Source organism: Dermacentor silvarum, chromosome 1, assembly GCF_013339745.2.
Source record: "Dermacentor silvarum isolate Dsil-2018 chromosome 1, BIME_Dsil_1.4, whole genome shotgun sequence".
Classification (NCBI taxonomy): domain Eukaryota; kingdom Metazoa; phylum Arthropoda; class Arachnida; order Ixodida; family Ixodidae; genus Dermacentor; species Dermacentor silvarum.
The window spans coordinates 424,666,823-424,775,743 of NC_051154.1; the positions used below are offsets into that span (position 1 = coordinate 424,666,823).

At 45.4% G+C, this 108,921-nt stretch overlaps 1 protein-coding gene across 4 annotated transcripts; it reads right to left on the reverse strand.

Moving 5' to 3' along the window:
* Positions 1–1,132: 1,132 nt before the first annotated feature.
* LOC119437654 (golgin subfamily A member 1-like) lies at positions 1,133–103,910 on the reverse strand. 4 transcript variants are annotated; one of them, XM_049660755.1, is made up of 18 exons: positions 102,962–103,910; positions 86,969–87,048; positions 85,441–85,471; positions 85,195–85,289; positions 80,329–80,457; positions 78,775–78,978; positions 73,683–73,778; positions 69,328–69,456; positions 60,447–60,542; positions 54,647–54,805; positions 50,784–50,936; positions 43,181–43,276; positions 38,215–38,304; positions 35,827–35,929; positions 26,460–26,620; positions 24,747–24,884; positions 16,050–16,370; positions 1,133–7,260 (listed from the first exon to the last, which is right to left on the reverse strand). In XM_049660755.1, exons 1-18 carry the CDS (start codon positions 103,074–103,076, stop codon positions 7,024–7,026), a joined length of 2,433 nt encoding a protein of 810 aa, XP_049516712.1. In that variant the 5' UTR covers positions 103,077–103,910; the 3' UTR covers positions 1,133–7,023. The 4 variants fall into 4 exon arrangements, with proteins under 4 accessions (XP_049516712.1, XP_037560577.1, XP_049516713.1 ...); XM_037704649.2 differs by having other exon boundaries at positions 24,774–24,884; positions 102,962–103,908; XM_049660756.1 differs by lacking the exon at positions 43,181–43,276 and having other exon boundaries at positions 102,962–103,902.
* Positions 103,911–108,921: the final 5,011 nt, after the last annotated feature.

A 108,921-nucleotide genomic window follows, 5' to 3' on the forward strand; every position in this document is an offset into this window, starting at 1 on the left:
GCAAGGTATCCTGACTCTGCTAGAAAAATGCCACTCTGAATCCATCACTTCCCATTCATACCAAGGTGCCGGTTTTTCCTCTCGGTAGTGTAGGACACACTGCTATGGCAAAGAGGGTAGATTGGTGGCACTTAACGTGGTCTCTGGGAATGCATTATGAGCACGGCATAGCAGCATGAACACATGGAAACAAAACATACGCTTGTGTTATCACGTTGATGGAAATCTCAAAGCTGGCACTACTGTGATAATAGATGCTCAGTCAAACACAACTCTAACAGGAGGCTGTCAGTGCAAAAGAGTGTATATGCCATAAATCAAGAAAGCTGCTGGGAGGACATCCACTGTGGTTGTCTAGTGGCTGCTAAGCCAGCGGATGCAGGTTTGATCATGGCGGCCACATTTCAGTGGGGGCAAAATGCAAGAATGCTCGTGTGCTTACATTTAGGATCATGTTAATGAGCCCCAGCTGGTCAGAATTAATATGGAGTCTCCCCTCTATGGCGTGCCTCATAATCTGATTTGTTTTGTCGTGTAAAACCCTGGAATTTAAGTGGGAAGAAACCATGGCGACAGTGAGGGGTTTGCAAGACAAAACAGCATGGTCTACTCTTAAAAGGAACACCTAATTTGCCATCAATTGCAGCCGAGATTTGCAATGAAGGCCTTTAGATTATTTGCCCATGCATGGATATTTGCAGCCATTTTTTTCAACAGTTAAATAAATGTTGGTTATAATGCATCTATACTACCAGTTAGGTCTCCCCTTAAGGAGTGAACTGTGCTGCACTTAGTAGTGTGGAGGAGGTGAACAACAAATTCTAAGGGATTGGCAGAAGCATAGTCTACCCATTTAGCCTGACTTCATGCTTTACCTGAAGTGTGGCTTACATCCTAAAGGAAATCTGAAAGCATTGTCACTGCATATGAGCTTGAGTGAAGCTTCCCCGAGGTTAAGGACCTAGACTTCACATGTGTAGTGCACACAAAAAGAGAGACGTGTCTCCGTCTCTTTCTTTGTCCTTTTTTTTTTTTTTTTGTGCAATACATGTATGAAGTCAAGGTGTACCAACTTGCCGAAACCGCCACACTTTATTATGGGAAGCACTTTTTGTCTAAAGGCTATGAGGAGAAAAAAAAAGCACAGTGGTCGTGATGTAACAACAGCTGCAATGGTGAAATTTATTAAAAATAACATCCATAAACTTGAACCAGCAGAGCAGCATAGCCTTTCTCCATACCTCCACCGACACAATGCTCAGAGAATGTGAAACACGAGTGCAGTACTCGGGATTGATCACATGGCAAGGTTTCTCGGTAGAATGTTTGCATTTTTTTTTTTTTACATCAATTGTTCCAAGACACTGCTAGTCTGACATGGTAGCACCTGCACGGCCTGCAAAGCATTTAATAAAGATTCGAGGAGATGTGCATAATGGTCCATAATGCATTCTCACCACAAAATATGCACATTTCAGCCATGAGCTATAAGACCGCCTGCACAGGTCTTCGAATGTAAGAAATGGAGGCATGACCGCAAGAGCATACTCATAAAAAAATCAACAAAAGCGGCAGAAAGGGTGCATGGCATACTTGCTTCACAAATCACTAGACATAGCATTTTCTCAATACTGCACATTCTTCGTTCACCAGACACACAAGACCACATTTCAAGTTTTCCCACTGCACTAGCCAAGTTACATTACTTATCCTGACATATTGACTGGTTAGTGCAAAATGCAGTTTGAAGGCATATATTAACTGTCTTCCGCTATTGCACTTGTCAAATACAGTTTGTATTCTGTGAACGTCATCATCCTATGAGCCTTCTGCAGATCTGGTCACTCAATTTCAGGTGTTTGTGTGCATGTTCCCTTGAGTTTATTGTGACAATGCAATGTGCAGAAACGCCACATTCTCCATACAGCACGCAACGCATGCCTTTCAAAGGAACCCCACGCAACACCTTGTAACAAAGTGTATTGGATACTTCAGCACATTATAAACTCGAAAACCTCTTCCCTCAAAAATTTTAAGAAGGACACTGTACAAGCAGAGTAATCAAAATAAATAAAGTTGCCTAGTGCCACCCCCAAAACTGTCCTCCTAGTACCCACTCAATGCTGAGAGTCTGTGGTGGAGCAGATAATGCTGCACTTACTGAAGCATCACACCATGCCTCTGTTCCTTTTCCTTACGTGCCTGAACCCACTGTACGGCACATTCTGGCGAACTGTGCAACCTGCGCACTCGTTTCTTTCTACACAGCTCTGCCTTTGTTGCCGTTACATTTAGTCATTTGCTTGAGCACAGCATTTTGCGTAACATTCCAGTTGGTGAGAGACTACAATCCAGTCGGTAGACTTTACGAAGTGCATGCAAGGCTGTGCAACCTTATGCGCGCAACTGTGGGTTCTCTTTGCTGTATGCAGAAGCGTGATGTCTGGCTGAAACGTTTGATCACTGCATGACCCAGTGATTGAACCTGTCTATCTGCCGTGTTCAAAAAGCGTAGTGGGAGGCCTCCCTTAACAACACTGAAGCTTTTAGTAGTTGAGAACACTTTGTGCATTTTAGGCACTCCCGCATTGCAGCTGCATGGCAAATTAAGAATGTTAAACATGACAACCAGAAGCTGCAGAAAGAGAGTGCTGTCGCCCTTAAGGAAATCTGAATAACCATTTCATATCAACACTTGTCCCTTCCTGTCCATCTTTTTTAACAGGTGCTGATGGCCTAGTAAGTAATTCAAGAGTTAGTTGAGCTGCGCACTTGAAGTCGCAAAAAAAAAAAAAAATGAAGGCGTATGTCTCAGTTTTTTCGTGCCCATGCTTTTTCAAGTGCACCGCTTAACTAAATCATGTCCATTTTTGTCATGTGAGAATGACATTGAGATGAATGAGAATGAAGAGGGGGAGGCACAGTGCTGACCCCAGCCTGAAGGAATCAGTCCTTACTTTGTCACGGGCACAATTGACTCGTCAAGCAAAAGAGGAAAGAAAACATTGGTCATAAAGGCACCATGGCATCTGAGTAGACATGACCAAGCTATAATGCATTGCAAGTGCCCCTCCTGGAGTTTGACAATTATTAGTTAGTTTGCCCCTCCTGGAGTCAAGACCCACAGAGAAGCAAGTAGTCCAGCAAGACTGAGTAATTGCACATAGCATGAGGGTGGTCTTGAAGGACAAGTGACATCAGGTTCGAATGTAAAGTCCGGATCCATCACCTTTTCTCATCCTTAAACTCTGCGGTCAATCACGTCTTTAATGTTCAGTGCTGCAATACACTGAGCCAGTACCAAGCAATTGAATTTAACGACTATTAACCCCTTAAGCGTTTTGGACGAGCTCAGCTCGTCAACGGCAATAATCCGGTTTTCAAAGTGATTTGGGTGAACTCGGCACATCCACTTTGTTCTTATTTTACTACGTAGACAGTTGCAGAGCGAGCATTTAAAATTCGCAGCTATTTTGCTCTTTCTTGTTTTACTACATCGATGTCAGCACTTGTTCAGCACCTCGACAGCCTCCTCGATGCAGTCTTCGTGTTCTACAACATAGATGGCAGCCATTTTGCCAGCGCTGGAGGGGCGCGTTTATTGCGGTCTTTGTTGTCTACTACATAAAGGCAGCACTAGGTAGGCGCTCAAAGACCACGTTTTCGGAATCAAGCACTCTTTGCGCCTTTTGGCGGATTTGGAATGATGGCAATTATACTGTATGCAGCAATGACAATTACACATGTATGGCATAGTGAAAAGTTAAAATGACAGGTTTTCCCACTGAAAACACGATGCAAATTGGTTTAAAAAACTTTAGAAGGGTTTTCAGTGGAGTGAAGTTTGAAAATGAGCCTTAAAAAAAAATTAAGGTCCTTATTAGTCAAAATAATAAGACACTTAAGGGGTTAAAGAATTATAGACATCAAAATTTGCATTCTGCTTCTTGTGATGAAACATTGCATACACAATCACTGATAATAAATTCCACGGCAGAATGCGTCAGTGCGCTAATCTAACAGTACTGCCTTACAACCAGTTTTGGTTTCTTTAAAGTATTAAGCCTAGTGCAGCTCAGAGCAGCACGACACCACAATATAGATTAGGAGACGTGAAAAACTGGCTGTCGTGATTTGCGTGGTGTGCGAAACTGTCTGCCTGCACTGTGGCTTCGAAGAAAGCAGGAAATATACACCAAGATGTCTTCCATTTCGGAAAGAGAAAAGTCAACATTATCTGCTACAACTTTTAACCGTGCAGAGTACATTCGGTACACCACCTGTGGAAATTGAAAGTACTTAGCCTTCAGAAGGAGCCTAAGTGCCAGAATGGGCACAGGTTCACAAATATGACATAGTGCGTTGCGACATAGTGCGTTGCAATTACAAGAGACATTTACGTGATTCTAAGCAACAAAAGCTGAAATTTTTTGTATGCAGTCTTTCAAAAAAAGTGCAGATGGTTTCAAACTACGAGCCTCCATTCGTGGCTGGAAATGCCTAGCTTGGAAGTGTCGAGAGACAGTTCTGCAATCTAGATATCCCGCAGGCAGTATTAATCCATAACCCTGGCATTATTTAACGCTAGTCCTAATGTAAAAGCACCAATAAAATTCACCCTCACTAGTTATGAACTGCAGAGGGGCTTTTGTAAACATGTATTTACAACTTTCTCATTTTGCAAAGGCTATATCTCGAGCACTGACTACAATGGAAGCACTTTCGAGCATACTACTGCATTTTTGCAAGTACACAGGGCTTCGAATCTTAAAATAGAACGTGAAATTGACCAAGTTCAGCAACAGAAAATGATGCCGCAAGCAAGTTCACTTTCTTTGGTGTGTTGACAGCGCTCACGCACAGACCTCTGAGCGCACAGTTGAAAGCACTCCATAGAATACAGTGCAATGTATACAGTAACATACAACAGTGACTTGCGTGCATTAAGGCAAACTGCGAGAAAATACAGCTCTTTTCGGCCACACCCAAAAGACAATTTTTGCAAGAGCAACCACAGACAGTCGTTTCGCAGTGTGCTACAAATCTATGAAAAAATTAAATTATGGGGTTTTACGTGCCAAAACCATTTATCATTATGAGGCACGCCGTAGTGGGGGACTCCGGAAATTTGGACCGCCTGTGGTTCTTTAACGTGCACCTAAATCTAAGTACATGGGTGTTTTTGCATTTCTATGAAAAGATAGCTCCGTTTAGCTCGCAATTAATCAGGGATACCAGCAGCATTAGCCTTTTGGTAAAAGGAGCACAGATATAACAATGCGCCTTTTCTTTTTTTTATGATGAAGTATGGTACAAGAGCACAGTATCTAACAGAACCACAACTCTCTCTTAATTTTTCTTGAGTTTGATTTGAAATTGGTTCCACTAAAAAAACAAAGAACAATGCATATAAACTCAATTACAGTGTTACAGGACAGTTTCCTGCATAGTTGTGCCAGTAGAGTGTACTTTTGAGTAAGGAGCTCTTCATCATGAGCCTATCTTACGCCCACTGAAAAACAAAGGCCACTTCTCGCAATCTCCAATTGCACCTGTCTTGCATTAGCTGACCTCACCTTGTGCCTGCAAATTTCCCAATTTCATCACACCACAGAGTTCTCTGTCATCCTCGACTGCGCTTCCCTTCTCTTGGCACCCATTCTGTAACTTTAATAGACCACCGGTTATCTGCCCTACACATTACATGGCCTGTCCTGCTCCACTGTTTTTTTCTATGTCAACTAGAATATCGGCTAACCCCGTTTGCTCTATTAATTTACACTGCTGTCATGGTGTAACCTACCATGAAGAATGGTAGGTTACGCCTACCATTCTTCATTCCATCACTCATTGCGCATACCTTAACTTCTTCTCAAGCTTCTTCGTTAACCTTCAAGTTTCTGCTTGATGCATTGGTACTGGTGGAATGAAGGATCCCATGCAATCTTATACAAATTTAACAATACATACTCTGCATTTTCAGTGCTTGCACTCAAACAGTACAGAGAGAAGACTAGCCAATTTAAGTACATTCTTAATGGTCCTCTTTAGTGTACATGGGAGAGAAACATTAATAATTTTTAGAAAAAGAAGGCCTGAGAATGATGAACACATAGCTGCTAAATGCACACTTAAATTCTGCAGGCAGTGACGACTGTGTTTCGCGTCACTCATAGAATGTAATCTGTGCGGCTGCTAACGTGTCCCTACAACACACACACAAAAAAAGCATACTGGCACCTAACGAGTTCACCGGAAAAATTCAAATTGAAAATGTGTAAAAGTTTGCGTAAGCTTTCATTTAAAAAAAGGTTTACGAACAACCCATAAGTTTAAAAAACACTGTTCACAAAATTTCATCCAAGTGCACGTTCACTGACACACAAATCATTTTAAAAAGCTTTTACTGTGCAAAACCAGTTAAAGTTACGCGTAACAAAAATGAAGCCCTGCCTTTTCTGGGAAAAATGAACCTCTCTACTTCTGTCTCGTCCGAGGTCTCGCTTGTGCACAGAAGGTCCAAAGCAAGGTGCTAAGAACCATCACAAGGAAACATGATTCGCTTGACATTTTTCAGCACCACCAGTTGTGCCGTCATCTCTTTTCCACGGCACAGCAGCTTGGTCCAGCACACCTAAGCACGGTCTTGTTTAGTGCAGCTGGCAGTCTCAAGCAATGCTGTCCAGCGCGGGAGAGTTCTTACGATGCAGTATTTGGTTCGTTGCTGTGCTGAACGCAGAACACCTGCAGTCCGAGACGCCATCACTGTGCCCACCAGAGCCATTATCAACCTCTCAAGGTGGAATTGGTGTCTGTAATATCCAAGGCATGGGTGTGAGCCACCACAAATAAGCGTCACGTCAGTAAATGCCACTGCACGAGGTCCATGCTCTTGACACACATGACGACACAGGTGACAACACACGTCCGTGATGCAGCGTGTCTGGACACCTGCAGGTGCAAAGCCACATAATCGCATCTTGAAACGTGACCACACAAACACAACGAGTGTGCCGCCGTGTGCTAGGTGGTCTTGGTGTTGCCCTTGGGGTGATTCGTGAATGCTGCAGAGGAGCGGTGGTGGTGATGGTGCGAGTTGTGTCCGTGGTGGTGCTGAGGCAACGGGTGAAGCGGCGGGTGGTGCGGCTGAGGCCGCGTCCCGAACCACGAGTTCTTCCAGTCGAGGTGTTCACGGATCATCTGCTCCTCATCAGCCGTGAAACGGAGGAGCACAGAGACGGCACGGATCAGGTGCTGCGCCTGCAAGGAATGTGCAATGCCGCCCATATATAACACCGAATGCGTCTGCAGTGCAGAAGTGGTTACAAAAGGCATACACAGAGTTCCTTTAGCAAATATTAATGCAGTGACACTGCGGTGGGAATTCTGGACTTTTACACGAATGTTATCTAGTCATCATCATCAGCCTATCTTTATGTTCACTACAGGACGAAGGCCTCTCCCAGCAATCTCCAATTGCCCCTGTCTTGCGGTAGCTCATTCCAAGTTATGACTGTAAATTTCCTCATGCAACCTATACAGTTCCCTGCCATCCTTGACAGCACTTACCTGCCCTTGACACCCATTCTGTAAATCTAACAGACCACTAACTATCTGCCATATGCATTACATGGCCTACCCAGCTCCATTTTCCCCTCTTAATGTCAAATAGAAAATCAGCTACCTCTGTTGGTCCTCTAATCCACGTCATCGCTGCCTTTCCTTTCTCTCAAAGATATGCCTAACATTTTTCGTTCCATCACTCGTTGTGCAATCCCTTAACTTCTCAAGCTTCTTTGTTAATTTCAGTTTCTGCCCCATTCGTTAGTACCGGTAGAATGCAATGGTTGTACACTTTTCTTTTCAAGGATAGCAATAAGCTACTGTTAGTCACAAACCAGGCTCACTTTAACGAAAGCAATCAGACAGCATAGACATAACATCCACCGTACTGACCATGTCGAAGGTTATACAGGGTGTGTTATTTTATTGTTAACAGAATTTTAAAGAATCACCCATGACATGTAGCACAATTCTGCTCGAGCTAGATTACTCTCAGAGGCAGGCATTATTTGCACAAGAAATGAAAGGGGATATTTGACAAATTTAATAAAATTTTGCTAATTACTCTACACCACACACTGTAATTTACGAATTATAGTCAATGACTACTTGGAATATCTACTTGGAATGTCATATCTACTTGGAATGAATTCTGAGGATGACATCAGTTTCAAGATATGCATTCCCAAAGTTTGCAACGAAATGCATTTCTGTTCCAGTGACTTTTGCACTACAGTGCATAAGAAGGCGCTTTGTTAAAAAAGTAAGTGGAACAACAGTGCATTTTTACGGCAAGTTTGACTGCACTTATCTCAAAACTGGTGCTAGTTTCAAAATTAGTTTTAAGTAAATGTGTCTTGTGAAATCACTGGCTTTAACTTGTGTATTGCAATATGTGTGCTGAAGGAATTAGCAGTTAGAAAGTTAATTAGTCAATTACGGATATTGATTTCTAGTCTAAATAATGTATACCTACCTCTTCGAGTATTCTAGCTCAATAAGTTAATAAGAGCTAAATGCCAGGGGCAATTAAAAAAATTATGTTTATGTTAAAATGAAACACCCGGTATATTATGTCCGGGGTCACTACTATATACAGTAGAACCTCGTTCATATGTTTTACGAAAAAAAAAACAAAAATGTACTAACTGGGAAAACATACGATCCGAAGTCACTAAAAAATTTGCCAAACTCAACTGTAGTCGACATCTACGTAATGCGAAGCTTTTCAGCATCTGGTGGAGCACCACATGACCTGAGACACGTGCTGTCGTTTTTGTGGCTTCAGCAAGCGTACGTATCGCTCCTCGCTACCCAATGGGGTTCCGAGCCACAGCTTTTGAAGAAGAAGAGTAAGAACTCAAGGCCCGGACATTTGGGACCAACAGCAAACGTTTCTTTCTCTCCTCGAATTCGGCTTGCGTCAGCGGCTTCTTTGGACGGATAATATTGGCAGGAAGTTTTGACGTGCCCACTCGGTGAGAATTGCTGCGGTATGAGACGCTGACATGCATTGTGGGGCCCGAGCAACCCGAGACACGCATTGTCAGTTTTAAGAATGCGATAATAAACCAATACGAAATTGAGCTCAGAGGGCAACGCCAGAATACAATGTTGCCAGAGCGAAACGTGACCCTGCTTTAGCACCACCTGCAGCAGAGAAGGGCAGTGTGTTTGGGCTATTGCCTATGAAAAGCGTGCAGTAAGCTTCCTACGCCACTTGCACTGTGAAACAGATAGGTGAAGACACTTATCGGAATGGGTCGAGGGCAATAGCTGTGAATGGCGACATGCAACGACTCACAGGGAGATTTACTGGTACCGGAACAGGCAGTAGCGCACCCAAGATCTCTGCCAGGGGGGGGGGTGACAGTTTGCCAATACCATCCAAACAGCACTAATTTCAATTTCTTCACGGGAAATTGTCAAAAAATGCGCTTTTTGCAAGTGTGCAGATGATTGCGCATCTTACATCTTAGTTGCAGTACTCAAAGACGCAAGGAAAGAAAAGGGGTTATACAAAAGGGTGGGTTAACTATAGGCCTCAGAAGGGGGGGGGGGGGGGGGTTCGGTGGTTGTCGGTGCGCCACTGAAATGGTGGTAACTTTGTTCACGACCGCCACGACTGCAACAATGTGCACAAAATGGTAAAAAAGTTAGAGCAAAACACCGTACAGCATCTGAAACACTGGTCACCGATTTACATTGGTCCTACAGGAGAGAAGTGTGGGGTGTGCCTCGGCACTACCGCAATTGCTTGCTGCCACCTGAAAACCGAGCCTAAGTAACCCGCATGCGGCAGGGTGGAGGGTATTGAAAATAGACACAGCCCACAGAAGAGACAGCTGTATATGATCGAGACTTAATTGGAGAGGCTTGGCTTGGTCCACCATGAAGTAACACAGCCACTAGTCCACGCCATGCCACTTTCGATGGTGTGGAGAAATATCACTTGAGCACTTACTAGTTCCGTTTTCGAAAGCAACCCTTTAGGCGCAGGGCAGGTGCAGATTTCTCATATTTTGCATAAATGTAGTAAGATGTAGAAGGGTTCACCTCTCCGTGCAGTTCGGCCCAACCGTAGCATCATTGATAATCAACTAATAAGCAAAAGTTCGCTAATTAAGTTTCTAACTAATTACTTTATGGCCCCATGTTTCAATTTACTCAATTTCAAATGTAGCGGTGGACAATTAGAGTAACAGAATGGGTGCCAAGAGAAGGGAAGCACAGTCGAGGACAGCAGAAAACTAGGCAGGGTGATGAAATTAGAAGATTTGCAGGTATAAATTGGATTCAGCTAGTGCAAGACAGGGGTAATTGGAGATCGCATGGAGATGCCTTCATCCTGCAGTGGACATAAAATTAGGATGATGGTGATGATGATCCACTTGGAAAAAAACTTGAAGACAACACCAGTTTCAAGATATTCATTCCTAAAATGTGCGACGAAATACATTGGTGTAGCAGTTATTTTTGTGTGTCTATGAATAAAACAGCGTTTTGTTAAAAAAGTAAGTGGAATAGCGCATTTTTACCACAAGTTTGATGGCAATTATCTCAAAACTGGTGCCATCTGCAGAATTAATTCTAAGTGAATAAGCCTTGTAATCTCATAAATTGTAATATGTGCCATAAAGTAATTAGTTAAGAACTTAAGCAGTGAATTTTTAATTAGTCAATTATGCATTTTTATTTCTCATGCAATTAATGTGTGCCTCTTCAAGCGATCCAGTTCAAGGATTAGAATTGTGGTACTGCCACAGGCAATTAAAAAAATCTTGTCATTAAAAAAATGGACCTGGTATATTTTCTATGCAATATATTGGGACCAGTAACAGGATCTATATGCCTTGCAAGAGAGAAAACTTATTGTGACCATATGGCACAAAAGACCTTTTCTCTTAACATTAAAATATGTCACCGCAAACTTTTAGAGCAACAGCAGTGAAACTTTATCAGATGGTGTACAGACTATTCCAGTAAAGTGAACCAACCCTGCTCCAAGTCTACCCGTAATACTAGTGCCCTTTATAATATTTCACACCCCCCTAATATAAACTGCAGTGATCACAAAACTCTACAAGCGAAGAAGTTCCTAGGCTGATTCTTGAATGTAGTCATTTTAAACTGTGTCTTTATTATCGCACCACACATTAACATCAGATGCAGCACTTGGGTCTTTTAAATTTTTATTTTCTCATTGGAATTATTTCAGTTCCGAACAGAATTACTGGCCATACCAGTGTCTTGTACACATGCCCTGTTTTAACTTGGCTGGTAACATAAATGTTGCTTAGAATTCGTTTCCTACTGCTTGCAAGTGTGTGGTAAGTACTTAAGTAGACATTGCACCCTGTACAGGATTCCTAAATGCGCAAAACTGCAATTTTCACTGGACCTTGCTCCCTTCCTGATGAGCACATTTACCAAAATCTGTTTGTCCGTTAGGAAGGCAAAACTGCAGACTGTGTCCATACAAAATTCTGCCAGTCAATCCCGGATATATCAAACCCAGATAAATCAAACTACTGCCTACATCAAACAGCCGTAACATCCCCTTGAAAATCCCATGTAGAAATATAGCACTGCACTACACATCTATCAAACTCCCGTTCAATGCCACATTTGATAAATCGAATGCTGCACCATACTGCACTCTTGCAAGCACATTTCTAACGAGACCACGATTACTTTTCGTAGCATCAGAAATATTCACTGCTGCCCTAACGGTACTTTTTTGGCAGATGCGTTCAAACAAGACATTGAATCTGAAGGACAATACATGCCATGGAAAAGTGAGCAAGGTGCGTGTTGCTGCAAGCAGCAGTTCTTAAATTTATTGTTGAGTGCAGATCGTCACGCTGCTTCAAGAACGCGAAAGACTGCCGGATTTGTCTTCTTGTAGACCAGGGGTTTCCATGAATGCATGACATTTCAGGGTTCTGCGAGCGGCTTAAACAAATCAGGCCCTAACATCAACTGGGACATTACAGCTTGAACTTAACAAACCAAAGCACGCCAAATCCGCACTTTAGTAGTCTTTGCAGAAAGGCCATCAGGACAGTGGCGCGTAAGGGTACATCGCTGTGCAATTTGTGGTCCATACTGTATGCGTTTCATTCATGCTCATAGGGTTACTCATGAGTGGGAATGGACTAGGATGTTCTGCAAGCTGAAAGCCACTTTCGAATCTAAATAGCGTTTGCCTGGATCAACTCTTTGCCGACATATGACACTCTACCGACATATGACAATAGGTTGTAATTAAACAGCACATTGTAATGGACATGCGGGGAACATTCACACACTATTCGCAGCACAAATGCGCTGGTGGCAGCATGGCACACATGCAGGCAGGCGGGTTTGCTTCCGTGCTTCGTCCATTTCCAACTTATCCTGAATAAAACGTGCAACAAGCACTTCGAGGCACGTGAGGCGCACCGTGGTCTTATGGCTGGGTGATACAGTCTTTTGGGGTTAGCGTGACGATCAGCAATATTGAAGACCATTTCGCAGCACGAGTGATTTGTGGCATTTGCGTACAAAAACATTAGTAAACTTTTGTTTACTAATGACATGGCCTTGAATAAGCAAATCAGTCAATCTCAGGAACCTGGCTGAGACGTGCAGAGTTTCCAGATAATATTCTGAATATTTGATAAATATGCCTATCTGATAGGCACATTTCATATGTTGAGTTATTGAAATGTCGAACTATTTCGCAATGCCCTTCGAGTTCAATATATCCAGGATTAACTGTGTAACCTGTGACTGAATGCAACAATTCAAGGCCTAATTCATTTTAAGCACATGAGGAACTAAAGTTATTGTGAATTGAGCAGAATTTACAAGCCTGAGATTATGCTAATAAGCTACCCGAAGCAGGTGTTCTTTGTTTTGAATGCAACAGAAGGCAAAAAGAAGAGTCATTCATGTAAAGGAGCCTGATCCAGCAGCTTTCCTAGCCAAAAAGTTGAGATGTCAGTGATGAAAACAGAGAAGCTTGCTTGCTTTTCATCCACTTTCATTTCCCTTTACCTTATCATTTCTACACTTCACTTAAAAACAACAAATAATTTTTCCTACACTTTCCTTGGCTTCATATGGTGATGGCTAACAAAAATCGGGCCCCATGGTTCCCCTTCTCATTCATTGCTATCAAATAGAAACAAATAGAACTGCACTTTGATATTTTGCACATGTATGGAAAGGAAATGCAGCCAACTTCCATTAATTTGACCCTGATGGAACCAATGAAATTGATCTAATTATCCGGTAGGTTGACCAAAACAAGAGGCAGAAAAAACGCCGAAACACACTGCTGATTCATTTGGCAGTGTATTTGCCCAATTCAAGCACGCCCAAGAATCTAATGCACGTCCACTTTCTATGTGTTCAAAGTAGAAAACTAACGCAGAAATGACATTAAAGCTCGTAAAGAAACTAGAAATCTAATATATACTCGATTCTTTAGAAAGAAAAATATAGCATGCCCTCGATTCTGGCAATAAGAAAAGGATAATACCAGCGAACTTTACTTTTGCAAAATAGAAATATATTTACACCTAATGTCTACTGTTATCAGCCTTACACTGCACTTTATCGCTCTCTATGAACCACGATATGTCCCCCATACGGTCCATTGCATGTTTGACATTCTAGATTTATCAAACGACTCTGCAACCATTGCAAACGAGATGTTGGCCCACATCGAGACTAACCACTTCACTAGTTCGTCCTGCGACACATGCTATTCTTCAGAATGCCAAAAACATGTGACGCAACTTGTTGTTGCTAGCTTAGCATGTAAAATAACTTGTCTTTTGAATGAGCTTTTGTATACGAAGATTGAAAGAGTCGCATTGTCGCCATGCAATGGGAAAACTACAGTCAGACTCGGGTACAGTTAAACCTGCTTATAACGAACCTCCATATAACGAATTCCAGGATATAACGAAGTTTTTCTATTCCCCGCCGTTACTCCATAGAAGTACATGTATTTGAGACCTCTACGTAACGAAGTGGCAGCAGGAGACCCCCTCGAAATAACGAATTTTTCCCGCCAACAACCTAGAGATTTCGCCCCAAATTTTGTGATTTTTGTGCGAGCCGCAAGCACCTTCTCTGCCGCGACGGAATGCGAAGCGGCAGCGGCGCACTTGGCGCGTTCGAATTCACGGCGACTGCGAGGCGAGAGCGAGCGCACGTGTGCGTGCGAGGCGAGCCTGCATCCCTCGACCCGGCGATCTTGCCGCCGCGGGCGTGACCTTTCCCCCTCCCTTCATTCAAACCTGATCCCACTGCTTGCTGCAGCTGGCCTAGCCCACCAAGCCGGCACTCTCCTTTTCCAGTTGATGTTGCCGAAGGAAAAAAAATGTTTTTTTTTAACGTGCTGGCAGCACCACTCTATGGTTACTGCACAAGTCTCTGCGCTTCACTTCACTAACCTGACACTAGGACCCAATAAAACTGGTGCAAAAATTGCCTGTGCGTTAGAATCGAGTACGACCCTAAATTTGCGCTAACATATCGCCATCGGCATTTTAATATGGCCGTCTCCTACGCACTTCGAGCCTAGCTCCCGTAGCTTTGACAATGTGCTGTAGTACGTGTACTTAGGTATTAGTCTACCAATTTAGTTAAACAGCGAATGTCTACAAGTTTAAACGGCCGATAAAGCTACTATCCTTACTTCATATAGCTGTCCGCTAATTTGCTGTCGCAATCGATGGCGAAACTGGGACGTTATTGTTCATCGCAACTGTAGTGTATTGGGAGTAAATCTTGAGCGATAGTTGTATTTCTCTATGAAAGCATGAGGTGCGCGGTACTGCAAAAGATTTTTTTCCTTTCTTTTGGTCACGGAAAATGGGTGCACGTTAAAATCGAGGGTGCGTTAGAATCGAGGAAATACGGTAAACGTTTCTTTTTCGAATTTTCGTGCCGAACCTGCATATAACAAAATCCTCTTTATAACGAAGTTTTTCGGGAATTTGTCAATTTCATTATATCCAGGTTTAACTGTATATCAAACTTGAAAGGAATCGCGAAATAGTTCAATATATAACACTTTGATATATAAAATAAAATTTTTACAAAAATTTTCAAGGGGATTTCACAGCTGTTCGTTATACACGATAATTCATTATATCCGGGTTTGATATATCCGGGTTCGACTCTGTACTACTCTCGCCATCTTGTGATGTCAATGGCGGTTACACTGGCTAGGATGGCTCCGACAGTAGGGTTCAGGAAATGTCACGCATGTGGTTTTGGTTTCATATCGGATTGCACCCCACCAGGCCATTTTCGGACAAATTCTTCTGAGAAAAAAGAAATTTTAGAAAGGCATGCTTACAATTGGGTAAATACTGCCGTCATTGATTCCATTCTGAGCTACCCTTTAGCTTAAAAATTTTTCTAGGGCAGCCATAAAGCAGACATTTTCAGCGGAGGATGACGCATGCTGGACGCATTCACTGTCCCCTAAGCTCAGCTATGACAGACACTGCCACTGAAGGGGTCGCTATTGGGGTCACAATTTGGGTAAGGCACGTGCGTGCTGACCAATCAAGTTTGAATTTATCCTGTGGAGGCCAATTTTAGGATGGAAACAATGAAAGTTTGGGCCCATAGAAGTGCATGAGCGCCGGTCGGGACCTTCGAATGAAATCGAATAAACTGGAGAAGAATTAACGGAAGTGTACTTTATTGAACTCTAAAAGCACTTGTGCCCGTTCATCCAAAACAGGAACATGCAACCAATTTGGCAACACTGGCCAAATGAATGCTGCAATCACAAGTAAGGAAACAGCAACACACAATAAGTGGGGCCAGAAGTGGCAATTTGTGTGTGTACCTTTCGAGGCACTGGATATCGAGCAGCAAAGGCTTTTGCTGGTATTCACATGCCTAACTTCTTTCCACTCTTTGTGTGCTGCCCTTCAAGCCATACACTACTGCGTGTTGGTCTCTGGCCTTACCTCATACTCTTTGCTTGTCATAAACTTGAAGACAACATGCTTGAGATACTTGAAGTTGATGTCATCCTCCAGCTTGTTGTCGGGGCCCCTTGGCTGCGTTGCCAACCCGGCCTCTTGAGTTCCAACTCTTACCACACTGTCGCCAGCAGAGCCGAGGCCACTGCTATGGTCGACAGGCGGTGATGGTACATCGCTGGCTGCACTGGGCGCTCCCTCAACGTTAAGCGCAGCAGCCGCAGCGGAGGCCCCCTGGTGGCTCTTGAGCTCCTTCTGCAGCGTTTTCTTCATGTCGCTAATCCTCTGCTGCTGCAACTTCAGCATCTGCGAATGGGGAAAAAACTCGAGTTGACCCAATCACCAAGACACGGTGGCTAAAGCGCCAGACTTACAGGGTCGCCAGATTTGAATACTTTGCACCAATGTCACATTCAGTGGCACAGAGTAATGCTTCCTGCTGTAACTGTTTAGGCACCGTTTGGATACTTTCTTGGGTACTTTTTGTGACCTGTGGCTTAGACTAGCTATTTATTGGCAATTTCATGGCTACTTCTCGAGCTTCAGACTTGGAAACTCTGATTACGGTGCATATAAATGACAACCCAATGCCTCGATGGCTTTCCTCTCAGGCCCAAAAAGCATTCTGTAACATGGAGCCGTGCACAAATAAATGGGCCAACTGAAAACCTGCCAAGCTATTTCACAGTGATATAAAAAAATATGCAACAACATAGAAAGCACCTCAGCATGTAGCAGCAGGAGTAATCATCTTGTCGTCTTGATTACCTTCTGCATTCACAGCTGGTCGGTTGCATATTATGAAGCCGAACACTTCTGAATTTTATGCTGTCAGTTTGTACCACAAAGGGATCCACTTGAATTTGAATAAAGCACCCATCCAAAAATGCAATGTAATGCAGTCAAAAGTGAATGTATGATGAATATCATGGTACAGTATAGACCACTTATAACGTAAACATTGTAAGGCAGCAGCACAGCTGTTGTCTCGTCACCTTTATTTGGCTGAGCCACGCACTGAACGAAGACGACGCGCACAGTGATGATGATTATGTACAGGTGAAGAAGATGAAGGATTAATATTTTGCTCACACTAATTACCCCCTCGCACGGAAGCAGCCAACCTGGCCGCTGGTTATAGCGGTGCGGTACGTCGTTGGAAGGGCTTTTCGGGCGAAACGTGGACAATTTCTGTGCCACGGTAGCGGCCATCGGAAGGCGTGACAGCGGGAGTGACGCGGTAGTTCACTGGCGAAGTTTGCTCTACAACAGTGTAGGGCCCTATAAAACGCGACTGAAACTTTTCGCACAGGCCAGGAACTCGAGTGGGTGTCCGTAATAACACTTCATCGCCGGGGCTGAACTGAACGATGCGGTGAAATGCATCGTAGCGAGTCTTCCCATCCTGTTGACTTGCCTCGGTGTTGAGCCGGGCACGATGGCGACACGCGGCAAGGCGAGATATTAACTGCTCACTCACTGACGCCGACGATTTCACGGGGGCATCAAAAAAAGAGACGTCGAGGAGAGAGGTCGGTTGACGCCCGTAAACTAGAAAGAATGGTGAGTAGCCAGTAGTGCGCTGTGCAGCGGTGTTGTAGGCAAAAGTCACGAATGGCAGGATGGTATCCCAGTTGGTGTGGTCAGCGTTGATGCACATGGAGATCATGTCGGAGAGAGTTCGATGGAAGCGCTCTGTGAGGCCATTAGTCTGAGGATGGTAGCTGGTAGTCGTCTTATGGATGGTGTTGCATGTGCGGAGGACGTCCTCGAGTAGCTTCGACAGAAACGCCTTGCCACGGTCACTCAAAAGGACGCGTGGCGATCCATGTCGTAGAAAAATGGCTTCCACAAAGAAAGTCGCAATCTCCTCCGCGGATCCTGAAGGTAGCGCCGCTGTTTCGGCGTACCTGGTCAAGTGGTCAACTGCAGTGACGACCCATCTCTTGCCGCTAGCTGATAATGGCAGCGGTTCGTAGAGGTCAATCCCGATGACCGTAGAGGTCAATCCCAATTCCCTGTCCTGCGAATGGAGCGTCAGGACAGGGAAGAGGTTGCAGCAGTCCAGCCGGAGGTGAAGTGGGCCGTTTGCGGTGCTGGCAGAGCGAGCAAGAAGCGACGTATTTCGCTACGCAGGTGGCAAGTCCAGGCCAGGAAAAACGACTGCAGATGCGTTCATAGGTCTTGTGAAAGCCGAGATGCCCAGCCGTGGGATCATCGTGAAATGTCTTCAATATCTGTTCCCTGAGTGATCTAGGAGCGACAGGAACCCAACGCTGTCCTTCGGGGTGGAAGACATACTGGTAGAGGATTGAGTTTTCACACTTGAAGTTCTGTAACTGGCGACGGGCTCGCGCGTTAGGAGGACGAGAAGAGCCGTGAAGGCGTTCCATAATTGAGTGACAGTAAGCGTCGTCACATTGGAGGGACGCGAACGTCTCAGGGTGGAAAGAAGGAAGACCGTTGAGAGCGGCGAGTGAAAGAACTGCAGAGGACGCGTTTACAGGCTCGGTGACGGATGGAGGCAGGCCGGGAATGTTGGACTGCGGTGGTAACGGACAGCGGCTGAGAGCATCTGCATCATCGTGTTTCTTGCCGGATTTGTACGTGACGTCGAAGTCATATTCTTGCAGACGAAGTATCCAGCGACCTAAACGGCCAGATAAATTCTTTAACGTCGACAACCAGCATAAGGCGTGGTGGTCGGTCACGACCGTAAAGTGGCGGCCGTGTAAATACAGTCGGAATTTTTGGATGGCCCAAACAACGGCGAGGCACTCCTGCTCAGTGATTGTATAATTTTTCTCGGCCGATGTTAGCGTCCGACTTGCGTATGCGACCACGCGTTCCTCAAAACGTTGTCGTTGCAAAAGAACAGCGCCGATTCTATGGCCACTGGCATCAGTATGGAGTAGAGTGGGTGCGGACTCATCGAAATGACAAAACACTGGCTCAGACGTGAGGGCACGCTTTAAAGTGTCAAAAGCCGCTTGGCACTCGTCTGACCATACATATGGAGTTCCTGAAGGAAGGAGGCGGTGAAGCGGAGCCGCGACGGTAGCGAAGTCCCGTATGAAGCGCCGGAAGTAAGAAGCCAGGCCAAGAAAGCTGCGAAGTTCTTTGGAGCGTTGGGGCCTCGGAAAGCGGAGGACGGCGGTAATCTTTTCGGGGTCAGGCCGAATGCCGTCTTTGCTTACGAGATGGCCCAGTACTTTAATAGTCTTGCTGGCAAAGTGGCACTTTTTGGCATTCAGCTGAAGACCAGCAGCAGAGAGACACGTCAGAACTTCATCGAGGTGCTGCAAGTGGAGTTGGAAGGTCAACGAAAAGATGACTATGTCGTCAAGGTAGCACAAACAAGACTTCCACTTAAGGCCCCGCAGAACAGTGTCCATCATTCGTTCAAAGGTTGCTGGTGCATTGCAGAGGCCAAAAGGCATGACGTTAAATTCGTACAGTCCATCAGGTGTTGCAAAGGCAGTTTTTTTCCTTGTCGGCCTCATGCATCGGAATTTGCCAATAACCCGAGCGTAAGTCAAGACTGGAAAAGTATTCCGCGCCTTGCAATGAATCTAAGGCGTCGTCAATGCGAGGCAAAGGATATACGTCTTTTCGGGTTATTTTGTTCAAGGCACGGTAATCAACACAAAATCGCACTGAGCCATCTTTCGTACGCACCAAAACGACGGGTGACGACCAAGGGCTGGCGGAGGGGCGGATGATATTTAGCTCGAGCGTGTCGGCAACGTGCTTGTCGATTATCTCGCGTTCGGCGGAAGAAACGCGATATGGTCGACGGCGGACAATAGAACTTCCATCGACGTGTATGCGATGAGTTGCCGCTGAAGTCTGTCCCAAGAGAGGTGAGTGTACGTCGAAGGAAGAATTATGTTTCGACAACAAGGCCAGTAGTTGATGTGCTTGCTGTGGAGTCAGATCCGTACTGATTGCGCTGGCGAGAGCAGTAGCAGGAGCAGCAGCTGCAGGTGGGCGCGGTTCTGCAGTACCAGTACTCGAAGCCATCACCGAGACAGGCTGTGTGTCCACACCAGAAACCACGACAGCACCTTTGGGAAGCAAAATCGGCTCATTTGTGACGTTGAGTACTGTGAGAAGGGCCGTGCCGTTGATGAATCGAACGAGACTCGACGCTAGTGCAATTCCTTTGGAGAGGCAACGGGCTGATGGGGCGACTAGAACATCGCCATTGTCAATTACGTCGGAAGCAATCACAAGAAGTTTCTTGTGGCCAGGTGGGACCACACAATCGGCTACGGTTCGCAGACGGTGGAGGGACTGAGGCCCCTTGTCGGTGTCATCGGTCTCGCGCATGTGGACAAGGCGTTGTCGGCAAGAGATGAAAGCGGCAGCAGCAGAAAGAAAGTCCTAACCAAGAATGAGCATATAAGCGCAGGAAGTCAGCACTGCGAACGAAATATGGTGGCGAATCCCATCAATAAAAACTCGAACGGTACACTGTGCTGATGGCCATATCGTAAGGTTATTTGCGCTACGTAAAGGAGTGCCATGGTAAGGTGTAGTGACCTTGCGTAGACGAGAGCACAAATCGGCATGAATAATAGAAATAGCGGCTCCCGTATCAACTAATGCTCGAACAGGCACACCTTCAGCATACACTAATAACAAATTGGCCGGGCTCTCAGGAGGTGTTGTTTGTCCGAGCGATGCAGCTTCCCCTCCAAAAACTGCACCATCTAGTTTTCCGAGTGGTAGTCGGTATGGGTGACTGGCTGGAGAGGCGATGTTGAGCGTCGGAGAGGGGAAGGAGAGCGGCGGCGTCCTGGACGGTAGTTTCGAGGAGCGTCGGGTGGAGCGGGTTGGGAGAAGGAACGTGTTGAAGGGCAGCGCTGGTATTGGCTCGGAGAGGACACCAGATCCCTCTCGTAAGCATCATAGCCGCGGCGTTCGTCCTGCTGGCGCTTTCGACAAAACCGCGAGATGTGGCCTCGAATGCCACAATAATAACAGATTGGGCGGGAGGAGCGCCAGGGGGCGTAAAGTGCAGGTACAGGTGCACGGGGTGTAAAGGCTGCGACGTCGTTCTGAGGAACCGGAAGGGCATGCTGAGCGACGGAAGGCTGCATGGCAGCAACTTGGACGTACGTGAGTGGCGGATTTGGCAGTGTCGGAGGGTCAGGGCGTACAGCGGAAACCAAGGAAGACAGCCCGTCTTTGATGATGTCTCGTAGCCCAGTGGACGTAGAGTGAGCTGGAGGAACAGCAGAGCACGACAGGCCTTGTGCTTGAAGCCCTTCGCGGATCAGGGCCCGAATCAACGTGCGCAAATCGGCATCCGAAGAAGGTCGCGTGTCACAGACGTCAGGCTGTAACCGGATGGCTTGTAGGGTATCCAGATGCTGGCAGGTCGCGATGACATCGTCTACGGTGGTGGGGTTTTTAACTGCTAGTGCATTAAACGCAACGTGTCCAATGCCTTTTAAAATGTGTCGAATGCGATCGGTCTCGCTCATTGCCGCGTCGACGTGGCGGCAAAGGGAAAGGACGTCTTCAATGTACGAAGTGTACTTCTCCCCTGGTTGTTGCATGCGCGCATCGAGCTGCCGCTTTGAAACTTCAGAACGGATGGATGGCGTTCCGAAAATCTTCCGGACTTGGTGCTGGAAGGTGGTCCAATCGGGCAAGGCCCTCTCATGGTTAAAGAACCACGTCTTCGCGACATGGGACAGGTAGAAGGCGACGTGGCGAAGTTTCTGAGTGTCGTCCCAGTGGTTGTACTCACTCACCCGGTCATAGTTCTCCAGCCAGTCCTCGACGTCGTCGCGCGGGAGACCAGAGAATATAGTGGGGTCACGCTGCAGGGCGGTAACGGTCGATACGGAGGCGGCTGGTTGGGGGGCAGCGGGGGTGATGCCGGAGGCTCCGGGTTGTGGTACTTGGGTCATGGCAGTGGACAGGCGGAGCAAACGGCGACCCGAACGAAGCTCCAGTGGAACTCGACGTCGTAGAGGTCTGGGGGATCGAAAGCAATCTCCACCATCTTTGTAAGGCAGCAGCACAGCTGTTGTCTCGTCGCCTTTATTTGGCTGAGCCACGCGCTGAACGAAGACGATGCGCACAGTGATGATGATTATGTACAGGTGAAGAAGATGAAGGATTAATATTTTGCTCACAACATTTATAGTGCAGAACTGGCTACAACATGGCCTTTTCCGACACCCGTTTACCCTCCCATAGAACTCCATGTATACGCATACCGCTTACAGTGCAGCCACGTGAGACGAAATACCGGTTATAATGTGGCTTCCGCGGGAAAATCTCGCCAACAAGGGCGGCAGCGAGCACGCTTCTCAACAAGATGCGTGCTGCCGGCCGGCGTACGCATTATTCAATGCAATCAAACTCTCGTTAATTCGGACTTATTTGGCCGCACATCGATTAATCTGGACTACTTTCGGAGCTCAGTGAGTGAGGAGCGCCGCAAATGTGCGACGCAAAAGAGCAAGAACGGCACTAGCGTCCAACCAAAATGAAGCAGCGGAGTCCGCATCGCCACAGCCATCAGTTGAAATCGTACGTGAATGACAGCAACGCCGGATCCACGCTTCGAGCCTATTTGTGTCTTTAAAGCCTGTATTCTTGCATTTACCGCTGCGTATAACACCGCATTGGCCGCGGGCTTTCGAAACTGCAGAGTCGTCATCCACGATCGCGTCGATAGCAGCCGCAGTTTTCTCCGCAGAGGTTGCAGCGAACAGTAGTTTCGTTTTTACTCGGTACACGCGTCGGCCGCGTGCCTAAAAAACTGCGTAGTCACCATCGATGATCGCATAGATAGCGACCGCGGTTTTGACTGCAGTTGTTGTAGCGAATGGTAATTTTCGTCCAGACTTGGTGCGTGCGTTGAGCGTGTGCCTTCAGCAGCGCAATGTCGCCGTTCATAATCGTGTCGATAGCGGTCACGGTTTTTTCCGCAATGGTTGCGGCAAACAGTTTTAGTTTTGACTCGGTGCAAAGCTGTCGAGCTTGAAGAGCACTGGCTACATCGCGATTGTGTTTTCACAGGCAAAAACGTAATCGCGATGTGTGCGCGATAGTACAAAGCGTGTCTACATTCTTGGTCTACATGTTTTGCATACGTGCAGTGCTTGAAAATCATTATTTTGTTTATAGTGCGGTACCGCTTATAGTGCAGATATTCGCGACTCCGGCGACTAATGTTATAAGCGGTCTACACTGTAGTGGTAAATGAACTGCATTGCTCCACTGTCCCACAGTGTACTGCCTACTGTTGAGGCTTATTGCCAGCAACTGACAACTTGAATGAATATTGGCATAGGCAATAGCAAACAACACTCTTCTGTATCAAGAAATGAGACAATGCAGAAATGCAGCCCTACCACCTTTACAGTCGTGCCTGGACTGCTACTCTCTACCTTATCCACGGCTGTGTTCAAGTAATGAAATTTCCGAAAAAAATAGTACAGATATGTAAGAAGAAAAAAAAAAAAAAAAACTCATATACTGAATGAAATACAGAACATTTTCTCATTTCTAAGCAAAGTAAAACAAAGGTCAAGTTGAGTTCATTTGGTGAAAGAGAAGGCTATTTACATTACTTTATACACGTACAATGCTGTTCACAACTGGACTTCCAGTCAACTGAGCAGCTTGTAAACATGAAACAACTGAAGGGTGGTGTCACAGCTGGTGCACCATGACGATGATGGTAACGAAACAAATGAACAGCACGTGGCAAGATGCACGTACAGTGTTTTGTTTGTTGAAGAAGCTACTACGGCACCACACATCATTGAAGAATATACTACAGCACTTGACATAATTTCAAAGCCACGTAAATGTGGCAAGACTGGCAAAATAAAAAATTGGTTAAGTTAAAATGGGACAAATTCCTAGGCCAGTGCACCCTCATTGAACAAGTGGATATTATTGTGCAGAAGTTAGCTGCTCCATGCGTTCATCAGTCACAAACTAGTGCCTCTGCACAGCTATCGCCGCTCTCCTAGAACATAATAGCTTAGAGTAGAGTTGGGCAGGTAACGCAATGTGTGTAGCTGATAAGCAGTGGCCTTTTCAAGTTAACATAATGGCTGTCAAGGGATGGGAAATGCAGTTGAAGACGACATAGGACTGGGCGGTGTGACGAGGTTAGGAAATCTGCCCTCCTAGGATGTAGTCAGCTGATGCGAGAACAAGCGTAGACATTATTTACACAAGAAATCAAAATGCTTACTCAAGCAATAAAAAAAAATTCAATATTTACATTTTTAACCACTTTATAGCACTTCTGCAGTTTGCCAGTTGTAGCTGGTAAGACTGTAAGGCATATCCACTTAGAAATGGCTTCACTTAGAACTGGCAGTGGTTTCGAGATAACTGCTGTGGAACTTGCGGTAAAAATACACTGAAACTTGGAAAGCTTATCCAGCTAACAATACTTTTTGATCATTTCCACCAACAAAAATTGATTCTGAATTTAAAAGAGTGATTATTATTTGTGGAGGGAAAAATAAAGTTCAAACTGATGAAAGAATGGCCTCTTTTCTTCATACGGTATTATTTAACAAATAACCCACAGATCACCATATTCTTCTTGCAAATTGATGAAAGAAAACTCCTTCAGAAAGTCTGATACAATTTTACTCGTTTCGATTGGCTACAGATAGAGTTAATTACACTAACGTGGTGATGATGGCAAATGACACGTGCCTTGTTCTTTTCGGAGACCTGGTCCTCGAGGTCAGCCACCTTGCTCTCCAAGTCAGCGAGGCTGGTGCTGTTGCTCGCATTGGCCGCAGCCTCGTTTTCCAGCTGCTCCACCTGCAACCAGACGGGCAGGAAGCATACTCTTTCAACAGGCCGTCATTCATTCACTATTTTCCCACTTTATGCACAGCCAGTGAATGCAGCTAACCCAACGGGTTACTTGGCACTTTCTTGCTCTGTTAGAATCAAAGCTGCAGTACTGTTCTGCACACTGCAAGTGTGCGCCACAACACCTGTCCCTATCACTGGAAGGTGTTTATGTGAGGTTTATCAAAAGTTATTATAACCGTTATCTGTGTAGGCAAACACACCTTAAGTATGACACAAGTGTTCGTCTTATTGGCATAAATACACTGTCTGACAGAAAAAAATTTGACTATTTGCATTTCCTCCACAAAACTGCACATGTAAATGCAGACTTCTTACCAGTACATAATAGATTCTCTGTGGCAGTGTTTTCTGAGGTTTGAATTTCTGCGTGTCACAGCCCACTGATGAGACACACACATCACATCCCTCAGGTGCGTTTTATTAACCTCCTGGTGAGTCGCTAATCTTATACGAGTCTTCTCAAACTGCACATATGATTTGTCCCTTCTCTGGATTGCACCGAGCTAACGGAGCAAAAATCACACACTAGCACTTTCACGGCAGCTTTAACAGTCAGGGCTGTAGCCCTTAATCTGTTGTTCGCGTTGAGTCATGACCGTGGTGGCGGGTTCAGGCCAGTGGGCACAAAAACGAGTCTTTTCAACTGAATATGTTTATTTTCACCTCAGTCACACAGCGGTGTTCGCAAGCAACAAATACGCTACAGCGGCGAAGCATTCTGCACAGCTGGTGCAAAAACTGCAAATGAGGAGACGCGCGCATTGAGAGACGGAGAAAAGTTCAGCTTTAAACACTTTCATACAGCGTAGATGTCAACTACAGTTGAGTCTGCCAATTATTTTAGTGACTTCAGATTGTATGTTTTTCTGGTTAGTATGTTTTTTGTGCGTATGAACGAGGTTCTACTGTATCACCCTCATGTGGCAGATGCTAGATGAGTCAGACTGCAGGCTGCCTAAATGATATGCTGAATGAACTTTCCTCACTGAATGCATGCAAGGAAATTCAGCTTTCCTGTGGATTTTGTGTTCCAACAAACATCTATGGGAACAGCTGTGTAAAAAAAAAAAAGTACTGAATAAACACCTCGTGTTTATTCAGTCTCGTCATCTATTGCTTAGCATTGGCAGCACTTCACAATGTAGTTGTAAAGCTGGCTCGCTGAAATTTCAAAGCGAGGGCAGCCACCACACACAGAAACCAAGATAACACAAACAAAAAGCCAACACAACTCGCTCGCCCACACTGAAAAAGGAATCCCCCTTACTTTGAACAGCGCTCAAGGAACGAGGACTTTTCAAGTAGTCTAGTTTGTCATCTGTTATTCCCTTTCTGGCCTCCTGCTCACAAAAAGCTCAAGCGCCATTTCGATTCATTCTACCACAAGACCCCATTTGATAGCCATTCTATTTCTGAATACAGGTTATGAAAATCAAGTTGGCATACCAGCATTTCAGTGAGACGCCCTGCTAGTGACCGCCTTAGGATGTGAAGTGCAAGCGCAGGACATGCCCGTACCTTTTCTGTCACACTGCGCAGAGATTCCTGCAGCTGTGCCACCTCCTCTTCCAGCTTGGCACGTTGCTCATTCGCCTGCTGCTGCTTTGCCTCAAGCTCCTCTGTCAGTTGTTTGTTCTCCATCTCAGCTGAGGCCAGCTCCTGCTTCAGCTTTGCAAGATCTGCATATTCCAAGTGAAGCGAGGAAAGGGAAAAAAAAAAAAGAAAAGAGTTGAAGTGATGTCATCAGCAACTTAATTTAGTCATCTTCCTTCTCCTGGTATAGCCCCGTGTTGGACTGCAGCATGTATCAACAATAGTGCACATCTTGGGTGGGTCACAGATGAGGTGCTAATTAACGGATTCAGTCGTGCACAGGCGCATGTAAAGATACGTCATCACAACTAAGCCCACAGGCGGACAAAGGCCTCACCGAGAGAGCTTAGTTACCCCTGCCCTTCGCCAACTGTGCCCACACTAGACCCACAGGCTGCCCACTCTCACTACTTCGTCTGACCCTCGACCGCATTCCCCTCACTGTGGTGTCCACTCTATTACTCTACTAGGCCTTCTATTATCTGTCTGCACACTGCACATCCCTCCAAAGTTACATTTTTTCTGTTTATTTCAGATAGAATGTCATAACTCACATCTCTAGTACATGCTTCTTTCTTTTAATTTATGAGCATGACACTTCTCACTTGCCTCTCTGTTGCTTGTTGCGCTGTCTAATGTTTCATCAGAAACAGTTGATTCAGCCTCCATGTGTTGGCGTGCCGACTACATACCTATCTTTCCAAGGCTACTGATAATCTGCTTCTCAGGTCTTCAATTATTTATTTTAAGTGATCTTCCAAGTTTCTTAGCATGATAATATAGCCTAGAAATTGCAGATCCTTAAATAATAAAACTTTAAACCATCAAAAAACATATTAAACTTGTTTGTTTTTACTGCACTACCTTTTACATAGCCTCCTTTTAGCATGCTGAGCAGGCAATGCACAAGTGCAAAATAACAGTTTGGTAGACTGCTTGTATGGCACGAGAGTGCGCCATACAAGCGCCCTCAGTGTTGTGTGGTGACACAACATTGAAACGTGTTTTTCTTTTTCTGCTTTTTTTGAAATAGTCGCTGCAGATTCTAAATAAGTTTGCCTTTGAAGATAAAGTTTTAACAATGCATCAAGCAGTCAACCATTTTCCTGCACTGCAGGTTGCAACTCACAGTGGGGGTAAGGGTATTGACAGTGGACATAGATCTCCGGTTTCCCCTCCATTGCAGCGATGCAACTGGCATGGCTTTTGTTAAGCTCCACATTCAAAGTAACCTTAAGTGCAGTGCTGCCTAACGGAAAGCCAGTGCAGGACGAGCTGTCTTCTTGTGATGCAACAAGTGTAGAAACTTCCTAGCTCACCCACTATCATCCTCATTATCATCATCACTTTGTTGTTCCATTAAAATGCTATGTCTGTCCAACCGCTCTTCCTGTGTGGTCCTTTGCAGGTTCCTACAAAGTGGTGCCGTGGAACCCAGGAGCTGTATTAAGTGAACGACCGAACAGCCCCCAGGGCCGGCTGACAACGAGCCCATACATGGATTCGCCGGAAGGTCAACGCAACCAACTGCCCTCATCCACCCATCGACAGCCACATGCTACAAGGAGGCCGAGCTGACTATGGATAGAGCCCTTATCAAAACGACGGTAAGTCTCATCTTTGACTATATCGACAGGGTGCTCAGTGAGGCCACAGCGTTCCAACTTCACCTCCTGAGCAGCCGTCTCGAAATGTTTCAGGAGAGGCTTTGTTTTTGAGATGAGAAGATCGAAGTACTAACTTCTGACGACAAAATACATGACGAATATACCTTTCAGGTAGACTACAAGAATAAATTAGTCATGCTGAAGTCTAAAATCAGGCTTGCTAGTAAGAGGAGGCAGAGTGCAAACACTGAAGACGTGTCGCAGATCTTTGGAAGCGAAATGGCCAGTTTAGTATCCTTGTGCCTTGAAGCATTGCAAAATATAGAGCTAGTAAAAGATTGCAAAAGAGAAGCTTCAAGCCATGGCCAGATTGGACAAGGTACAAGAATGAACAGTTTAAAGACAGAAATCTTCAATGAAATCATGGTACCTATTGAAAAAAAAAATCTACTGTGTCTAAAACCTTTGTTAACAAGGTTACTGACATCTATGATGGAACTGAAAACAGCTACAAACTGATGTCATTGTCTTATACTTTATCGTCGCATCGAAGGCAGAAGAAGGATGAACCAAAGCAGCTCCTGTAGCCACAGTAGTACCGAAAGAGCCTTTGTACAGCGGGCAGGACATGCAACCGGTGAAAATAGCAACACACAGTTCGACAACATCTCTGATGAACAGTCCAGGAGTCCACAAACATCCAGGTGAAGGATGCACACTCATTGTATTGATGACCACGAAGGCTCACGCATGAACCAAAGCCAAATGAATTCCAGCTAGTACAGGTGCCGACGACAGGAGGCCGATTTTCGCTGCGGAATCAATGTCCGCCAATGTAGAAGAGCATCTGTCCACAGCCCTGTCTCCCACTGTCAGAACTGACTGCTTAACTCTTAAAGAATCCTACGTGGCACAAAAAACCAACGTCCGACCATTAAGACTACGACTGGCACCAGTAGGGCAATGACGACGATGCATCAGAGACCAGACATCATCTGAGCAAAATCAACGCAATGCAAAGACAGAACAAGGTGCACGCTTCACAGAGTGCTTGGCCGACATTGCACATCGCATGATGATCTTCACACTGTTTCAGGAGAGGTCAAGCAATGACAACAGAATACTAAGTGTCAGCTTCTGATGTTCAACGTTGAGCAACGTCGTATAACACCTTTACACGTGCACACCAGAACTGGCACTATGAAACAAAGTACAACTTTGCATTCGGTAAGACGACAAGAACAGGGCACAGATTGAGGTAGATTTTGATCACAAGGCGAATCTACACGAACCAGTGAACAACGCCGACCATGCGAGGTTTCCTTCACATTCACTAACCTACTCAAACTTCACGATTGTCTTTATTGGTGTAACCAGACTGTCTGTTCTCCAAGGACACGGAAATAACCCTTCATGTCGGGGCGGGAAGTGAGAAGAATTTTCTTCCTAGCTCATCCGCTATCATCATCATCATCATAAATTTGTTGTTCCGTTAAAATGGTGTCTGTCCATCAACTGCTCTTCCTGTGTGGTCCCTCGTGGGTTTCTACAACAAGAAGGCTATATACAGGGTGTTTTAGTGAACACTTTCAAAAACTTTTAAAGGTTGCCTGTGGCAGATAGCCCAATTCTAGTTCATGAGCTGGTCTACTTGAAGACACATTACTACTTATTACTACACAGTCTACTTATGGCACATTACTTGCACAAAAAATTGAAATGCATATTTGACTAATTAACAAAAATTCACTAATTATTTTTCAACTAATTAACCTTATGGCACATATTTCAATTTACAAATTCTAGTCGTGGAGTTTGCAAGGCGGATCCACTTGGAACGAATTCTCAGGATGACACCAGTTTTAAGATATTAATTCCCGAACTTTGCGGAGAAATGCATTGGCATTCCAGTTACTCTCTTAACAAAACATCGTTTTATGCATTGAAGCACAAAAGTAACTGGAACGACTATGCATTTCTCCGCAAAGTTCGGGAATTAATATCTTAAAACTGGTGTCATCCTGAGAATTCGTTCCAAGTGGATCCGCCTTGAAAACTCCACGACTAGAATTTGTAAATTGCAATATGTGCCATAAGGTTAATTAGTTGAAACATAATTAGTGAATTTTTGTCAATTGGGCAATTATGCATTTCAATTTTTCGTGCGAGTAATGTCCGCCTCTTCAAGCAGACCAACTCGAAGACACATATTGCAATTTACGAATTCTACCCGGTGAGTTTGCAAGACGCATCCACTTGAAATGAATTTCCAGGATGACACCAGTTTCGAGATATTATTTCCCGAAGTGTGGGACGAAACACATGGGCGTTCCAGTTACTTTTGTGCTTCAATGTATAAAACCGCCATTTTGGTAAAAAAGTAAGTGGAGCAACAGTGCATTTTTACGGCGTGTTTGATGGCGCATATCCCCGAACTGCTGTCATTCTGGAAATTGATTCCAAGTGGATACGCCTGACAAGTTCACCAGCTACAATTTGTAAATTGCAACGTGTGTTGTAAAGTAATTAACTAAGAAGTTATTAGTGAATTTTTGTTAATTAGTTGAATATGTGTTTCAATTTCTCATGCTACAAATGTCCGCCTCATCGAATAACGCAACTCAATGATAATAATTACGCTATCTGCCACAGGCGATTTCTAAAAATTCCGTAAAGCTTAATTTTGAACACCCTGTATATATATATCTATTGCGATGCTTTTACTGGTCTGATCATGAGTCATGCACTCACATAAGTTCACAACAGATGTCAGGACTTTGGCTCCACAGCATGACTTTAAAAATTACGCCGTTTAATTGCAAGTTTACTAGGAAAGAAAGCAATTCTAAAGAAATGCAGAAAGCACAATGAAAGGCCCAGCTCTTATCTTGAAGTGGAGATAAATGTTGCAAAGTTGTGTCTGCGAGTCCCTTTAAAGACCTTGGGGTCCTAGACACTTAACGCTATCCCCTTCAGGTGCCAATTATTTCTGTCCATTGAAAATTTAGTAACCCCCCATTTTCTTGCATCTTCAGAATCAAGAAAAATGTACAGCTGCAGAACGAATTAAGAATTTTCACTTCTGTGAGTTTTTGTCATGTTCACAGTAGAGAGGACTCAATAAGAGAACTCTCTACAGGAATGTCAGATATGAAAACACTAACAATTTCATGCCTAGCATATTTGGAAAGCACTTATCCGGTTATTTGAAAAAGATGCCTAATGCAAAACATTGCAAGAAACAAAAGTAGTCAACCCACCATATGACACCACATTGACACTGAGAGCAAGCACATCAGGGGTGCTATGCAGGATGCGCCGAGTTTCTCGTTCGCACGAGTTTTGCCTGAGTTTGCTCGGTGGTAGTCAGTGAACGGAGATAGCAAGAAACTTGCAATAACAGCAGGCAAAAAGAAATGTCGAGATAAAGCCGCATATGACAACATGAGCGCACCCTGCACAGCACAGTGCTTCTGCGCTTCAAGCACAGAGGACTGCGCAACAAAACACGCCAGCGCCGCGTATTGTTATCAACGTATTATCGCAATTTAGCAATACCGTGACTGTCCCGCTGTCTATCTGCACACTTGCCATGAGCCGCTTGCCACGCCTTTCTCGGGCGCGTCAAGGGCGTGCCTCCTCTTTCGAGCGTTATCTTTCTATCCTCCGTCGAATGCGAACAGGGCACATGCGGTGCATTCTTGCACCTACACTTTCCCTCAATCAAATACATTGAAATACAACAAATAAAATAAGAAACATTTTATTTCTTAAAGTATCGGTTTTTCGTTTTGAATGCTATAAATTTGTGATGACAAACGGACATCGAGTTAAGTATTAAATTGTGCACTTTTTTGCCGCGAGTGGCGACAGTGAGGCGAAAACTTACAAGCGGATACATTCTAGAGGGTCGTGCGCACGAGGGAGTTCATACGGTGAGCAGTCGCCAAGGGCGCTGCAGTGCTATTCTCGACAAAATCGACGTGATGATGACGCATTAAGTCAGTCATGACAATGATCTGTCCATTCCCTGTCTATTAGGGGAATGGCAACGCAGCGCTGTGGCATGGCTGTTCACCGCAGGTGCTTTCACTGAGGCGGCTGTTAAGGCCGCCGCTTTACCAACTGAAACGACACTCAAGCCATAGAGACGGGGTCAACGGCTGTCGCTGCAAAATTGCTGTACGGTATTTTAGGGTCTGTAGTGACGCAGCACAGTGAAAATTTACCACTTTATCTGCGTGCGCTATGTCTCCGCGATGCATTGCGAAGAGCGTGCTATCCAGCGACACAATTCATCGCTTGTCATCGCTTGCCAAGTGAAGATGCCTCCGTGTGCATGTACGCAGGATTTGTGTGTTGTTCACTTCAATGTGCTTGCCGATTGCCTCTGCTGCTTAGCTAACAGTGATCGCAGATGGATATCGTAACGACAGCACAGCAATCGCATTTTGGCAGGTGAGGGCTCTTGTGTGTAGTTAGGATATTAGAGTTCGAATGCAGGAAGGTGTTGCAATTGTTTAGTGTGCCGTGCTTGTGATGAAGAAATGACATCGCACTGGGTGTGTTTGCGCTGACCGCTGACCGCGTTTGCGACACTGACTCCGATACATCACTGATGACAGAGCAGCCATCTTAAATGTCAGCTGCGATACGTTGTCGTTGCAAAACACTACGCACTGCTCAGGATCGTCGTCCACCGCGGCGCATCAATGCCTTGCAAGCAGCTACAGTGACCTGCCAATAATTATTTGATGTGCGCTAGGTCGGCAAAATGCAGGCAATGAACCGTGTTGTGGGGCCATCACAGCCCAAGAAGATATGTGCATAAGTCAGCGAAAGTTGAGGCTTTTTTTTTTTTAATAGTGGTGCTCAGTACATCACCGATGACAGTGCGTTGTGCGTGTTTTATTTCGGCGGTCAAGAGTGTTAATGCCTCTCAGTTCCGCACCACGTCGCTGTTGCCGAAAAATAAGTTGGGCGTGGCCCAACCGTGGTGGGCGCACACAAGAGTTAGATGCCTCGCGCGGGGCGTGACCTATGGTTTTGATTGACAGGCGAACTCGTGCCAAACTCGTACATCGCGAAACCCCCCTCGAGTTGAACTCGTGAACATGGCAGCGGCAGCCTGTGTCATCGCATCCAGCGGCAGTAAGCGTCAATATGACCGTCTGGACCCGTTGACCTAGATGACCAACGTTGAGTTTCGCATCATTTTTGCCTTTCCAAAATGTCAGTGCGCTGGCTCTGTGACGAATTAGGCAAGGCCGTCGTCTGCGGAGACAGCGTGGCGGGCAAATTATGTTTTCCGAGCACAGAGTTGTGTGACTAGGCTGCGGAGCAAAAGATCAAGCGATCGCTTTGGCTCTCTCTTGTTTCAAGCACTGCTCGTCGTCCACTGCGCCCCAGCCCCAGGCCCGGTCCGGCGTCATCATCGGAGTACTGGGGCACCTGCGACCACCAGGGGTTCAACCCGGACCAACCAACCTGCGCAGGCGAAGTGGTCACATTATATTGGAAGGCTCAGAATGGACGCAGGGCTGCCTTCCGGTGCAACAGCTGCCGAAATCAGTTTTCGCAGTTACACGGTACCGCTGCACTGCACGGGCAGAGAGACGAAGGAAATTACTTCGCCAACACGGACCGCCTCGGCCATCCGAACGACCACCTCTCCAGGCGGCAAATGATTTGGCTTATGTACTGCGTGAGCAAAAGCGTAGACATATGGCTGTTGAAGTAGTTGACCGGCGAATTGTTACCTCTATCGGAGCACGCCATCGCCAACTGGAGTAACTACCCCCGTAGGTAAGTTCGCGAGGGACGAGCTGCTGGTGCAACCTCGGTAGATAGTGCAAATTGACGAGTGCCTTCTTCGCGGCGAGCAAAAGTACAATCGAGGCCGCCTAATGTCGGCGACAACTTTCCGCCGAGCCGCCAAAATTACGTCGGTGTTAAAGATGGTGGACCATGGGTCTTTGGCATGTTCTGCGCGACCAGAGGGTGCAGCTACTTTCAAGGTCGAGCTACTGAAAGGCGGCGACGCTAGGTGCCATTATTGCAGCCAATGTTCAACCGGGGACCATTATTCATAGTGACGAATTGGCCGCATAGAAATGTATCCCAAATTTAGTGGATGCTAACGGGTCTATGCTTCAATCTACATTGGGAGATAGTCAACCACAGCGTGAACTTTGTGGGCCCCATCACGGGTGTTCACACGCAAAAAAATTGGAAGTTATTGTCAAAAAGTGAAGCGCCACCTCGTCAGCAATGGGTACAGGGTAACTTCACCGATGCGGGAGTCCCACCTGGGATGGATGTGATGGCACCCAACGGCCACGTGCGCTGCAAAGACCCTCTCTTGCGTTTGTTAGAAACAACGGATCGCTTGGGCTACCCAGTATAAAGAGTCTTTCCTGCAGTTGTTAGAAGCCATCGCTCTACGCTTGCCAGTATGAAGGTGCATCGCAAGGTAAAAGAAAATTAAGCGTAGTTTACTGACCCTTGTACGAGTGCTTTCTGGCATTCCTGAGTGCTTACACGGTAAGCGCAGCGGCAAACCACTTAGGCGCTAGCCGACGCTCACTTCGTTTCGCAGCCTTTCTTTAGCATGAGCAACGAGCGATCTGTTAAAAGCCCAGTGTGAAAACCAGAAGCACATCAATCTGTGCTTGGAAATGGTAGCGCAAGCACGTAACGAGCTGCATCAATCCAATTCAGAGGAAAGAGAAAGAGCAACGAGTGATCTGTTGAAACCCCAGTGAGAAAACCAAGCGCACACCAATCTCTGCTCGGAAATGTTAGCGCAAGCACGTAGCGAGCCATGCCAAGCCAATGCAGAGGAAAAAAGAGGAGGGCTAGCATCCCCTCGTGGTATAACGCAAAACGTATTAAACTACAAATTAGTCTAATACACATTCAGCGTACATCTTGTAAACTTTAAAATGCTTATAACCGTTATTAATGCGACTAATATTATTGTACTAAATTAATTTATTTTATAACTTGCTTGCGCCTGTAATGCACTCGGTGGAACGACAAACAGGTGAAAGAAGGCACGACCATGCACCGACCGTATGATCGCGTGAGCCCCAGTTTTTCAACCGCCCATATGGCAACACCCAAGGGTTGATAGCCACCCAGAGTGAATCTAGATAAACCAATGAAACTGGAGGCCTGCCGACGGACAAACTTTGTCTTGTTACCATTTGTTCTTTCATCTTGGGGTGTCGCCAGAGCTCGTGAAGTTCCCGAGTTTCGCCAAACTCGGCGCATCCTGCATAGCACCCCAGCAATCTACATTCCAACTTGTTTTACACACAATATTTAAACCAGGAGCCCAGGTCCAATCAGACATCTTTCAAGATGTATGCAATACATTTCAAATATCATTATTTTTGTCACTGCTTTTGCTTTTGATTCATTAACTTCTCATGCACAATTGTGCACGCAGCACCTGATGACGCTGTTGTTCTTGGCTGTGTGGCATTTGTATGGGGCACATTAACATAAGTGCAAGCTTTATCAATAAATTTTTCCTGAACCTGGACTTCATGGGCATCTCACTATCCCACCAGCATCTTTGGCAGTGAGGGTGCTGGTAGGTTACCATACAGCCTGTCCTGTATGACTGCGACAGGTGCTTGGCTGCCTTGTGGTGTCAAGCCCATGTGGAGGTGCCTCACCTTCCTTCATGGTTTTCAACTCAGCCTCGCTCCTCTTGAGGCTGTGCTTGAGGGTGGTCTCAGAGTGCGACACAAGACTCAGCTGCCTCTCCAGTTTGGAGACCTGCAAGGGAGAGCGTGTTCGAGTGATGACACATACTATTGAATAAGCAAAAAAAAAAAAAAATGTCAGAGGAGGAAGTTTCTCGCAAGGGAAAATACTGATCCACTGATATGTAGCATAGAGCTAACTTCCAGTAAGCTGAATTGGTGGAGCAACTGTCGTGGAAAGGCAGTAATCCCAGGTTTGACCCGTAGACCAGGACACATTTGTCTTCAACTGTGAAGCTTTGTTTCTGAGTAAACCGTAAGTTTTTTTTTTTTTTGTAGCTTTGTGTTACTTTTTGGGTGAATGACTATATTCAGTTTCATGCTCATACTACTATTACTACTGCTCACGTGCACACTCACATGCTGGCACACACACACACATGACACTAGGGAATTACTATAGTTGCACATTTGGAAGAAAACAAATTTCTTTTTTTTTTTTTGGTATAGCTGTGAGCTTTGAAGTCAAACAGGGCATTAGCTGCATGAATGAGAATTAACAAGAGACTAACTGCCAGTCTTTTGACCTCCCAGTGAAAGCTATGTCCGCAAATGGCATCAAATGGGCCAATCCACTAAGAGTTGTTGATGTACCAAATTTGTAAGAAAAAAAAAAAGAATAACAAAAAAAAACACACATTGCTACGACATGCAGTCAGCAGCCACACAAAGATGATTTCTTATATGAGAGCCAGAGTGTCACAGACTACTACCATGACAGAGGGATTAGTTGGCAAGATGTGTTGTTAACAACCACAAATCTTCACTCGCCCTGTGTAGGAGGTGTAACTTTAAAGGATGACAAGCTACAACTAAGGTGCAGAAGGTGTAACTGAAGGATGACAACTTTGCACAGTAATTAAAAGACACAGTCCTCTCTGTTTGGTGAATAGTTTCAGCACCAGGACTCATTTTGGTCAAGTTGTAACAAAACAGTTTCCAATATGCAGCGACCAACTTTTACCTTTATTTACTATTCTGCTGTCAGGTAAAATTTGTAAATTTTTGTACATCAGACCAAAGAACAACAACCAATAACTTTGATGCACATGCCACACAGAAGAGAGAGAAAGAGAGAGAAAAGTCTGAATGGCAATGGCGACCTAAGAAACTTTACATTAAGCCTTATTCACATTAAGCTGACATACTCTTGAACGCACAGAGCAAGTAAAGGCTAAAGCAAGTAGCATGAAAGCATTTTTTTTGGGGGGGGGGGGGGGGGGAGAGGGCAAAGTTGCACTGCAGGCTATGAAAGCTGCCATGTGGAGAGCTCAGGGTTAATAATGCTCACTTATGCTTCTTTAGTGTCCATCTCGACGTCCAACCTAGGTACATGGCCAATATTATATTCTACTCCCATAAAAGCACAAAAACATAGAAGTGAAGCAGCATTTCAGTTTAAGGTGCAGACAAAAATTGTTTCGTGCTCACAAATGCTAGCTTTCACATCTGCAAAGAAAAAGGTGCCATTTTGATACTTTGGCTTGTTATGTGGCTCCTAGTGGTGAATTTGTTCAATGACATCCATTAAAAATGTAAAATATGTTGTTCAGGTAAAAATGGCTGAAAGATTACATACAACTTACTTAAATGGTTGTTGACTATTTATGCTTTCGTGCAATTTTAGTTTTACATGTTAGTTCTGATTAGCTTCAAAATTGCAGCCTATGTTCACCACAATGTTCTTAATGGCATCAAACCTGGTGTATGGCACAGGCTCCTAAATTATGGCATTAGGTAATCTAAGGCCATAACCCTATAATGTCATTGATTCGTCCTATGATAAGTTATCTGCTTCCAAATGAAATAGCTGCCTAAGGAATACACTCACACTTATTACTTTTTCTTTAGTACAGATCCTGTCTACGCAGGCTCACCTGAGGTACTGTTTACCTAACATTGTTAGCAGCTTCCCCTAGATGGAACTCTCACTGATGAACCAGCTTGCATCATATGGTCATCTAGGACTTCACACTTTTGTTTAGGTGGCACCAGGCTTCACACAATGGTCAGCATTGCCATTGGCACTAACAACAACAGCGAAGCAAAAGATACACTGTTTCGCGGCTGTTGTAGCATTGATAGCGATAGTGGCTACAAGTGCTCGTCTGCCTCCAGGAATAAAATCAGTCGGTAGTTTGGCACCCGTCATGCCAATGCACGTTTCTTTGTGATAGTTTTCTTGCATCACAATATTATACCAGCGGTCCTTGTCCCAAATCCCGCAGTTACATTTTGGATACGTCCATCTCCTTTCCCATCGCTTAAGTTTAGTTTTACAAGCAGTTTGCACTGCACCTTTTCTGACGACGTTTGTTGACTGGCCTCGAGCCCCTGGATCCGCTCCTGGCTCTTCCTGCATTCGGCCTCCTTCTTGTTCAGTTCCACCTGAGGCAAGATGGTGGACGTGGGCCCAGCACACTGTTACACAGTTGCCTGTTGCACCTGACATTGCGGTGCCTTCAGGTCACAGTAAAAACTTATAGCACCACACACAACAGGCAGACAGACAAGAGACAGGCCAAGCTGTCAACAGAGGCAAACAGATGGTGGGTGCACGCCCAGGGCTGTACACGTGCAGCCGGCTCAGAAATGTTGGACAGTCGGTTGTGCGCGCGTGGCTCGATGGGTACGGCTTGCGCGTGCACTAACACACGTTTTTGCACATTTGTGCGCTCCTGCATGGACTACTTCAGGTGGCAGTGGGAGAACAGCTGTGGCTGCTTAAGTAACCCTTATGATGTAAACTGATGGCAGAAATATAAAAAAAATATGCAACAACACGTGCCACTGACTTTTCACAAGAATGTGGCCGGCGAGTTGGTGACTTGCCTGCAACTATTAAAAAATAATATACACAGGAAAAGAGGTACTCATTTTGTTACTGAAATTTAGAGAATACCAAACCACCGTTTCAGTGATTTGCAACTAGCTGTGGCCGAAAAACAAAACGTTACTAGGAAATGTAGTACTTCTGAGACATGAAGCGTAATAAAACCATGGTGAGTTTATCATGTAATGTAGTTCTTACAAACAGATGCAGTGCTTGTATTCACTTCTCTATGTAATATGTAGCGACAGATGTAATATACAGGAGCAGTGATTGTGACGAGGTGCCAGCATTCTTTCAAACACTGCCACCTCAAGCAGTCCAAATAGCAATGTGATGATGCATGTGCAAATGGCAGTGAATGAGGAAGCCAACACTAGGTGGCAATGAATTCTCTCGTGGAAAATAAAGATAATGCTGCAGGTTCCTAAAGCTTCAATGCCAAAATAAACAGTTACAGGGGGCAAACCGGAGACCATACATTAACACCTGAACTAGAATTTAAAAAGAGTTCCACTCTAGCAAGTCATTGGAATACTCGTTTGCACCCTTTCAAGCTTGCACTGAATAACAGCAACAAAAGTAAAAATAATTCAATACAGCTTTGGGCACTACCATTTATATCTGAAGTTGGCTTTTTACACTTTTTGTACTTCAGGGAAAATGGCAACAAAATGGTGCACGATGATTTATGGTGTCGCAATGAAAGTATAAAAAAAAAACTTGCTGTATACACTTTGGTTTTTATTACTAGTGGTTTCTCACATGCTGTATATAAGGAACGAATTCTATGGTCAAACAATCCAGACAACAAGGCACTTACTGGTGACCTTGAAAGCATCTGCAGCATCAACTTATTTCTCATGAACTAAGAATCACATAATTCAGATAGAGTGACCAATGTGCATTGTGTCTGAGTCACAGAAAGCGTGGAACTTGTGGACAAAGTTAAAAAACATGCGCTCTGTTGGCAGCATCAAGACTAACGTGATAGTCACACAGCACTCCTTATACTGCTGCAAATTACTAAAGGGTGCAAAAAACAACAGAGAATACAGTGAAATAATTTCTTTTCGCAATGCCACATTGCATGATGCCACCATTCTTGCTCAACTTCATTGCTGTAGTGATCTGCAATTCACTAGCAATTAACATACCTCATTAACGTTTCCTACCAGCACCAAATTAGCCACTGTACTAAATTAAAGCTTCATACTGCATAACATCAGCACAGTAGACACCCTCTAACATAAAGCTTGTCAGAATAAGAGTAACAGCTGAGGAACTACTGTTCAGTTTAGCAAAGATTCAAAGATTGTTAGGATGATGTTCTCATAAGACGGGCGCACCTTGAGGTCCCTTTAAGTTCATCCTAAAAAGAGCTGCATAATATAAAAATTTTACCTTTTTGTGGGATTTAGGAAAAAGAAAAGTTTGGCAGAGCAATAACACAGGCGCACTTCACTTTGAGTAGCTGAAACTTACAGTTTCGTACAAAGCCTCTGAACCCTACCCTTATTTCAAGAACACAAATTTTACCACTCATTTGAAGCCCTGCAAATAGTTTTTTCCATCACACACATAATTGAGCTGCATCATCACAGAGCTAAGCAGCTTGAAAAAAAAAATTTTTTTTATTTGGAAAGTTTAAGTGTTCTGTTAGTGCAGACTCATTCAACATGCCGTGTAGCCCAATGACGTGCTCAAGCCCATGCAAGGCTGTCTGAACTTCCTGTGTAGAGTAAGACAAAGGGACCGCAGATGTTTTGACATGTCGCCTTGTTCCTTAGTGCAGAGAGTGGTTGCCTGCAGAGTGGGGCCTCAAAAAAGGAAGCCCCTCAGGCATGTGATGATGCACAAGAAAGTGGCCCTACACTGACTTCAACCACAGCTGGATTTGATTATTAATTGGTGCTTTTTTGCGTAAACATAGCTAAAACTTTCCATGTCTCATGGTCAGTGGCAAAATAGCTTCTCATTAAGCTATCGCAGTGTATAAGACTGCACTTTTTCTTTAACATTGGCATCACATTGGCATCAGTGGAGATCGGTTTCATTCTTCTGAGCAGTTATGCAATCGCAATGGGTGCTCCAAACAGGTGTGCAAAAAAATGTAATAACAATAATTAAGGTCAAATAAGGTATAACTTTGGCTTTTAACCCTTTCAGATACCACTCGCCATTTGCAGAGAGGAAAAATTTTCAGAATAAGCCACTTAAGTAGGCCTCAGTGAAACTACATAGGTCAGTGGCGAACAAGAAACTACCATTACTTTTTACAGGTATGTACACAATTGTGTATAAAGTGTCATGATGATCATAAAATTCAACAATGCATCTCAGCCATGCAAACTGTAAAAGCTGCTGGGGTCTTCTGCAGGGCCGAGCGGCACATCCTCCATCGGCCTCTGCAGCCCTCTTAAGTTTACGGCTAGATGGCTTCGCGCTGGCACTGCTTCTCGTAGGATTGCAAGCTTCTGGCCGTGGTCTCCTTCTTCTTCCCTTTTTCGGAAATCATGTTCACATTCGCGTTTTTTGTTTGAACACTGTAGGCATTCGTCACCTTAAACAATAATTTTGAAGATGAACTCAGGCATGTACTCCAAAAAATGTCCGGCATCGGTGTGTTATCCACATTAAAGAAGCTTTTGGGCTGTCCACTGCGCACAGTGTCGGTTGTGCAAGGGGAGGGCACGGAGGACTGGGAGGCGGAGCGAAAACAAAATTTTTTATAGTCACGGTTTCTTTCACAAATTTCTCTTGTACCATAGGTACTTGTAAATTCTACATCTTGCACATTCCCTTCATCTGCATCTTCAAAGCAAATGGAATTGACAAACTCAAATCCGGCAACATCATCATCCCCTTGTCACTTGAGTCGATTTCCAAGACGTTTCTTGCTGCATTTTCTCCAGGAGCTTGTCCGCAGATTGCATGTTCGCATTGTTGCATTTCATCTCATAAAATGAGGAAGATGGCAGGGCAGCAAACTCTGCAGCAATATACGTGCAGTTCACTAACTATCAGAGTCGAGCCCTGTGCCATGCTGCAACCCGCTTCGCGTAGGGCGTCCCGAATGCTTCCACCGTGACGCTTTGTGCACGTTTGTGACCATACACAAATTTCGGCACTGAGAGGACACCCAGTGTGTGCGGTTGTTGTAATTTGATCTGGAGACACTCGCACGACCGTTGTATCAACTGGCAATTTTTTTTAAAGCTGTAAACAATGCGGGAAATGCAGAAAAAAATAAGAAAGATAGCTTATCTGGCGACGCCAAACTGCGTGCTGCCTTGCTGTATATTTTGCACATTTGATTAATCAGTATCAAAAAGTGGGGGATTCTGCTGGAACCACGAAAATCGCAGCATCTATAACACGCTCGGAGAAAAAGGTGCAAGTTCACAATGTATACAATTGTGTACATAGCGCCTGAAAGGGTTAAATGACCCTACAATGCAACAGCAGTATACACTGTTTTTGATTATTGGAATAAAAACGTATTCTAAAACTCGTGGCTAACATTTAACTTTCATCTCAGCCGCTCTGTACTAACGCTTAGCTTGGCACAAATATTATGTATGGTGAAAATTGTCTGGTGCAATTAATAACAACCCAAAACTTGGGAGAGGTTGGGACTAATTTGGCTCACCTGGGTCCATTCCAACATGCACTGAAATTGTGGTGCTTTATTTGTTGTCTTTGTTTCCTCTCTTTTTGCATTATGACCCATTTACAATAATGTTGCTACTGCAGCTTGGTGCCATATTTCTAAACTAATGCTCAGTGGCATTCACTAGTTTTTGTTACTAGCTTTAGAACACAAGCCATATTTTCTCGAATTTATTATAGAGCATAAAAGCAGTCAACACTTGCACTTCGTGTTACTATTCTGCTATTCTGCTAATTCTTAGCTACGAGTAGAGTAGCTCTGGTCAACCAGTTCCTATTTACAGTGAAATCACTGGAAAAAGCCACAGCATTGCCATACCGGACTCTGCACAACAACCTAGCAAGCAGGTTGGCTCTAGAACTTGAAACAAAGACAGCACCTATTTATTTCATGCCAACTGCATGGAAACAGACAAATCATTAACAAGGCACGCACATGATTGCTTTCAGTGACTACGCTGGCAACACGAACAAAGCAGGCAGTAGCAAGCGTCTCTGCACTAAAGCGCAAAGCCACACATCAAAGCACCTCCCTGGCCCAAACAAAGGGGTCGCCAAGATGGCCCACGCTTTAGAGGCCATACACATGGAATGCAGAGACAGGTCTGGATGTCTCCCACACGTTCTTTTTTTTTTTTCTTTAATCTGCTGCGTATGTATCAACCAGCCTGGATGTGGAGCCGAGAGTCGGGAAAGAGTGAGCGTGAGCTAAGGGGACGAGGTGTGACTGTGTGGGGGAGGGAGACGATTGCACTCACTCACCTTGAGACGCCTGCCCGTGTTTTCGAGAGCAGTCACCTGCTTCTCGGCCTCAATTTCCCTCTCGACAAATTCCGTTTGAGAGGTCTCTAGAGCACTCTGCGAATTGATGGATGGACACACATACCACCCAGAATTGGCAAACAAGGACGGCAGGGGAGGAGGAAGAGGGGAGAGACAGGAGGAGGGTGCGTCAAAAAGCGAGGGAGAGAGAGAGATATGTGAGCAGCAAGCACAGTGCAGTGTGATCAAGCCTACCCCACACTACGACCACCCACAAAAGCAACAAAGCCACGCCCGGCCATGCAACTCTAGCAACCATGAGGAAAGAAAGAATGCAGTAGTGCGAACCAACAGAAGCATTTCCGTAGGCCCTTCGAAAGCCAAAGAAGACAGTGCACAAATGCAGCTGACTGTTGGCGAGCGTACGAAGATAGGAATGTCAAAGGTGTTAAACCAAATAGTTACGAAGCCCAATCCAGTTAATGCTCATTGCTGTGAAATCAGCGTAATGTTGTGCCATAAGACGAAGAGAAATCTAGATGAACAAAAAAAATTGCCAGAAAAAAAAGAAGATAAACAAAAAATGCTTGCACAAATTGGGCATTGCATCACCTATGTGTAAGACTTTAAAAGAGCACTGCTTCCTGGCCAAGTTTGTAAGTCGTGCTGCGCGTGGATACACGGGAAGACACGACTGTGAGTGAGGCATGCATAAAGACCCATACGGAAGCACAACTAGCAACTGAAGTTTATTGCATTTCACATGTTCATATAGGTATGATAGGTCCACATAGGTACGATCTAGGCAGTAGGTGGTAAGCAGCTTGCTGATCACATACACATATGACACATGAAATACCATAAGCTTCGCTTGCTAGTCCTCTTTCATGCGCTTACTTATGTGCCTCACTCATAGTCTGTGAGACCATCCACATGCATGAAAGGGCAAGTTGTCATCCACTTGCCCGTAGCACAGATGCAAAGAAAACCTGTGTCCTTTGTAGCTTTGTGCTACGGGCAGGTGAATTAGAGCACTGCACGGGCTCGGGCTTACCCGAAAGCCCGGGCCCACAGCCCGGGCCACGGCCCGGGCCCGGGCCGGGTAGAGCAGTTTTTTCACGGGCTCGGGCTGGGCTCGGGCACGGCGTGTGCTTTTTGACCTGGGCCCGGGCCGGGCTCAGGCTTTCTGCGAGTTATTCTCGGGCTTCTCAACTCTGAAAAACATGTATTTTTCGGTCTCGGGCCGGGTTCGGGCCGGTTTCGAGCCGGGCTCGGGCCGGGCTCAGGTTTAAGGTAAAGGGGTGGCGGGCCGGGCCGGGCGGGTAACGTAGATTATTTCCGGACCCGGGCCGGGCCCGGGTCTCACCATAAAAGTTTTGATCGGGCTCGGGCGGGCCGCCCAATGTAAAAACGGGCCCGGGCCGGGCCCGGGCCGCAAAAATCGGCCCGTGCAGTGCTCTAAGGTGAATTACAACTTTTCCTTTCATGAATATTCATTCACCTTGCAAGCTTCCACAGAACTGTTTTTCCATCCACACACAGTGCAGCAAGACTTGTTGCTGCACGGCAAACGAAGATGGCAGCAGGAACGTGGCTACAGTACATTTTCAAGGGCATTTCTGACACAGGTTGTTCCAAGCCACACTTTACAAAGGATGTACAGTATAGACCACTTATAACGTAACCGCTTATAGTGCAGGACCGGATATAGTACGGTCTTTTCAGACTCCCGTTAACTTTCCCATAGCACTCCATGTATACGCATACCGCTTACAGTGCAGCCGCGTGAGATGAAATACCGGTTATAACGCGGCTTCCACGGGAAAATCTCGCCAACAAGGGCGGTAGTGAGCACGCTTTTCAACAAGGTGTGCTCACCGATGGGAGAAGAGATCAACGAGGGTGATGTGGAGGAGGAACATGAGACGTGGAGGAGCTTGAGTCCAAGGGTGATAAAATTGTTGCCGCACTCCGTATGGGCGAGTGAAAGCGCGCGGGGGACGCGCGCCTTCACGGAGTACGAACGCACAATGGAGAGTGAATGCGACTTCGATCGCACGAAAGGCCGTGGGCGTTTGGTAGGGAGGGAGGGTGGGCGATGCTGTGCTGCGGCACCAAATGCGTATCTTGCAACCCAGCGCAAGGGGAACTGGCGACGCAATCTCCCATGCGAAAGGAGCAAAGTGGGAAGACAGCAGGACAGGGATGGAGGGGGGGAAGCTTCTACTCTGCCAACAAATGCGTTTGCGCCTGTGCCGGCTGTCGGTGTTGTTGCGCGCACCGTATCTTGAAAACGATCTCCACACGGCTCTGACCTTTGTATGCACTGTGCTTACGCCGCTCAGTTTCCTTAGAAGCGATGCACAAACCTTCGCTCGGTGCGGTGGCCGCGTTTCCCCACGCCCACGTTTTGACAGTGGTTGCCTGCGGTCATCGAGCCTATTCATGTTTGCTTGTGCGCGTTGACACCACGCTTGTTAATTCAGTTAGTGAATAAGTCAAGTTTATGCAGCCAATAAAACTACTATCTCTACTCCTTATAGCTCTCTACTAATTTGCTATCGCAATTGATGCTTCGCCTTTCGGGCGAAACCGCGACATTTTTTAAAATTATTACTTTGTCTGCTTCATGCGAAGATCGTGGGTACTTGGACATTAACCTTTCAACGTTCGTAAAGTTAAACGGATGCAAAACTCCCAGTCACACGCTTCGATTCTCGGATACGCGCGGCTGCTTGGTCTACATGTTTTGCATACGTACAGGGCTTGAAAATCATTGTTTTGGTTATAGCGCGGTACCACTTATGTGCAGATATTCACGACTCCGGCGACGTACGTTATAAGCGGTCTACACTATAATAGAATGTGCAAAAATCAATGTCATGATGTAATTTAATTAATAAGGCAACAAGAGTGCATGGAGAAGTGCCAGTGTCATTGGTATCAATTCTTTCACAATCCTGTGTGACTGAAATGAATGTATGAAGTGTATGAAACGTTTAATGATTTAATGGAATACACTATCGTGTTCAGTATGAGCTGCAATACACGAGCTGTGGCCGGACAGCTCTCCTGGTTGAGCTGGTGGCGTTAACTTGCAACGCTCTTGAGAAAAAAGTGGAAGGGGTAAGGTTTGTAGCAGTGCAACACAAGACTCGGACAATACAAAGGAAAAAAATGACAAGGCGTTGACTCTCAACTGATATTTTATTGAAGAATCATCTAATATATATATAGGTGCCAAGATCAAAGAACCATGACATGCGCGAGATACAGAGATACATCAAGGCAGCTGCGACAAACTTACACATAATCAAGAGTGACAAAACTCCTTGTCATGAAGAGCAATAGACGGTTTGCTGATACATGCCCTGTCCATAATCTTTACACTGTAAGCCTCAGCGATTTCTCTTGTCACTTGGCTCGCGTGTTTAAACATGACCCTAGTTTTCTAAAAACGGGGCGCATACCGCAAGAGTTGCAATGCTCCGGAAGATGGAGTGGCACAACCCCTTGAAGAGATAGCTCATGCTCCCTAAGTCAAACACTCACACAGAGTTTCATTTGTCCCACGTACTCTCTACCATGCGTCTTGTTGTCGTCTTTTTTTTTTTTTTCGTATTGTCCATGTCTTGTAAGGGTATAAGACTGGGCTTGTTGGTAAAACAAGCTTTAAAGTCGGGTAAAACCATGTCTTGTGTTGCACTGTTACGAACCTTACGATGAATCTTAACCAACTGGCCCAACTTGCCATCTTGATGTGGAGAGGGCTTTGCCATTCCAACAATGCACATACACCATCATCTGCTTTCTTCGCAAAGCAATAATACACTCCGGCCACGGCTTGCACGTTGCAGCTCATATTGAATGTCATAGTACTGTCTGCATGAAGGCGCTGCTATGACCTATGCTGTCTTGTCACTGTACTGTTATTTACAGCGGACATCAGGATCTATGTCACAACCACCAATTAATAAATTACTTCACAGAAGTTCACTAATTACCTTTTAATTAAAAACATTAGGGGCATGTTTTTAATTAAAACACCTCACACACTACATACCAAGAGTGTCACATCATCCTGTAGAGGCCTCCCTCTCTACATAACAAAATTTCCAGCCTTACTTTTAAATTTGAATGCAATGTACAACTAGAGATGTAAGGGCTGGGAAGAAGCCTGAAAATATTGGGGAAAATACAGTTCTTTTTCATTTTTTCAGCACAGAGAAAGTGGAAAAAGAGAAACATTAAAATTTCTACATTCAGTAAAACTTGCCATTCTCTGCTGTGCAGCATGTTTCTAAAAGTCATGAAGATGAGAACAAAAAAACGGCAGCAGAGTTGTTTTCAACTATCTTCATAATATCTTTCAATTTTGTTTTCATAACTCAGCGTAGCTTTCAAACATAGTAGAATATAGGATGCCCTAAGAGTCCAAGACTGGCATCTGGGACTATGCGAAGCACGTGAAACCATCAACCTGGTGGCAAGGTCTTTGCACCAATCGGTCGCTGACACTTATATAGCTTTAGGCTGCTGTAGATACCTTCAGCCATCTGCCAGTTGTGAACGAAATTTGTCTTTGTTTGGAAATGTTCATAACAAGCTTCACAACAGACTCACAAGTAAATGTGTTTGAAAACTCGTCTACATACAAACAAATTTGCATGTGGAAGCAGCCACAACCGATTCTAATGTGAGTGGTTCCAACGAGAGTGACTCGGACACTGAATGACCTTGATCTCAGTTATCAGATTAGCAATCTTTCATAGAATCGCACATATTTAAGGATAATTATTTTTTATTGCTGGAGTAATAAATATACGCTATTTTTAATGGAGTTTCAAATTTTCTCAAGTTTTCCTGAACAAAACAGGAAAGAAAACTGTTTTTCCCTCCCATTCAAAGTTTTACATCCTTATGCACAACTACAATTTAACCACCTTCTAACTTTCTGAGCATGCACAAGGAAATGATAAGAAGCTATCCGGAGGTCCAAGTTGCCCGTAACGACCTTTTACACATAATGACTATAAACCCTACTTATGCACTCAAATAAACTGATTCAAATTCTGAAAAGGAGACCATGTTGCTGCCCAACGTGCAATACATCTTCCCTACAAGAGGCTCTGTATTACTGGAAACATTTCACCCTACTACGTGATACTTGTAGTCCAATATGCAAACTTGCTAACTTGAGTGTAGGCTTTCAATAAGTAAGAGAGCACTTTTTACTAGAATGTTTAGCTTACTGTTACACTCTATTCTTTATTTACACTTTACCTGCACTGCCGCAAGGCATTGCGTAGGGATAACACCCCGCCTGGTAGCACTTGCACGTGTGCAGCGTGGCATCGCCTAGCAGGTGCTGTGACCTGGCTGGAGCAGTCACTGTAGTGATAGATAGCTGTATGCTAAACACTATTCCAATACCGCGCATTTTCTAATGTAGGTGTATGTACAGTCAAGCCTCACCATAACAGAGTCGCATCCGACACGAAAATACTTTCATTGTATCTGTGTTTATCATATCGAGGTTGAACTGCATAAATCTTGTACATAACCATAATTCAGATGTTGGTCTGAAAGGGTACATGTACACTTGCATTTGTTCTCTCTGGACTTCAACAGTGGAACAAGCTACTTTGCCCATTCGAGTAGCAAACAAAACTTTCGGCATAAACTTAAACAGGATGTGAGAAGGCTGCGCTTTTTGCAGTTACAAAGTGGCCATTCAAAAGCAAGCGAGTTAGTGAAGAAGAGATTAGCAGCAACAGTGCATGTTTCAAAACAAAAGGCAACGTTAGCACAAATGCGCGACATTTCCAGCAAGATATGCACACTACAATCTCGCACGTAATCTCATTGGTTACTTCAGCATGCTTTCCTGTTGAAAAACACAGGCACAGCCACGCGAAATGTTAGCTCTAGGTTACTGGCAAGGGTACATGGGAGGAACTGTCCCTTCTTTGCCTGGAATCCGCGAGCCTCCTAATGAATCTTGAAGATCCTGTCACGTCAAAAGGCAAGAGTGCCAAAACTAGACACAGCACAAATTATGTTGCTCCTGAACACAGAAACTTCTGTGTTACAAGAAAACTTCCTTCCGCAAAGGGAAAGGCAGAGCTTCATGTAGACAAAGCAGTCGAGTTGTTTGCCTACAACTCTAGCCACTCATTTCTTACACACACACATTTCTTACAAGGACACTGGAAAAGTATTTACACACTGTTTCACACACAATGAACAGCAATGTAAATGCCAGACCCCATGTTGCTCAAACAGCATTTGTCCTATGTGGGGTGGCATATGCGCTTGGTAAATTGCACCATGAAGTCGTAACTGACCCACAACAATGCTCGAGGGTAACACCGCTGACAGTGCGGCATTGTAAATACTCAAAGCATTCAGGGGACAACATCGAATGTTGTCTTTGAGACTTAAAGGACTCCCTTTTATAGCTTTGAAACACAGTTTACTACACAATTTTGGGAAATTGATCCCACCTCAACTTTAGCTGGTTACACGCACTAATAAGAAAACTGCTGGAGAACAATCCAGGCAAGTTCACTTTGCAGATTCCAACCAAATTACTTAACTGCAAGACTACTGATTTGCAAACAGCAATAACAGATGCTGCATGTTGAATCTCAGTTCAACGTTAGGCAATACAGAAGGTACTGAAAAACACCCCTTCTGCAATGCAATTAACACATGACTGAATGTGAAAACTTTGACAAAAGTGGATCTTTTTGTGATGACTGCCATCAGAGAATGCTTTGTCAGTCTCATTACGTGCTTTTGCATTAAGATGGAACCAAGTACTGATGCTTTACAGGAGTGTGCTACCAAAGCAAGAGCTCAGTATTGTCTATATATTTACAAGCCTTTAATTAGCACTCCAGCCTCTACCCTCGATAATTAAGGACAGCAGAACCTGTGCAGCTGTCACAGCACAGGGTTGAACCACGTAGGAGAAAGCCAGCAGCGAAGCTCTTTTCAGGTACAACTATTGACAGGACTTATAAGCGGAGCTGGTTTTGCATAAGGTGTGAATGACAGCCCAAGGGTCTAGTTCCGAAATTAGGTGGGTCAGCTGTTCTGCAAAGCTCAGGCTCCACAAAATGAAAAAGCTCAGTTTACAGACACCACTGACACCTTCATTTTCTAAAATGATGGGGATGCATTTGGGCCCTGGTTAAGCTGCCCAATAGCCCTGGGACAAACCTTTAAGTTCAGATTATTTATAGTTTAATTGTTTGCAGTCCTCAAAAGCTGCAAAAAATGGCCTTTGATTAGTTTTTGTTTAGGTATGAACCTAACTGGATGATTACCAAAGCTTCCTAATCACGAGTATGACTACATCAAGCTACTGAATATACACAGAACAAATTTATGTGTATGCCCCGTAATTACCCATAACTGAGTTTTATGGTAACCAGACCATCATTTTCCTGCTTGTGCATTTTGACACTTGGAGATGTTCAACTTCGAGACAGAAAACGTAGTGCCTGCCAACAAGAGCAAGTCATGTAGGGCATTACAGTTTTCGCGTACAGTCCACAAACAGAGTGCACAGCGACTGCATGTACGGTCCACTCACAATTCGTGCCTGAGCTTGGCTGGTTTCCCGGTCGCGGTCCCGCTGGGCCTGGGTCAGCTGTGCACGTAGGTCAGCTGCCTGCATCCGTAGCTCATCCAGCTGCGAGTCCTGGAGTGCACGCTGCCGCTGGAGCTCTTCTTCGTGGCTGCGCCGCTAGACATATTGAAAAGGCAAGACAGAAATAAAGGGCCCAGAAGTTGCACAGGGTTTCTGAAAAGACGCACCAGCTGGTGAGCACAAGAGAAGCCAATAATTCAGAAGACTCTCTCGCTCGGTCATATTTTGCAGGTACAAAAGCTTGCAGTGCGCAACAACGGGATAAAAAGAGGAACGCACATGTACATACAGCACTGATATTCAACTGAATATTACAGGATTGGCCTCTTACACAACAATGCATGCATATGCATGTGTACGTACCATAAGCATAAATTGAAATGCCAACAAGAATTAATTGATCCAAACGCCTGTTATGCATAATTACACGAAAGGGCGACATGTAATCACTCAGCAGCCAGTTTATAAGCATGGAGTACCTCCAAGTGTACGTTTTGAAATCTCAATGAGGCCACTATCACAAAGGCAGGTGAACCTGGAAATGGAACAATGCATTGGAGTAGTTTTAAAACTGTTCATGTTTGCATATATGCTGATGGTACGTGTGCGTCTATTTCTGTCCCACTGTTGTGTGCTGCAAGCTTTTGACCATGAACCAATTAGCTGAAAGTCCATTCTTATAAATTACATGAACGTTAGGAATCAACAGATAAATGCAGAAGAAGGCAAATAGACATAACTGTCACCAACTGTTCTCGTAAGCACTGAATATTGCGAGTATGCACCAAATAACAAACCAAGTGCATGCACCTGATCCACAAGACGGAAAATACAGAATACCTGGAAAAAATCAAGGGCACTTAGGTATCCATAGGTGGATGAATGCAAAAGCATTGCAACGTCTTTTCGATGACGTTTCGGCCTCGTTCGCATACTTGCATGGACGTCCAAAAGAGCCAGGCGCAGCTACTGCCTCAGAAATCGAAGTTGAAGGTTCGTCCATCAGAGCACACGACAGAACTCACCGAAATGACTGCCGTGACTGGCAGCGCCACGACGCACAGTGCTATATAAAGACTGGCCACACTGCTTCCCGCCAACTGCAGCTTATGCAACTGTAATATTCACTGGGAAACGCTTGCGGCAAAAGCTATGCGCGAAGGCGAGCTTCCGGGTTACTTATTTTCTTTCCCCTGCACGGCCATTGCTGCCGTGGATGTGCGGAGGTGAGCACCACCTGGTACTGATGCTTTACTGACTGTATGCGAAGGAAACCAGCCCCCACGCAGCACGCGCCTTTCGTTGATTGGCTGTGACAGCTGACATTTTGTGCTGTTTCCGGGGACGCGGCCGGATTTTCCACCTCATGAGCCATACAATGCTTTTGCATTCAAACACTGTTGGACAAGTGGGTTGCTCACAGCTTGTGCGTAATGACACAAAAAAAATCACAGTGGACAGGAGAGACAAGATAAAAACACACGTGCCTGTGATTATCTTATCTTGCCTGTGCATTATGTGTGTTTAGTGCCATTCCACGGAAGGGACAAAATATTTGGCATCCATTCAATAACACAACTTTCAACACAATTCCTTGTCTGAAGTCATGCCAAATTTATGATTATGGTGAAATAATGATTTTATTACGATAGCAATTATATGGACACTCCAAGCGCATTTCTGCCGTCGCCGTCAGGTTCCGTATAAAGTGCAAGGGCGATAAAATTGTTGCCGCTCACTGTATCCTGTATGTGCGAGTGAAAGCGCGCGTGAGCCAGCTATCTATCACGGCTCTATCTCGCACAGGCAAGAGAGCGAAGCATAAAGAAAGTGCGCAACGCCTTCCAGTCGCACAACGCTCCGGTAGGAGGGTAGGGCGGGGGCGCGTCTTACTCCACGCTGCCCGAGCGATCACACGCGCCCGCCGGGCTGCAAGGCTCTGGGCGGAGGGTAGGAAGGGGGCAGGCTGCGTACTACACCGCGCACTTCTGCGGGGGCGGCTGTATCTTGAAAGCCATCTGCGGCGGTTGCAGAGTAATTCCACCCTGCACTGTGTTTTCGCGGCTTAGTTCACGTTGATGCGAGTGGCAAAATGAAGGTAAATTCGCTCGCTGATGCTGCTGCGCTTACTCACTACAGTGTTTTGACAGTGAGTTTCCGCGGTCATTGAGTGAGATGCATTCATGTTTCCTTGTGCACGCTGTGGGGATGCACTACTCTCACGCGTCCCCTGATGATGTTTTCCCCGCATGGCTCACGTCTCTTGTAATCCGGCTTCCCTGCATAGCTAAGCGCCAGTGGCGGCCGGCGTAGATGTTATGAGAGATGGCGCGAGTGTTGCGCTGCTAATGCCACCTAATGGCAGGGATCATCATCATCATCAGCAGCAGCAGCAGCCTATATTTTATGTCCACTGCAGGACGAAGGCCTCTCCCTGCGATCTCCAATTACCCCTGTCTTGCGCTAGTGTATTTCAACTTGCGCCTGCAAATTTCCTAACTTCACCATCCCATCTGGTTTTCTGCCGACCTCGACTGCGCTTCCCTTCTCTTGGTATCCATTCTGTAAGCCTAATGGTCCACCGGTTATCCATCCTACGTATTACATGGCCTGCCCAGCTCCATTTCTTCCGCTTAATGTCAACTAGAATATCCGCTATCCCCGTTTGTTCTCTGATCCACACCGCTCTCTTCCTGTCTCTTAACGTTAGTCCTAAGATTTTTCGTTCCATCGCTCTTTGTGCGGTCCTTAACTTGCCTTAATGGCAGGGATACTTGGGCGCAAAAGGAAGAAGGCGCTTCCTCTTGGCTTGGGGGTCGGCGAGCAGTAGGCATGGACTGTTCGCGCGTGCGCCGGCTCGCTTCGCGGGACCGTCCCGAGAAGGCTTAGGAGCACAACACCAGAATGGACGAACACGGATCATTCGAACTCGCCACCGTTCTCGTGACTGTACATGTGAACGACTAGGTGATGGTGTCTAGCATGGGGCGAACATATTTGCTCGCTATCCGGTCGCGGTGAGTGGGACTTCCTCGATTTGTTGCGCGCCCATTGGCGTAGTAATTCGGCTAGCGTGTATTACTATATGAAAGGTGCAATAAATGCCCTTTTGATTGTTTGCACTACTGCGTTCTCGTTCCTTTGTCCCAAGAGCACGTGTGAGATCCCACAATGCGTGATACTATGCTTGTTAATTTAGCTAGTATGCCTATGTTTACAAGTTCATACATACCTTGTCTAACCCCTCCCCCCCACACAGTCTCTACACAGTTGCTGCATGTTTACTACTACTGCCCTTCCACAACCTTTTTTAAGATCAACTCCTTAGAAAGCGAAAGCAAAACAGAAAGAAGACGAGCGCAGGCACATCTTGGATAGTGGCTGTTTAAACTAAACCAAAAATAAGAAACGCTATTTGCTGCTGCACAATTCTGCCCTCGAAATGTTCCCCCTGTAGTTGTCTTGAGCACTACTAAGTGGAAAGATCATGTACAATGCACAGGAACCATTGTCCTGCAGTCTGCATTATGCAAATCTTGCATGTCCTCCTAACACGAAACTTCACATTTTCTCCCACAAAGGTGTGCAACGGTGGTTGTTTATGTGCTGAAATAAAAATTAGCTCAAGGAGGCTGTGCATCTGCACTTCTGCCATTTTCTGATCACTGAGCTTCAACAAGGCAGGTTGGTTTCGGAAAATAACAATTCCGAACTACCAGCTTTTTGACAGCATTCCGAGCGTTACCTAATTTAGCCCACCATAATTTCTGCGTTAGCGCACGGAGGCCCTTGGAGTGCAGCCTCACCATATTTGCCATCTCAGTGTCCCTGGCCAGCAGCTGCTCTTCAAGCTTGGCGCACTGCTGCTGCTGATCCTTGAGGCGCTGCTGGGCCTCTGCAAGCAGCTTCTCCATACGACTGCACTCCTGGGAGTCCTCAGCCATCTTCTGGTTCAGATTGAAGATCTGCACAAAGGGAAAGCTTTGGATTAAACCTACAAAGCAGTGGCTCCTGCTCTGGCAACCCAGCCTAAAGGAATACAGACACTACCTAAGCAACCACGGATATCCGTGGGACGTCCGCCACAAGTCTGAAGGTCCATCCTTCTAAATATCCATCAGGGACGTCCATAGGATGTACAAGAAATGTCGATATCCTGTTCGGATGTGCAGGGGACATTTGATCAGAATGTCCGGGGGGGGGGGGGGGGGGGGGGACATCCTGTTTTGAACATCCCCTGGGTATTCATAAATGGGCATGCCTAGTACATAAGTGAGGACATGGATCAATGTCCTAATATGAAAAGAATATAGTTGAAAATTCTAAGGGTTCGTAACTTATTTTACATTTTCATGTAAAATGAAATAGATTTTCATCTATTTGAGCCATTGGAGTATCTGTACGTGTTTTGTGCCGGCACAGGTGCCGACAAGCCCTAAAGTGAGGGGAAAGCCATACACGTGAAAGACTTCGGATGTCGGATCTTCGGATCTCGCGCAGGCAGCTAGCAGTCAATAGCTGGAAAAATTGCAAGTCCAGGATGGTGCAGCGGTGCATGTACACTGCACACATGCGTTAACAAGTGTTGTCGCCCTATCCGTGCAAATGTTTGTGTGCCTTGCGATGTTTGCCACTGTACAGAGGCAACATCCGAATTTAATGCAGATGATTGTAGCATGACACAAACCCTGACCTCGGGCTCAGCAGCAATATGCTGTAGCCACTCACTAGCGCAGCGGGTATTAAATATCCTAATAGCATTAAATTGAACGTATTTATGTTTGAAGAGGTCAAAATCATTCACTATTCTGCTGTCGCTAAGTACTGGCTATACTGTTATAAAAATTCATTTGTGGTGGACATTTCCACATCTACTTATGGATATGTGTAGTGGCTGTCTAGATATATCGTTCTTGTAGCCAACGCACTAAAAGTTCACAGTTCCAAGTGTCATGCACCTAATGTATTTCTTTCCAAGCTGCTGAGTAAAAAAAAAAAAAAATGCTCCTTGTCTGCATAATAATAAATTTTAATTATTGGCAAACAATACTTCAATTTCTCAAACTAGCAGAAGTGGCAGTGCTTTCTGTTTCTAAACTTCCATCCCAGTGAGTTTGCAGGTGCGTCACATGTTGTTTTTCATGTCTTCGAAAATGCGTGCTATTTCTGACATGTTGTACATAACTGTGTTTGAATGCTGTCTTACATTATTCGGTGTAGACTGTTGTTTATGCCTCTATTAATTAATCTTGTTTAATCAGCATAAAACGAGACAAATGACGGCAAAAAAGATGGGACCACCGGCGCCGACTACGGGGAGGCTCCGGGGCTCGAGCCCCCTCCGGAATTTTCCCGGGGCGGCTGAGCCCCTTCCGGAGATCTGTAGCCTACCCCCCCCCCCCCTCCCCTAAAGTGCCATTACCGGAGTTCTGTTACCCACATAATTTGAGGATTCTCTTGCGTTGCCTCCACATTTTCACTTTTGTTATGGCTAAAAGCTTACGGCACCGTTGTTGGCGCGGACGTGCACGGCTTTTAATTTATACTTTCGCTTCATTTCGGCAAATCCTGACAATAGGAGGACAAGCGCATTAGAAGCACCAGCGGCGGCTACCTCATCCGTGTTTCCTCACTCTAATTTTTTTTTTATTTTCGCTAAGAACACCACGCACAGACACAATATATTTATATATACAAAGGACAATGTTTAATATATCTTTAAAGAGAAGGAGGTAGCCAACTAAATGGATAGCCCATACCTAGAGAATGAATATGTTGATGTATGTTCACCTCAATTCGAATTACTTTGCGTGCTTTTTTGGCCCTGAAAAGAACCTGCAGACTTCAGTGACCCCTTCAACAGAGTCTTCTATCAACGGTGTGTGAAAAGCACGTGAATGATATGTGTCTGAATATTGATTTTCTTTCCAGTAGGCAATGCGAACGACTGGCGACCAAATAAAAGAAAGAAAAGCTATTCTAATTATTTACAGCAGTTACGCATTAGGGATGAAAACATCGCATCTTGCACGCAGAGGCCATAAATACGGGGTATTTCAGCAAACACTTTCAAAATTTTTTTAAAGGTTGCCTGTGGCATATAGCACAATTCTAGTTCATGAGCTGGTCTACTCGAAGAGGGGGACATTACTTGCACAAAAAATTGAAATGCATAATCGACTAATTAAAAAATCACCAACTACAGGTTTTTAACATAGTCACTTATGGCCCGTGTTGCAATTTACAAATTCTAGCCGTGGATATCGCAAGGGGGGTGCACTAGGAACTAAGTCTCAGGATGGCACCAGTTTCGAGATATTAATTCTCGAACATTGCGGAGAAATGCACCGGCGTTCCAGTTACTTTTCCGCTTACCCGCCGTGGTTGATTAGTGGCTATGGTGTTGGACTGCTAAGCATGAGGTCGCGGGATCAAATCACGGCCACGGCGATATGCATTTAGTTGGGGCGAAATGCTAGAACACCCGTATACTTAGATTTAGGTGCACGTTAAAGAACCCGAGGTGCTCTAAATTATTCCAGAGTCCTCCACTACGGCGTGCCTCATAATCAGATCGTGGTTTTGGCACGTAAAATCCCATAATTTGTTCCTTTCATACTTTTGTGCTTTGATGCATAGAACGACGTTTTGTTGAGAAAGTGACTGGCACGCTAATGTATTTCTCCACAAAATTAGAGAATTAATATCTCGACACTGGTGTCAGCCTGAGATTTAGTTCAAAGTGGATTCGCACTCCACGGCTAGAATTTGTAAATTGCAACAAGGGCCATAAGGTAATTAGCTAAAACTCAATTGGTTAATTTTGTTCATTAGTCGATTATGTATTTCAATTTTTTGTGCAAGTAATGTCTGCCTCTTTGAGTAGACGAGCTCATGAACTAGAATTGTACTATCTGCCACAGGCCACCTTTAAAAATTTTGGAAACTGTTCGCTGAAACACCTTGCATATAGAATTCACTGAGTAACCGAAATGATGCCAAGCCAGATTCACTCAAAATCAGAATAAATAGAAGTCTAGAAGTCGTGCGCAGCAGCACTTATATTCGGACTCAAAGTACTAAAAAAATAAAAAAGAGTGCAGTTTGGCCGGGAAGGCGAGGTAGTATTAGTGATAGCAAAGTAGAAGACAATTACAAGAAGGAAGATTCATGCCGTGTAAATCCGTGTAAGGATCGCACCCGTGTAAGGGCCGCGCCCCCATCTTGACAGCCAATATTTAAAAAAAAAAGACATCCAACCGAGAAGCAATCACATTCCATGCGCTGATTCCGATCGGGCTCAACAGCGAATTGTCGCGCGCAGCGTACTTTCGCGCGTCGCTACTGGATGTCGAGAGGAGGCGATCGCGGAGGTTTACGGCGGATTTCATACTCGTAGTTGGAAAAATGAGGTCAAATGGCCCGGTCCCATGAAAGGCTCGTCAAAATCGTGACAGAAAAGTGTGGCCCTTACACGAGTCTATACGTTAGATATAGTGGCCATATAAATTGTAGTAAACATTCACCTAAAATTAAAATAGTAAGCATAGTGGACATAATAAGCACGGACCATGTAAACCTGTAAATACCTCACTGGATGACCTCAAGCACTCACTTTCACAACGCAAGCATTGTGAAGAACGCCGGCAGCGGAGGCGAACGGTTCATACAGCCACACGATTCACCGCAACTCTGAAAATTAGATTCATCATCATTATCTACCTATTTTTATGTTCACTACTGACGGCCTCTGTGAGTGATCTGCGATGACCTCTGTTTCTTAACTCTGCAACACTAGGGGCGCAGAAATTCAGCCCGGCAAGGAAGACAGCGCGCATGAAGTTAGCAGCCATCCCTGGTCACCCTTTATCATTGTACCCACCAATGATTACCAACAATTAGATACGGCACGCGGGCCCTGTAAGCGTCAGCCGCGCACAGTCATTCATAGCTACGTGAATGACTAGGGCTAGAGGAGAAGATGCGGGCTCTCCTTCCCATTCGCGTTTGATTACGTGACCTACAACTAACCGAATATTGAGCGCGTGGAAAATAATGCCCCTCAAGCCGCCATCCTTTTTGGCTCACTGTTACGTGCTTTTTTTCCGCACCCACAGGGTATGTGTCGCTCATGTATATGGCTTTTGGATTTAATACGGAACATCACGGCGACGACAACCGCGACAATTTGCCTGAAGTGTCGATATAATTACTTTCGCCAGAGCTAGAAATAGAAAATTGTTAGCAGAGGGTATATATATATATATATATATATATATATATATATATATATATATATGGGTAGGTTTCGGAAAGCTGGTCCGGCCCCAGCCCCCTTCGGAAAAATGAAAACTTTCCGCCTATGGATGGGACGAAGGCTAAGATTGTCTTCGTCCCATCTTTTTTGCCGTCCTTTGACTGGCCCGTTCTCATACCTTACTGTATTAGGTACTGTAATGCTTACACTTCCACTACGCATTGTGCTGTGTTTTTGTGGTTTCCACCACACGTTTATTCTTGCTGCTGAGTTTTTTTTCCTTTATTCTAAAGCATGTGCCTATAATGAATCCTCATAAGGTTTGATAATACGAAAAAGTTAAATGAGTTTGATAATCACATAGACCTCATTTATTTGCATTGTCTTCCCCCCATTTGTTAGACTATTTAACATGCTGAAAGGAGTTTCAATTTCAGCTTTTTATGTCTTTGCATTGTTCTAACTTCAGTCATGATATCTAGATCTGCAAATTTTCTTTTTATCAGCATGTCTATTTGTTTCTATGAACAGTATTCATGTGTGCTTCGTGTACTTTAACTCGTGTAACTCGTGTACTTTTAATTTCATGTACTTTTAACATAAGGTGGCAGTAAAAGATTTGTATTTTGAAGCTGGTGTGGGCGCATTTTTTTTTTTTTTTTGCAGCAGAGCGGCAACAGTGGAATGCATTGAAGCACCTGACCAGTTGTTATATAACATTGGTTGGGTGCTCGAATGCATTCCACTATCGCTGTTGCAAAGTGTGTGCACACACACACACACATATACCATTTGAAATACATCTGCCACAGGATCCCATTTTGCATGTCCGATGGATGTACAAATTTGTTGGGTTTTTTTGCGGAAAACTTCTCGCAACATTCATAAAATAGTAAAATGAGCTCAATTTCGTAAACTTTACAGAGAATTCTGAAGAGCTAGCAGGTATGCAGTTAATACAAAATTTGACTGCTCGCGTACATGTGTTGGGACCATACTATCACTGCCTGAATGGTGGCTGTCCTCAAAGCCATTGTCAAGCGAGGCTGATACTGCAAGCCAGAATGGCAGCCGTTATGGACATAGCAAACCCTTTCGCAGGTCAGAAAGCGCAGCAATGAAGGAGGACACGACAAAGCGCAGACTGATCACGCTCCCCACTCCCCCCTTTAAGTTTCTCTTCGAAACATTCTCCTCTCTGGATGCACTTACATTTTCTTTCCATGCCCCATCTACATTTTTGGCCAGGACTATTTGGTTATTGATTGCATTTACGTGGCCCTTGAGAGCAAGGCAGCTACTGGAAAGGCATTACCACTCAGACAGCCCAGGAAAACACTAAACTGTACCTGAGCTTCGAGATTGTTGATTTTGTCACTCCAGGATGTCTTGACCTCCGACAGGTGTTGTCGTGACTCGTCCAGCTTCTTTTCTAGTTCCTTGCGCTGCACCACAAACATCACAGATTGGAATGATGGAATCTGCACTCAAGAAAGCTGATGAAAGAAGTGCACTGTCTGGGGAATAGTATGGTCATCTTTTCTAACAAATGACAGAGGAAATGTGATATACCAACGAGGCAAAGCACTTTTCTCCAAGGTTCTACTACTTTAGGAAAAAAAAAAAAAAAAATGAAAGGACGATTGACAAATTTATGGGGCTTAAGTACCAACTGCATTGAAATTTTGCATCGCATAAAAAGCCTGGTTTCAGACAATGCAGATTTTGAGCAACTTCCATGCAAAATTCTACACTTGAAATAAAAGTCCATGCAACGCAACAAGCTCACAAAACTACACATCTCTGATATCAAACCTAAAGAAAGAAATGCTGCAATTACTGCTCACCGGAAACGACACAGAACTCATTAACATTGAGAACGGTGCCTGGGCATAGAGACTGGGTGGCACCCGCAGCGCACTGAAAATCTTGAGGCCATGTTCTGGGGTCTGTGTCACATCCATTAACCTCCAGGTGCCCCAGTCGTCTGCTAAAGGGCTATTTAAGAAGTGTTAATTAAAATATTGGACAATTACCATTCAGCTCTGTTGAGACCTAGGCAAATTTAAATTTTACTGCAGTGTGCCTTTAAACCTTTGCTGAACAGTGGGATATACATCATCCCACTTTTCACTGAAGCTTATTTCACAGTGGTGAAATACAACTGCAATTGAAGCTTCCTGTGTGGCTATGCTTCTGAACCTCTTTGAAACAATTTTTTTTTTCCATATCAATCAACATGGTGGAACAATTCTGCTGATTGTTTACTTCTTCATTTTCCATCATGTTTAGTTATTTCTTTCGTCTTTCATTAGGCCACCACCGTGACAAATGGAGGCTCTTTTTACTGATATTTCTTGCACTAGAATAAAGACGCAGTAGAAGCCCAAGCTACTTTTTCTCGTGTATTTGCGCATTGAAAATACCCAGAAACATGCTTTTATGATTTTGGTGAGGGTAGGCAACTCAATTTGTCATGCCCACACCTACAAAAATAGCATTTCGATGGGGTTGAACGGCGAAAACACCTGTGTACTTAGATTTAGGTGCACATTAACCCTTTCAGAGGCCAATTAGTTGTGTTGATTGAAAACTTACTTTCACCGCATTTCTTACATCTTCAGAATCATAAAAAGCTTACAGCTGCAGAATAGATTAAGAGCTTTCAGTTCTTTAGCGAGTTTTGTCAACTTTAGATAATGTGGAATTCATGCGAAAACTTACTGCAGGAACATGAGACATGCAAACATCAACTATTTCATATCTCCCAGGCTTGAAAAGCACCTATCCAGCCACTCGAAAATTATGACTGCGCAAAATTATGAATGCGTAACGCATTGTGAAAAAACATTGAAAGAAGTGAACCCGCTACATACAATGACATACTCGCACCAAGCAAAATACCCAACCATCTACCTTCACACTCGTTTTACTAAAACAGTTTGCCTGTGTAATTCAAACTTGCAGCACTATTTCAATCAGAAGCGTCTCAAGATGTACGGAACCCATTTCAAATATCCTTACCTTAATCAATGCTTTTGCTGTTGATGCACTCTCTTGGTGTACACAATTGTATAAATAGCGTTTGAAAGGGTTAAAGAAACCCAGGTGGTCAAAATTATTCCGGAGTCCCCCACAACGGCATGCCTCATAATCAGATTGTGGTTTTAGCACATAAAACCCCACAATTTGATTTTTTTATTAGCCTCACCAACACATCACAATGTTGCATATGGAAAATGCATAGCCTTGGAGGCTTTCCAAGAAGCATCTGTTTTCTGAGAACCTTTGTGACACTGATCAGCCTTGATTGGCGATGCTGGTATAAAACATGCTCAATAAGTACAATGAAAACATGCAAAACATGCCAGGCTACTTTTGATCATTCTAGAGGCAGCCACGGGGAGGTCATGATGCCATGTAATGCTCTTCTTGATAAAAATGACCTATGTGGACAGTGGGACGTACAGGTTCCACTTTTTTTTCCCTATACAGAATGCTTGTCAGATTTTATATTTCACTTTTCATGAACAATACCTGATCAAGAACACACTTGTAATGATTCAGACACAAAGCGATTCATTCTCTGCTCGTGTCTGTCACAGGGTTGACATCCCAAAGAAAAACGGGGGCTATAGGTAACACTGTAGAGATGTAGGAGGGGGGGGGACTTAATTTGGCCACCTGTGGTTCCTTGGAGTGCGCCCAATGCATGAGTGTTCTTGCATTTTGCCCCCGTTTTAATAATAAGCAGCCACAGCAGCTGGGAACTGAACTCGCGATCCTGTGCTCAGCAACAAAATCACCATAGCCACTGAGCCACCACAGCAAACTGAATAAAGAAAAAACTATTATTACACTGAGAAGACTACATTACGACAGAATCTATTTCATCTTTTCCATCCTGCCCATAGCCTCTCACTGGCTGTCTCACTGGGAAAAAAAAAAAGAGCAGTGTAAGGTTCATTTGCCCCAGCTGTTTCTTTTTATTCTTTTAGATACCAAAAGAGACTTGCAAAGGTATGGAAGTCCACGTACTACACTTTCATGCGAGGGAAAAATTAAAAAATATAAAAAAAACTACCTTACTTTCCAGCGTTCATCACAACTTTATAAAACATCCTCTTTACAGATTTCCAAGGAATAAAAGAAAAGGTACGTATGTTACACGTTCGTATAAAAGACACCAATGTTTATTCCGCAGGCATGTTAAAACATGGCCATGCATGCAATCAAGGCCATGCAGGTTTCTACTACAAAATGCCAACATCAAGAGTGCTTGCAAGTATGTCCAGCATTAGAGGACAAAGAGACAGCAAGGAGTGAGACAAGATGGAGAGCTGGGCTGTCTCACTCCTCGCTTTGTCTTCCTGCGCTGTACGTACTTGCAATGTTGCATGGGTGACCCCCCCCCCCTCCCCATTTCTTTGTTTATTGTACCCTCAGGGCTTTACAGCATTTTAGAGGGGAGGGGCACAGAAAGAACACTTGCAAGTTTCGTAAGGAGCACTTTACGGACTAGCACATCATGCATGTGCTAGGAGAGCTCCACGTGTGCAGATGAGACCCAGCCAATGTACAACATGGCAGCATTTTGGCAAGCTGTATTTTTCCCCTAAGAACGATCATTATACAGTGGAACCTCGTTGATATGATTCTGCGTAATACATTTTTCGAGGCGATACATTTTTTTTTCTTTTCCCAATTAACACAATTTGGTTGGATATTGCATTGGATGATACGATTTATTTTGCAGTTCCCGTGAAAATCGTATCAACGAGATTCCACTGTAAATTCATTTTTATGCATTACCCATCTTGGCAGAAAAAACAAAATTCAACCCGCAATGCACATAGGGGGCAAATGAGAGACATTTACGCTCCTTTAGACAAACTCAGAATAGAAGCTGTAAAAAAAGATGGAACAAAAAAAGTTATGCGCATAACACTAAGAGAAAAGAAGATGGCAACATGGATTGGAGAGCAAACAGGGGTAGCTGATGGTTTAGACGAGATTAAGGGGAAGTTGGGATCACAACAGCAAACTGGGGCAAGTTGTTCATTACATAGTGGCAGCACTACTTAAATGAAGGCAGGAGGAATCATGTCCTGTTTCCACTTCCTTGGTTGCTTGATGAAGCATGCAGGTGCAGTGTACAGCGGCGCACGAGACGAACAAAGGTAAATGTGGCCATCAAAAGTGCAGATCACATTAGAATGAACCAAGGTGCTGAACCGAAAAAAAAAAATGCCGGTTTGGGTCGGGTTCAACATGCTCAGATTTCGTTACAGTTCAGTTCCCAGTTCGGAGAGAAAAATTTACAACAGTTCGCAAACCGGTTTGGGGCAGTCCATTCTATACTGCACCGTGGCGATGTGCTGCATGGTACTACCGACTTGTCCGCATGGCGCTTGCACAAGTTGCATCAAGAGGTGGCAGAAGTTTACAAATGAATTACACAGATAAGGGGGAACTTTCATGAACATATTAAACACAGAGGTAATTAGTGAGAATCCCTGCATCAGCGTAAAGTCTGTGTAGCTTCCACAATCATTACACGGACAGCAGCAGAGTCAGTTGATGTTCGTTTCACTTCAGTTATCTTACTACAGGGCTAGTGCTGAGCAAACTGTGGTGAACGTAATCTATGGTGTAATCTATGCATCTAGGAAATCAGTTTAGTACCTGGAATTATACATTGATAGTAGTTGCAATTTTCACGCCACCAAGAAGCAACAAAATTAAGTGCATGCCATGGCAGCCGTCCACAGGCATGTGGGGGCAAGGCTGCTTGCAAGACTAGATGTTGAACTCGTGCAATACCACTGTGGTTGCAGCGATACTCTATTAGCTGCAGCCTGTTACAGTCTGCAAACTACAATAAAAACACCTTGAGATGCAGCACAGGAAGGCTCTCCGGACCTGCCTGGGACTACCGCATGTGTCGCCATACTGACAGAAGCAGGGAACCTGACTGCTGGAGCTTCTGGCTATGCAGCATGCACTGTCGCACATTGACAGAGTGAACAAAGGTCTGGACAGTGGCCCCCATCTCTGGCCCACACAGAAACAGCATCACTCAAGTATGGGCGGTGCGCTACAGCAGTACTAAAAACTGACCAATGACATGCCCTCCTGCAGTACCTACAAGCATTGCAAATACGTATTTACTTGTGTAAGGCCCGCCCCCCATTTCGGTGTGCAAAAATTTAGAAAACTAAGTTTCATGCATTAAGAGTCCCTGATACCCATGTCCTAGTAAATTTCCGCTAGCCGCTATTGGATGAAACTACCGTATTTACTCGAAAGTAGGTCGAACACAAATATAGGTCGACTTCTATATGTTGAACTCGCCGTAAAAAACAAAAATGATCGAATATAGGTCGCCCCATATCTTTTTAGAAAAATGAAACGCTTTGAGCATGACACACCTTTACTTACCGTAAGCTTGGCTGCTAAATCTTACTAGTCGCTGCCACAAACTGCATCGTCATCAGAACTGCCAGAAAAGTCTCCTCGGCACCCCAAACGACGTCATCTTTGGTGTCGTCGAGTGTGTTGGATATGCAGCATTTCTTAAAGCCAGTCTAAATAATCTCCAGATTGGCTTTACGGCGAGTGTGACGAAGGAACTCTGTTAGCTCAATACTTTTCCTAGCTTTGTTAGGTCGAGATTCTTTGGTCATGAATGTTGGTCGATAGCTCATTTCAGGTAACATTTTGGGGGAAAAAAGGTCAACCTCTATTCGAATAAATATGGTAGTTGTCATGCCTACAATGGCATTATTGTCATCACCTCAATCAGCAGCAGATCGCAACTTTGGTCGCGCTGACTCTGACGAAGCAGCGCTGGTTAGGTCTAGTCGACGGATGTGGCAGGCAGCAGGCTGTAGCAAGAAGTTTGCCCGTGAAATGTTTGTACCAGCAAACCACATCGGCAATCAGGCATGAGATCATGTGCACGGGCTAGACTGATGGCCGCATGCATGAAGCAGAGTTTGGGTCTGCGGGCGACCAGCCAGCAACTATCACGACCGAGCTTGTTTGTGTGCATGCTGAACATAACAGCAAAAGCTCACATGTAGGCATAAAGCCAATAAAGCTCCAAATGGATTTTGCGCGGCTAAGCCTAAACTGACAGGATTGCAGAGTCAAGGCAGCATGTGTGGTATCTGCACTTCATGACAACCCATAACACACTTGAGGCTGAGGATGGATGAACGCAAAATCAACCCACGGCTTCGGCCCATCACAAAATTTAAAGTAAAGTTTAACGGAGCACAATGCTAACAAAAAGTGCAAACAAATTTTCCTCTGCGCTAACGCTATAGGAAAGGAAATCAATTTTACCATTACAAGCCATTTTTTTTTTTCGGATCTGCCCACTTGTTCTGACATTTTTACAGCATTGTCTGCGACCAAAAACTGGTCAATGACTGTAAATGTGCTCATAGTCAGCCGCAAGCGGTTGCGTTATTTGCATAGCAGTCTGAGTACAGTATGAGGATTCATACAGTAGCCATAAACCTGCCTCATGTAAGGCCCACACCAGTAAAACATCTGCAAAAAAAGTGAGGCCTTCGACAAGTAAAACAGCAACATATCCAAGCACACGTGGGTATCCCAGGCATCGGTGCAAAACTCTAAATCGCTCAATGCATGCTGGACCAGTTCACACAGGCCGTCATGTAAAAAGAAATAAATGACCATCTGCAAGTATACACTGACGGCTCCATGATGCACGATGGCAGGTCCTTCAGCATGCCAGCTGTTATTCCAGCTCTACAATGCAGCGAACAGCAATGAGTGACGCACCCGGAGCTGTCGACGACCGGCACGCTTTGGCACCTCAGTGTAGGACTTGGTCTTGTAGTGGCACTGACGCAAACGCTGCCGAATTGCGCGCAGCTGAGTGATGCGCCTGCAGCGCTTAGCTGTCTCCACAGTTGCGCCTCCCTTCTCGTGAGCGACATACACGGCACGACCATCACCCTCGTGAAGAGGGGAGCCAGGGTCCGATTGCAGAGGGTCCGAAGCCATTTTAATACGGTCAGCAACAAAAGTGCTGATGAAGTTGCAGCAAGCGCCGATGAGCTGCCGGCTGTCGCCGTTCCCCTGAGGAGCGAAGACATGCAGCTCACTGTCCCACGACACCTTCAGTAACAGCACCCCGGCCCCAGCATTGCATGCAGGGAACAGCTGCCCATAATCAGTGTGAGCGACGTTACGAAGAAGCAACATGCAAGGTTGCAATGGTTACGCATCAGGTACGAGAGAACACAACAACGCATGCAACGCCCTGGTCTCGCAAACTCAAACACATGCAATAGCCATGCAATAGCCATGGTGCAGTGGAGACGCACTTGATCCTGCAGCGCATCATGTTGGCGGCACTGCGGGAGGAACTCTTCGGCTGCCATCATACAGGTTGCTAGCCAACAATGCTGAGGTACTCGTGGGACCATGCAGTCCCTCAGGTACCCGGGAGGCCACTCCGACTTTATAGAGCTGTCTAGTCCCCCACCCCGACTGCTCTACATACTACTAAGTATACAATGACAGCGTGTGGGGCCATGCTGCAAGCACTGTGATGCGTGTGACAGGTGAACTGAGGTATTTACTATTTACTTAGTTGTAAACTGCACATAAGCGTATAGAGCCTCCTTACTATATCCACCATCTATCTTCTCTCCGTAACCTTTACTCCTATTCTGCCACCACCCCCTGCTGGCCACTGTTCAGCTGTCAGCCTCAACGCGAGACAGTTATAGTGAAGTCATTGGGAATTTTTCCTTCACTTCCTTCTTTCCATCATTACTACAAAAGAACAATCAATTACGATGTTATTAGTGATACTGCTGATACATTGTGTGAGACACATCGAGGGAAGTTTAAGTTTTACAAAATGCAACTTATACACCGGTAGATATGATACACACTCAAAGGGCATTTTACTACCCCCAGTTACGATACAAGCATCTCATAAGAGTGCTTGGTCGAAGATAAAAGCTATGCGAGCTTCTCAGCACAGAATTTGTCACCTCTGCTTAGAGCATGAGAGGTGGAATGCCCCACGTTGTGTATGCACCGTCTGCTGGAATTTCCAGTAGTAAATAACAGCTTGCAGCCCACTTCTACAATCGGCGACAAAAGCTTACGGGACACGAGTACCACAACAAAAGTGCATTTCTGCTCTTATTATGGTGTGGTACTTCTAATTTCGATCACTGCGTAGGTCACAAAAACTACGAGAGTGAAATTTTAAATTTGAGGCTATGTGCACAGGCTTTGTGGGATTGCAGCATGTTTGCAAGTTCTGTGTACCGCAAACTTTCGTGGCTGACTGTACTTCTCATCTAGCAGTGTTTCACACAGGTTTTCATTATCGATGACACCACCCTGCTCCAAGGATGCCTCAGCAGTCGTAAGGTTATTAAATAGATGTGCAGCCTATTGCCAGACACTTGCCATCAACAGCAGTGGCTGTCTGCTGGGAAGCACAAATATCAGCACACAGAGGCAGCATGTGCTTCTTTAAGAAGCAAGTGCTCTCAAACTAACAATGATGCCCAGCAAACAATGCAAGTATGCGCCAGAGGCTTGCACGCTCAAGACAGAAGGGACAAAGGCTGTATCCTTCGCATAAGGAAAAATATTTACCATCCACCTGACTGTCATGGAATGCTACGAAGGGAGCCATTTCAGCATTCACGAAAAACAAAATTAGCAGTTGAAGAAAAATCTGTCCTGGTATCGGGGAATGAACATAAGATCACTGCCATTCCAGGGCAATGGTCCTGGAAATGTAGGAGGCTAGCAGTCGGCCACATGAGAACCCCATTACAACAACTCGAAGCAATGAAAGCTTATGACTGAATCAAATTTTATGTTCGGTGGAACTCCACAAAGTGGACGAAGGTAGCACAGCAACTGCCCCAGAAAAGCAGCAGTCCCAGCTTCAATCCCTGGACCAGGATGCATTGTTCTTAGCTATACAAATGCATTTACTGTACATTTGTACAGCAGATAACAGAATGCAGCCAAAATGAAGCATTTAGGCCGAGCTTTCAAAGAGACAAATAGATACACATAGATGCCTTTTTTGCTGTGTCACTTCATTAAATAAGCGCACCTACAGACAACAATGACAGAACGTTGACATTGGTAGTTCCCTGTTTTCAAGAGTGCGAAGCGAGATGTACGTCAACTAGAACGGTATATATGCCCCACCTCATCCACAAGGGACTGGATGTGCTCATCGCCCGTCAGTGCGGTGCCTTCGAGCCGCTTCTCTAAAGTGTGAACCTTGTCCTCCAGGTCTGTTATTTGGCGGTCCTTCTCGTCTATCATCGTGGTCGCCTGCACAGGACACATTGACAAAGCAGTGCATTTACTTACACGAATCTACAAGGAAGCGAAAGACCACATCACTGAAGTCAGTTTACAAACTGAAGACGCAGCAGCAAACACACCTCAAAAGAAACTTGTATACATGTTGCCAATCAGATTCTCTTGCTTTCAATTTCCTTGAAATCCACGTCTCCATTACTGCCTTAACTGGCCAGGCCAGTGGTGCTCAGGAGAGGGAACATTGTTAGAGAGGTACAAGGGGATGTGGTACTGTCAGCCTAAATTAAAATGTGAATTAAAAAATTGAAAGCAACTAAAATGCATTGCCGCACTTCCAGCTTAACCTGCATTGCTAACACCAGCTTGATTAACAAGTTCACTGTGAGCTGGGTCACGGGTGGCTCACAGTAGTTATTCCTCCTGTGTGGCTGTGCAGGGCATCCCTGCACAGTGCAAATGAAGTCCTTGCTATAATAAAAGGAGAGAAAAAGTGCTTGTCGCTTCTGATTCGATGAGTCGTGGCACCATCCCTCCGCAGCTTGAGGAAGTTTCGAAAGAGTGCAATTCCCTGGTGACTACCAGCTGGGTAGTCACCAAGGGATGACAGTGATCCACCAGTTGGTCATCCCGCACAGGAATCGAGACTTCAAGAATTGCTGCTGCAGTGAACGTGTTAATGCACAGTAGCATAGATCGGCGTCTACACAATGCTTAGGAAACTGGCTGCAAGTGACTGCACGTCCTACTCTCGTGTGACTAACTACACGTAACAGGTGCACTTCTTACATTTTTCCCATTTGAAATGTAATTTGTGCACATGGTAAAGGAGGTACGAAGGGTAACAACATCGTGGCAAAACATTAACATGGCTTTTGCTGGTGAATCCTCTTGGCACAAGCTCATAAAGTTGCCATTCAAAGGCAATGAGTTTCTTTGGAAACAAGATCCAGATAATTCATCCCTCCATCCCTTTTCAAAGTTCACAGTGTGCACATTGTTTATTTATGTGAACAGCATGTTCTCTGGTTACTGCCAAATCATTGCCGCATCTTCTCTCCATGTCTGCATGAGCTACAAAGGAACTAATTTCCTGGAGTGTGTGCAGAACACGCTTCTATGTTTCAGTGGGGCCACATGACAGCGTGCTGCGAAGTTGCCGTTTCGCTGGTTTTGTGACAATATGAACAAGTCAAGAGGAAAGTAGACATGACAAATCATTACATTGGAACAGGGGCCACACCCTTGGACAATAACTTTTGGGGATACTTTAACTTCTGCAAGATTTCATGCAACTAATGCCGGACGCGTCGGCTTCCACAGATGACAGCGTTGATAGCACTGTGATAAGAGAGCACACTTGCCACTGTGCAAAGAATGCTGTTGCTTGTAGATGCCGAAGATTTTTGATGAAAGTTGATCACATACGTGGCCATGCTGCAGTTTGGTGGGCCACAGCGCCATCTCCTTCTTTGCATGTTTATAAAGTTGTGCACGCCATTGGGCATATAATGCAGTAAACGGCAAAATGGGTTTAATGAAGTAATGAATATAACAAAGTAATTCCGGGTCCCCCTTCAACTTCATTATAATGAGGTTCAATTGTACATGCTAATGTACTCATTCTTGCTTCTTATAATCTTGCGAAGCTCCTCTTATCTCTCTATTAATTTGCTTTTCGAGCAAAAAATTATTCTTGCACTGTCAAACAGTGAAAGAAAAGCAAGAAAAAGATATGAACAGTAAAAAGTTTAATAAGCTTTGAAACTTGTCAACTCTTAACATAGCACAAATATGAAGGACAGGAATCAGGACAACTTAAGGGATAAATCTTTTGTTAGTTGCTGGCGCATGAAGCCAACAGACAATGAAACTAGAGAAAGCACAGGGGAAACTATCTGTGCTTCTAAAAATTGAAATGTAAAAATAATAAGGAAAAGGAAAATGAAAGTGGAAGAAAGGGCGAACCTACTGCCAGTGGGAGCTAAACTCACAACTTATGCATGATGCATGTGATGCACTAGTAATACAGCTACCTTGGCAACTGAAACCCCACCTCCCTCCATTTTCATGGGTATCTGTGGTACACCACAGATACACTGTACACTGAACCTAGCTCTGGGACTGTAGCCAGCACCATGGGAGCAGGTGTAAAACATCCACCACCATAGCCGTGAGTGGCACTGGTAAAGCTGCCTTTTCTTCTGCTTTCATTTCCCTTTTCCTTATTATTTATACATTTCACTCAAGAAACACAGCTAATTTTGTCTATGCATTCCATGGCATCATCATTTGTTGGCTTCATATTGTTACGCAAAGGACGAGTCAGTAAGATGAGCAACTATTCACAGGTTATATTTACAACAGCGGTTGCAGTGCTGACCGGTTAGATACGCAGCGCGAGCCCAGTTCATTCTGCCTCCTCTTTTCTCGAGTGATGGCGCCCGCGCACTTGTTCAAACAAATACCACACGTGTATACAGTAAAATCTCGTTACTACGAACCCCACATTAACGAACTTTTTAGAAATCCCCCGCTGACTTCTTATAGTTTCAATGTAAAAATATTTCAGTACTACGAACTTCGGAATACCAAACTTTTCAGAATAACGATCATTATTCAGTTTCCGTGTCATGTTAACAACACCTCAGTACTACGAACTCATATTCCAAAATTTGGGATTATTAGATTTCCGTGTATCCAGTCACGGCAGCCGAAAGAGGACGTTAGCAGACAAGGCGCAGAAAGCGGAGGCCGCGGCATACGGGTCTGGAAAACCTGAGACGGCGCCTGAGGGGAAAAAAAAAAACTACGCTGGCACACAGCATCGGCGCGTTGGGAAGCGCCCCGGGGCGGCCACCTCACGAAACGCGATCACCTACGCACGATAATCACTCCACGTGTTCCGTAAAAGACTCAAAAGCAGTGCGGGCTGCGCGACGATCACGCGAATCGGTGACAGCGGCTTGTCACAAGGGAAGCGGCTGTCGCCCGCGCGCGCATACTGGCTCTTTTGCACCACACCTTTTTCGTACCACCCAGCCCTCAGATGACACACCACGGTGCGTTGCAATGGATTCGTCCCTGGTTTAGGACGACGCCCTTGCGCTCTACAGCGGCACAGTGTGCCCGAAGGCCCCACGTGGACGGATATTCCAACAGCGCAGCTCAGTAGATCAGCGGGACCAGAGGGGCCCGAAGGCGTACATCGGGTCAGGTATCACCACAAAACACTTTGGCTCTCGACTAGCGCTTTTTCGTTCCAAGGCAGGGTAACAGTGGGTGAGCTGAACAGTCAGGCAAGCCGTTCTTTCTGAGAAGGTCGCGAAATGGCGATTGTCACACGCAGGACCGTTCGACGGTCCTGCACATTTGCTGAGGCGACGGCTAATCAGATTTTGCGAGCACATGTCCCGCCGACAAGTGTCGCCTAGCAACGGAGGCGCGTCTCTTCCTTCTTTCGCCCTTCTTTCCGCGCTCCTCTTTCGCACTTTCTGCGGCCGTAGTAGCTACACGCGCGGAGAAATGTAACCTGTGTACTTGCAGGGATGCCACACGGTCACACTTCGTACTTTCCGTGCGGTGTCAGTTACGTGTGCTCGCGCTTTCAAGTAGTTCAGGTGTCCGCCTCGAGCGAGACAGTTGCGGTGTCCACGGCAACGATTGTGAAAATAAAGAAACAAGAAACATTGCGCTTTGGAGATGACATGGAGCTTCCTTTTTGTCGGTAGTTTTCTCGGCATCAGCATTTGTTTTGAGCGCGTCACTGTTATTACACGATGCTTCGGTGGTGCGTGGCGCCAAGAGCCAACAGCGACGTCTTCGTGGATAGCTCATATGGTGACAACTTATAAACTGATAAGTTAATGGGCGGAATGTTTAATTTCGGGACTTTCACTATAACGACTTTTCAGATAACGAACCATTTACTGCGGTCCCCTGAAGTTCGTTAGGTCGAGATTTTACTGTAGCAATATAAAAACGAAAGTGAAGATGTCTTATGTTTATCCGTCCAAAGGGGTTATGAGGTCTTCGTAAACCGATGACAGGAATAGCATTCATGCTTAACACTGTTCATTATTGTGAAACAGTGCAGACGATGGAATGGCTGAAATGGACAGGACAATGCGGACCAAGCCCAGCTCAGAACCCTTATGCTTAACAGAGGCTTTACAAGAGCAGCTGATAAGTGACAGTTATCCCTTTGCTGACAAGGAGCCACCTCAAGGATGACGCACCTTGGATTTGTAGACATCATGCGTGTGCTTGAGACCATCATGCTCGTCAGTCAGGCCTCCCAGCTCGCACTCCAGCTGGCTGATGCGGGTAGCATTCTGGACAATGGAGAAAAAAACAACACAAGTGCATGGGGAGAGAGTGCCGCACAATAGACTTCATTCAGAATTACTCTCTGATGAGTGTTCCACAATTTCACCAAGCTGTGGCCAGAGTCCATTACTCAAGCTTGAGTTACTCAACTTAAAAGCAACACTAAATCAGTTTAGATGGGCGAAGTATTCTTCCACGATTCTTTGTTCGTATTAATTTTGCAAGAAATATTTCATCACTAACGATGAAAACGAAGGTCAGAGTTTTCTTTGAATTTCATGGTAAACTGCATCACCGGCATGCCAGACTGATATCACGGAATTCGAATTATTCATCATTTTTGCATGAATTCAAATTATTGAGCCATTTTTGTGCAGAAGCCATTCTTGAAACATGCTTGTTGGAGCCTTTGGTTCCTTTAGAAATCAGTGTAGTCCTTGCTTATTTGCAAACAATCAATTAGTTTCGGCAAAAATTTGTGAAAATCCATATTGTCATGAGGAGCTCGTAAACAAAACTTAAGGCATCGCCACACCCCTTCCGTTTTAGCGTCTTTTTCCAATCATCAAGTCTCTGCTCAGAGTAAGACTGATCTTTTTGGTATCGGAGAAGTACAACTCAGAAACCCAGCTTAACTTTGCACTCTTCAATGCCCCTTTAATGTCAAGCGCACATTGCCACGTGTCAATGTGGAAACCAACCATGAGTATTACACACACAAACTCCATAAAACATAAACAAGAGTTCCAAGGTTGCTCATAGTTCTAAACAATGGGGTATGCCCCCTGCACTATGGGCAAACAGACTACCCAGGAAAGTCATCTCAGTTGCTAAGCTTTGCGGTCCCCTTCTCAGGAGCCTGTCAATCTAATGGAAGCAGGCTGCACATGCACAGATTTTCCAACTCAATTTTTCAAATGGTGCCTGTTACATTTACCAGGTACAGATCCCTAGCCTTGTGGTTTCGTAATAATAATGACCTGTTGATATGACTACCTATGACTGACTTTTTAAACTACTATTTGCATGCTACACAATGAAATGCACTACTGATATGTATTTTAGCTTTGTCCATGTTACTTTTGTATCTGTTGTTTTTATTACTAGTGACATGGAACATGTTTAAATTCTGCTTAGTTCGTCTTTCTGAGGTTTTACGTGCCAAAACCAGTTCTGATTATGAGACACGCCGTAGTGGAGGGCTCCGGATTAATTTCGACCACCTGGGGTTCTTTAACGTGCACTACAGCACAAGCACACGGGCGTTTTTGCATTTCGCCTCCATTGAAATGCAGCCACCGCGGCCGGGATTCGATCCCGCGACCTTGTGCTCAGCAGCGCAACGCCTTAGCTGACTGAGCCACCGCGGCGGGTAAATTCCACTTAGTGACCTTGCAAAGATTGTGTAGCATTTTATAAATTTCATGCTGCAACTGCATGTGCTTGAACAAGCGAAGGGAGGCTGGGCCTTTGACAGGTGCTGCAAAACACCTTTAGCCAAATCTTCCTACGTGCACAGTGCATACTGTAAAGCAAAATAAAAAGTTTGTTGTTAATATCCTTAGGCAAATGAAACAATACCTCTGCTAACCATGTTTCTATAAAGCAAAAGTTTAAGAACCAGAGTTTTTTAATATCCTCAGAACCACAAAGCATAGTCACATAGAAAAGGAAAAAGAAAATGAAAGACACAGACACACACACACAAAAATAAATTACGCCAGTGCAACCCACATTAATTTAAATTAAATTATGGGGTTTTACGTGCCAAAACCACGATCTGATTATGAGGCATGCCGTAGTGGGGGACTCCGTAAATTTGGACCCCCTGGGGTTCTTTAACGTGCACCTAAATCTAAGTACACGGGTGTTTTCGCATTTCGCCCCCATCGAAACGCGGCCGCTGTGGCCGGGATTCGGTCCCGCGACCTCGTGCTCAGCAGCCCAACACCATAGCCACCGAGCAACCATGGAGGGTAGTGCAACCCACATGTTGGAATGCGAGAAGCAAAACTTTCATGACGCGGTTGAATAAATGCCATGCATCCGAGTATATTCTGCACAGCGTTTTGCCCCATAGCGATTGCCTGCCTGCCAGTGAAAACGGCAAGACGCAGAGACCCGCACCACGTGACCGCGCATTATACTGTCTCCGGGAATGGAGCCCTTTGCTATTGTACTGTATCCAGGGTGGGTGCGCCGACTAGAGCAGGCCGATCCTGGAGATAGTGTAACAGTAAACTGCACTTCACTCGCCAAAAATACGGACCAAGCAGGTGCGCCAAACCCAAAGAAAAAATCGGCATAGAATGCTTTGTTTTGTAAAAGGAAGTGTGCTCTTGATGACGTATATCTGTTGTGATGAGGTAATTTGGTATCATTTGTTTTATGACTGAATAATTATGTAGAAAACTAGGCCAGCAGCCTGGACACCTGTATGGGCAGTAAAGATGGTAGTCTGCCCTGCGTGGCTATAGCAGTCCAGCATAGAGAAAGAAATTCAACAAGAGGGGACACTCGGCAAAAACTGGCAACAGGAAACACGTCACCCTACGTCACGCTATACTTTTGACATCGAACGTTAGCTGCCGCGAGCATCGAAAAAAAAGAAGGTGAACTTAAGTTAACAGGCATTGATTTATTTTTTTAATTCTTTGCCGCGAAAACTAAAACGTTTTGCGCATAAATGAACTTAAGCTTTGCGACTTATTTTCCTTGCCTTACCTAGCCACAGGACAATGACGCGCCAGATACATGCGTCATCCGCCAGACACTCCCCCGAAGCCAGCGAGGATGGCTGCGCGCGCGTTTGAGCGCTCGCGCGCGGCGACCCGTCTGTCTCCTTTTTTTTTTTTTCTTTTTTAAACGTAACCTGGTTCATTGGGCTCTCGGCGTATTCTTGCGTTCCTTCTGCACTGGGACAAGACACCACTGCACTATTGGACTACGGCAAGGTGAGAAATCTTGTTTCACAGTCTACGACGCAATTAGGCTTACGGCACGGGACCGAGACTAAAGACGCATTTAGAGAAAAACAGCTCGGCCATCCTGGCGCAGTTAATTTGAGTAAATGAATCGTGCTGAGACATGTTTCCGACGCTTCCTAGGGGACTATTGTAACATATTTCGGTTTTTGAGCCACACTGGCCGCACAGGGCGCCGTGTCGCAGTTAGCGAGAACTTAGCCGTGGTGTGTAGTCTAGTGCATCTTGCTAGGAGAAGTTTGTGCCGCTTTCTCTGACGCCAGACATTACTGAAATGTAATTTCGTTACTTTCTGGGGTACTTTTGAGGCACGCTGGCCGCACAACGCGCTGTGACGCAGTTAGCGATAAGCAGCTCGGCCGTGGTGATAAAGTTTGGCGTGTAATGAATCTTAGAGGGACAAGTCTGTGACGTTTTTTGTGGCTCCGCAACAACATATAGCTTCTTTCGGTACTCAAGCCTGTTGAAAACGCAATGGCCGATTGCCAAGAGTGATAACATGGGGTGTGCTGATGGGGTGTGCTGCTGGCGCCGGCAGAACGCGCGAACGACGAACATATCAGAAACTTGTAATTCGAAAATTACGTCTTCTAAAGGACTGAAAAAAGGCATTGCACCCACGCATTTGTCTTGAGAGCCTGTTGCATCCGTCTCTATGTATGTAGCGTACCGTCGCGTCGCCCGAGGCCAAGTTTTGGAAACGCGAAGTCGCTCGTGTATTTGTGCTGCCAAAGTGCAGGAAATAATGCCCGGAAATGGGGGAACGCTTGGAAATCAGATGTTTTCATATATGTTTGGGATGAGTCGGGTATTTTCTACGCCATGTATGTAAATGCGAATTGCTTTTTGTAAGGCCGCCCATTCACCGCTTTCGCACGTTTCGCCTCTACACGCAGTATTCCTATGTCTAAATACCAAAATGACTCATGCTTGTTACATGCTGTTACGTGCTTGCAAATGTAACATGCTTGTAATTTACTTTTTTTCAGCTGGTGCCGTCCGGTGGAGCTTCATACAACGTTGTGACACCTGCTGGTGTCACAACGAGCAGGTGTCACAACGTTGGATGAACGCACAAAAAGAGCAGAACGAGCTTTTATATAGAGCAAAATAAATATTGTAAGCACTATTAACGTACTTTGTCCTTTTCATTTGTACATAGCCATCATCACCTTCCCTGTTCTTCTACTTCTTCGCGCATGAGCTGGGGCGTTTGCTTTTTGGAATAAAAAGCGCTTGACAGCTCGGTCGGTCTCGGTCTTATATTTCCTCATTGCACAAAAGGTCTTGCGTCTACTTTGTGAAATTGCACGTGGCACAGATTTGATGGGACTTTACGAGATCGTTCGCAATCATTTTTACAAAATAATAAACCGATTCTGCACGAAGAGCAAAAAAAAAAAGGGGGGGGGGGGGGCGCAGCCAGCGTGCTAGCTTGCGTTCAAAATGCGCGCGCTCAAAACCGAAACCGGAAGTGATTGACACCGACCGCTTGGCACGCTGCAGTCAATTCGGCCGCTGGGCCCTATGGGAGTGTCCCCTCTTGTTGAATTACTTTCTCTATGAGTCCAGCATGGGACCGGCGCAAACATTTCCCTGCATTGTCCTGCCTAAAAATTTAAATTGAAAAAAATTGTTTGCACGAAGGATTCATTTTTGCTAATAATTCCTTCGTTAAATGCCAAGACCCAGCTTGGAAGTGCCTAATGCAAGAAGTGCAGGCAGCTAACAGTACTGAACAGATGGTATATGAATTGGAAGCATGCTTGTAGCTCTTGCACAAAGCATCTTAAAAACAGCTCAAAAAGGATGAGACGCAGAAAGAGATGACACACATGTGGCAATGACCAGCAACTTGCAAGACACTGCATCTTTACAATCGAGCCGGTAAGGTGGCTCTGCATCTTTTGTCGTCTGCCGGTGCACTGCCTTAACGAACTATCTGTTAACGTGCATCTTACAAGTGGCATGACAGTTCATCGTCGCAAGCATCTATTAAAGGAGGCCACAAACTGACCTGCAGTGCATCTTGCTTGAGACGGTCCACTTCTGCTTCGAGAGCAGTCTTGTCCCTCTCGAGTTCACGAGCACGAGCTTGCTCACCGCCTTCGGACAGTGCTTTCTCAAGCTCAGCTGCTTGGTCTCGTGCTTGCTGCAGCTCTTGCGATCGCTGACGCAACCGCTCGTCAGCTGCACGGAGCTCCTGCTGGCTGCACAGCAGCTGCGTGAAACGTGTACGTGACATGACCTCTATGTGCAGCTCATTATACACGCTGTGGCATTCGCAGAGGTATAGTTTTCTGCCCTTGCCAAAGCTACGTTTTGTTCCCAGCTGATTAAAAGGCCAACTGCAATGAAATTTTGTACCACGAAAAAGGCACAGTTTCAAATAGTTTAGATACAGACCAGCCTTCACGCAACAATTCGCGCGAAGTTGGATGTGTCATGAAAAGCTTTCACAATTATGTTTTGATGCCAAAGCCCAAAACAATTACGGCTCGCCGAAAATGACAGAGCTCATACAACTCCTTATCATTGCATCGATTCCACTGCATCAACACATTTCCGCTTCCTCAGGAGACAAATAACCTGGGAATTGGAACTTGGAGAACCTAGCTCGAATAAGGCTGATCACTTAATCCTCAATAAAATGGTTGCTTGCTATGAGATAGCATTTTTGGCATGCTTTGGGTACTGGAAAACACACACAAAGGAAAAATTAAGAAAACTTTGCATAAAAACAATGCTGTTTAAGAAAGTTAAAAAAAGGGGGAAAAAAGATTGCAGCAGAACCCATCTCACAAAGACTGTCGATGATAATGCATTAGCATTGAATCAATTTAGCAACACAACATATGGCCTCCGTCGAAACGAGTTATGCATGAGTCATGTACTGCAGTGGGAATCCTCTTTCATTCTTTCCCAAGAACACTTGGCGCCATCTAGCGCCGCTAACGCACAGCTAGTGCGCGACCTTCGCAATGCATGGCGCACGCTGAGAAAGCCTCGTGCGACAATGGGGCTCCTCTCTCACGCTTCGTTCTGGACATGCTACACCCTCTAGTGGCCCTGCAAAGAAGTGCCCTTTGAGATGAGACGCGTGGTGCGTCAGCGCCTGCGAACACCGAGAATTGTTCCCTCGCTTGCCGCACACGCGGCGGCACATACTCGGTGACTCAAGTTGGCATCAAAGAGGTTCATAAGAGAGACCAGCATATACATACCCAGCCTTCCAAGTTGGCATCTAAGAGTTACTTCGAACATTGGTACCTACCCAGTCCCGCATCTACAGTGAGTGACCCATGTCGACGTGAAAAGAGGTTCGTTCAAGAGCGGCACGTATGTACACAATGTCACAGACTCGTTGTTGGTTTCGAACCCTGTTACCTCAGCACAGCAGCTCTCTCTCTCTGCCATACACACACAGAGAGAGAGACAGATAGATAGATAGATAGCCCCTGAAAAGTGTGTGAAGTACCCTAAAAATGACAACGCATGAAAACGCCCAGCAAGTGCGTTTCTGTATGCAGAGAGATCCATCCTCCCCACAATGAGGCATTGGCCCACTTACCAAGTGCTTGACCTTGGCCATCTCCTGGCTCTGGAAGCTCTCAATCTCCTCGCGGTTCTCACAGCGGCCTGCCAGGAGCTCCACCCGCTGCTCACTCTCCCGAAGCTGCCGTTCGAGCTCCTGCTTCTCCTGCACATGCACCACGACACACCATCACCGTTCGTTCACTGGTTGGCTCAGACTTCCCTCGCAGTGGGCCCAAAGCCACTAGTACTGCTGCTTAGGTGGGGCTTGCAGGTGTCCAATATTTTAACGGTATATTGTGCGAGCATCAACCAGCCAACCTGCCGTACTTTATTTATTGGTTTGTTTATTTATCCGCAATACTGTTGCTCTTGTTAGAGGGCAAAGCAGCTAGGTAGTAATGTGACAGGTCCACGCAATACGAGAAAGGGGAAAAAAACATACTGAAACAGTTACATAAGAGAAAGGAAATGCTGGCACATGTGGTGCTGATGTTTTACAGAAATGAAAAGTGCAAGACAATAACAAAACTGACAAAGCAATAAATGAGAAAAACAACAAGTGCAATATGCAATACCAAGTACAATCATGTATGCTGGTAACTGTACAAAAAGAAAAATTCAGGAAAGCACAAGGAAAGATGACAAATTCTGGCGGTGATGGCCTCTACCCATGAAGTGAATTCTGATAATGAATCTTGATACTGCTGGTAGCTAGAAGAGCCCAGTTGATTCCATTTCTGCATGTGGGAAAAGTAAGTGCTTAAATGTATTGTTTGTTGCACAAGTATTGTGCTAATGTATGTATTATAATTTGTTTACAAAATGCTGGACAAGCCTGAGAAAATGAATTATATTTTGAAACATCCACAATGGATGGGTAACCCATCCATTGGAGATTGGGGAACCTGCTGACCAGCTCGTGCCCCGAGGACCAGCTTCGACTGGTGAACAGAGTGCAATGGGCAGCGAGGGACCACGGCTTCTTCGACTGAGGATGGCGCCCACCTGGGGACGACAGTGATTGTCTGCTTGTAAATAAAGTTTATCTCTCTAATCCACAGTCACTATGTTGCCATGTTTTATCCTGCCATCCCCACCACATATGTACACCAGTACACTTAGTATGTGGCAAAAAAACCTCTTGTGCGACCTATCACACAAAGTATATCACACAGCTTGGTGGGAAAGTTGGCAAGAGGGGGCAAAGTGTGCAACACACGGTGTGACCATCATCTACTAGGTTGTTCCCTCGAGCATGTCCCAGGCTCTGCCGATCATCGGATCATCGGCCTAAAGTGCAAGCCTAACCATCTATAGGCACACATGTGATGACGTTGTTGCTGCTGACGATGGCGTAGATGTCTCGGAAAGCGCCTCTAATAAAGCAATTGCTGTCGAGGTGTCACAACTTGGGGAAATGGAGGCCTCCAGCGCAAGCCTTACCATATCTACAGGCAAACATGTGAGGGCGTCCGGATGATGGCATAGATGTCTTGGAGAGCGCCTGTTATAGCGAACACGTTTAGTGCAACAAAGGTCTTTGTTGTATACAGGCTCGCCTGTACAAGGATTTGTCTAATCTTCATGCTTGTGGCTTTCAACGTCTTTGCGGCGTTATTAAGCTTTCTCTTTCTTAAATTTTGAAGCAATGATAGTTGTCTAAACATAGCCAGGCAATAAGCATATGGACACATGCGTATTCATTGCGAATGTATTAGTATTTGGTTGAAACTGATCAAACTAAAAAGTCACAAAGACATTGAACGTCAGAAGAATGATGTCTAGGCAAATTATTGCACTACCCATCAGCCCAATGCTGGCTGAACTGCCATTCGTGCAGCTCCTGCAGACACTAATGCCAGAGTTCCTTCTAGTAATTTTTGCAGGAAACTCACTGAATTATGCCACCACTAATCTTCAGTGACTACACCTCTAGCTGGCAATTCTACCAGACACCAACCACAATGATTAAACTCAACTGGCTACAAAGAAAAAAACAAAGAAGATTCACTGACTCCTGTTGGGGTGGGGAGGATGTTTTACACCTGAAACAATCCTCAGTGACAGGTTTTACACGCTGCCAGCAAAAAGTGACCTCTATCACTAAATGCGTGCACTAAATAAGCTGGCACGTGCTAGGACAACTTTTATTTAATGTGTATGTTAATGGTCTCACGAATTTATAAAGTGGGGTGCCCTTAATTAGTATGCTATAGATTTGCCAATGACCTGCACTGTTTTGATTTCCCATTATAACGAAGACATTACATCATTAGAATGTGTGTATTTTCTCCAACCTTAAGTTAGGCAAGTCATACTAACTAGCCCGCAAGAAACCTTTTTCGATAACTGAGTCTGCACTGTGTTGCTGCAGCATACTAACAGTTGCAGCAAAGCTTCAAGTACACAAAATATTCTTTTAATTGCATTTACGCTTATTTTGCCATACATCAAATAGCTGTGCAAGCTACTCTGGTACACAGAAAACAACACAAAATAAGCAAATCTGTTGCATAAAAAAATTATCGTTGATAGTGGAAATACATGGAACCAATGTCCACCACAGCAATGTCCCTCAACTGCACCAGTGGGATTTGAAGGACGCTGCCGTTGCCAACTCTAGACTGATTTTAACTACCTGGGGTTCTTCAATGTATGTCTACACGACATGATCATTTCTGGTCCCATCAAAGTGACAGCACTGTGGCCAGGAATTACTGATGATGATGATGATGATGATAGAGGTTTAGCATAGGATTAATGTTGGCCACATGATGTTCTTAAACATGCAGTGAAAACTAAGTACACAAGTGTACCTGCTTTTGGTCCCTGTCAAACCACAACCATGGCAGCCAGAGGTTGAACCTGTGACTGTACGGTCAGCAACCCAACACTGTAGCTATACTGAACTACTGCAGTAATTACTATTCTTTGCATTGAAAGCCGGTACATTTTGCCAATTACAGATACAGTGATTTTTTTTGCTACCGTTACAAACATTGTCAGGCGTTTAGCACCTCTAATACACCAATATTATAAAGTACAGAGAAGTGCCTGTGTTCAGTCATGCAACCACCCCAAACTTCATTCCTCAACACAAAAAGGGCCTGCATTCCGCACGAAGGAGTTTTCGATATCACGAAATAGCACAGCAACCCAATAACATACCATGCTGCAGGCACAGACAAATGGAGCTCAGGGAAATGCGATGAGATATGGCAATTGATTACTGTTCGGTTTTGAACAACTTAATACTGTAAACTAACACACCAAGACACCCTGCTGCTTTAAAGGGATCCTGAAACAATTTTGACGATGTTGTGCAAACATACAGAGTCATTAGGGTAGGTCCCTCTGATCATTAAGTGACACATTTAAGTGCTCCGCATAAAGCGTTTAATTTATTATAAGGTTTTCAAAATGTGCATCACTACCAATCGCAGCGACTCTGAAAACTCAGCTCCCCTGAGTTTTCAGACGCTCTCTCCCAATTGACGTAGTTAGCCCAATTTACATCAGGTGGCTAGCTATCTGAGTGGCTACCCAGGCTTTGTCATTCATAATTTTTCCTACTTTATGGTTAACGAACATGTAATAGTTGGAATGTTGGTTAATTTGTTTTTTATAAAAAAAGTAACAGAAAGAGAATACACAACAATTTATCACCACACTCAAGCACTTCCGCCCACACAGAAAGTGTCGTCTGCTTGTGTTACAACATTCTCTGCGTGACGCGAGCTGTGCAGTCAAAGTTGGTAGTGAGCGTTCTTTTCTCGAGCTCCACGGATCACCCTTGTGACATTGTGGGCTGCAAATGTAGCGATTGGCGACATGTCAAGCAGCGACACTGTGTCTCTCTGCAAGGCAACATGCGAGTTAAGTGGCTGCAGCGCATCGGGCTGTCGTTATCCAATCAATCGGCGCCAGCATCTACGTGTTTACGCCCATCACACCGAAGGATTACTACCACAATGGAGAGTTTTAGCGTGTCCGCTATTCAGGTAAAGGCAAGTGCAAGCGGGCTGGGCATTTTAACGGATGAGCGGAGGCGCAAACATGAACGGCCTGCACAGTGCCCCCCAGACACCTGGTGGCACAGACCTCAGCCAGACAAACACAGAGCTAATATAGCAGTGACCAAATGTATTCTGCTTTGCTGCTGGTATAAATTTTCGGCCTGAGTGTAATGGTGAACACACTGTCTTTTTAAATGTTTAAAATGTTTTACACTTGGTTACAGCATTATTAGCTCTGTGTTTGGCAGGGCAGCTAACATTTACGCCAAAGTCTCTTCATCACAGCGGTAGTAGCATGGATCAAGGGGCTTCCACCTATCCATCAAGACTCCTAGCTCGCCTGCGGTTACCTGAATACCAGACATACTCGGCGCTGCAACACAGTGCTCGCAGCGCATGCTGCTTGGATAGCTCAGGCTGGGCCTCAACAGCCAGGCGGCTAGCGGAGAGGTTGGAGAGGCTTCACACGCTGGCTCCAAGACAACCGTAAGTAGACGACACGACGTCACATCGTGACACAAAGCCAGTGAAGGTAGAGCTTAGCCCCTATTCCTTTACGAACGAGTTGAGGAGAAAAGCTATGAAGGAGGGTAACTTGTAATCGTCCATAGCTCTCTTAATATGACACGCTTCACAGAAATTGTGGTGCGAATATTTTACTGTAGCTGTACATACCTGTCTACGAAATCTGTCCAAACCATTTCAGGGACCCTTTAGCCATTGCTAACATTTGGGCTTGTAGTTGATCGCATGCACCACGTGGTATTAGGCACTTTCACCTCACACACAATGCACCAGCATGCAGCTTGCACAAGGAAATTGCACAAGTGCTCTCTACATATCAGTCAAACGTGCCCGCTACAAAAACGATAAAGAAAACTCACCTTCTTGATGAGCTGCAGCTTGTGGTATATCTCTTCATAGTCGGCACCCGTGGGTGCTGACCTTTTCGGTGTGCTACCTTTGGCCTTACTGTTGTCTGAGATGAAAAAAAAAAAAAAAAAGCAATGGCATATGATTGTTTAAGTTGCAATGGTTCTGCAAGTACACCTCAGCCATAACTTGTGAATGTGTGTGTGAGACAGCTCATGCAACATTGTCTCTTGCAACATGCAATGCACAATACTCACCATTTTCGGCTGTGCTACCCTGTGACAGTTTCTGTAATGGAAAGCAACAAAGGCATTAACTGCTGCAGTCAGAAGGTAGTGCAAGGTGCATAATTCAATGCAGAATGATGAGAGAGCACAGTTAAGTGCAGCTTCAGCTTTACTGATTGCACCACTTAATGATTCTACTGTGGCTATGTTGTCTCTGCTTAGTACAACTTGACATAGCAGTTTTGCTTTTACATGCAGTTTTGTAGAGCTGGGATGAATTATAGACAGTGTATTAAACATTGTCTCTGCAGCAACAAATGGCAATTACGCACCGCAGCTGTCATGACCACTGACACCTGTATCATGGCTCTCTCTCACTGCCCTGGTTGTCAAGTTTTCCATGCGCTTAATAACAGCGTGTGCATTGTCTTTATTGTGATAATGTAGCAATTAGCATTACTTGCCACCGTGTTGTGTCTTGGACAATAAAACTATTAGCAAACAATATTGTACAGTGGTTTCATCTGACCAGAATGGCGAGTTAGCTTGGCATGTGCACACTAATGTAACCAAACACTGCAAGACTAATTTGTAAAACCACCAGGCTCCAGTATACCTTTGTTTCCCTTAATTAAATTCCTGCAAACAGCAATTATGAGCCCACGATTCCTGGATACATTTCCCACATCATCTTGAGAAGGTTCCCTCTAGTGTTCCTGGAAAACTAGAGAAAACTGCAGTGTCACTGGAAGAACCTATGGCAAGCCGTCACCACCAGGCTTCATCTTCCCTGGAAAATCCTGAAACACGCTAGGAGTTTCACCCACAATTTGAACAATCATGCAGCATGTGATCAGCAGCAGACATGTGCAGTCCATGGCATCATCCGTTTGAAAGTGGGACACGGCAAGGCATGCCGAGTTAGCATCTTCTGTGGCCTTTACCAGATTTTCGTGCTGGCATTTTTTTTTTTTACATTTGCTTCACAAAAGCACAAATCTTACAGCAAACCTCACTGTGAACACTGGTGTAGTGATGGAACAGCACACTACAGTGCAAATGGACCAATACTGCTGGCACTGCACCTCAATTAATACTATGCATGGCCAAGAAGAGCCTGACAGAAAACCATTGGCATTTGCTAGTTCCCGATGCAACTACAATTTTTTACTTTCGGAAAGTAGCCCTGACATAATGGTAGGATCGCTTAGCTTGAAAATATATAATTGCTGGTTTGATCCCAGATTAGAGGTTCTTTTTTTTTTTTTAACATTGGATCATGCCGTACCTGAACCAAACCATGATGAATGAAAGAATGCATAAAACACTATTAGCCAATTTTAAAGCTCAGAACTGCTGTTTAGAGAAAAAATAAAGTGTGACTGAGTGTAGCCCACTTAGGGTAAAGCTATAGCTAGCTAACATAACACAAAGCTTTGCACATGAAATAACCCCCCTGCCTATCAGTTTTGCATTTAAGCTAGCTTTCTCTGAAGGTAGTAGCTTGCAGAACTAGGCATTTAAATACATATTCTATCAGCCAGAATGGTCCCCTCACCTTTGGTTTCTGCTCTCGATCACTGTCCGAGGCCTCACTGCAGGTGCTCCGGCCAGGAGTGCTGACGCCGCAGTCAGACGCTGCACCAGACAGGAGAAAGAAAAAAAAGAGGAAAAAAAACTCACGATGAAACAACATGCACAGAGTAGAATATTAACAAACAATTATTCTCTTGATGACAAGTAGTATTACTTTGCCAAACTACTACAAATTAATGAGTCAGCACTGATGAAAAGTAGAATGGTCTTGTATCATAGCATATGGGTTCAAACAAACATGTACCATACATGCTCGACTAAGGGCCACACTCATGTAAAAGCCATACCCCCAAACTTGCCAACCCATAATTCGAGGACAAAAAAATGGTGAAATAAAGAATTTGAAGACTGAAGAGAGCGTGCATGATCTTGGATTCTGGGTGCGTGGCGTGCACATTCTTAGAACATCGTTGTGAAAGCTTTGACATCATTGTCATACCTAACGCAATGGAGGGCACTGAGAACGACTGTATCCATGAGTGTGGTACCAAACCAAATATGAGTAGCAGTGACAGCAAAAGCAGCGAGAACTATAGACGGGCACCAGCTGCGTTGCATGCTTACGCGAACAAATATATGCATTATAAAAACAACAGCGGTTCGCTTCCTCTCCACAAAGAAATCAATGACATTACACAAAGCGAGAAAAATTAAGACCGCAATGCCCCCCCCCCCCCCTGTAAAAATTGCAGAAAAACAGTGCGGCTCTTACATGGGTATATATGGTATGTGTAGTGCAGAAATGTGGATACAGTCATATCAGGCCAGAGCAACACAAGCAGCTGTGGCTTGCCGTGACATAAAAGCTACAGCTGCTCGTAGTACTCTTGGCCAGATGCAACTCGAGCTTGTTTGTGCCCACAATGTTAGCCACATGACAATGCACACATACTACATCATGGCGTGTGTGTGACTTCCATGACATGCACATGCATGCACAGAGACACACACTATGACATCAAAAGAAAAGCACCAGCAGCCTTGCTGAAACATGCTTAACAACAGAGACAAGTCACATTAGGAACAAGTCACAAATTTTAAGTGGTGAAAGCAAGAGCAATTATGCGCTGTCACAATAAAGGAAGAAGACCGCAAAGCAATTGTAGCTTCATCCTGTCATCATGTATAAAGCAACCGCCAACCAAGGTGAAGGCCCTGTTGTGTCTGGCGGTCCTTCGGGACAAAGGAGGCCGGCGCCGACGCGCCCACCTGGCGACCCTTTCGCGCGGCTGAGAATTGTCACCTGGGACTGAGGGATTAGCAGTTGGTCTCCAGGCTACCTCAGGCGTCGTTAAACGGCGGCGTCGCCCTTTGGTGCGGCTCCGTCAATTACCAGCGCCGCCCGAACCACGACGAGGCTCGGCGCCGACTGCGGCGTGCCAACTGGCGCCCTTTCGAGACAGCCACCGCGAACGCGAACTGACCGTTATGGAGAGGCGAATCTTCAAAGGGGCCAGTGTCTGGCAATCCCGGGGGAACGACCTCAACGTTCGGTTCCCAAGGTGTCAACCGCTGCCTGTGTTCGGCGGCGACCTGGCAAGATTGGAGGCGGGGCCCGGCGGGAAACGACGACACATCACGTGCGGGATATGGCCCCCTGATCAAAGACTGTCATTGGCTGAAAGAACTAAAGTGTATTCCCTCGTCGAGCGAAAGAGGGAAACCGAGGAGATAAAAAGGAGAGCTGGAGTGTTGTGAGGTGTCGGACATGAAAACCAGATCATGTAAATTTGTATATTAAACCCCTTTTCCCATCTCTTCGACGTGGCTCTGGGCCTCTCCTTCTCCCAGTACCTGACACGGCACCACCCATGGACGCTTCGTGGCCGCTCGGACCTTCGGACTTCGCAACAGTGGCTGGCAGCTTATGGGATCGGCCGGCGTTGGCTACATCGGTGTGGTGAGTGCTACATGTTTGCTCCTCTTTTCGCCAGACTCATTAGCGCAGGTAGTCGGTAGTGGTGTTTGGTGCTGTTGGTGGTTTTGCCTCGCAGACCAAGAATATAGCGTCTCGAGGGCTGAATTACTCAAGGGGAGGAAACGCACGGTGCGCGGTGAGCATGGACAAGTTTAAAGTCCAAGAACTCCTAGAAATTTGTGAGGAGCTGGGCATTTCTGTTGGTCCTGTAAAAAGAAAGAAACAACTATTGGAGCTTTTGCGGAAGGAGGAAGTCAGCTTGGAGGAGGCTGGGGAGGCCAGAAACAGTATTTCGGAAAGAAGGGAACGCGTAGAACGAGAGAAGAAGGAACAAGATGCGTGAGAAAGGACGAGACAAACGTCAGCCTGCAGTCTAGTGAGCAGCAGTCAGAGGACCAGGTCCAGAAACCCGAGGCAGTTGTGAGAAAGGACGATACAAACGTCAGCCTGCAGTCTAGTGAGCAGCAGTCAGAGGACCAGGTCCAGAAACCCGAGGCAGTTGTGAGAAAGGACGAGACAAATGTGCGTGTGGCCGAAACTGAGGTGACAGCGGCTACTAAACAGACGGAAACAGTATCGGTTGCTGACGCAAGTTGTGAGGTAATAGCGGGCTCTTTGTTGACACCTGCGTCCGCCAGCTGGTATGAACTCGCGAGCATCGACAGGGCAAGGCTAATAACCGAACAAAAGGCTGATTTCGCTCTATCCGCACTGTTGGATAGCGTCAATAAGGAAGGTGTCTCCCGAAAGAACGTTTCATTCTATACACAAGATGAACTGTTGCATCGCAGGTACGAGGACGCAAAGGGGCGCGTTTATAACCAGCTGCTTGTTCCCCAACAATACCGGGGGCAACTCCTCGACCTAGCACATGGCAATGCTTGGGCAGGACACTTGGGCATAAAGAAGACGAAAGCGAGATTAGCTCAAGAGTTCTATTGGCCCAGTTGCTGGAAAGACGTGGAGACGTTTGTCCGTGCATGTGACACATGTCAACGAATAGGTAAATCGACCGACAAGTGGAAGGGGCCGATGAGGTTGGTCCCCATAATTACTGAACCATTTCGTCGACTTGTCATTGACATTGTGGGGCCGCTACCGCAGTCGCAGTCGGGTTATCGATACGTCCTTACCACCCTTTGTGTCGCCACCAAGTTTCCGGAAGCGACTGCATTGAAAGAACTAAGTTCCGTATGCGTTGTGGATGCGCTGTTGTCCATTTTCTCCCGTGTGGGATTTCCCTCCGAAATTCAGTGCGATAATGGAAGCGTATTCACAAGCTGCCTTACGACTACATTTTTGGAGCGTTGCGGAATAAAGGTAGTACATAGCTCTATTCACCACCCACAGTCAAACCCGGTTGAGCGGATGCACTCAGTTATGAAACGCGTTTTGCGAGCTCTATGCTTTGAGCATAAGAAGGATTGGGAGGCATGTATACCTGCAGCAATGTTTTCCCTGAGGTCAGCCCCACACGAGAGTACGGGTTTTAGTCCGGCTGAGCTTGTCTACGGCAGAAACTTGAGGGGTCCGCTGCGCATGGTCCGAGAGTCGTGGACTGGGCATGGGGAAGATCCCAACGTTGTTTCCTACGTGCTCGAATTGTTGGAGCGGCTAGGGAAAACACGCGACATTGTAGAGAACAACATGCGAGCAGCCGAGGCGCGTTCCAAAACCCATTACGATAAGTCAGCTCGGAAATGTGTCTTTAAGGTAGGCGACGAAGTAATGTTGTTACGCCCTTCCAAGAAAACCAAGCTAGACGTACAGTGGGAGGGACCGGCGACAGTAGTGTCAAAGCTTTCGGACACTAATTATGAGGTGAAACTTGGTAGGAAGCACAACAAACTTTACCACAGTAACCTGATGAAACCATACATCCGACGCGAAGCAGTTGTAAACCTAGCACTAAATCTCCCTGAGGAAGAGAGCACCGAAATCCCTTGTCTTTCCGTCAGCGAAGTAAAGAGCACAATGGCAGGCAAGGTGGATACAGGACAAACTTTAGACGAATCTCAAAAGAAAGAGTTAGACCAGGTGATGCAACAATTTTCGACTGTGTTTTCGGAAAAGCCAGGCAGGACAGACCTCATTGAGCACGACATTGAGTTAAGAGTTGAGGAACCCGTCCGCTGTAAACCTTACCGGGTGTCGCCCAGACAAAGGGAGATACTAGAAGCGGAAATTCGCCGCATGTGCGAACTAGGTGTTATAATTGAGGCTGACAGTGATTTCACGTCACCCTTGATTTTGGTAGAAGTACCTGGCAAAGGTCCAAGGCCGTGCGTATATTACCGCCATTTGAACTCGGTGACAATCGACCAGACTTACCCAATACCCAATATTGAAGAGAGGGTAGAGACAGTGTCCAAGGCTAGGTATATTTCGACTTTGGATCTCGTTCGCGGCTACTGGCAGGTCCCCTTGACAGAGCGCGCAAGCCGCTACGCGGCTTTTATTTCACCGATGGGAACCTTTCGTCCTTTGATGATGAGTTTTGGGCTCAAAAATGCCCCGTACTGCTTTTCCCGTCTGATGAACCGAGTTCTGTGCGGGCTAGAGAAGTTCGCGCTACCCTACTTAGACGATGTCGCAATTTTTTCAGACACGTGGAAAGACCACGTTGACCACCTAAAAACAGTGTTGGAGAGGCTAAAAGCCGCAGGTCTTACGGTAAGACAAGAAAAATGTCACTTGGGTTGTGCTGAAGTAAGCTATTTGGGGCACATTGTAGGAAGCGGGCGTCGCAGACCTTCCGAACTCAAGGTGGCCGCAGTGGTCGACTATCGCCGTCCCCGCACAAAGACCGAAATGAGGGCATTTCTCGGGCTGACAGGTTACTACCAACATTACGTTCCGAACTATTCTGAGATTGCCAGCCCTTTGACGGACAGCCTGCGTAAAACTAAACCAGTGGCCATCGAGTGGGAGGCTAGTAAGGAGGCTGCCTTTCAGAAGCTGAAGCAGGCGTTAAGTCAGAAGCCCGTTTTAATGGCACCTGATTTCTCGGAACCCTTCATTATTCAGTGCGATGCGAGTGAACGCGGTTTGGGAGCCGTGCTATGTCAGAAGGACCGGGGTGGATGCGAGCGACCCGTTTTGTTTTTGAGTCGCAAGTTGACCATCAGAGAAGAAGCTTATAGCACATCCGAGAAAGAATGCGCCTGCCTCGTTTGGGCGGTTCAAAGGTTAGCATGCTACGTTGCCGGATCCAAGTTCACGATAGAAACGGATCACTCTCCGCTAACCTGGTTACAAAATATGTCACCGAAAAACGGCCGCTTGCTCAGATGGAGCATAGCCCTACAACAGCACAATTTCGATGTGCGCTATAAGAAAGGTAGTCTGCACACGAACGCTGACGGCCTAAGTCGGGCCTTCTAAGCCAATTTAGCCATGTGTTAGGGTTGTAAATAAATGTCTTTACGGTATCTTGTATTTATGAAAGTAAGTAATCAGTATATACTTTGGGCTAAGTGTTACAGCTATGAATTACTTAACGGGACAGTTCTCCAGTCGTCTTCCGAACCTGTAAAGGCTCTAATTGATAATTAGCTTGATTACATACACCCAGTTGGTGTCTGTTTGTGAGGACACATTATCGGAAGCTTCTTGGTACTTGTCCGGATCAACGCGCACCTTGCGTTTCATGGTTTCTTTAGATAGGGGGTAGTCAAATTATTGGAATTGGTAGAGTCTGGCGATGAGAGTGGCTTGCAGTGGCGCTCGCGGCATTGGGTGTGACTGACAAAGGTCGCTCCTTGGAGCTTGTCATCTTGTATTTATGCAGTCCACTAGAGCCCACCTATCAAGAGGCCTTCGGCGGGAAGATAATCATTCCTGGAAGCGGCGGCCCCATGGCTTTGAGCAAAGCAGGCATCAAACCGGCCGAGCTGCGCGGAACAACTCGACCTCCCGATGCATCATCTGGCGGGGGGGTGCTGTTGTGTCTGGCGGTCCTTCGGGACAAAGGAGGCCGGCACCGACGCGCTCACCTGGCGACCCTTTCGCGCGGCTGAGAATTGTCACCTGGGACTGAGGGATTAGCAGTTGGTCTCCAGGCTACCTCAGGCGTCGTTAAACGGCGGCGTCGCCCTTTGGTGCGGCTCCGTCAATTACCAGCGCCGCCCGAACCACGACGAGGCTCGGCGCCGACTGCGGCGTGCCAACTGGCGCCCTTTCGAGACAGCCACCGCGAACGCGAACTGACCGTTATGGAGAGGCGAATCTTCAAAGGGGCCAGTGTCTGGCAATCCCGGGGGAACGACCTCAACGTTCGGTTCCCAAGGTGTCAACCGCTGCCTGTGTTCGGCGGCGACCTGGCAAGATTGGAGGCGGGGCCCGGCGGGAAACGACGACACATCACGTGCGGGATATGGCCCCCTGATCAAAGACTGTCATTGGCTGAAAGAACTAAAGTGTATTCCCTCGTCGAGTGAAAGAGGGAAACCGAGGGGATAAAAAGGAGAGCTGGAGTGTTGTGAGGTGTCGGACATGAAAACCAGATCATGTAAATTTGTATATTAAACCCCTTTTCCCATCTCTTCGACGTGGCTCTGGGCCTCTCCTTCTCCCAGTACCTGACACGGCACCACCCATGGACGCTTCGTGGCCGCTCGGACCTTCGGACTTCGCAACAGCCCCCACATGGGAGCCTTGTTCACAATGAAGGGCGATGCAGGAAGGGAACGAAGTTATATATGCGGTTGAGTACACTACGTAAGGTGCTGGTGAATATCGGATTAAGATTACCGTCATTACGATTCAAAGTTCGCGCCATTGTCTGGACATGAAGTGACCCAAGAGAAGGCCGTTGACTTGTTAGAATGCAGGCGCTGCCCCAGTCTATTTGGTGAGCCGTGGAGTCAGTTAAAAAAAAATTCACCTTGATCAACATCTGTTTCCTGTTCTCATCATGATTTTTCCCAACCAGACGAGATTTCATCATACCCTTGACTTGAGCAGTATCATGCCCCACTAAGACGTCCCCACTACAATGTGTGTATGTGCATGTGTGTGCCACTTGGTGTAAGTTTCCAAGCAAATCCCCTTTCAAGCAAACTATATACAAAGACATATGGTTGTGCTGTACTCTCCAGCAGTTAAAATAACCCCAGTTACTTGTGCAAGTAGTGGTTTCAAGAAACCTGGAGACCTTAACACTCTGGCGTGCAGCTCTTCTCATATGGCACTATGTCCTTGCTAGCCTAATCATTCAGATTGTTAGCCTGATAACTTTCTTGGCAGGAAGTATGTGAAGTATGTGTGTGTGTGTGTGTGTGTGTAGTGCACAAATGTGTTAGAGCATATGTGTTTGTTAGAGATAGGCAAATATAGGGATCTAGAAAAAGAAACTTAATCGAGCACCCTTGAAGTAGTTCGTACACAGCAAAATTAATTTCAATGTAATTTTAAGCAAAGTGATCTAGAAGTTCTACTTTACCCTTTGAGGGCACAAGAATACACACAGACAGTTGAAAGACATAGACAAAGTGCTTACTTCCAGCATCGATTTTTCACAAGCATAGCACACACATATAGGAAACAAACAAGAGCATTTGAACAAATTGATAAATCATGACATAAACAAGCACGAAACATATGGAGGACAACAATTTACGGTAATACCAAGTTAAGAAAGTGCTAAGCTGCAAAATTACGAGACGGCACCAGTCGCAATTTTATGCAACTTAAATTATCAATTTGCACAGATGACAACAACAAGCCTGCACTCCCTGCCAGCAAATCTGAGGGTGCATGGGCCATGAAAGCCCGAACACCGTTCCATATCAAGGAAAACTACAACAACTTGATCACCTGGCCATGGAGAGCGCATTAATAAAAAAAGACATATTAGTAGAGTAATTAATTAATAATTGGTTTGCTGAGTGGTGCACAACAGAAACTTCACTCCAGCATGTCAAAAACGGTACTATGACGTTTGCGTCAAAAAATCGCACGCTTAGATCAGCATTTTGAGGCATTAAACTCAGCATTTCAAAAATGATACACTGGGCTTTGTGGCGTTGAGGCCATCTCTCCCTATAAAAATTGCAGAACAGAGGATGAAACGGCCACATTAAAGGCTTTTTTTTTTTTTTTTGTCTAATTAGGTGCATTTCTAGAAAAACAATGGTTGAATGCCAAGGTACAAATTTTCGCAGTGTAGTGATGTGAATTTGGCTGGCCCCTTCACGTCGATTTAACCAAGATTTTATTTGTCATCAACCCGAATGCATAGCATGAAGCTACAAAGGAAATCCATCCAGGTTTCTCAGAAACAAAGTTTCGCAGTCGAAGAAAAATTCGTCCTACAAACGGGTGGACGGCAATTTTCCCTTTCGTGAGCCTTCTTCCACCATGGGGGCTTCTGCGTAACTGATTTGTCAAGATTTTCTTAACGCTGAAAATTAATAACTTGAGCACCAACAGAAGCACAACGTGACTACAGTTGACTCAGCGGTTCACAGTGACATTGAAGCAAAGACCAAACTTGGGCACTGCTTTTGTGAACATTGGTGCCCCGGCTTATTATTATTTCTTTTTATTTCAGTATACCCTAAAGGTCCTCAGTTGGAGGGTATTACATGGGGGGGGGAATGCAACATCATCCAAGCTAACATTACAATATACAAGATAAAAAAGAGGTGAAAAACATTAATGGCAATCACACTCAGCATATAGAACTAAAACATCTAAAAAAAAAACGAAAAAAAAAACATCGTAAGCCCAACTTGTGCCAAAGTTTCGTTTTATGCAATGCAGAACAATTCAATGGTTATACAATGCAAAACACTGAAATTTAGCAATACGAAACAGTTCTTTTTAACTGTAAGTAAATAAAAAAACTTAGAAAACAAGAGAAAAAAAAACAGGGAGAGCGATAAAAAGGGAGCATGGTTGAAGAACATTTAGGGCATAAGATACGATTGAACAAGTTTCTGAAATTGATTAAAGTCGAGTTCTGTTGCAATGACAGATGGCAGGTTATTCCACTCGGTTGTAGTGCGTGGTATGAACAAATGAACGTATTGTGATGTGCGGCAAAAAACGCATTTTAGTTTGAAAGGATGATCATGACAAGGGAGTATAGCGGACGGGGTATGAAAAACATCTTCATGAAAGAACGGGTGGTGATAAAGCTGATGAATGAGTGTTAAGCGTGCTAGTTTGTGACGAACTGACAAATTGTCGAGTTCAGCACGCTGTTTTAACTGTGTGACGCTAGTTATTAGTGAATAGTCAGAAAAAATAAATCTCGCAGCACGATTTTGCAGAGCTTCAATATCATTAACAAGGTACTCTTGTTCTGGGTCCCATAAGGCCGGCACGTACTCGACCTTTGGTCGAGTTAATGTAGTGTATGCTAGTTTTCTAATGTGGGGTGAGGCGTGAGTTAGACTACGTTTGATGAGGCCCAGACAGCGGTTAGCAGATGCTAGAATGGTTTCAATGTGGCTCTTCCACGTAAGATCACTGCAGGTACTTATAACTAGAAGCAAACTCAACGTTAGTGTTGTTTAATACATAGAAACTCTGAAGTCCAGTAGTTCGATTAGTAAAACACATAAATTTAGTCTTTAAGGGATTTAGTGACATTAACCAAGTATCGCACCAAGCGTTTACAGAGTTAAGGTCAGTTTGAAGAGCCTCTTGATCAATTACAGAACAAATATCACGGTAAATTACGCAGTCATCTGCGAAAAGTCCGATTCTGGATGAAACACTGTCTGGTAAATCGTTAATAAAAACAAGAAAGAGTAGTGGCCCAAGAACGCTTCCTTGCGGTACGTTTGAAGTCACCTAGCCACATGAAGAGTTAAAATTGTTCACCGATGTGAACTGCATCCTGCAAGATAATAAGTCTCCATGCGAGAACTAGACTAGAGGATGAATGTTATAGCTTGCTAACTTTGTCAGAAGACGATGGTGTGGAACACGGTCGAATGCCTTCGAATAATCAAGGAATATTGTGTCGCCCTGAATACCAGCATCTACGGATGAATGCAGATCATCAATAAAGCCAGCTAACTGAGTGTCGCACGAATATCCCTTGCGGAAACCATGCTGATGCTTAAAAATTAAGTTGATCACGTCCAAATAATTGATAACCTACAAGTGTATGACGTGTTCTAATAGCTTGAAGATTGCAACTTGTTAAGGATATGGGTCTGTAGTTGAGGTGTGAAGAATGCTCGCCGGACTTGAACACTGCAATTACCTTAGCCATTCGCCAATCGCTAGGAATACTCGAGTTAGACAAGGATTGCGAAAATATTGCGAAGAGTATACACGATAGTCCTTCAGCTGTCTTTTTAAGAATGTTGTAATTGAATCCATTGTGGTCCCACGTAGATGATAATTTTATCCGGCTCATCGCTCATCAAAGAACAAATACCTACTTCGTCAATTACTATTTCAGACATGCCCACATCAAAAAGTGTGTCCAATATAGGACACGTAGTGATACCTTCATGACTAAACACTGAGGAAAACGTGTCATTTAGAATCTGCGCACACATAAAGTCCGGAACTATCTCGCCATTTGAATCTGCGAGGATAACATCTGGATAGGAAACTAGATTTATTATGCACCAGAACCTGTGAGGATTAGTGATAAGCACCAATGCGAAGTCATGACGAAAAAAATGACGACGTGGTGTTTTAAGCAGGGATTGGTACTGGGCCCATCACATTTTTCGTATCATTTCCATGATACAGACAGCCTGTCTTTGTCCGCGTTTCGATATAGACGCTTCTTTTTGTTATTGAAACGTTTGAGTTGATTAGTAAACCAAGGTGTGTTGTTGCTGCATTTTATAGTAATAACTGGTATGTACCTCTCAATTAGTCTACAATATGTATCCTTAAATAATACACAGTTTTTAAGTGTTCGTGATAAATGTTCCTCTAAAAATTGGTCAGTAAACAATGACAACTCCGAATTGATACTTGCATAATCAGCTTTTTATAACATCGTATGCGCTTAGTCGTAACTTTCTTATTGTTTGGCGTTTGCGTCAGTTGAGCATTGATGATCGCATGATCGGACAAGCCATCAAGAAGAATAATATGCAAACAGAAGGCGGGGTCATTAGTCAGAATGAGGTCAAGGATATTGGCTGATGTGGCTGAAGAGCGCGTGGGGTCTGTAATAAGTTGTGTTAATGAAAAGTCTAGACATGCATGAAGGAAATCGTGTGCTTCAGTTCATGATTTCTGATTCAAGATGACGTCATGATTTCTGAACCCATGACTGGGTTCAGAAATCATGTGAAGGTGTGCATGGCAATGTAGCTACTTAGCACAGTCATGTGCAAACTGTGCTTGTACATGCTGTGTGAAAATATGACTACGCCACCATTAGTTGGGTAAACTGCCTTGCTGGAATGCTAGCTTTACAATTATGAAAAGGATACTCTTGTATATTGAATGCTTCAGTGTCAACATTACATGAGTGACCTCCATCCGTCTTTTTTTTTTTCCATCATCAGCCCATTTGGCCATAAATGTGGGTCTCATTCCAAACCATTTTTATCCAATCAATGACACCTTCAAATGCTGTTATCTTGCAATGTGACATGAGTGGCAGAGCTTTCACAGACTAAGTGTTCAATTTACGCTCAGAGCAAAGCATAAGAAGCATTTTTAAAGAGGAACCTCAAAATGCAAAAGCGTGTTCAATATGCACATAAGACCCACGTCCAGCCACCTTCCTGTCGCTTTGTCTATGTCTACTTCTCGATTTTTTCTACTTTCAAGTTTCCTGGCATTCTCCTAGTATAACCATGTAGCTTGCCCAACAAGCCACTCTCATGAACCCTTTTCATAATTGTAAAGCTAGCATTCCAGCGCAAGGCAGTTTACCCAACTAATGGTGGCATAGTCATATTTTCACACAGCATGTACAAGCACAGTTTGCTTGCATTTTGACATGAAAAATATAGACCTGACTCTCTTGATGAAACCATGAGTAACAGACAAGCCCCAGCATGTGCTGGTATAATGTAGCAATTCCTCTAACTGGATTACATTCCTTTTTTTATCAGCCACCACTCTGACCAGCCAATCCTAGTGATAATGCAGGCAAAGTTTCATTTTGGCTACTGATGAAGTGCAAAATGGAAAAGAATTTGAACAGAATCATTACATTATTCTGGCTTTGCCTTAAGTCATATTATACACAACACGTACATCAGCTGTCTGTGAAACAATGAGCTAGCTTTCATTGATACATGTATGATAGTAGTACCAAGATCCACTGATGCGACAGTCATTTGATCTATGTTTGACAGATGACCCATTTTCACAGCAGATGACAGCTGCTTTAACTGTCAACACCAGCAATATCTGTCACATAAAAAGAGAAGACAATGCTATAAATTCATGAATAACCTAGCAAGTATACTTGCAAGTACTTTTCTAAGCTTACAATTCTTGCAGCTCAAAAAATAGGACAACCAATGCGTAATGAAAAGCTACAGCTGCAACTTCCCATCTGTCATGCTATGAAGCATATCACTGGCAAACACCATCAGTCGTTGATGTTTCTATAGAGCAGATATCAATCGATTCTGATAACTTACTTTTGGCTTTACACTATCAAAGTTAGACGTGAAGCTTGAAGCACAGTACAATTACTAAAAACACACACCACACAATGGAATTACCTCATCTTTACTGTAAAGTCACCTTTAAATTATATGGAGCCAAATATGTAACCTACAACCCCCATCATGTCAATCAGAGCATTACTTTTGTGTGCTAATGACATTGAATAAGAATTTTTTTTTAAATTATGGCGTTTTACGTGCCATAACCACAATATCTCTTGGTGCCCATGTTTACACTCGGCAAATAAGTTCTGCAGAAATCCGCAGGGTGGAGGAAGATTCATGAAAAAGTTGTCGCAGTTTCACCTGAAAGGCGAAGCATCAATTGCGATAGCAAATTTGTGGAGAGCTATACGGAGTAATGATAGTAGCTTTATCAGCTGTATAAACTTGGACATGCAGCAGCACCGGCAACACGCAGAACTGTTGTCGACGCCGTCGGCGTTTTGCCCGCGTTCGCACAAAATGCGTGCAGCGTTGGTGACTGTTGCCGGAGCCTCTGATAAAAATAGGCACTTGGTGCCGCAGCTAAACATCGCCACCCTTCCCTCCCCCTCCCCCCGACGGCCTTTCGTGCGTCGGAAGAAGGCGCGTTTGCTCTACATATATGGTGATTGTAAAGGAGGAAAGAGACGCCTACTTCTGCAGCCCTTAAGGGAGCACGGCGCAGAACGCACGCTTGTTCTCCGCCGTGGGTTCACTCCCCTTGAAAGCGCGCGTCCCTCGTGCCCTTTAACTCGCACATACAGCGTTCGGCGGCACGCGGCGACGATTTCATCTCCATTGATGTCATATGGAACCTCACGGCCACGGCGACGGCAGAAATCTGCTATGGAGTGTCCATATAATTGCCATCGCAATAAAATAAATTGTCATACACCCGACAGCAGCATGAAGCGACTAAAAAAACCTTTTGACTGCAAAGTTTCTTTCTGAGAAACCTGCTTGGATTTCCTCTTTAGCTTTGTGCTAATGTCGGGTGGACAACTATATTCCCTTTCAAACATTATTACTTGTAGCTGAATAGATATTTTCCCCATAAAACATAACCCCCTCCATCAAAAAGACTTTTTGTGAGGCCCAAAGCATTTTCAAAATGACCTGTAAGGACACTATTCATCTAGAGATGTGGTACACAAAACAGTGCCAGTGCCACATTGAGTGCTCCAAATGTTTTGCAGATTTGGTCAGCTGCTGCAGACTCTGTGTGCTGCCATGTGGCAATGGAAGTGCTTACGTCAATGTACAAGTGAACCATGTGCATTTACCTACACTACTGTCAGTAAACAGATTAGTAAAAACAAAATGTGCCCCCTCTCCTGCTGTTAAATCTACACTCCAGGGGGCGGGTATCCTGCAAGTGTCCTCCTAGCGGAGATGTCCATTTCATCAGCTGCTGAAGTGCTGATTGGCTGAGAACGCCTGTCTCCTCCCGCATACCCCAGCCCAGCCAATCAGAACTTCAGCAGCAGATGAAATGGGCATGTCCACTAGGTGGACGCTTTACAGGATACCCCCCCCCCCCCCCTGGATGATCAAATGGTGCACCATCCTTTTAACATCCTACAGAGTCTAGTGCATTGAAAACTGAAGTTCAGAGCAAGCATAGCTGTATTCACAAAGCAGAGACATACATGGGATGTGGAAAGTTATTCAATGAGGACTGAAAAATAAAAATAAATTACTAAAATTGAAATGGTTAGAGTGCTCCAATGCAATGCAAGATCTTGACATAATACAACAACTTTGGACTAAGTTGAGAGTGTGAGAATTCTGCAATGCAGGCTGAATGAATGGAAATTCAATTGCAAAGGATGAGCTACGGCCTAAATGGTAAGATGTTTTGAACAACAAATCAAGGAATGGGCAATGTGAAAAAAGGAACCTTATTTCTTACAAGTGTGTGCAGCACATTCATGAGAGCCTGGCTCTAGCAGAATACTGACGGTATACTTTCCCTCCTCAGGGACAGTGGTTGCTGCCCTATGAAGACTGATTGATGTGGTTTAATGTCCCTAAAAGTGAGAAGAATAAGGGGATCTCTGAGGGTGTCAATTTTATGTTAGTCACCACCATGTGAAGAAATAGACAATGAAACCAGCTTAGACATTGAAATGTAGAAATAAAATAAGGAAAAGGGCTATAAAAGTGGACGAAAAGACAACTTGCCTGCAGGTGGGAGCCCCACCCACATCTTCTGCATGTGGCAATAATTGCCAATTATTGTGACAATTAGTAGGACAATTGTGACAATTAGTAGGACAATTGTGACAATAATTGCCAATTAAGTACCACGGTAGAAATCCTCCCGTCCACTTTCTGGGAGCGTTTGTGTACCAAAGCAACACACAATGTCATGCTCAGCACCTACGGTGACTGCCAAGCGTTTGTCCCAAAGCAAATTTGCAGAACTATGAGGGTCACTGTAGTGAAGGGGATGAAGAGCCTTTGGCAAGTTTTTCCAACATTTATTTCTCAGCTTAAGTGATCAGTTTGTATCCTTGTCACTCAAGAGGAAACACTGCTCGTTCTTTTGGATGAAAATAAGAATTGCTGCAAATTTATTCTGCATTTACTGCCAGCTCCAGCACACATAGATCATTACTTATGCCTGCACTTAATTTGGCGTACTGCATTATTTAAAAATCACTCTTGCTTTTCATATTAAGAATTGTTCCATTATTGCAGGAATTGCTGCACATTATGTTTGAACATGCACAAGTAGTTTATTTTTTTTTTTATGTGTGGGTGGACAGGACCATAGTGCAGAAACAACTCGGAGATAGAATCCATCCTGTACTGGTGCTTGTTCCTCCTTTCATATTGCATCTCTCACTTCTCCCCACCATTTCTGCACCGCTGCTTTTTCCTCCCATGAGCATGCTTAGCAAGTGGCTAATTTACTGCCTTAAGACCAACTTAAACAACATTTTTTTAAAAGACATTATGACAATTAAGCGCACAGGAGCTTGAACCTAGACGGTGTGAACGCGGCACACACACGTGGCACCCAAGCTGAATATTATCTGCAGTGCCGAACGCAAGGTGAGCTTTCTGCTATGTTCTGGCACGTTTCTCGTGGAGGTTGACTGCATGTATTTCAACAGCCGTCGGCATTTCGGCCGCCCTAAGCTACGCACGGTTCAAATGACTGCTATCACACACATGGCCATAGCATACTACTCTGCCCCGCCTTGTTTAATCTTTCAGGCCTGCGCTACGCAGATCAAAGAAGGTAGACAGAAGCGCACATTCTGGACGACTCGCATCCAGTCGGCCAGCATGTGCAAAACGACGAGGAAGCTTTGCATGGGTTTTACGTATCAACGCGATCCTTCAAGGACAGCAACACGGGGAGTAAAGCGTTGCGCAATAAACAATATACTTCAAACTGACAGCTAGTAACGATGCAGCGCGCTACTACCTCTGCGGCTGTGGGTCGGTGTCGGCGCCGGCAGCTGGGGCGGCGGTGGCGGAATGCCGATGACGAGCTCGGTCTGGTTCTCCTCTTCAATCTTCTTCTTTAACTTCGAGAACATTATTCACTCGATGCGCCTCCTCGTCGAAGAGGTGTGCACACTTCGGAAAGGGAAAAAAAAATGAAAGAAACCGTCCGGTCACTCGGCGAAATGCATTCACGCGGCTCGGCCACGACACAAAAGTTGCGTCCAACCACTCAACACGAAACCGAAAAGACGGGACTTGGGGCGCGTCGCGACCGCGTTTTGATCTAGCTCTCTGGGGTTCGCCTCAGCTGGGCTCCGTAATGATATCAATTCTGGAATTCCTACGCCTCACGTCGAGTTGCTTTAACGCGCCTCGCAGCGGTGACGCTTCAGTGAGCCACAGTAGAGTCGCGGACGATACAACGGTGGGAATCGTAAATCGACGATGTCGTCGTGATCGACGGGCCTCGCAGATAAGCCATGAGGATAATCGCTTAACTGTGGCGAGCGGGATCGAACTGGGTCACAGGGACGCGGGTGACAGTGGTTTCTCGCTCGAGCTCGGCTGGCGGATGGGCACGCTCAGGCCCCAGCCGATCGCGTTGCCTGCATCATCGTCGCCGATCGGTCAGTTCCGCTGGTTCTGTTTACCGCGAACCGGAAAACGCTCGCGAACAGATGACGCACGCAGGAAGTTGCAATGATGATAGAGAGATCGTGGTTGTGGGTGCTCATATTAGAGCTTCGCTTTTGAAACCAACAGGTACGAAGTTTCAAAGCTCAGGTTCGAAAAGAAGTATGCTCTTTCCGTCACGTTGCCTGCGCGCGGCTTCCGACTGTCACTTTATTTTAGCACGGTCAATTCCGATCGCGATAGAGCCCGTCCTGGATCGAAATTCTCAACCGCGACTGGCTCCCTTCCGCAGATGCAGCACAGATAAAGTGAGCTCTAGCAAAAAAAAAAAAAAAAAAAAAAAAAAAAAAAAAAAAAAAGAAAGTCGATCGCGAACGAGAAATTCGACCCTGATCGGGCTCTATCGCGATCAAACGTGCGCCGCACGTGTGACGTACACCAGTATTAGAATGAGTCAAATACAAAGTTACGGGGATAAAGTGCCGAACTTCGAACTAAAGTGCATCTTTCACATGTGCAGTGGGATCAGCTGTTTCAAGAAACGAATGCAAAAAGGCCACATAAAATGACAATTAACCCAAGCCTCCCAAGCCACCCGGTATAATGCCCACACTCACCTCTGCCCCCATTCTCGTTCGAAAGGCGAAGCATTGATTGCCATACCAAATTATTAGATAGCTACACGAAGTAAGCTATTAGGATATAGTTTTATCGGCCGTATGGACAGCTGCAAACATTCGCTTACCAACTAAATTAACAAGCACACTGTCACGCGCGCGCAGGCAAACATAAACACATATCTCATTCGATGACCGCGGACACTCGCTGTCAGAACCGTCAGAACGCTGGTGTGATGATGAGCGGCAGCAGCGGCGAGCGAACTCCCCTTTGTGCTGCCTCATCGCTTCCTAGGTGAGCGAGAACACAGCGCTCACAATGCCTCTTTTGAGCGCGCTAGAAGACGCCTCCGCACCAAGCCACCATCCTTCTTGGCTCACCCTCGCATACTTTCCCTCGCACCTACAGGCGCCGCCTCGATCTTATCGCACTTGGGACTTCACGGCGACGCCAACGGCGGAAATTCGCCTGGAGTGTCCATATATAATTGCTGTCGCAATGAAAACTCAACAACAAATAAATTCGGACACAGCAATACAAGAGCCACCTTTGACGGTGCCATTACCCAGCATGCAGTCTTCCGCACAATTTGTGCTACGGCTGCTTCGTACCCCAGCCCTTGAGCAACAGCTAGGAACACGCAAATTGCTTTCAAGAGGTACATAGAATAGTATGTAATATTCTAGGGACCATATATATGGGCTAAACGTACATGCCTCACTTAAGAGCATTTAACAAGACTACATGTTCAATGGGAAGAAAACTAATTAAATTGTGAGGTTTTATGTGTCAAAACCATGATATGAATGAGGCACGCCGTTACGAGGGACTCCGGATTAATTTTGACCACCGGGGTTCTTTCATGTGCACCCAATTCACGGTCCACTGGTGTTTTTGAATTTCGCCCCCACTGGTGGAACAGGGAAAAGCTAGGTCTTTTGGAGCAGCTTCTGTAGCAGAAAAAATATGCATTTTAGCAGACATTGATTTTTGTACCACATAATTTTGGGTAGTTACATGAGGTGCAAAAACAATCTAGGGTCCCACACCTTACCTTTTTAAATTGAATCTGAAACACTGTAGAGAGCAAAATAATTCAGTGTAGGAGCTGGCAGAACATAGAAGATTTGTTCAAACATAAGCCCAAAGTTTTCCTGAGCACCACATAAACGGGCAATAACTGTAGACGCCTTTATCAAGTTAGTCTAGTCTCTAATTTTTACTTTTTTTTTTTTGCCTCTTGGTTTGCAAGAGGCTCTGACAGCTTCTTCAGACTGTCCAGGAAGAGAGCTTGACCACTCTCCATGTCAAGAAAACATTTTGCCTTCATTTACTTGGCCAGGTGTAGTTAGGCATGGCTCAGCATCTTCTTGGCCAAGTTAATTTTGATATGCAGTCTTTCTTCTGCTAAAGTGCCTAGTTCTATATATATGCGCAACTTGGTTCCAGTCAAGCCCCAACTGGTCCCAGTAGGCTCCCATCTGGGACCACTTGGTACCAGTCAAGCCCCAACTGGTCCCAATAGGCTCCCATTTGGTCCCACTTCATTCCCACCGGGCACCAGTTAAGAACCAGCTGGAACCAGCTGGGACCAATTGGTCCCAGTCCATTACCAGTTTCATATTTTCACCTGGGTATCAGGGAGGACACTTTATGAGGAGGAATGACTACAGGCATTTCTTTGGCCAAGTTCTTCAGAGACGCTACCGGGCTTTCATCTTACAAAAAACAGAAAAGGCGACTCAACAGCGGTTGACATCGAAGAAAGACAAGGGTCTTCCAGAGCGTATCATGTGGTTTGTTGTTCCATGTTTTGAGGGGAGAAGAGAGGTTGCCCCTGAAGACCTCGTCTTTCTTCGATGTGAACCACTATTGAGTCACCTTAACTTCACCTATTCCACCTTGCCCTGGTTTAGTATGATCTTACTCTTACATAGAACAATTTACTTAACCACTACATTACTTTACTGTTTCTTTTTAGACTGCACTACCTTCGGGATCAGCCCACATTTTCCGGTTTTAGACAAGCAAAATTCCTTTATTGCTGGAATTGGCCACTTGGTGTGACACATAATTAAGAAAAATTTGAAAATGTAATAAATGTTACAAAATAAGCCCCCTAGGAGGAATATGACCAAAATAACCCACCTTCGCACTGCATCATCTTGACTACCCATATCTAGTAAGGCTGCGATATAAACCACATATGCGAGAGACAGTGGCGCAGCCAGAAATTTTTTGCGAAGAGAAGGGGAGGAGGCGTGACTTGCCGGGATGCAAGCCTCGCCTACCCACTTCTGTCATCAACACAGGCCAGTGATGGGGGCGGTAGGTGTAAAAAATTTCGGGGGGCTGTTTGGACATCGGGACACCAGCCCTGGCTAAGCCCCAGGCAAGGGTTTACTAGAAAGTAACTACAGTTAAACCTGGACATAACGAAATTGACAAATTCCCGAAAAACTTCGTTATAAAGAGGATTTTGTTATATGCAGGTTCGGCTTATGTTTACCGTAAATGTTTACCGTATTTACTCGATTCTAACGTGCCCTCAATTGTAACGCGCACCCGTTTTCCGTTTTCGTCGAAGCACTCATCCTCGGAATGTCACACCAGGTACCGGATGCGTGGACGCGTGTCGTATAATTCGCACAAGCGCGAGGCATCGGAAACGAAGAGCGAGCGTCACGATGGCGTCGTATAGTGTTACAGTAGACCCTCGCTGTACGTTCCCGGGGGCTGCGTTTTCCCGGCTGTTACGTCGTTTTCGACCGGTCCCGGCACAGCTCCCTTAGAACTCAATGCAATGGTAACCCCGCTGTTGCGTCGCAACTGTGGGACCGTTCCCGCATCATACGTTGCGAACTGCCACCCCTATAGTGATCTAGATAGTTCACTATAGTTCACTAGATATAGTTCACGAGATAGTTCACTAGATAGTTCACTATAGTGACCTATCTAGTTCACTATAGCCACCCCGCGCCGGCCCGAGCGGCCATTTTGACTTTTCATGTCGCTTGGCTTGGTGGCTTGACGATGGCTTGGCCAAAGTGCCGGGGGCGACAACTATGACGTATTTTCGGTTTCCGCCAGCAAAAGTATGGCCCTTGAGATCCGTATTTGCTATATAAAGATGGTGTCCATGACGCGTTGTGGCCCTAAAGTTGGTTTTGGCTCACAGATATTCCGTATATAAGGGTACGCCCACGCTAGCGGCAAAAAACGCGCGCGTCATGCAGCGAGCGGCAAGTTGCCGCGCGTCAGCGCCTTGCCGCGAGGCCACCGTGGCACGCGCGTCTCGCCGCGCGGCAGCGCGATAAGATCTCCCGCGCTCTCCGAACGGGCGAGCAACACCGCGAGCGCTCGTTGTTTCATGCGAGAGACAACGATCGTCGATTGAAAACCCGGCGCGGACCGGCGGCGTTCCGGTTGTGATGGCTCCGTGACGTCACCCTCGTCGCTCTTGATTGGTTCTTCATCTCGCGGCACGCGGCATTTGCCGCAGAACCGATTTCGCGCGGTACGCCGCAAGACCCCCGATTCCTGCCGCTTTTGCCACGCGCGACATGACGCGTTGCCGCGCGATTCTGACGCGCGTTTTTGCTGCGTGTTTTTGCCGCTAGCGTGGCCGTACCCTAAAGTCCAAGGGCGATAACGCAGTCGCCGCGCGCCGTATGCTGTATGTGCGAGTGAAAACGTGCGAGGGGAGCCGACGACCGCGTCTAAATCTCGCGCGCGTAAGAAAAGCAGGAAGGAAGCGCGCCTTCTTCCGTTGCGCTCGAGGCACCGGCGAGGGAGCGAGAGGGGAGGGATAGCGGGGCGGCGCGCGGTCGCGCAGGCCGTATATTCTTCCACCGTGCTTGAAAGCGATCTGCGTTGGGGCAGTGTAGGTGCGTCGGCGGCTTGTAGCTTTCTGCGTGCTGTGTGTTCTCGGCGCTCAGTTTGAGTTGAAGCGATAGATAACAGCACGAAGGTCACTTCGCTCGCTTCTCCAGCGGCGCTTCCACACGCCGCCAGCGTTTGACAGCGCGTGTCCGCGCTCATCGAGTCTGATGTGCCACAGCGTGTACCAGCGCGTCGGCAACATCAGCTAGAAAAGGAGAGAGTGCCGGCTTGGGGGGCTAGGCCAGCTGCAGCAAGCGGCAAGATCAGATTTGAATGAAGGGAGGGGGAAAGGTCACGACCGAGGCGGCAATATCGCCGGGTCGAGGGATGCAGGGCCGCCTCGCACACGTGCGCTCGCTTCGCATTCCATCGCGGCGGAGAAGGTGCTTCCGGTTGCTGCTCGCGCAAAAATGACAAAATTTGGGGCGAAATCTCTAGGTGGTCGGAGGGGAAAATTCGTTATATCGAGGGGGTCTCCCGCTGCCACTTCGTTACGTAGAGGTCTCAAATACGTGTGCTTCTATGGAGTAACGGCGGGGAATCGAAAAACTTTGTTATATCCAGGAATTCCTTATATGGAGGTTCGTTATAAGCAGGTTTAACTGTACATTGTTCAGTAAAAGTTTTTGCTGGGAAAGTTGGTCGAAAACTTAAGAGGTGCATGTTAGCGCGATGAGGAAACAAAGAGGAATACCCGATGGAGCAGAGCAGGCGCTAAACTAAAAAGCTCACGAATACACGCAAAGTGCCTCGAGCGGCCAGTCGCGTGGCAATTTCTCATGTATTCGCGGGCTTCTTTCACAC

Coding starts and splice junctions, on each gene's coding strand:
- LOC119437654 (XM_049660755.1), bottom strand. CDS start 103,076: ATGTTCTCGAAGTTAAAGAAGAAGATTGAAGAGGAGAACCAGACCGAG. Junction 87,049..102,961: donor ACCGACCCACAGCCGCAGAG/GTAGTAGCGCGC, acceptor TGTCTGGTGCAG/CGTCTGACTGCGGCGTCAGC. Junction 85,472..86,968: donor ATCGAGAGCAGAAACCAAAG/GTGAGGGGACCA, acceptor TTTCCATTACAG/AAACTGTCACAGGGTAGCAC.